This window comes from Monodon monoceros, unplaced genomic scaffold (assembly GCF_005190385.1).
Source record: "Monodon monoceros isolate NGI ecotype Baffin Bay Population unplaced genomic scaffold, NGI_Narwhal_1 Super_Scaffold_18, whole genome shotgun sequence".
Classification (NCBI taxonomy): domain Eukaryota; kingdom Metazoa; phylum Chordata; class Mammalia; order Artiodactyla; family Monodontidae; genus Monodon; species Monodon monoceros.
In genome coordinates, this window is record NW_021703774.1 from 67,704,488 (window position 1) to 67,847,946 (window position 143,459).

General features: G+C 49.4%; 1 protein-coding gene across 1 annotated transcript; it reads right to left on the reverse strand.

Annotated features, from left to right (window-relative positions):
* Positions 1-12,324: 12,324 nt before the first annotated feature.
* Positions 12,325-110,659, reverse strand: KIRREL1 (kirre like nephrin family adhesion molecule 1). Its single transcript, XM_029227906.1, has 15 exons — positions 110,387-110,659; positions 30,157-30,306; positions 28,174-28,323; positions 23,089-23,246; positions 20,999-21,149; positions 19,850-19,955; positions 19,553-19,701; positions 19,235-19,362; positions 18,367-18,493; positions 18,176-18,276; positions 16,329-16,527; positions 14,954-15,061; positions 14,649-14,788; positions 13,977-14,054; positions 12,325-13,724 (listed from the first exon to the last, which is right to left on the reverse strand). The coding sequence occupies exons 1-15, from the start codon at positions 110,436-110,438 to the stop codon at positions 13,248-13,250; spliced, it is 2,274 nt and encodes a 757-aa protein (XP_029083739.1). The 5' UTR covers positions 110,439-110,659; the 3' UTR covers positions 12,325-13,247.
* Between the last annotated feature and the right edge of the window lie 32,800 nt (positions 110,660-143,459).

A 143,459-nucleotide genomic window follows, 5' to 3' on the forward strand; every position in this document is an offset into this window, starting at 1 on the left:
AGCTTCAGAGGCCCATTCTTCTGAACGTCGTACATAATCACATTTATGAAAGTGCTTGGCACATTTACTTAATAAGTGCTAGCTTCTTCCCTATCCTAAGCACCCCCCAAACTTCAGGTAGTTTCATTGAAGAAAGCGGTCCAGGGAGCAAGAGAGCAAGGTCAGTGGAACTAGAGTGGTAAGTGACAAAGTGAGGATGGAGGTGGGCAGGGGTCAGCTAAGGTAGGGCCTGCTGGAAATGAAAGGAGTATGGATTTTATTCTAAGTGGAATAGGAAGCCATAAGGCCCAGAGCAAAGGAGTGAAGTGATGTGATTTACATTTTAAAAGGATTACTCGGGTTCTGTTATTTTAGTTAAAGTCTAATTTTACAGTATTGATGGTGAAACTAAGAAGAGATTCTTTTTTTTCCCCAAGTAGGATAACAATTCCTTAGGGAATCACTATCAGTGCCCTGCTGTGGAGAACAGACTCTAGGGGCACAGAGAATGGAAGCAGAGAGACCACTTAGCCACTGCAAGAGTCTCGGCAGTGCCGAAGGACCGTTGGACTAGAGGATAGCGGTGGAGGCCATGTGTTGTGGTGGGTGTGGGGAAACATGCTCATTTAATATCCAGTTGTGCCAGCTCTTCCCTCGGCTGATGAAGTAGCATTATTATCTCCATTTTATGGATAAGAAAACTGAGACTCAGAAAGTTTCAGTAACTGGTCCAAGGTCACATGGTTAATAAATGGAGCGTGGACTAGAACCCATATCTCCCGATTCTCAAACTGTACAGTTGACAGATCTAGATGCTGGAAGCCAGGTCTGGGACATTGTGATGCCAACCATTAAAAAATTCCAAGTAGGCTCATCATACAGAGCACTCCAAGTCTTGGGACACCAAAGAACCTAGGCTGAGGTGCCAGATATGGCGATGGCCGAGCTGCTGGACCTGGGAACCCCTCTTATTCCATCTCCTAGGGATTTTTGTCTGAGAATCTGGCACTATGTCCCACGGCAGTGGAGGGGATGGTTCTCAGGGCCATTGGAAGATCAAGGGGCCCCCAACTCCCTCTTGAGGAAGAGCCAGAAGACAGTGTCTGTACTTATTGATGGTTAGGAGGTGAAGGAACGCAGAGAACCCTACTGGGTTGAGGTGGAGAACGCTCCCCCAGACTAGTGGGGTGCAATGGGGAAGGTTGTTTCCTACCAGTTGTTCAGAACTCACTCAGAAGGCAAGATGTGGAAGAGACAGGAAACCATAAGAGAAATGGTCTGAAGAATCAGAAGTATTTAACTCAGAAAAGAGGCATCTCAGAAGAGACATGACATCATGATAACTACGTTTCAATATCAAAAGGGTCGTTTGGGCAAAGGGGGTGGCGACTACAGACAGCATTGCCCTGAGGCAGAATTATAGCCATTGGGAGAAAATTGCAAGGAGGCAGATTCATGCTCAGTAGAAGGAAGAAATGTTTTCCGATTAATCCTGCCAAAATAATAGAAAAGCCTGTTTTGTTTTTTTTTAAGTAGTAATAATAAATTAACAATACTGCATGTTTACATCTATTAGGTTGAACCATATAACTTTGCTAATGTTCGACCATTTCTGATCTACAAAAACAGCAATTTCATATGGCTTGACTTACTACATTTTCCCATCTCAGAATAATTTCCAAAGTCCTTTTAATGGCCTACAAGCCCTCACAGGATCTGTTCGACCCCACCTTTCTTTCTAATAGGATTTCCTACCACCTCTCTCTACTCCCCCTGGACAGGCCCCTTGCTGAGCCTTGAACCCTCTAAACTCATCTCTTGCCTCAGGGCTTTGCAGCTGCTGTTCCCTTTGCCTAGAATATTCTTTTTCCAAGTTTACCTTTCCTTTTATCTTAGAGGCTTTCTCTGACCACCCAACATAAATTCCGTCCCCCACTGTCCCCTGTATTCCGCTCTGAGTCTCTTCAGAGTACTTACCGTTATCTGACATACACCTATTTGTTTATTGTCTATCTCCCATCATTATAATATAAATGCTACAAGAGCAGGGACCTTGCATTGTTCCCTGCTGTACCCCCAGGGTTTGGAACAGTGCCAGACATATGGTGAATGTTCAATAAATATTTTTTGCATGAATGAAGGAACGATTTTTATCAAGGAGGAAACTGAGTCCCGACGAGGTCAAATGATTTTCCCAAAGGCATAGAGCTGGTGCCTGGAAAAGCTGGAGGGAAGCCCAAACATTCAGATTCCAAAGCCCAGACTCCATAAAAAGCCACCCTGCTTTTCAGTCCCCTGATGGCCTTGACGCAGAACCCACTTGTCTCTGAGGCCGAATAGTGGCTCCTCCTTTGGGTCCATAGTTGCAGCAGAGATGCCTTCAATTTCTGAGATTCTCTTCACCACAGGTAAGCATCTATTTTAGTATGGGCTCTGAGAAGAGCAAGATTTTGGTCACCCCTCAGGCTATAGCATCACTGAGGATCCAGACTAGGAGGGTTGACACGATACTGTTTGCAAAGAAAGCCTAAGCTGTGTCTCTTTTGGGGAGTTGGAACATTTATCTGAGCCTCAAAATATGAAATATTCCCCAGTTTGCAAACGAATGCAGGATGTGTTTGCATAGCGACTGCCAAGAGAGCAGTATTATGTGGAGAGGAACAGAAAGACAAAGCCCCCCGGTTCAGTTCTGGAAACTGACAGGCTCTGCTCTCCCCGGGAGGTTGTCTCTGTGTAGCTAATTACAATGAGTAAAGGAAGTGGGAGAGTGAGTGCTGATGAAGTGATCTTTCTCCTCCCCCAGGTTCCTGCTTTGCAAAGAGCTGGTCTTTTGGTTTTAGAACCCTGGGGACCATAAAGATGTTCTCTATTGTCCCAGCTGGATGGGCACATTCTCCCAATAGCAGGTCACTGTTAAAGCTGCCAGTATCTTGTGTGCACGTGTAGGGGTGGGGGGTACGGTTGTAGGAGCAATGTGTGTGGCGTGGGATGCTGCAGAGTGGTGATGGCATGGGGTGGGGGTGGGATGCTAGCGTGCTAATAGATCCAAGTAATCAACTCACATTTGAATAGCATTTAGCAATTTACAAAGGGCTTTTGTGTACCCTCATCTCATTGTGTGTTCACAACATTTTACAGATAAAGAAAAGGCAGCTCGGAAAGATGTGCCTACCTGCCCTGAATCCGAGTTCCAGGAGGCACTGCTGGGATTTTTTTTAACAATTTATTTATTTATGGCTGCCTTGGGTCTTGGTAGCTGCGCGCGTGGGCCCTCTCTAGTTGCGGCGAGCGGGGGCCACTCCTTGTTGCAGTCCGCAGGCCTCTCATTGCGGTGGCTTCTCTTGTTGGGGAGCTCGGGCTCTAGGAGCACGGGCTCAGTAGTTGTGGCGCATGGGCCCAGTTGCTCCGCAGCATGTGGGATCCTCCCGGACCAGGGCTCAAACCCGTAGTCCCCTGCATTGGCAGGTGGATTCCTAACCACTGCGCCACCAGGGGAGCCCCAAGCACTGCTGGGATTTTAACCTAAATCTTTTCATTCCAGATTCCATGCTCTTTTCATAACCCCTGGGCAATTGTTGACATCTTTAGCGATGTCTCTAAGGAGAGGGGCAAAGGGGAGGGAGGCAGATGCCCACTGTTCTTTCTCCAGGCTAACACAAGCTAACATTTACTGAGTACTCACATGCTGGGAACTTGACTAAGCACGTTATATGGGATAGGAAGTCTTAGTCTATTTCACAGGGAGACAGGTGGGACACAGAGAGATAAAGGAACTTACTGTAGGGGAACAGAATTTGCCACCCTAAAATATGTTTTTAGCATATTGTTATTTTCTGTGAAACAGTAGACTTGGGAAGGGCTCTGAAAACCAAGTAGGCGTTGCCCTATTGTAAGAAATACATCTGTAAGGGAAATCTCCGTTTGTCAGGATGTCTCCCTCCCTGTAGCGGGAAGAGGAGGATGACCAAATCTCTAGAAGTTCTTACCAAAGAAGAAGGCAAAGACTTCAGCATCATAACCACCCTTGTTTGCTGGGTGATTATAACCTCCCATAACTGACTCTCCCCACCCTCAGCCTCGGTTTTTGTCTTTAGCTGAGGATGGTATTTAAGGGAAGGGCTTTGGTCATTTTGGTGAGTTACTCAGTTTTCCTGGGTCTCTCTCCTGTGTACATGTTACTAAATTTTTGTTTGATTTTCTCCTGTTAAACTGCTTTGACGTCAATTTGATTCTTAGACCAGCCAGAAGAACCTAGAAGGGTAGAAGAAAATGTCTTCATCCCCAACATTATCCAAGGTCAAGCAGGAGCAAGAGGTGAAGCTGTGTGTTAATCAGGATAGGACACACTATGTTGCAGTAACAGACAGCTCCAAAATTTCAATATCTTAACAAAACAAAGGTTCAGTTCTCCCTCAAGCCACGTGTTTATCATGGGTCGTCAGAGGAGCTCACATCACATCATCACTCAGCGGCCCAGGCCGAGAACGACTCCACTTTTATGAAGCTGCACCATCTGGAATAAATGAACTCCTGTAGCTATGGCAGGTGAAGAAAGAGCTGGAGGGTCTCACGCTAGCAATTAAATGCTTTGGTCTGGAAGTGACATGTCATTTTTGTTTATAGAACACTGGCCAGAACTAGGCAGGCTGGCCTTGTCCAATAGCCAGGGGACTCAGAGAGAGGACTCAATATTAGTGAGTACTGGTAGTGTCTATTAGCTTGGCAGACTGACTTGAGAGCCCATGTTTTAATCACCATGCCATCCCACTTCATCAAGGATGGACTCCTCCAGGGTAAATTCCCTCTATGCGTTATGTGTGTGGGTTTGGTTCCCTTCCCTCCATCCCTGCATTCCTTTAGCACATATTGAGCAACTGTATGCCAGGGACTCTGTTAGATGATGAGCCTTCCAGTGCCCTTATTTTAAGAGGACAGTACTAATGTGTTATACACAAAACCCTGTGATCAAAGCAAACAGTTACAAATGAGATCAGTGAGAGGCAGCTCACCTGCCCTGAGACTTGCTAGGAGGGAGAGGAGGTGAGTACATAATGAACCAGGCAAGGCTTCCTGGAAGAGTTGGCCTTTGAGCTGGGCCCTAAAGATATGCAAAATTTGGAAATAGGAAGGTAAAGGGACATGGGCATTCCAGGCAAAGAAAAGAGCTTAGACAAAAATCACAGAGGCAGCAAAGTGCAGGAGTATGCCAAATAAGGCATGGTTCTGTCAGACTGTCTTGAAATGTTGGGTAAGTGAAAGGGAATGAACGGTCTGATCCTTTGGAAAGGTGATCTTGGGGTAGGTCTCGGAGGACTTTGAAGTTCACCCCTTTGGTGTGAAGGTACAGACAAGAGCACATTTGGGCCAAGGGCAAGAGCTCCTGCTGCGAGGCAGGAGACCTCCCAAGGAGGGAGTAGCTTGTTAAACTCTGCAAAGAGTGGTGATAAAGGGCCTGTTGGTGTCATTACTGTTAGGGGAACCACTGACTGAAACCGCCCGCCCTGGCCAGGCACCGTAGTAACCACTTGCATGAATTATCTTAAACAGGAGGTCCTGGTAAGGAATTCGGAACTAACAAGCTACCACCAGCCAGAAGAATTCAGGAAAGGTCAAAAGGAGAGAGGAGACACCAGTCCTACCAACCTCCCAGAATCCTCCTCGCTGGAATCCATCTTGGCCGAGTGATGTGCACGCCACCAGGAAGGACCCTGAGTCACAACGATCGATTGGCCAGAGACAACCCAGAAACTAAGCCCATCACCATAAAACCCGAGACTATAAGCCACGTGGCAGAGCAGTTCTCCTGGGTCCCCTTACCCTCCTGCTCTCCACCCAAGTGCCCCTTCCCAATAAAGCCTCTTGCTTTGTCAGCACGTGTGTCTCCTCCGATAATTCATTTCCGAGTGTTAGACAAGAGCCCACTCTAGGGACCTGGAAGGGATCCCCCTTCCCGCAACATTACTAACTTGTCTTCAGGATGGGGGTGATTTAAGGGAAGGGCTTGAGACCCTGTCACAGGAAGAGGCCTAATACATGAGACAGGCTCCTGCGGCCTATCTAGTGCCTAGATATGAAAGTAGGTTCCCCCTAAAACCAAGTCCCCATCAAGCTTATGACTAACCTCTCCATCTAAAACTTTATTCCGTTTCTTGTCCCACCCCTGTTCCCCTCAGGATTGGGGAATATCAAAGAAAAGCGGGAATTGAAACTGAGCAAGACCCTGCAGGACGCTCCTGGGTACAGAAGCATTTCTGTGTCCCTCATTTCTTATGTGTGGAAAAAAGCTTTAGTCTCGTAGGCCTTCCCTGAGTTCCAAAGAGCAGACTCAAGCAGTTACTAATTAGGGAAGTGAGAGGATGCAGAAACAAAGGAAAAGCAGTTAAGAAACAATAGTTCAGTGATAGACAGAGTCCTAGTTCCTCCTCGAGGGGCACACCTAACAATTTGACACACATCTTTGAGTTGTTCTGTGGGAACGAAGATGCCCACCCAGGTGGAGGACGGTGACTACATGCTGACCACAAGTCCATAGACCCCAGACTGGTTGGAACCAGAAGGCTGGTAATTAAGATTCCCAGAACACAACTCTGTTATCTCACCACCAACAAAAAGAAAAAAAGTCATGTTCCCTGCAACCGTCATCTGCCTTTAAAAACCTTACACCTTGGCCAGTCAGTAAGATGAATCCGAGAAACGTCTCCCATCTTCTTGGTCAGTGTCCTCTTGATCAATAAACCTTTCTCTGCCCCAAACTCCAATGTTTCAGTTTGTTTGGGCTCACCGTATGTAGGGCACATGAACTTGGGTTTGACAACAAGTATCGTGTCGTGCCCTGTACAGCTCACAGACTTGTCCCAAAGTACCTGCTGACCTTGGGCTGGGCTCTGGGGATGCAGAGAGGAATACAATTCATCCCAAGCAGATACAAAGCACAGGAAACACCCCGCCTAACACTACTTGGCCTAACAGAATTCACTTGGCCTCCATGTTTACACTAACTTGCTTCTTCTCCTTTCTCTCTCTCTCTCTCTCTCTCTCCTCTCTCTCTCTCTCTCTCTCTCTCTCTAACTCTGTTTGCTTCTGGAGTCCAACTATCATGCCATATTTTACCTATGCCAGTTCAACTTACCTGGCTGTAGCCTCGAGATTCACCTTGCACAGAGGCCTCTTATTCCCATCCAGGTTGGACGCCCCTTGAGCTACCTACAGGCTCTGGTCCAGGACACACTCCGCAAACTGCAGCCCCCACTGTGTCCTGCCCCACCCTCTGTAGTAGCTCTGGGTTGTGCCCTACAACATTCTTGGAAATGGGTTACATTATCTCTAAAGTATTTTTTTTCAGCTCTCTTACATCCCTAGCTCTGGCTGTGTTCTGTGTCCCTTGTGTACAAAAAGGCTACTGTGGACCATCTTTAGTTTGCTGGATTGTTAACTGGATGAGGGAAACAATAAACCCTTGTATTTCTTTAGTGATTTATAGCTTTCCAAAACATTATCTGAAAACAATTTTATTCCCCAGTTATCCTCAAACACTCCTGTGAAAAGAGTAAAGTAAAATCTTTGCAAATTCTACTAAACTCGGAGAATTTAGAATTTCTCAGCAGGATGGCCTCTGTGTGTGTGTACCGCTGCACCATCTGTTTTTTCATTCTGTTTCACTTCAAGTTCAAAGGGTGGGTGACCTGGTAACTTTGCTTTTTACCCAAACCACTGCATTTTAAATAAGTGAAATCAGTCCTGTTCATCCCCACACTCCCAAATCCTTCGGGATTTGCATCCCCGATTCATTCTCCCCCCCATTTCCTATCCCCATAATCAGATTTGGCACAGAGCATTTGGATGTTGTGTTCCCAAAGCACAGAGCCTCTGGCTGTTTATCCCTGAACTGCCATAATTGGCCTCAGGCTTCTGCAACAGACACAAACTGGTGAATAAAATGTGTTTGCCCCACAGCCTGGAGGTGACACAAATATATCGTCCGTCTCTGCCATCTCAATCCAAAAATCTATCTTTTCCTCCAACTTATATCATTTCACCCCGAATCAGGCAAGCTTTTAAGTAAGTAGAGCTGCTCGTGCATTAAACAACACAAAACATGGTACTTTTAAAAACATTTATATTTATATATATAAAAAAATTAAATATATATAATATATAGTGTGCTTGAGACTAAAAATATAGTACATAATATTTAAAAAAAAAAGGAAAATGAAAAAAGGCAGAATAGGAAAAAGTGTGAGGGACACACAGATACACATTGCTAAAAATCTACGATGGTTTGTCCTAACAAAAATAATATTTTTTTTTTCCTCTTCTCTTAATTATCATCATGGATCCATTTATTATCAGGGTTTGGGTGGAGAAAATTTTACTGGAGCCAGAAGCGGTGGTTGTAATCCCAAGAACAGTGGGGTAGAAAAGGGGACCACAGGGAGCCCTGGGCCTCATTCTGGTGTAACTGGAGGCAGCAGCTGAATCTTCTGGGTCACTATGGCTAGCAAGATTGCGTTGAGAGTTTGATTGTATTGGCAACTTGGCTGCTCTCTCCCCAGAATTAGGGGTACACTCCCAGGGGGGAGCATCTGATGATCCCCAGAAGTGAACAGAAGAACCCCTGGCTCACCAACACTTGCAAACGCCAGTGGTTGGGGACAGCAAAAAGCCAGGATCAGGGGACAGACAGGAGATTGGTAGGAATGAGTGATAGCTCTATGCAAACAGAGTTATTATTATCATTATTGTTATTATTTTTAAGGGCAGGCTTGTACCAGAACCACCCAGTATGGCCTGTGACTTCTGCGCAGCAATTATTCCTCCAGGGACAGGGCCTGGAGCTCCCTCACAGTGATGCAAGAAAATGGGATTCTGCCCCGCCCCCCCCCATCTCCCAAACTGAGGAAATCTCCCGAGCCACACATCTTTCCATCCTCTTCCAGCAGCACAGAAGTGGAAGGTCAGGACCCAGTTGGTAAGTGAGGCCAGTGACTTACAGAAAGAGGCTGGCCTCCAGGAAAGGAGAGGTATCATGGGGGGATAAGGGGGAGGCAGGGAGAAGGGGATGGGTTTTTTAAATGCTAATTTTATAGCCTCTTCACAAAAATAAATGCCTTTCCAATTACATCCCTTGGTCTGTGCACTTCAATGTTCTATTATCACCTCCTTACTGGTCCCACCGGGATCAGAAGCTTCACTAACGCCTTCCAGGTGATTCCCTGGACATGCAGAAGGGCCCGTAGGGGCACAGAGTGGTGACCTGACTCAGGACACACAGCACTAAGTTGGCAGAGAAGCCAGGTTTCCGAGGCTGGGGTGCTTGGGCGTGCAGCAGTGGGGAGAGAACCACCCTCACGGCAGAGTGAGGCAGTGACTGAGCCAGTTCAGTGCAACTGGGCTCTTGGATTTAACGTGGTTTTCTCCAAACCCGAATGGCCCAACACTGCTATGTACATGGGTCAAGTACACTGAGAGACCATCTGATTCCATTTGAAGGAGCCCAGGACTTGTGGCTCCTGACAGAACACCACCCGTTTAACGGGAGGGCACCAGGGCGAAAGAGACTCCAGGGCTCCATCCTGCAAATCAGAAAAGGCTGCCCTCAAAATTATAAGGAAAGCAGCACTTGCTGAGACAAGGAGAAGGTGCGGTGCCTGGAGACGGGGTGGGGATGGAGTGGGAATCAAACTAACCTCTTTCATCCCGTGCGGGACATCTGTGAGAGTATAGCGCTGCTCCCATCCCTGGCTGCTTTCCTTTCTGACTTATGGTGGGTTTTGCTTCATGCATACTTTCAGGCTAGACTTGGAGGGATCTGGGATTTAGGATGCAAGCCGGGCCCTCCACAAGGAGACTGTGGGTCATCCAGAATCACAAGAACCTCTTCAAGATCCAGAACTTAAGTCAAAAACTGCTGGACTCCCTCTTCACTCTACCAGCTGCCCTTCCGAACTGCTCCTGCAGAGAGGCCAGCTGTTCTCACGCCTTGCCCTCTGCCTCAAGACACCTTAGCCTGCAGGCTTCCCCTTGCTCAGTAAGTGAGGCTGGCTGTCCCCAGGCCACGGGAGTGTTCCCGAGGACCGGGTTGGAGGGTGGCTGCTTTCATTTCTCCATGCGGAGAAGGCTGCCTGAAACCTAGGTGCACAGTGAAGGATACTCACCATGCCCTGACGTAGCCAGAGACACCTTTGCAAAACTGTCAGGATTCTGAGTGGGGAGCAGCGCAATGGCCAAAGGATAACCCCACATCAATTTCACTGAGGTTGAGGATATGTTTTTTTTTGCTGTTTGGGATCAAGGGGTTTCTAGTGGAAATTCATTCACAGCACTTCTGACAAGGTGATGAAGCCCGCAGTGAAAGCTTCTTTCAAGATAGGAGAAACTTTCAATTCTCCCATCCCTCCACTGCTCAGTCACCGTTCCCAAATCCTTGCTAGGGATGGCAGGCCCTTCCACCTCACCAAATGAATGCAGCAAGAGCAGGATAATTCGAGGTTTGTGCAACTCTCCCCCCCTCATCTTACAGACCAGAAAATAGGGGGCAATGAACCTAAAGAGGTTACGCCAAGGTCACTCAGTAAATAGCAGCTTCAGAACTGGGTCCCACGTCTCCTGACCCCTTGCTCTTCCCACCAAAACTGAAATGGCAAAGGCAGTCAGGATCACCAAAGTGACCACATCAAGTACTGAGGCACCATGCTGGGGGACTCCAGCCTCAGACGGCAACCCTCCATGCTCAAGGGCACCTGCCACTCCCCAGAAAAGCAATTCTACTGGCTTAACAGGTCGGTCCCAACTCAGATTCTGGTCAGACCAGAGTGCAAGTTGCAGAGGGCAGAGATGGCCTTGGTCGCTGACATCTCCCTGTGCCTTGCATGGTGCTTGCTTGATACCCAGGTACTGTGATGTGTTAAGGAACAGAGAACAGGGAAGTGGCTCTGTATCTGGCTTCCAAAACCCATGGTTCCTGCAGTGTCAGCTGAGTTACCGAGTGACCTCAGGGCCTCCTCCTCTCCATCAACAGAATGGACCCCGCACTAAAACCAAGAAGGAGTAAACAAGCGAATGTGGCCAAACCCCTAACAAAAGTAAATGTCTTTTGGAATATTCCTGTTTAAAAAGCCACCATCTTTAGATTTTAACTGTTTAGATTACCCATGGCTTCTGTGAAAATCATCAAAACATGCATGAATTTGCACAGGAACCTGCATCCTTAACAGACCTTGTCACTGAGCTCACAGAAAAGGAATCCGCAGGAAGGAGCCAGCTTCCAGGGGTGAGGGTGGAATAGCGCTGGGAGCCTGTGTGATGCCTCTGGAAGGGCCGGTCCTGGGGACTTGCCCCCGGTAAAGTGGAGGAGGATGCAGAGGCAGTTTGAGAGGCTGGAACTGGAACTACCTTCTTCCTGGGTATGAGCGGGTCCTTACCAGCCAAGGGATGGTGAGGAATGTCACCCCACAGAGCCATCGGCAAAGGTGGCGATGGCCCGTGACTGATGGGCATGTAACTCATTAAAGCGAACATGACTAATGAACAGCGACCATGAGAAAGGGCAAAGCGCATTCTGGGGATTGCAACAGAGGACCCGCTCGCTCAGGGCCCAGCAAGGGGAAGAGCAGACCCTGCTTCTTGGGAAGGGGAGGCCGGGGCAGGGGAGTGAGTTCTCTTTGGAGCGCCGGTTCTCTTTGGTCAGGAGGTGGCGGCTGAGAATGTGGAATGCACGTGCAGGCGTGCGTGCATGTGTGTAGATGGAGGTGAGGGTGGGCGTGGGGGGCCACCTGGGCTGTGGCTGCCTGCAGTGCCCTTCCGCGTGACCTTACCAGGTCCGCCCTTCCTCTTACCAGGCCCCCTCACCCGTCTGTCCCCTAAACTCTGCAACACTTGGCAGTGAGTTTGCGCTCACAATACCGGCTCCCTGCGCAGCCACCCACCCAGGGCCGGTCAACCAAAGCTGGACACTCAAGGCACTGAAACTGGAAGAAGGAATCTGATTGGTCCAAGAAAAAAACAGACGCTTAACAAACCAAAACCCGCCTAAAGAGAACATCTCCCATGGCCCCGGGAAGGTGGCCTCTCTAACCAGCTGGTTGGCCCTAGGGTAGGACAGCAGAGCATGACAGCCAGGGCCCCTCCCTGTCCTATCAGGGCCCATCGGATGACAGGTCTCACCGCCTGAATGTTTAAAAATGGATTCAAAGTGCTTTGAGATTGAAAGAGTAATGGAAGGTGTTGGGAATCTGGTGAAGAACAGATGCCCCCTTTCCTTTCCACTGGGACTTGTATTTGGGCGGGGGACTCCCTACAGCTTTTTTGCTTTTTTTCTCCAAATGAGGTGTTTATTGTTTTTTGTTCTCTTTGAAAAATAGCCTATAGCACTCCCACCCTCACCCCACCACTCCCCAGGCATGCTAGAGAGTTAAAGCCAGGAAGTGGGGCAGACTGGGGAGGGGAGGGGGCTTGGGGGGGCTCACTCTAGCGTGGGTTCTGGAAACTGCTATATAGCACCCTGCTGTCTGGCTAGTGACTCAGGACATGGTTCCTGACCTTTCCTTCTCCATCACGACCCCCTGGCTTATCTGGCCGGCCCAGCACAGAAGAGAAGCAAAAGGGGGCAGCACTACGGGACATACCTGGATCCCTCTGCAGGCAGACAGACAGGTGTCCCCATGGGCAGCCAGGATGACTGGCACTTTACTGCCAGCTGAAGGAGGGCTGGACCTGAACTCGGTGCCAGGACTAAAATAAATCCAAGGTCCTTTCTGCAGTCCCAAGGTGGGAGAGATGCATCCAAGGTATGAACGCAGACGACAGATGGACTGGCCAGGCTATCCCACTTCCACCTATCTGTACCACAGCCACCCACCCCTACACTTCATGCCCCCTGGGCCAAAGCCTGTTCATCTCCACATGACCTCCTGTCTACTCACGGGAGATCAGAGGGGTGGGATAGAAAGGGAATGCTAAAAAGTGCCCCCTCTGCTCTTCGCGACCTTCCCCTTCCCTGTCCCCAGGCTGGGGCCAGGCGAGAGTGCAGGTCAGCAGAGACACATCCTCCCGAAGAAGAGGGAAGGGCAGGCCCAGGAGGCTGGGGCATGCGCAGAGCACCATCCTTGGGACGGGGTGTTTCCGGGAGACCTGCTCCCCGCCTGCCACGGTGGGAGGAGGAAGGCTGGTCCAGGACGGGAGCAACAACGAGCAATGCCCCTGAATATCAGGGAACAGCTGTGAGAGCCTTCTCCTCTGCCCCGCAGAGATGCCCCGGCCAGGCTCTAGCCCTACACGTGCGTCTGCATGCGCTGCTGGAATCTCTGGCCGTAGTCCGAGTGCTGGGAGGTGTAGGAGAATCGCGTGGCAGTGGCGTACTTGCCAATGGGGTCATATGCCTCATACGGGGTCCGCTCCAGGCCGGACGGAGGGCCCTGGGGGTAGCCCAGTCGGTAGGTGGGGTACCCTGCTGCCCCGGGGAAGGGATGGGAATTGAACTTCTCATAGTTCTCGTAGGACAGCTGGCTGGTGGTGTCGGTGCCAGCTGGGGCAGCAGGACCTGGGGGTGTGGGCTCAGGGCCGTAGTCAGAGGCTGGGGCCCGGCTGTAGGTGTTGAGCTGGGCATAGCCGCTGGAGTGGGAGAGGCGGGAAGAGGGGCGGCCGTCGAAGCGGGCAGGGCCGGGGGCACGGTAGTCAGCATAGAGCACTGCCCTGGAAGACGGGCGGTCTTCGTGGGCACGCACATTGTAGTAGCCATTGGTGGGATCCTGGGGGGGCAACGAGAGAAGAGGATGGAGAAGGGGAGTCTCTCTTGGGGGAAGGGTGTCGTCTCATCATGGCCCTCTGGGACTCCTTCTCTGGCTCTGCCCTGGGTTCTCAGCCAATAGCTCCCCACCTCCTGTTTCCTCAATAACCTCCTGACCGCTCTTCCCCAAACCTGCCCTCACCTCCACCCTGCAGGCCCTCAGAGCCCCCATTCCCAGCAGTCCCCGTGCGCTGGCCCCTCCCCGCTTTCCCACCTTCATCTCATACTCCTCCCGGGTGTCGATGGTGTCACAGCGCAGGTCCTGCTTCAGGTCCACGTCATCCTTGAAGGACTGCAGAGCAGCAAGAGTGGGGCATCAGGAGACGGACACCCTGCTCTTGTCCTCCCTTGCCTACCCTATCCCCACACCCAGAGGTCACCTATTAAGGAGAAGGGTCTGGGGTCATGGGCAGCCTTGAACTCTGTGTCCTCTCCCAGCAGAGGCTCTGGGATGTGTTGGGAAGAGGCCAGAGACCTGGGTTCCAGCACCAATTTTGTCGCTAACATGCAATGCTTGGGTATGTCCCTGCCCCTTTCTGGGGCTCTTTCCTCATCTGAGCAATGAGGCAGTTGGGCCAGAAAACTTCTAGGGGTTTCCAATTCTGACACTCTGTAGGCAGAGGCTGGGGTGAAGGAAGCCTGTGCAGGCCCCACCTGCCTGTCCTGTAATGGAGGGAAATTAGCCTGGGGAGCGTGGGCACGTGAATGTGGTTATGAATGTGTATGTGCACATATATGTATGTGTGTGAGCGTGTGAGCATATGGGGGAGGTAGCAGGGCCAAGGTAGGATGACTGAGGGAGGAGAGAGTGACAGTATTGGTGAGCTGGGCAGGAGCCGGTCCCAAGAGTGTGGGGAGAGCTGGGCCAGGGAGGAAGGACCCTTACCGAGTAGATGGCCTTCATGACACGGGTTGCCGTGGAGACGCTGGCAGCATCGTCCTCCCGGTCCGAATGCATCGTGAGTGGCTCCCGGTTCACCGTCTCCACCTTGATGTCCAGCTTTCTCAGGGTCACGTCTTTGCGACCTGGGACAGGAGGAGCAGCCTGGACGCTTTCTGCCAGCCTCTGCAGAGGCTGCTTCCGGACCCACCTGGCCTGGGGAGCGCCGCTGTCAACCCCCTCACCTCTCCCAGGCCCTGCCTGTTGGGGACCCCCAGGAGGGCCGCGGCCTGAGCAGGGCCCATACTCACTGCCTTTGCGGCGCCGGTAGAGGAAGAACACCAAGGCGATGAAGAAGAAGGTGAGCAGGGTGCCTGCGCCGATGGTGGCCCCGGCGATGATGCCCACAGGTAACACCTCTTCAGATGAGGGAAGGAAAAGGGGGAGGGTGAGGATGGGGGCACACGGAGGAGCTGAGCTCCGTGCGCCCCTGGATCGTGCACAGGTTTTATGTTTCAGCGGAGCTGTGTTCAATTAAAGTCAAGGTGGGATTTGAGAGGAAGTCTGCACTGTTTGGGTTTAGACCCGTGCTTCAGCTTCATCAGAATTGGGATCAGCTTGACCCTGGCCTTGGTGGTCCGTCTGTCCCTCTCTTGCAGCCCACCTGTCTGTGAGGCTGGTCTCTCCTTCCTGGGTTGGGCTCTTGTCTGAGATCAGCTGTCCCCACATTCTCCCATCTGCCATGTGTTCTGACCCCTTTCACTGCCTTCCCCACACACACCATTGTGACTGCTCCACCTGTACCTACCCTCCCAGGGCTCAAACGGTTCTGGTTGGTTCCCCCTGTTCCCCAGAGATGAGAAGGACCCAGGAATCCTGCCTCCAGCTTCTTCTCCCTTCCTGGCTGTCCTGGATGGATCAGATCCATGTAAGTCTCTTCTCCTCCAGAAAGCCTTCCCTGCAGAGTCCCGCCTCACTCTATTACTCTGTTCTTCTCCACCAACCCCTTGCTCTTGCTGGCGTCTTCAGCTAAGAAAGACTCGAGGGCACCCTCAGTTATTTTCCCCCATCTCCCATGTCAAATGGTTTGTCCTCATTAAAAAAAAAAGAGGAGCGGGGGTGGGGGGGCGCTCTTTCCTCATCAGAGTTGGGAGCTTCCAAAAACGTCAAAGGCGTGATGCCTCTTTCATCACACTAGAAGTGCCTTAAGGGAGGGAATATGTGTCTCCTACCAGACTAAGGATTCGTGAAGGGGTAAGGGAACCGAAGCTTCCTGGGCACCTATTCTATGCCAGGTACTTCATGAATATCTTCTCATTTAATCCTCACACCAACCCAGTGAGGTAGGGAGTGTGACTCCCTTTCACAGATCATTTCATTTTTCTCCATCTGAAGTCATTTGCTACCACTCTGTAAGTTCTCCACTGCACTGAAAGTTCCCGGAGGGCAAGGACTGTGTTCGTTCACATCTGTCCCTGCAGTTCCTAGAGGGGATGGCTGGCATATAGCAGATGCTCCAAAAACGTTTAAAAATGCGAGTGGGTTTTCCAGCTGAGCACCAAGGCCAGGCTCTGGTGGGCAGACCCAGGAGGGAGCTGTCTCTCTGAGACGTGTCCCCAGAGAGAAGAGGGAGCAGAGTCCCCAGGCTGCCCTGCGCCCTGGCTACACAGCCAGTACTGCTGTCACCTCGCTCTTCCAGCTGGATGATGGCTGTGCCTGGGCCGAAGCTGTTCCAGGCTGTGCAGTTGTAGTGGGTCTGAAAGTCGGCCTCCATGACGTTGTTGATGGTGAGCGTGGACAGGACCCCGCTGCCTGAGTTGGTCCTCTCCACCGTGTAGCGTTCCAGGGTCCCCACCTCCAGGAAGTTCTCCTTCCATGCCCATGCCTGGGGTGGGGAGGGCAGCACGGGATGAGGAAGAGGGAGGCAGGTGGCAGAAACACCTGACCCACCCTCCAGGTATCCTTACATCCTCACCCTATGTGCTCTTAAGCCCAGCCCCACGCTTGCCCTGAAACAAGCCCAAGTCGCACCTGCTGCCTCAAACCCTAGCATCAAACCTCCAGTCTAGGAGAAGCAGCGGCTCCCAAGCATGCCTGCGACATGTGCTGGGACCATTCAAATATGCTCAGAGACACTCTTTAACATGCAGATTCCCGGGGCTTATCTCCTTCATTTGACTCTCCAGGGGAGAGGCCCAGGAATCTCTGTTTTGTTGTTGCTGTCTTTGTTGGGGCAAGGGAGAGCAATTTTATTCCGAAAGCCAGCAGGCCAAGAAGATGGTCGACTACTGTCCCAGAGACCCACCTTCTCCAAGTTAGAATTCAGGCTTCTTTCATCGGGAATCTCTATTTTTGTAACAACCCCAGCGGATCAAATGAAGCAACATGTGGGACCCCTGATGTGGTAAAACAAATCCTGGGTGGAGAGCCAAGAACCCTGGGCTCTAGGCCTGACTCTCCCCTCAAGCCCTGTGTAGCCTCCCCTTCCCTCTCTGGGTCTCAGTTTCCTATAAAAGGAGAGGACCAGGCTAGAGGCAGACAATGCTCCAGCTCTCCTCCAGCTCCGACAGTCTGAGCTTCTAACTAAACATAACTTAACCTTCAACCTCACCTTTAACCACTCCACAGCTGGCCCTACATAGCCCAGTGGCTCTGGAGACTCATCCACAGACCCTTATAATGAGTGGGAATTGGCACCGGAGAGCTGTCTCTCCCAGGCTCTTCCATCCTCTACCCCCTAGCCGGGGCATCCCCCCCTTTGTGTCCCCCTCCCTCAGAGTGGAACCCGAGGGAGGGAAAGCCACTGAGAACTGGCTCGTTTCCAGGCATCAGTCCTCCTAGCTCTGCAAGGAAAGCCCCCCGGGAGCCAAGCTGCCCGCTGCCCAGGTGGCCATGGTAATGAAGTGTCTCTGGGCAGCCGTGGAGTTAGCCAAATGGTCATTAAGTGTGATGAGGGGTTTGACGGTTAATGGTCACGGGAGGAATTAATGGTTCATGGTGTGGGGGAGAGGGAGGGGGGTGGAGAGCAGCATGGGGGCTGGTAGGAGGAGAAAGGCAGGAGAAGGGAGAGGAGGGGATGACAGGGTGGGACAGAACTGAGGGGGCAGGGCGGAGGGGCAGAAGGCAGAGGAGAGGGCAAGGAAGAGATCGGGAGGCTGAGGAAAGGGGAGGAGACGAGGGAGAGGAAAGAGCAGGCTTTCTGAAAGCCCAGGGGAACCAGCAGCATATCCAGGGAGGCTCCACCAGGCCTTTCACACGTGTTGTCACATCGCTTCTCACGGCAACCCTGTTTGGTAGGGATCACTGCCCCTATTTTACGGATGAGGAAACTGAGGTTCCAAATAACAAGTAACTGGCTCAGGGTCACACAACAATGAAGAGAGGAGATGGCATTTGAACAGGAAGAGGGACGGAGGGACAGAGTCAGAGGATGAGAAGCACAGGGCGCAGGAAAGGCCTGGGGAAAGTGGGAGGAGGCTGAGACAAGCAGCGAAGCAAGCAGCTGCCGGCCCGAGGCCAGGCCCAGCACTCACAATGCGGTCTGGGGGTGGCGTGCTCCCGATGAAACACTCCACCTTGCCACCATCACCCCTGACGGCGTACTGCACGGCCTCGCTGGAGATAATGGGGGGCCCTGCAAGTAAGAAGACGTGGTCAGGGCCAGCTGGGACCTCCAGTGCCTGCCTCCCCCTCACAGGCCCCCCGCCCCCCTCAGGCTACTCACCATTCACATAAAGTGGCACCTCCCGCTCGGCCACTCCGATCCGAGGCACGATGGCCCGGCAGGTGTAGGTGCCGGCATCGGCCTGGGTCACCGACTTCAGCAGCAGCTGGTTGCTGTTACTCAGGACCTGGGCAGAGAGAGCAGCCTCGGGTGGGGAGCCAGGAGGCCTGGGCCCCTAGATCCGTGCGGGCCCCCGCATTGGAGGCATTGGAAAGAAAGCAGGAAGGGCCACAAGTGAATTCCCAGAAGGGAAACAGGGTCCCGAGTCTATCTGGTCCATCCCCTGGCTCTAAACAGGTTGGCGTTTAGACACATCATCTCTCTATAAGAGCGGGCAGAAGTGGGTGGAGGCTCAGGAGGGCAGGCGAGGCTGCCGTCGATCTGTACAGAGGATGCAGCCGCTTCTGGTCATCTGTCCTAATGCTTCTCTAGTGCCAAATGAGGTAGGAAGTTTCACTCTGAAATCCCTCTTTTTGCAACTGTGGCCCAAATTGTCCAAGGCAGGTCGCTGTAGAGCGGCACAATTCAGCCTCCTTTCCTCTAGTGAGTCATCCCAGCTTCTCCACCCTCCCATGCAGCATTCTTTTACCAGGTCTCTTGCCACCGCAGCAGTTCCACTCAGGGCCCCTGCCCCCCTCCCACCCCACAGGTCATCACGTCCCTCCCACTGCCACTGCGGCGGCCAGCTGTCTGCCGAGGAGGGTGGGGTTGACTGCAAGCACCGTCCTTCTCTTCCAAATCCTGAGAACTTGGAAATAGCCCAGGTTCAACTTGAAAAATAATGCTGCACCTCCTTTGCCCCCTCTCTCCCCAGCCTGTGGCCAGGCTCCTTCCTTCCAGCATCCCGGAGAGGCAGCAAGCTTCTTACCATGTTTGAGTCCTTTTTGGTCCAGGTGAGGGTGAGGGGGGGATTCCCAACCCAGACACAGGTGAGGGTCACATCAGAGCCAATGTCTGTGGTCGTGGGTTTGGGGTCCACTACAATCCGGGGAGCAACTGAGGTAGAAAGGAACAGCCCGTTAGGGTCTGAGTCTCCCTGGGGGTCAGCTCCAATCTCTGTCCTCTTCCTTCTCCTGTCCGGCCTCCTCTCCACGCCCCCTCAGCCTCATGGAGTCCCCCCAACCCCACCCCAGGCCCTTTAAAGCCCTGGCCCTCTGTCCCCACCCCCGCCCCTGCAGCTACTCACAGTGGACATTGACTAAAGTGCTGACGTTGGTGCTTCCCACTTTGTTGTAAACCTCACAGGACACAGGCTCCGTGAAGAAGGAATAATCAACATTCGTCTCATAGCGACTCTCGTGGGCGTCTTCGATCAGAAAGCCCCCCTTGGCCCACCTGGGGGAACAGGCAACACAGAGCGGGGTCAGGCCTTGGAGCCCCCTCACTCACGTCCAGTGGCCTGTCCTCCTCAGCCCCCCACTCCTGGCCTCAAGGGCCGCCCAGTATCCTTCCCCAGAGTGTGCCCAGCCCCTGCCCCTCCCACCTGTAGCCCAGGATCTCAGGGTTGGCTGTGGCCTGGCACGTAAAGACGACGCGCTCGCCCTCCTGCACCGTCTGTGGCTCAATGGACAGGGTCACCGTAGGAGGGTCTGCAAAGCAGAGGACTGGAAGTCAGGGTCTTTTCTGTCCCTCAAATTTCTTTTGCTCTCTCTAGCACACACACTCAGACCTCACCCGCGTGGTGACCCGGGAATTTGACTTTGCAGTGTACCAGCTCCAATAAACAAGGCTTCTTCACCTTTATCCCAGGAGCCTCTAGGGGCCGGCTAGGGTGACGACCAAGGATGATACCAGAGGGACAAATTAGTCAGAAGGTGTATTGACGGATGTGACCACTAGGCGTCAGTGTGGGCTCGTTAGGCTCACCGACCGGGATGGGGGTGGGACATCTCTCCAATCTCTGCCACTCTCCCACCCTTCCCTGGGGAGTGGGAGTTTATTGAGCACTTACCTAGTAGCATACTCCATGCTAGATGCCCTTACACTATACCTCACTTAATGCTCACAACCCTGAGAAGCAGGTACAGGTCCACAACCCCTTTTCTGAACCCCCTGGAACTAGATGTGTTTCAGAATTTGGGATATTTCAAGGGTTAGAAAGGTAACGGTGGGCACAGACCGTTTACTGTGTAAGACCCCCAGCACAGTCTGGGCAATATCCCACAGACACACGCATTAATACATCTGCAGTGAAATGTACAGCTATTCCAATTAAGTGGGTTAAATAAAAGACTACGAAGAGCCTCGGTTAAGGTTTTGCCACCCAAGCGCTTTTGGTTTAGAATTTCCGATAAGGGATTGTAGGCCTGCATTTTATTTTCTGCACGTATACCGAATTAGAAACTGAGGCTCAGAGAGATTATGTCATTGCCCAAAGTCACACGGTTTAAACCCGGGAACTGCCTGGCTCACAGCTGACGCCTCTTCTACCAGCCCTAAGGGTTCAAACCAGGGAATCCAAGACGACGAAGAAATGGAGCATCTGTCCCAGGGCACCTGGGGGATTCTTCTGTGCTTCTCAAAGGGTGCTGCCCCCCACCCCGCCCTTCCCGGGCTCCTTCCCAGGACGCCACTCAAGGTGCACATTCCCCCCACCCCAGGATCCCTGCCTCCACCCCAGGACCCTGCTCACGGTGCACGTCGAGCTCGATGGACGTCTCCTTGCCGCTCGGGATGGCCTCGTTCACGCTGCGGCAGGTGAAGACACGCCCAATATCCAGGTCTGTGGGGTTGATGAGCAGCTGGCTGATGGTGGTCTCCCTCTTCCCATCCTTCAGCAGTTCCTGGGGCGGCGGAAACAAGGGTGGGAGACACGGTTAAGCTAAAAGCCCCCTCCTCTGCTCTCAGGGTGACCCGCTCAGAGCTGGCTTGCTGGAGGGGTATTTAACCTGAAGCTCAACCCTCCCCCAGCCCCTACCTCCTCCCCAGGCTTGGTTTAGTTTTTAATTAATAGACTTTATGATTTTTTAAAGAGAAGTTTTACGTTTACAGAAAAGTTGAAGAGAAAATACAGAGAGTTCCTGTATACCCTCCTCTCTGGCCCCCCAGTTTCCCCTATTATTAATTAACATGATGCACTAGTGTGATACATGTGTTACAACTGATGAACCAACATTGGTACCAATACAAACGAAAGCCCATAGTTTACATTAGAGTTCACTCTGTGTGTTGTACAGTTTTCCCCACGGTTTTGAGTCCCATTCCTGGAATCCCCTGAGTCCAGCCCAAGTCCTTCCTCTTCTGGAAAGTCTTCCTTTGCTATCCCAGCCCTCAGGACTCTCTCCCCAGCCTGAACTTGTGCCCCTTGCAGGCAGTCTGTCCTCCACACCGCTCTGGTCACATCCGGCCTTGCCTCTTAGGCACCGTGCATGTGTGTTTCAGTGCTGGGTCTCTCCTGCTAGACCGTAAACTCCTTGAGGGCAGGGAAGGGACTCACAGGCTCAAAATCTCATACCAGCTCAGTGATATCCAACCTGAGGTCCCTGGACATGATCATAGGAACACTTGGGCTGTTTTCCATATTGTACACTGCCTAAGGGAAACCATACAGTTAAGCAAAGTAGGGGCCCACGGTTTGACAGCAATATATAGGCATCCTTGCTGGGCCCGATGTGGTACCGGAACAGCACCAGCCCAGTGCAGTAACAGCAGCCCCCTCCTGCTGCTTCAAAGCTCCATCGTGTCTTTAACGAGTATAAAAAAGGGGGGTGGATGACAAATGGCCGTTAACCAATCAGTTTGTTTGGTTGCCAAAATATTCAAAACATGAAGCCCTAGAGGAAAAAAATAACGGAGTTCTTGGTAGTGAAAAAGTTAAGCACCACTGAAGCCAAATTGCCACTTGTCAAAGGGTGAATCGAAGGCCAGAGACAAGTGACTTGTCCAAGGTCATACAGAGCGTCAAGGGCAGAGCTAATCCGGGTACTCACTCCCTGGGGCCACACATTCCGAGGCACACAGGTGAGCATTCTCTCTCCCCTCAATGAGAATTGTCTCCTGAAGCATCTAGCAAAGGGCTGGGTACATATGTGCTTGTCCCCAGCTGACAGGAGGAGCTCCAAACCTGAGATCTGGATTCTAATTCCAGCTCCACCGTCAACTTTGCCATGTGATCCCGGGCAAGTAACTTGATGTCTTTCTCTGCCACAGGTTCCTCATCTATAACATGTACACGTAATCCCTGCCTCCCCAAGCTCTTAGTTGCGCCGACTGGGAACACATACCAACTAGAGGCTGGGGGAAGAAAGTCGAGGGGCTCAGTAGCGAGAGGTCACATTCTGATGCAGACACAAACCCCAGCTCTGCAGCATGTCAGCTTTGTGACCCTGGCAAGTCACTCAACCTCTCTGACCATCAGTTCACTCTTTGTGAGTTGGAAATATCACCTAATTTATGAAACTCCTGTGAGGTTTAAGAGAGGCTGTCCATAAAGATCTTAGCATGCACAGTGCCTGGTACACAGTAGGGGCTTAATCAATGTAGCTATTTTCAGCATTATTCTTAGTCTCTGCTAACTGTTGACTGGCCCTGTGAACCTGGGAATTCACTTCTCTTCTCCGGACCTCAACTTTCCCAACTATTTAATGGGAGGATTGGACCAGATGGTCTCTGAGGCCCCCGCTCACATCTGTCTCCCCGAGTCTGTGGTCAGATCCATGTGGGAAAGGAAAGGTGAACTGGGATGTGGCCCAGGAGGATCTGGGGGTACAGGCAGGGTCTCACCGTGCTGGCTACGGCGCCCTCCTGCTGCGTCCCATCCCGGAACCAGATGATGGTGGCAGCAGGCTTGGCGTTGAAGGCTCGGCACGTGAGGTTGTGGGGGGCGCCTGCCTGCAGCAGAATCACAGGACCACCATCGATCCTGGTGTCCTCCGGGGGGACTGTGGAGAAGAGCAGAGCAGAGTCAGTCCAGGGTGCAGCCAACGCTGCCCGTATGACCAAAACCCCTGCCCCTGGAGGCATCTCTCCCTCTGCATGTCCACCCCTTGGCAGGGCAGGACCATCCTTACCCCCTAACTTATAATCACTGTATCTGTTGCTCCTGTGGCCTGGGGGGCCTGGCACAGAAAGGTGGCTACCTCCACGGAGTTTCTTATGTCCATTCCCTCCTGTGTGCGCCTCTGCCCCGGGGCAGCCAGATGAGGGGGTCTATCACGGCAACCTCCGAAATGGACTCCCCGCCTCCAGTCCCTGGTGGCCTTAAGCCATCCGTCATGCTGGCAGGTTATTTTCTCTAGAGAGCAGGTAAGACTGTGCCACTTCCCTGCTCAAACACATTCCATGTCTACCAGCTGTCATGGGCATGAGTTGCAAGCATCTCTGCCTGCCGTCCAGGGTTCCTCAGGCCAAGTCCTGCACTTTCGCATCTCCTCGGCTCGTTTTTGGTGTTCTTTCCCTCAGGGCTTCTCTTGAACTGCTGTCCATCCTGTTCACATCCCAGCTGCTGCACGGGGCCCTCCATGCCACATCCCCCACAATCACCGCCTTGGTGGTTCCCAGCCAGTCACTTGGAGCGCCAAGCACTATCTACCTTGTGTCTGTGTTACTTAACATGATTATCCACGCCCCCTCCCCAACCCAAACTGTCATCCCTGAAAAAGCAGGAGCTCCATCTCACTAATGTTTATACAGTCTCCAGCGCCTAGAACATGACCAAAGCAGGCTCTGGCTAAATGCTTAAGGAACTGAATCCATCAGATGTCTGATACTAGGAAATAGGGGGGTCTCTGCCTGTCCTATTCCCATAGGCTTCTAAATGCTCAGGTGAACCAGGCTGCAAGTTCCCTGGGAGCAGGGGCTGCTTCTTATTTTCTCTTAAAGCCCCAAGATCTAGTGCGGAGGCTGGTTGATAGCACATCCTGGGGGATATTAGCTGAATCAGTGGCTAAGTGATTGATGAAATAAAGGCAGAAGGGTTTGGATTATAATTTTGATTCTTGGTCCACCTCATGTTCATTGGCCAGCAACGTGAAAGGGTTTTGTTTGCTTTTTGCTGGGAAAAACCAGAAAGACTCAGAGGGGCCTTTCCGAGGGAACCCTTGAGAGGAGACCCTGGGGGGCCCATGAGTCCAGTTGTGGGCAGGGCGGTCCTGTAGTTTATGAAATGACAGTCTCCATGCTGGGGTTTCTAAGAGAAAGGAACCACTTGTAGCCCATCCCAGTACTCTGCTCAACTCATGCATGTAAAGTGGGAGGGTGTGAAAAGCATGGGTTGTAGAATCAGGCTGCCGCAGTTTCAAATCCTGGCATGTGTCATGTGATCTTGGGTGAAGCCCTCAAGTCACAGTTTCTTCAACAGAGACATACGGTGCTCATTCCCGGGGCCCTCATGAAGGCCAGATGAGGGCTGTACATGCCCTATCGTGTGTAGGGCACGCGCGCGTGACGTGTGCAGTGTGTTCACTTTACTGCTCGGACAAGAGGCAGCAGTGCCTCCAACTCCTGACTGGTGAATGACTGCTGAATCCCGGGCTTTTCCTCTTTGCTCACCAGGTGTACCTGGCTCCAATGCCAGATGGGCGCAGATTTGCAAACAGGGTGGAAAGGAGAGAAATGGATAAAGAGCCGCCATTCGGGGTCTCCTGGTCTGCGTGGGCCCCTCCAAGGTCACACCTTGGTGCCACACCCCAGGAGGACAGTTCTGGATGGGCAGAGGAGGGGAAGGCTTCTCCTTCCATCGGCTCTCCCTTCCCTTGTAAGGTTGACCCTCGCCCTTTGTTCAGGGAAGGCCGCCCACCTGTCACCTCTGCCACTAGCCCACCTTTCTCTTCGTATCTGGGGCAAAAAGGAAATTAAGGCTGTTGAGGGGTCTGCTTATCCATCACTACCATGCTCAGTTAGGCGCGTGTCCCTGTGTATGTTTATGAACACATCTTTAGGGCTTGTGACTTAAATCTGTGTATCAATATGTACATGTGTCTGAGGCCTCAGCTTCCTTGTTTGCAAAATTCAAAAAGCACATTGACATCCGTCCCCCAGAGTCGTTACTGTGAAGGTGAAAGGAGACCAAGGATATGAAGCCGACTGTAAACTGTAACGTGATCGACGGCATCTCCACCATTCACTGAACGCCCACCCCATGTCAGCTCAAGCACCTCACGTATACGATTTCATTTCACCCTCACCACAAAGTGTTTTTCATTAATCCTTTCATGGTAAATACCATTAACCCCCATTTACAGACAAGGCACTGAGGCTCAGGGACAGGAGAGTGAGCTGAATATCAGGGCTGGGTGTGGGCCAGGCCCGCCGAAGCCATGACCATCACCACCGCACTCGAGCAGTTCTTGCTGTGAGTAATGAGGGAGCCATGGGTCTGTAGATAAATATTATGCCTGCGTCCGCATCTGCGAGGGAGTAGGAGGCAGCTTCTCCGAGCCCTGAGGCGGGAAGAATGAAAGGCCATTCTGTGACCTGGGCTGGTCTGGGGTGGGCCACTGAAGGGCATGGCTACAGGGGAGGCGAGGTGACGAGGCTGGCCGTGTACAGGGAGGCTGATTCCCGGCAGTGAACACAGCCCACTCTCGGCCCTGCCCCGTCTCTGAGCCCCAGGCTGCCATGAAGGAAGGCTGTGTGTAAGCAGGTAAGCAGGGAGGATGCACAGACGTCTTGCCTTCTCAGTGCTTCCACGTGGCTGCAGGAGGCAGGGAGTGTGAGAATTCTAGAGAGACAAGGAGGGGGAGGGAGGGGAAAGGAGTAGCCGGGTTCATCTTTCATCTATTTTACTCTTGGGGCTTCCTCCTGTTCCCCTCATCCACCTAAATCACTCAGACAGGCTATGAAGGCCCACACCCTCAACACTGACCGTGCCCTGCGGACAAGTCAGTCAGCTCCTCCCTCGCTGACTTGCAAGCTTTTGTAAACAAGGTACTCCTCCATCTAGTGTTCCCATCGATATTCTCCTCTGCCAGGAAGCCTTCCCTGATTGAACCAAGACACTGGATGCCATTATGAAGTTCCTGGGATATCTATCGGCTTGGTTGGCCTCTACTCATCTCTCTCTATTTCTCTGTCTCTGTGCTGGGGTAGGAGAGGGAAGGGAGAGTATCAGGGGGCCCTCATTAGAATGGGAGTTCTCCAGTCTAGAAGTAGCACGTTCCAGGATCCAAGCCAAAAGCAGTTAGGGAGGGAAAAAGACAGAAGGTCTCCTAAGAATCTCACGTTCCCTTGGAATGCCTGGTCCGGCGTCGGGGCTCATACACTCTCCAACGAGGCATGGAAGCGGATGTCTTGGCATCCCATGCCTATAGCCCTGGTGGTTAGCTAACTCTTGCTTCCTAACCTCCATCCTGCTTCTTGTTAATTCTTCCCATTTGTCCTCACCAGAGAGGAAAAGCGAGTCATCCACCAGCCCCGAGTCCTAGTCCTTCAGGGTCTTTGCATCCAGAGAAACTGGCTGTCGGGTCCCTCCAGTCCTCACTTCTTCTGACACCTCACATCTGCCCAGACCTTCGGAGTTTACAACTCCCTGCTCAGGGAGCAGCAAAGCGGCAGTTGCTAAGAAAAGGCTGGCAGCCCATGTTACCGATGAGAAACTTGTTGTCCAGAGGTTATGACCTCTTCCGGGTCATGGTGCCAAAAGGGACCAGGTCTCCTGACTCCCATTCCAGGCCTCTTCCCACCACACTCAGATGACTTGTCATGTTCTCACCTTTCTCCCCCAAGTAAGAACATTCCTTGTATCCACACTCACTCATCTCAGCTCCCCCCTCCTTTCCTTCCATCCCTCCTGGGGGTGTCCCCCACTTCAATGATTTCAGGGTTGGGGAGAGAAAATAGAGGGAGCAGGACAGATCAAGTGGAGGCAGGAAAAAAGAAAGGGACAGAGTGGATGACAAAGAGGAAGAAAGAGGGTCACAGGCAGACAGAGCCAGGCCGGAGACGAGCAGAGCAGAGGCAGAGGCCCAGCCCGAGCACCAGAGCTTAAGGGAGACAGAAAGACTGATGGAGCTGGAGGTACCGCCAGGGAGGGGAAGGCACGGAACAGAGGAGGCGAAGGCGTGTCAGAGCTGGCCTCATTCCGTACTGCGTGCAGGAGAGAATCCCCTCATTATGCAAATGGCCCTGGGTGTTGCCATAGAGGGACATCTGTTCTGTATCCCGTGGGCAGCAGCCAGGGGGTGGGGGGGTGGGGGGCTCGGCTTCCGAGACAAGTCCTCCTCCAGCAGCTCCTGCAGACTCAGCCAGGACCCCTGCCCGCCCCGTCCCCCCACCCCGCTCTCAGCCCTCAAAGCCCCGTCCTGCTTCCCTGTTCCCTGAGGAGGGCTCTAGGTGAAGCAGAGAAGAAGGGGTGTGTGCTGAGCGGGGAAAGGAGGGAGCGAAGGGAAGAGGGGCTGAGTTCGAGGAAAAGGAGCCGAGGGGGTAGTTTCTGGGGCTCCGAGGCAGCTGAGAGGGAGAGGAAGGGAGAAGCTTCCAACAAGCCCATCTGCCAGGAGAGGCCCGGTCCCCATGGTCAACATGCCCCCACTCTGGTGGGGAGAGCTTTGTATCCAGAAGGCTGAGCCCCATCCCTGCGTGGCCTGGGCACAGGCAGGGGCAGGGAGGATGCCAGAGCTCACACAGTCCACGTGTCCAGCAGTGGGTGCCCACATGCCCATTTTTTCCTCTTCTATCTGAACTTGGCTTTGGAAGAAGTTTAAAGGATTTGGGGAGGGAAAGCTAGGGAGACAGTGGGGGCAGACATGAGGCCAGGAATAGAGAGGGAGAAGCTGGGAAATAAAAGAGGAAATTGGAGAAGGGGGGACAACCAGGATGCCAAGAGACAGAGACAGGAGGCTGGGGGCCCTGCAGGATGTCGGGGGTTATTACTGAGCACGGTGAGTTTCGCTCGCCGGGAGCGCAGGGCGGCCTCCGTGGCCTGGCACTCGTAAGAGGCGTCGTCAGAGAGCTCGGCATCTGTGATCTCCAGGTTGTACTGCCCGGCGTCTGCAGAGCCCACGACCCGGTACCGTGGCCAGGCTGCAGGAACAGAATGGGCGAGCCCAGGTGAGCCCAGCCCCAACCTGAGGATCGACCTGGACCACCCTGCCCCACAAGGGTGCGTCCTCTCCCCACGTCAGGGTCCGCATCCCATTCCAGGGCCAGCACTCCTCCCTCCACTCCTCCCTCCACCCTCTCCTGGGACCCCCCCCCCCACCAGGGGCCCTTGACGAGGAAGAGGTCCCCGTGCAGACACTGTGACGTCACAACCTCCTACAGTGAGGATGGGAGCCACAAAGCAGGAGGAGTGATGGGGGAGAGCAGAAGGGGGAGATGAGCAGAAGCAGATGAAATCTCCGAAGCTGTTTGCAGACAAATGTCTCCCATAATAATAGGAAAGAAAGAGGAAAAAAAAAAAAAAGGGAGACAGCAGGGAGAAAAGGAGAGAAAGAGGGGAGGGTGTGTGGGCGTTAAGAAATATAGGCCATCACAGCTCAGACATGAGCTCACCAGGGCCAGAGGGAAGCCCAAGGCAGGCTAAGGTCTCACCATCACTTGCCTAGGGAGGGTTGCACGAGGCAGGGTCCTGCCAGCTCCCTGAAGGAGCCCCGAAACCAAGAGTCCCGTCCCCTGCAGAAGCCACGCCTCTGGCCTCTGCAATCCAGTCTCCCTCGCCCTCTGTCCTCCAGGCTCTTGCCCACCCCCTCACACTCTGTCCTCCTCTCCCGTGGTCCCCACCATCAGCTCCCTCCCACCATCTCCCTCTGTCCAGAGGCTATCGATTCTTTTCACTCACTCCATATCTATTGATCTCTCTCTCTCTCCCTGTTTCTTTCTCTTTCTATCATCAGTAGATCCGCCAGCCCCATCTCCTTCCTTCATACAGATTGCTCTATACAGACAAATTTCCCCTGCCTGTCCTCATACACGGAGCCCACAGCAAATAGCCTCAAGTCCTGGACAACAATAAGAATAAAAATACGCCATCCCTCCCTACTTTCACCATTACACTGCTTTACAGTGCGCAATGTGTTTTCACAAAGCATATTGTCTCATTTGGTTCAAAACTCGCAAACGCATGTATAAGGCAGGCAGACCCACAACTATTATGCCTGTTTTACCCAGTAGTAAACTAAGGCCCAGAGAGGTGAAGCGGCTTTCCTAAGGTCACCCAGCTGGGAGGTGGCAGAGGCAGGTCCTGACTCCCCATCCACTCCGCCAGGCGGCCTTTCCAAAAGTATCTTTACTTGTTTTGGAATATAGGAGGGTTTCCCCACCCCAGCACATTATGTTTGTTTCCGCAGTGGCTCCATAGTGCTTAATAAAGGCTTGATGAATGAATAAATACAGTGCTCAGGCTGATAGTAAAATGAATTTGTAACCACTGAGAGGACACTGCCTGGGCATGGGGCAGGAGAGAGGCTGGAGCAAAGCCAGCCTAGCATGGAACATAGAACATAGAAGTTACTGTGTCCTCCCCCTGCAAGAGCAGGGGGGCTCTGGAGCCTCCCAGCACCTCCTGCCTCACCTGGCTGCCTGCAGCTCCCCTTGTGGTGTCTGTCTGTCTGAAGCTCTCTTATGTAAAGGTCTCTTGGTTTCTCTTGATCTCTCAGGCTTCCCGTGGCCTTTCACGAGCCAGTCCACAGCCAGGAGGAAAGGCAGAGCTGTGGGTTTTGGAAAGCAGTGGAGACAGAGCTCGGGAGGAGAGGGAGGGAGACTGACTCACACAGAAATGGGAGAGGGGAGGCTAGAGCACAGAGAAGAAACGTGGTGAGGAACGAAGGGATGTTGGGTCCAGGGGTCTCTGTTGGTGGGGGAGGGATGAAAAGATGGGGTAGTCTGGACACTTGGCTGGCTGCATGGCCCACTCACCTTTGAGGCCCTGGCCCATGCCCAGCGCCAGCCCATCCTTGGTCCATTGCACGATCCCCGAGTAGTTGAGCAGCACGCAGGGGAGCACGGCCCGCTGTCCAGCCACCACAGTCTGGTCGGCTGGCTCCTGGCTGAAGCGGGTCTGGGTCCCTGGCAAGGCCAAAGCGGTACTGGGTAAGGAGATGAGTGAGGAGAGAGGGCTCCACTAAGAGGCCGAGCCTCCCAGGCTTCCACTTCCACCCTGCACCGGGCCCGAGAGAGAGAGAGTTGAAGGCTGGGAAGATGGACCCTCCAGCCCCCGTCCCACTTCAGCCTCAACCCCTTCCCTCCAAGATGCCGTGTGCTCGCCCTGGATTGCTTCCTCCCTCCGTGGCCCATGGGAATGGGTTTCAGGAACTGAAGTACTCAGCAAGCAGAGAAAGTGGTGCAGTGTTACGTAAAGGCCTTAGAGACCAGGCTAGTCCAACCCTCTCATTCTACAGACGAGGACACTGAGGCCCAGAGAGGACACTCACTTTCCCAAGGACGCCCAGTGAGTTAAGGACAGAGCAGGGATAAATCCTGAGCCTCGCTCCCCTGCCCCCAGCCCCCCGTCAATGGGTGGCACCTTCATAACACATGCTGTGGTGATGCCACGGTCCCCCACGATCCCTGAGACATGAATATACCACCGTACCCCTACTTGGACTTGTGTACGTGGCCAACGTGAGGTCGCGCGTGTGTGTACAACTATGCCAGGTACAATTCCCCCTTGAACACATCAGGTACATAAAGGCAGGTTCTAAGGGACGGGCACGTCCACGTGTACGCATATGAGCTTCCTGGATGACGGTGAATCCTAAACAAAGTAGCTCTGAACCCACTTCTTGCACACTTTCCCCATTCCGTGTGTTCACCCCTTACGCCCAAGCTCCAAGGGCATGAGTGCATACACACGGATACACCTGCACACGCCCGGCCTCCCGCCCCGTGGGAGCTGACAGGCCATGTGACTTTGTTCCGCTCTCCCTCTGGCTGCGGGAGCTACACATGGCTGCCCACTGGCAGCTCGGCCGGGAGCATTTGATTAGAGAACTGCAGAGTAATTGCCTTTAATTGTGGAGCCTAAATGGAGCAGGGAATTGGATTGCGGGTTTCTTCTCCCCCCACTGCTCCCACCCACCCACTCCAGCCAACGCTGGTCAGCCCGGTGGTGGGGCAGTCCTGGTACCATGCTGTGACCATCAGCTTCCCGCGCTGGGCCCCAGGAAATGGAGGGGCTGCGGGACAGCACAGGGAGAGGTCTGGGGCTTCCCACGCACGTCCCCAACCTGTCACACACTGTAACCCAAATCAGTTTTACCCGGAACTCTGGGGACTCCTCCCCCTTCTTTCCCTCCCCAGCTCCCAAGTCTCTGCAGAGGCCACAGTCCCCAGATCCAACTCTTCCCAAACCCAGCTTTGCAAAATCTCTCTGATCCTCCATCACTCCCGTGTGTAAGCAAACAGAACTGTCCCCCCGCCATTCCAAGACCTCCCTCTAAGACACCAAAATCAGGACCCTCGTCTTCTCATCACCTCCCTTCTTTTTCCTCCTCCAGCTCCATCTCTCCCCTTCTTTCCAAACCTGCCTCATATTCCCTTCACCCAGGAAGTCCTCCCAGGTTGATCTTTACCTCCAGCTTGTCCCATCTTTCAGCCCTGCTGTCACAGTTCTATCCATGGCATTTCCTGTCTCACGCTATCAGTCTATGCCCATGCTTTTGTTTGCCATGGGGTAGAGGGCAGCTGGTGGGTGACGGTGTTTGCCTTATCTGTTTCACTAGAATGGGAACCTCTCCTCAAGGCCAAGGGCCATGCTGTCTTTTCTCTCTGAACCTCCCTGGACATTCGACAACCAGATTGGTAGTTGCACATAAAGAGGACTGAGAGAGGGGGCGCAGATAGGAGTGGATTGATGCCAGCATATGATTTAATACAAAGAGGCAGCCTCTTTTGGTTAAGTGTGCAAATCCAGCTCTTTGGGTTTGCAGGGGGTCAAGAAGTTAGAAACAGCAGCTCCCCAACTCTGCTGACCTGACGGCCCATCCATGTCTTCTAAAGGAAAGGAAAAGGCTCACCCATATTTCCTGGGATTAGGGTGGCAGAAGCTGAGATCCTGGGGGAGGGGTGGGTCAGGTGAGTAAGCCGGCATTACTAATTCAGGCATTGCCCTCATTATTATTCAAATTTATTCATACCATTGCGCATTTCTCTAGTGCAGCTACAGGCTGCAAACTCTCCACACTCACGTTTCTCCTTCCCACAGCCCCCGGAGCCCAAGTCAAGGGCTTGCGAGTAGAGTGGCCTGTGAGCCCTGGCTCAGAGATGGAATTTATATTCACAGCTTTTCTGCGTGGGGCCTGGACACCCTGGTGTCCTGTTGAAGTCTCCCGAGGACAGTGAGAAGCTGGTTCCATCCACTGGGAGCGAGGAGGCAGCTCATCCCGCAGCAGGATGGAGTCAGAGTGGAGTCAGAGTCAGCGATGGGCATCTTGCCGGAGGGAGGAGTGGTGTGACCTTGGGCTGTCACTGCCCCATCCCAGCCTCCTCCGTGTGCTCGCCTGTACCTGTGACAAGTCTAGACTAAGTATTGCAAACTCCCTTTTAAGAGCAGAGGTTTAGGAAACAGACTTAGGTTTGCGTAGTGCCTCTGCCACTTCCTACCAGTATGACTGTGGCCGAGTTACTCTCTAAGCCTCTTTCTCCTTACTGGTAAACTGGGGGATGATGACGCTTACCTGGACTGCTGAAGAGTTAAATGGGATGAGCTGGATGACATGCCTGGTACATTCCCTTGCCTGTGCCCACTGAATGGTAGCTATGACCCTATTTATCCTGGGCAGTTAGATAATCAGAGGGACCGGTGGAAACATGAGCAATGACATGACAAAGAAGATATCTGTCGTCCTGCGGATTTTGAAATAGTTGCCTCTTGGCATAGGCCTGGTTGAAGCAATTTGGAGACGGGGGAATGGAAGCAATAACCCAGAAAAGAGTCCAGAGAGGAGGGGAAACAAGGGGTCTCAGGAATTTAACTTGATGGAAAGGCCGTGTAGATCCTGAGCCTGCAAAAGTGGCAAGCAATGTTGGTTGGCCCCAAAACAGCCCCTGCAGCCAAGACAGTATCCGAGAGAGAGGCCAGATGCCCACGGGTTGTCCTGACCTGGATCAAGATTAAGAGAAAGCCCCAAGCCTGCCATGGCCAAGTCCCACTCTCCCTATTTTGCCCACTCCAGGCTTTTCTCCTTGTCTCCAGGTCCTTACACAGGCCTTTCCTGGACAGAACACTGCTCCCTCCCTTTCCCTTGGGATTCAAATAGTCACCTTCTCTGTGAAGTCCTCCTTGCTTGCCTGCATGCCCTCAGAGCTCTCTGTACTCACTTCCCACCTCTGCTATAGTAGGTCCACGCTGCATTGCCCACCCCTTCCCAGCCCAGGGGAAACTCCTTGCGTCTGGACTGTGTCACTCAGAGCACCAGTCCCATCACCCAGCACAGGGCCTGGCTGCCAGGCCCACAGCAGGTGTTGCGAATATGTCTGTGGATTGATGGAGTGAGAGTGAGCAAATGCTTGAGTGAACAGTCCTGCCTGCGCAACCCCATCGAGGGAAGGAGGCAAAACACCCCGTTCCCCAGGTCAGGCTCACAGACCTCGGTAAAGGCAGACAGGGCAGGAGAGTGGAGGGGCGGGACAGGGCTCTCCCTGCTGGGGGGGGGGGGGGGGGGGAGGAACGGTGCTGGGGGCAGTCCTGGGAGGCTCCCTGAAGGAGGGAGTGTGGAGCAGAGCTGGGACAGGTAGGGGGGAAACAGAACTCTGGAAGTTTCTGGTGCAATGACGGGTATGGGTGAAGAGGGGATACGGGGATTGCTGAGAAAAAGAGCCTAGAAAGTGAGCCATGAGTGCAGGCATCAGACAGGCACAACAGGAAGGGCAGAGGTGGCGTTACCAATGCAAAGGAGGTACTGGGTACATGTCAAGAAGGCACCAAGGACCATCATCAGTGATCTCACAAGAACACACACAGATCAGAGAACACACACATGCCTCAGAGGTCCCGGGGGCCTGGGCCTTCCACCGGCCATGACGTCTGCGACACCTGTGACATGGAGCAGAGTCTGCATTGGAACCTGGGGGGTAGGGGTGGTGGTGAAATGTCAGCCAGATGCTGACACCCCACTTCCAGGAAATAAAACCAGGGCAAACCAAAATGCAGGGGACTGGCTGGATGTGGGATGGGACTCAGGAAGAGCCTGAACACAAACAGAATGGTGACAAAAGACCAGCCTCCAAAGCAGCAGCAGCAGCACTGAATCAGCAGCCTTGCCTCCCTGGCAACTCCAGTCTGGGGCGAGTGCAAATCCACGTGTGTGTTTTTAAGTGAATTCTCGCCTGCTTTCATCCTGCTGCCTCCCTGTCTTCAGACACCATCACAGATGTTGGTGAGCTCTCAAGCAGCCGTTGTGAAGGCAGACAGAGAAGAAGTGTGCTGTACACAGCCACACGGAGACTCACACACTTACAGACTGATGGGGAGGCTGGCAGAGGCGCCAATGACACCGGGAAGCGGAGACAAAGACAGACCAGGCAGAGGGAGAGTGAAAGAGAAAAAGGAGACTGGAGGAGAAGCAGGAAGGGAAGAGGAGATCTCAGAAAGAGGCCAGGAAAGAAAAAGACACAGGCCCAGGGCAGAGAAACAGAGAGAAAAGCACTGGGAAAGGCCCAGTGATACAAAGACGCCCAGGCGCCACAGAGACCCAGGCCAAGGCAGGAAGGTGATGGTGAATGTGGCCACAGGGGGCCAGGACCTCATCTCCAGCTTGGTTCCGTCCTTCAGACGTGTTGCCAGAAGGCTGGGGGGTCTCAGATTCCAGATGGGTGCCATGGGGTGGGGCTTCTGGGCTCCTCCCCTATTTCCCACCAGCTTCCCCCCCAGCCCTCCTTCCTTCTAGGTTAACCCTGGCCCTCACCATCCCACCCCATAACACAAAGCTCCTCTGGCCTCCACCTTGGAATGGTTCCCTCCCCTCTTCTTATTCCGCATTGTTTGGGCTTCTGGTTATAGCACTTATCACAGCCTGCCTTGGATTAAAAGTTACTCATGTGTGTGCGTTTCTGTCTTTCCCGGTCTCCTGGGAGTCCCTGGAGAACAGAGTTGCTTGGATTTACCTTTCTTGTCCCTTCAGTCCCAGCAATGTTCCTTAATAATGCTAACTCCCAATTAGAAGATGCTGACTATGTACTGGGCACCAGTGCAGATGTCTTAGAGACACCGTTCCCATCATTATAATACAGGGCACAGTGGCGGTTATGGTCTCCATGTTACAGTAAAGGGAAATAAGACTCAGACAGGAAGTGGCAGAGATAGCGCTCTAGGCACTGTGCCGTGCTATGGGAATATCCAAGAAGTATTTCCTGAAAACACTGGACTCATGGCCTCCACCCCAGAGGACTTCTGGTGCCCCCAAGCTCTGCGCCCATCTGCTACTTCTGATCTCCACTCTATACTCAGACTTGCATCTTCACTGTGTTTACCTCCTGGGAGGGCGCTGCTCCCTCCTGAGATCTGGGGGCCGGCCTGTACCCTATAGCCACGCAGGACTTGCCCCGCATGCTGCAACCAACCATCGGAGAAGGCTTGATGTAAATATTCCTACATGAAGGGAGAGTGGTTCCAAAGGCTGGCAGGACCATCAGTGGCACCTAAAGAGGTTTTCAGTCAATTGCAAATGTCACCCTTTAAGCCGCCAACGCCCACCAGTAGAAGTGGTAGCAATAATATAGCCTCTGCTTATGAAGCGCCAGACACTGTGCCAAGTACCTCACAAAGACTAGTTCACTCAATGTACACAACAACATGATGAGGGAGGTACCATTAGTATCCCTCATAAGGACCTAAGGTTCAGAGAGATAAGCAACTTCCTCCCAGGCACACAGCTGGTAAGTGTCGGGGCCTGTAAGCAAGGCGAGGGGCTGGAACACCTGGCTCCCCTGGAATGCCATCTCGCCAGCGTGGCTACTGCTGCCTTCCACCTCTCACCACCCCCTGGGCCTCTTAGCTCAGACTCTGGCCATTGTGCAAACTGGGGCCTCTCTGTCTCCCCTTGACGCTGTCCCCTCACTAGGACACCCTCTCCTCGTCTCTCAGCATCACCCCCCTCTCCTTCCCAACGCTGATCTTCCTGGGGTGACACTGCCTTCCAGCTCTGCTTGCTCTCCACCTCCCTGCTCCGTCCTCAGCACAGCACAGGAGAGGCCACCTATCCCCATCTCTGTGTGTGAACACATCTCCTGTTCCTGCTGGGCCTATCCCCGGGGTTGGGGACTAGATTCCCACAAAGGCCTGGTGAGGACAGAGAGGTTGAATCCCATTTTTGACTGAGAACTAGGAATTGACCTCTACATCTATCGTAGAGAGGCTGGGAATGCTTACAGATTCTCAGACACAGCTGTGGAGTTCTTGTGGACACATATGTACCACGGCACATAAGCACACGTTCACTGGTGCGTGCGTACGTGCGCACACACACACACACACACACACACACGCACACACAGTCTTTTGCATCTTTGCATTCAAGTACAAGTTTCTGCACTCATGTCTTGGCACATGTACCTTGATGGTCGTGTTCCCGGAGCCTTGCCTGCTATGCCAGCTGGGAACAAGAGAGGGAGTGGAGGCAAACACAGGAGACGCCAAGGAAGCCGGGCTGCAGGAGACAGGGGTGGTGGAGGCCGAGCCCTGTCTCCCCGGATTTATCAAATGAGAAGTAATGAACCCCCTGGGCCGGAGCAGTCCCCATGCTCTCCACTCCAGATCGTTGCTGGTTCAAAGGGAAGAATTTGATTCGCACCGACAGCTTTCAGATGGAACTAAATCTCTCCACACTCTACTGTTCCTTCTGCCACTCTCCCTCCCTCTCTCTGCCCTCACATCTTCGCTCTCCCACCCTCCCCCAAGAGCTTCTCCCCCACTATCCCAGCCATCCCCTTCCTGCTCTATGAAAAATACAACAGCCAGAGAGGGCCCCTCCTGTCCATTGGATTCTCTCACGGAGAAAAGAGGATTGCAATTCTCTGGGCTGGGCCAGCAAAGGGGAAAGGAGAGGAGGAAGGGAGATTTGCACTTTTGACAGAGGAGGCAGGGGAGAAGGGAGGAAGGGAGATTGGGGCAGGGTGGGGGGCGGGGGAAGAACGAACTGGCTGGGGCGGGCAGAATGAGGACGAGGACAGGAGAGAAAGACAGAGACCCCGGCTGCCCACAGCAGAGACATAGAGGCAGAGAGAGAAGCAGGTTCAGAACCCTTAGACCAGAAGCTGCCAGAAGGGAAGTACCACGCCTGCCCAGCCGACTGGTCATGAGGGGTGTGGGTCTGCTGACTCTGCCTTATACAGAGCCCAGCCCAGAATCCAAAAGTGTCCAAATGTGATGTGACCTAGAGACTATAAGCCCCTCCTCTGAGAGGTCAGGGGTCAGGGGTCAGAAAGCTGCACCTACTTGCTCCCAGCAGATAAGCTCAGGCTTGGCTGTGAGTAGAGGTCTGTGATATGGACATCAGATGAACACCCCAAAGACAAGTTCCTCAACATTCAAGGACTATTATGGCCCCCAATCTGCTGCCCACCAGCATTTACCATACCAAAGTATCTCACAGTGTGAAGTGAAAAAGACACAGTGGGCAGCAGGGGCCTCAGAAGCGGACACCTCGGCTCCACTGGCCCACCTACCTTCACCCCCTTCCCACTTTTGGTCCTTTCTCATCCCAGGAGGCCAAAGCCGTAGGCAGGAGAAGCAGTCTCTCCTCCCTCCCCACAAACTGCTTGGCCAAGCCACCCCGATGTCTATCTCCAAGGCTGGGGTATGGTAGGGACAGCTGAAGGGGAATCTTTCCAGGGACCAGATGGGCTTTTACAAGTGGCCACAATCTGGCCTGGTTTCCTTGCATTGAACAGACCAGAGAGGCTGGCTGCAGAGGCCGGCCGTGGGGCTCTGGTATTCATAGTGACAGGGCACAGGAGTTCATTGGTCTGGGCCAGTGTGTTACTCACCGAAAGAGGCAAGAACAGAACCCTGAAAGAGGCCAGGGGAACTGGCCCAGCACCGCCTGCCAGCAGAGACAAGAGCACTCTGGGCCGGAAGTCAGGAGGCGTGGGCTTATCTGGTCCCGGCTCTGCCCCATCCAGCTGCGTGACTGTGGGGGGCATCACTTCACTTCTCTGGGTCTCAGCTTCCTTAAACTGTAATGAGAGGGGGCTAAGTACTAGGCACGGAAGGACCTTTCTGGCTCTGATGTTCTAACATTCTACTGCATCTCCTGCTTTCCTGGGGCCTCAGCCAGACCTTGCTGACACTCCCAAGAACTCAGCCCCGTACCGCAGACAGTGCGAGAGTTGGTGTACCTGGGGCCATCCTGGCATTTCCTTCCAGCAGGAGTGTAGAGGGAGGGCTGCAGGTTTATGACACTAAGACAGCAGCTGAGAGAACCCACAGGATGCATCCAGCATCAGAAAGAAAGGCCATTCTTTGATTTCCTCTGTAAGGAACTCCCCATCAGAGTTCCTTGCGTCCCCTTCCACCTTCCACTAGGTTCATGGTGGAAAAAAAGAGGATAGAGAGCAGGCAATCCTGAGTCTCCAAAGTGACCTGCCAGCCCAGACCCACTCACAAGGACGCTGAGCTCCTGGACTAAAAAAGACAGGCAGGTGCAGCTGGAAACGCTCCCTCCACCCTGCCCCATTTGGGCCTCCAGCCCCCTCTGCGCTGCCAGCCGGAGGCACCGGGACCAGACCTGATCTGACAACTTTATGCAAATGTGCCCTGGCAGGGGACCCTGAGAGTGTTTTATGGGAAGGACGATGGCATTGTGAGCCCAAGTGGGGTTGGCTGGAGCAGGTATGACAGGCAGGAGGAGAAAGGGGGGTGGCAGGGATGGTGGACAGTTCTGCTGAAAAACTGAATTTCCATCTGGCTTCAGTGGGCAAGGGGAAGGGCAGTGCAGGGAGAGGAGGCAGGTGGCCGGCAAGGACTTAGTTCAGATAAGAGACAGAGGATAAGAGGAAAGACAGCAAAAGATGAAGAGAGAGAGGGAAGGAGAAGAGAGAGCAGAACAGTCACAAAGCCAGAGAAGGCTGAAGGAGACAGAGTAAGGCCCCAGAGGGCTAGGGTTGGGAGGCAGGAAAGGAAGGAGACCAAATGGAGGAGGGGCCCAAATGCCGGCTCTCCAGCAGTCCCCAAGTCCTAAAAGGCAGGACGCTGAAAGAGATGGCCCAACGTGCAAAGACAAAATGAGAATAGAGAAAAGGGTGGGGAGAGGGAGTCAGACAGAAAAAAAGAGAGCGAAGCAGAAGAGGAGAAAGCTGGTGGCAGGAAGAGTGACAAAGAGGCTGTCAAAGAGTGCTTTTGTGTGTGTGTGTGTGGTACGCGGGCCTCTCACTGTTGTGGCCTCTCCCGTTGCGGAGCACAGGCTCCGGACGCGCAGGCTCAGCGGCCATGGCTCACGGGCCCAGCCGCTCCGCGGCATGTGGGATCTTCCCGGACCAGGGCACGAACCCGTGTCCCCTGCATCGGCAGGCAGACTCTCAACCACTGCGCCACCAGGGAAGCCCGCTGTAAAAGATTGCTTTAAGGGAAGGAAGGAAAGAAGGAAGGAAGGAAGGAAGGAAGGAAGGAAGGAAGGAATGAAGGAAGGAAGGAAGGAAGTTAGGAAGGAAGGAAGGGCTGAAGTGACACTGGTATAAAAGGAACAGAGGGGGGATGGGGATGGGGAGGAAGGAACTGCAAGAAAGAAGCTATGGAGAAGGCAGGGACGATGGATACAAATGGGGAGTGAGAGTCAGGAAAAGAAGTACTGGGACCATCTGGGAGCGGAAAGCGAGGATGAAGATAAGGACACAGGAGGAGAAGGAAAGAAATCGGAGAAGGGCAGGGGGCAGCACAGCTTTGGGGGCTGTGCAGGCGGGTGGGCGGGGAGATCTGGGGTGGATCATCTCCCTAGGGCCTCATCGAAAGGTCTTGAGCATTTAGGTCAAAGGAAAGGAGTGAAATCCTTGAGAAATGGAAGGGAGTTTTGAAAGGATTAGCCAAGGCTGGGGAGGAGGAGAGGATGAGGTGGGCTGTATCTGAGGTAATTCCTAAGGCAGCCGAGGGCAAGGCCCTGGTGTCTCCCCACAAATGAAGTGGGGCCCAGATAACTGCTGCCCCTCGTCTCCTTCCCACAGGCGCCCCCGGGCAGCTAGTGCATCCTCGCCCACCAGGAAGGTGACCAATGTGCCACTCCTCAGCTCCCCGCCACCCTGCCTTTCCCCAGGCAAACAAAAAGTTCATCCTGGGGTCTGACCACATTCCCCCCTCCTACAGTGCACCCCTCCCCTCTGGCTCCTCCTCAGGCAGATGGGCGCAGGCACCCTGCAAGTTCTGCTCTGAAAGCTCCCTCAGCTGGCTTTAACATTCTTAGTTACCATGCTATGAATATGGCTTCAGAGTACAATCTGAGAGTAGCGAGAACTGTACCCCTGAGAGCCCCCAGCAGGCTCAAAGCCCAGGAAGAAATGAAGGCTGGTCTCCAGACCCTGTCCATAGAGGTCTCCTGGCACTTTTAGGAACAGTCTCCAGAATAAAGAGCCTTAACTCTGAGAAATCCAGAAAGGTACGGGCTGGGGCAGCAGAAAGGAGGGCATTCTCTCCTTTCCGCTGAAGCCAAAAGAGCCGGCAGGAAATCCGGGTCTTCTGAGGCCTGACAGGAGCTCTTAGGAACACTTCTCCGTTTCAAAGTTTAATCATCTTTGTTATATGTCTGCATCACCTCAGACCCCTGTTCACCTCAAAATTAAAGGGGAAAGAAAGGAAGGAAGGAAGGAAGCGAGGGAGGGAGGGAGGAAGGAAAGAAAGAGAGAGAGAGAGAGAGAAAGGAAGGAAGGAAGGAAGGAAGGAAGGAAGGAAGGAAGGAAAGAAAGAAAGAAAGAAAGAAAGAAAGAAAGAAAGAAAGAAAGAAAGAAAGAAAGAAAGAAAGAAAGAGAAAGAAATAGCAGCAGATCGGATCCAGGTGTCAGATCTTAATATCCTTCCAGAGTCAGGAACCCTTCATCACAGATGACTTTGCAGATTTCTCTAGGACTTCCAGATGGACTGTCTGACTCTATGAGCCAGGTGAGCAACTAATTTGGGAAGGCATGGGGCTCTGATGAGTGCTCTCAACGTTGGCCCTGGCTCTGCACTAGTGCCTCTGAGAAAGTCTGCCTTGGCAGACATGCTCCACGACCCCAGGCCCCATCACCGAGCCCTCCTTACAAACCCCCAGAACAGACATTAATGGCTGTGACCCCTAGGGGAGCAGATTTTTTAATTCATATAAGAACTATCTAATAGCACCTGGCAGTGAGCTCCTGTCACTAAAAGTGTTCAAGATAAGGGTGGATGACCACCAGACAGCAATGTTCCAGAAGGTCCTGGGCAATACTGAAGATCCCTTTCAATTCTGGTGCTTTATGATTCTATTCACACACCTCATGTATTTTCTTCTTACTTTGGACACACACCTAACAAATAATCAATTTATAACAGTTTGATCAAGGTGGACTGAAATGGTTTGCAGAACTAAAGTTTAAAGGAAGGAATTCTGAACAGAGCCATCTACAGGGAAAAGAACAGTTCAAAAAACTGTCTAGGCTTGGCAGTCAAGGATATAAATAAGACTTTGGTCCCATGGCAATTAATCAAGAAACGTCAACGTTTCGTGTAGTTTGAGACCTGTAGTTTCATCTGTGGCTATACTGTATTTTATTCTGGCTTGTAAACTCCTTGAGGCAACAGATGTGATCTTAGCTGTGTGTCTCCCAAAGTGACTAGTACAGAAGTGCTTTGCACACAACAGGTGCTCAATAAATGTTTGTCATTTGATTCTCTGAATTAATGGATAAGGCACCTGCACCCAGAGAAAGTCAAGTCAATTCAACATTCATTCATTCATGTAACAAATATTTTTTGAGTGTCTACTACAAACCAGGCACTGTCCTGGGCTCTGGGATGTAAAGTGAACAAGACAGACCTGGTCCTGCCACCACCCAGCTTACAGTCTGGTGGACATACTCGCATATCCGGGCAGTATGGCATGATGAGAGTCCTGATGGAGTGATGTGGAGGAAAGGGCATTACATCAATGGATAGACTGCATTTTTTTCACATGTCTGACTTCCACCCTGGTCTTCCCTTGGGCCGAGACCCCTATCTTGTTGGACTTTGTTAGCTCTCGGTCCTTTCTACATCATACAAGTTAAACATTGGACACCTTGCTTGGCACACAGTAGGTATCCGATAAATACACATTTACTGATTAGAACTGCCTTGAGCCTTGAAGACAAGAAGGATTTCAACAGCCAGAGAGCTGGGGGACAGGGCATTGGAGACAAAGGGAACTGCATGAACCAAGACATGGAGACATAAAAGACCGGCAAGCAGTTGGAAGTGGCTGGAATTCAGGCACATAAAGAAGTCAGAACCAAGGTCATACCTCTTTAAAAATTAAACACTTTCTCCTTCTGGGCATTCCTCAGTCTGTGCCCTCCAGAAACTTCTAGGCTGCTGACAAAGACTGGACATAGACATAGAAAGAGGTCCAGATTCAGAAAGACAAAAGTAGAAGTTGGGGCTGATCCAAGCTCCACAGAGCCACCACGTGTCCACCTGGTAAGGTTCGGGGATGGGCTTAGAAGAATCAGAAGGACTAAGGCGGCTGTTTGGTGGTGTGAGGGTGTGTGTGTCCTTGTGTGCATTCCTGTGTCTAGTGAACTTGTGCGTGTGACTGCACATCTACATACAAGTGTTGGTACGTAGCCACCAAAAGCGAGAATGGGGCACTTTCTGCCTGTAACTAGGACATTCGAGGCTTTTCCAATTAATCTCCATTAAAAAGATTTCCCGCAAAGGCGCTTCTAGAGGCCCCAAGTTGGGGTCATCTGGATCAATCCTGCATAAAAGTAAAAGCAGCTCCAACCGGTAGCTCAATCGATCCGTCTAACTCGGTTCACTCTACACGTGCAAGGGGCACGGAATGTTAATTTGCTGCACGGGGCTGAGGGAGCCTGGCAGTGGAGGCTCTGTAATTAACAGCTGGAGGGGCAAGGTCTCAGTATGGCAGCATTCAATCGGCAGCAGCCGGCATAGGGCAGGAAGCACCCAGAGGTAGGTCTTCAGGGCTAACGAACGCTGGTTTCACAGTTTGCTCCTCATCTTTCCTGTTCCACCTGACTCAGTTTGCTTGTCAGCTGAAACGCAAATGCCCCAAGAACAGGGGAAGCACAGGGACACCAAAACCATTCATCTAACCGCTGTTGGAAGTTTACAGGATATTGATGGCGGACATGGTGCTGATGACCAACTGGGAGTAGAGTGCAAGGGTTCATGGAGACACCTTCTCTTCAAGGCCATGCAAACTGATGTCTGTTCCTAGGACCCCAAAGCATGTGAAAGCCAGGGCAGCTCTATGGTCTTATTTCCATGAATGAGGCAGGAATTTAGCAGAAAGGGGAGAGCACCCTACATGTATACATGCCAACCACCCAATCATCTCCTAGCAGGTCTACACCTACAGTCATCCAGTGTCTGCTACACACCTACACCCATCCAGTGTCTGCTACGCAGCCTTCAAATCCCTCTCCTCCAGGCAGTCTTCCCAGAGGGGTTGTAAAGAAGGTATTGATTTTCTTCTCCCATCTCTTCCAAACCAGCCACTCTGGCCTGTGCCCGCATCAGCTTCTCCCACGTGCCCTTTTCAACTTTTCTACTACAAAATTTCTACAAAAATTTCACTGACCTGGGGACACCCAACCCTGCTCACTTGTCTCTTTGTCCTGTGTTCTGTGTCAGCCTCAGGACGGCCCAGACGCCAGAGGAGATGCCAGGAGCACATCACTGATGGAGGTACAGACATTCAGGTATAGGAGAAGCCTTGGAGAAAGCAGCCTGCCTCTCTGTATCTGATTCTTCCTTTCCCTTTCTGATCTCCCTGTGTTGCCCCCCAGGGAAATGGGGAGGTGAAAAGGGGAGTCCTCTCCTTCCCCCACTTCTGTTGTCCCTGGTCTCTGCAATAACCTAATGATTTCTCATTTAGCTGCCCAGCCGTGGATGGGGAGAAGCTCCCTCTGATTGCTTGTGACACCAATCTCACAACAAATTTATCACCTCGTTTCCTGGACCAGCCAATATTCCTCCTCGATTATCTCCCTGTGAGGGGGACAGGGCGCCGTGCATTCCAACAAGCGGCTTATGCCTTCCCCAGGTATCAGAGTCAATCAAGCTCACAGCCCTGGGAAGGAAGGATGGAAGTGTGGGGTGGAAGAAGGTTCTCATGGGAGCACAGGAGGGCTCCAAGAGCAAGAAAAAGACAGGGAGGACAGTGGGGAACAGATAGAAGCCTCTGGAAACCCGGCCCTCATCAGGTTTATGTGCAGATTCTCTGAAATGGAAGCTGGTGATGGGAGCGGTGTGACCTTTGCTCAGATAATTCTGGAACTTCCTTCTCAAGCCACTCCTGAGATCCTGGCATTTCATCCAGCCACCCCCTAAATCTTGGCATGGGGCTAACGGAGAGAGGAGAGTGATGGCCCTGGAGTCCAGCTATTTCACCCTGGAATGAAACAAGGGAGGAAGAGCCACTTGCCTACCCCATGCCCCGACTCCAGCATTCCTCAGCCCCTTGCATCCCACGGAAATGACTTTTCCTAACAAAAATCACTTGCTCCTGGCTGGGCTGCCAGAAGGAGCAGGTGTCCTGTGAGGGAACGGCCCCACATGACTGATGAGGGGAGATGAAAAGAAATTTCTCCAGCCCAAGAGGCAGTGAGTTGGAGGGATGGGGCGGGAGGTTCTCTGAAGGGAATCAACAGAGAAGGAAGGGCAGAGTGAAATCAGAGCCACAGGGGACTGCTGACAGGACCCTGGAAAACGGATCAAAGGAGAAGGAGGGAGGGAGTCATGAGGAAATGTTGCTTAAGGGCAGGAGAGGAAATGAGAGGAGGCCAGAGAATCATGAGAACTCCACTGGAGACAGAGGGTCCCACATATGTGAGCACAGAAGTGGGAGAGCCTGGGCCAGGTGGGCAGTGTACAGGGGAAGGAGGGTGGGGTGGGCGCCTATGTCAGGGAGATGGTGGAGGGGCGAGGGACAGAGACTCCCAGGACATGAGCCATGAGAGAGGACAGGAATATCAGGCCTCCCCCACCCCCCAGGTAGGCAGGATGCAGGACCCCCGCCAAGAAAGGCAGAAGGAGGAACAGAAGAGGAAAGGGGTGGGGGGGGCTTCCCTGGTGGCGCAGTGATTGGGAGTCCGCCTGCCGATGCAGGGGACACGGGTTCGTGCCCCGGTCTGGGAAGATCCCACATGCCGCGAGGTGGCTGGACCCGTGAGCCATGGCTGCTGAGCCTGCGCGTCCGGAGCCTGTGCTCCGCAACGGGAGAGGCCACAACAGTGAGAGGCCCGCGTACCGCAAAAAAAAAAAAAAAAAAAAAGAGGAAAGGGGAAGGGGCTGATCACCAGGAGGGGTAGCAGATGGTTGCTGTCATTAAACGGATTCCAGTAAGTCCGGGATGTCTTAGACAGCAGGGACAGGCTTGGGTAAGCAGTGGGAGGGGGGAATTTAGGAGCAGAGCCTTGGAGGAGGGAACTTACACAGGAGCCACACACCAATCTGTATGATCACACAGCATGTAACCCTCAGTTCTCCTTCAACACTCACGCCAAGAAGGAACCCCGAACCCAGCCACAACCCAACACTAATTCCAATCCAGACCTGTCCTAACAGTCATTCTAACCCCAAATCTCAACTAGAGCATGAGCTTTTTGAAGGCAACACATCTCCAATTCCCTCAGGGCTTGGTCAGCAGAAGTGATCCACAGATGTTTATTGAATACGTGAACACAGAAACCAAACCTTAACCCTTGCCCTTAACAGTCACCCCTGTTTCCAGCCTGACCCCTACTGAGCACTGGTCAATCCCAAGTCCCAGCTCTCACTATATCCCTATCCCAATCCTAAAGGCCACCATTTTTAACTACAATTTCACTTCATTAACTCCAATCTCCGTTTTTTCTGCCTCCACACCTCTGGATAGATGGTTCAAATTCATCTGGGCAAACAAAGGTAGAGACAGACAAAAGACATCAACTCAACCTGGAGGCCAAAACAAGGTGGGAACATCGCCCCTGAATTCTCAGGCTAATTCTGGATGCTTTCGGCTCTGGCCCAGCTGCCCAGAGCTTTCTGCCCCACGGTCTGAGAAAGTGGGACGGAGCATGCCTATAAGGTTCGGGGCAAAAGGAACCTAATGCTTGAGACCCCAAGAAGAGTGATTGATTCAGATCTGAAGAGGCAAGAGTGAGCAGAGAGAAATGCGACAGAGAATAAGTGAATGGACTCCAGCTCAGGAGCCAGAGACCCAACATCTATGTTCCCGCTCACAGCTCCGACCTTGGGAATCACTTGTCCAGACACAGGGTGCAGGAACCCTTCATAGGGTGCCTGTGGGAAGCCCTGCAGCAGGGAGGGTGCTGTGAAGGTGCAGAGCTGCTTCGGAGACTCTGCCTATTTGCCACCTGACTCTGGAACAGGGACAGCTCTCTCTGGGCTCTCCTTCCTCCACCAGGCAAGACTCTCCCCATCTCTCAGGACCTGTCGCAGCGGTGCCTGGGAGAGGAGCTGAGTATTCTGCTCTGTTCTTGCTGTAGCCAAATCTGATTATCGGGACAGTGTGATGGGTGAGCTGGGTTTGGACCCACAGCTCAGGGAGTGAGATGATGGAGTTAGCCTGTCCCTCTTTCCCCAGGGGATGAAGCATCGGGTCCCCGATGTCATCTGGAATGTGCACACCTCTGAGATGTCTCTCTAACCAAGATCCTCGGGAGATTCCTCTCCAACCATTTCTTGATATAAAGACTTCCGAGCACTGAAGCGCCTGCACAAGCTCCCCAGGTTCTGCCGAAAGCAGGATCGGAACCCCGGTGTGAGAATCCCCAGCCCTGGGTGAGACCTAGTGCCTCTGGCCAGCTGCTGCATCTGTGGGGGCCACTTTGAGGGAGGGAGTGGAAAAGCCTGCCTCTGCTTGGCTGGGGCCTCCAGGCATTTCTCAGTGACAGCCATGGGCCTTGGAAGCCTGGGGCAGGGCAGGGAGGGAGGAGGGAGAGCGACAGTACAGAATAATAATGAAGGATTTTTAATAACTCATCAGCTACGGTGTCAGCTCAACAGCAGTGGCAGCGCAACCCGTTGGGAAAATTTTGTGAGGAATTGTCTTCCTGGGAAGTGAGAGGAGTCAGAAGGGCTGAGGGCAAGGAGAAGCGTCTTCCTCATCCCCGGCCGCTCAAAGCTTTGAGTTAGCATCCAGCCAGTGGTGCAGGATGAAGTGCAAACAAGGTCACAAAGCCCCAGGCCTGGCCCTCTGGGAGATTCCACTCAGGATCAGACCCACGGGTCACAGACAGGACTGAGAACAGGAGCAATCTATGAAGTCACTGCAGACAGCACAGGCAAGCCACCCTCCAGGAAAACACAGCCCCCCAACTTGCTCTCTGAAGTCAATTAGCTGCAAGGCAATTACACACTTCCCGAAGGGCTCCTTCTCTTGACCTAATAATTCACCAAGGAATTGTCTGAAGTAGGGGTGTCATCAAAGACACTGTTAGAGAAAGCCCTTTCCAATGGCCTCATTTTCCTGATGAGGACACTGTGGTCCAAAGATGTTACAAAGACAGTTGATGGCAGGGCAGGACTCCTAGAAATGAGAAATCCAGGTCTCCAAAAAATAAATATGATTTTATAAAAACAAGTTCCATATACTTTTCAAGGGCCAACTGCTACAGAGAGGGCGGTACCCTGGGACTCCAGTGTGTCAAGGGCAGCTATCTTTTAGGTGAGAGCCATGAGGGAACTTGGGGTAACAATCATAACCATTATATGCCTTCTCTTTTCCTCAGATCACTCTAGGAAAGCTTCCTGGAAGCAGTGGCTATGGATGTGGCCTGGGAAATGGAGAGATTTCCCAAGCCCTTGGAGTGATAAGTGCAAAAGGGTTCAGTGACATGGATAGAGGGGAATATTCTAGGTCTATGAAATGCCTTGGAACGGAATGAAAAGATAAGGCTATTTATCAAACACATATGTGAAAGGCACGGGGGCTGATGTGTGTGGGCTCAGAAACGTTCCAGTTCTTGGGAGGTCAAGGACCCTAAAAGCTTAGTGGCTCTAAGCAGACCACCAAAGACAAAGCAGGGTCTCCCCTCCAAGTCCATAGCAGTGAGTTAGCTACTGGAGGTCTGGCAGCCTGCAGAGAGCATCCCACACACACACCCCATATCCCCAAAATAGAGCAGAGGGGAGGATGGGTGTCAATCCCTCAGTTGCCTTCATTTTAGGCTGCAGTGCTGGGGGGTGGGGGACTTACACCTCTATCCCATCCAATCCCAAGAGCCCCCATAGACGGTAACATCTCTGCATCCCCAGCCCTGGCACAAAACAGTCCCTTAACCAGCGTTTGATGAATGAATAAAGAAATGTTGGGGGCTTTCTAGAAGGCGATAAATGAAGGAGAAATGCAGGTCTGGAAGCAGGGGTTGGGGTGTGACAAGGGGAGGCACCTCCATACCTGGCAGAAGGCCAAGACTGTCTCAGAAAGAGAAACTAAGGCACCAAGGAGTAGGCATGTGTTCCAGAGGAGAAGTACTGAAATGAAACTCGGCAGCCAGCCCGAAGCCCGGGCTGCCAGCACCCCCACTACCCAGCCAGCCATTCTGCAAGATGTAAAGTGCTATCTAAACGTGATGCATTATTAACACTTCAGAAATCATATTTCACAGTCTCCTGGCTGAAGCTGGGAAATGAATTCTTCCTCCTGCTCTCCAGCAGGGGAATGATTGTTGGAGCCAAATGTGACAGCAGTGACATGTGACCGGGGGCCAAAAGAGGGCATTGAGGGTGGAGGCCATGGGCACCCACGCCCAGCAGGTCCCGGGGTGCTCCTCCTGTGCCTGGGGACTTGAATCAAACACTCTGGCTCCGCCCAGGCAAGGCAGCCAAGCTGACCCCTGCCTTTCCCACCTGATCGACCTTCACGAGTCCCTGGCAGAAGGCAGACAGAGCCTGTGACCCAGCCCCTCAGCCTGGGACACTGCTGAGCACCTCCTCAGGTGCAGGAGGAGTTACAGAGGGTGGAGGATGCTGCAGTCTGATGGGAGAGGCAAGTTCTCAGGATGGACACACAGGGGCAGATCTAGAAGGACGACGGGCTCTAAGTCACTACTGCAGGGGCTACACGGAAGAGGATGGGACGGAGCGCGTTGGGGAAGGAGAGCAATGAGGACCTGGGATGAGTGTTCTGGGTCGGGTGAGAGGCCTCCAGGCAGGTCCAGAAATGGAAAAGAGAACCATGTTGACAAACAGGGAGGTGTTTTGCCCAACTGGGCTGGAAGGAAAGGAGCGGGCAGGATGGGGGCAGTGGGAGGAGTATGTCCTCGGCAGAAGGGAGGAAGCAGGCGGTGAGCTGCATCCTGTCCTCACTGGGAATCGCCAGCCATGAAACAGGGAGGGAAGAGGGAGGTGAGGGAGAGTCCTGCCTGCAAAGACCAGTGTCTACTCATCAGTAAGAAATCAGAGGACCTCACGTGGCAGATGTGGAAGAGGAGAAGCTGCCAAAGTCACTGCCATCCCCATCCCAGGACCCAGCCCGGTCTTCCTGGAGGGTGCTGGGCTTGTGTCCGTGTGCTCCGTTAGCAGCGCAGGCGGCTTGTAATTAGGCACGGGGAACAGACGAACCGATTTTCAATTAAAACCTTATCTACAGGGTGCAAAGATATAAAGGCGGGTGGGTTTGATTCTTTTCTAAGCCAGCCTTCAATATTTGCAGTGCCTGGAAGGAGACGAAAGGAAGGCGCCCAGACGGCTCTGGCGACATATAAATTCTGCTCATAATTACATGACTTTCAACACCACGAGATGCCAATAACGTATTTGCAAGGCACACAAATTAATGGCGTGTTGGCATTCCCTAGGTGGTGCTTGGATGGCCAGGGCACCGGGAGGGGCTGCCGCTCTGGCCAAGAGGTTGGAGGAGCCCAGGTTGCTGACGCAAACTCCTCCTCGGTTCTTCCTCAAAGCTGTCTACTCTTCAGGTCCCCCAGACCAGCCACTTTCTCTCTCTTGGAACCCTCAACTCTGTTAGGGTCACAGACGTAAAGGAAAAGAAACACAACTTAAAGTTGTGTTTCTTCCAGAAGGAAGTGGACGAGGGCCTAAGGGTAGCAAGGCACACAGAGCTGCAGAGCTGTGAACAGCTGCTGGGGACGACAGCAAATGTCAGGCTCTTGGACCTCAGGAAAGGCTCCCTCCCCTCCCTGAGTGTGGTCCCTTCCCTAGCTCCCACCTTTTTCAGGTGGGCCAGGAATAGGCTAGGCAGCCCCAAGCTCCCTCCTTCTTTTTCATCTAGAGGGGAAGGCAGATGGCGCCATGGCAAGTTCTTGGGGCTTCAGTTCCATCGAGTGGCAGCTCTGCCTCCCGGAGCCCGTTTCATCAGTGGTCAAACAGGGATAGTGGATGGGCCGGGAAAGGGGGCAGCAAGATAGCCCGAAGAAATGAATCTGACGATGCAACATGAAGTCCTCTAGGAAAGGAAGGTCCCCTTGTGTGCCCCCCATCGCACCCCACCCCCACCCACAGTTTAGGCAGTAAACTTGTCAGGATGAGGAACTTCATCTTCCCCATCTCTCTCTCTCTTGTTTCAATATTCCCCAGCACAGGCTGCTCTGCAGGAGTGGATACTCCATAAAATAAATATTTATTGAATTGAACAGAATGGAGGAAGATAAGACGACGAGGGACTCTCACAGCAATTTGGTGGGGGCAGGTTTTAGTAGAGGGAGTAGCAAAAAGTGCATCAGCTGGAAATCAGAAGAATTGGCTTGAACTCCAGCTCTGCCATTTACAACCAGGGAGACGGTGGTGGGGCCAGCACTCCTTCCAGGCCCCTGATCCCTCATATAAAGAGCACGGGCTGGACAGAAGATCTGTAAGAAGCCTTCCAACCCCCGAGATGGTAGGAGGATGGGGAATGGGTTCCAAGAACCACCGTGAGAAAATGTCATGAGGAGTTCCTGGCACGGGCTTAGGTTGGCCATTGGCACGTCGCTCGGCACTCAGCATGTTGTTTGGGAGCATCAAAAATTACATAATAGCAATAATCATGCTTCCGTAAGCATCCACAGGCGACTCGTTGGCGAGGAATCCTATTGATAACTTCTGGGGAAGAGTTTCTGTCAAGTTGAAGCAGTCTGCCCCTGGTCCCACCCTCACTCACCCTCAGCTCCAACCCATTCCTGCCACTTTGATCCCCTTCTGCCTGTGGTTCCAGCAAAAACTGGGAGAATCCTGAAACCTAAGCAGTTGATCCAGTTCAATTCTATTCTATTCTAATCAGCAACAAGTATTGGGGACCTACTATGTGCCAGAGTTTTACCATAGAGATAAGAGGACTAACAAGGCACCGCCTTGCTCTTGAGGCATTTATAATAAACCGCTTTTAGTTAAATCTAAGGCTCAGGCCAATCAGCAGCTTTGGTGTTTAGGAGAGAAGTGATTAATTCCAATGGCAGGAAAAGAGGAGGGAGTGCAAAGGGTAAAATGAAGTCCCGAACCAGCAGGTATAGAAGGAAAGAGATTCTGGGCACAACGCACACTGAGGACAATGGCGGGGAAGAGTATGGTGTGTCTGGGGAATATTCTGGCGTGGCTGGAGCTCTGGGTACTTGTGGAAGGGCAGGGCTGTGAGGATTAAAAGTGATAATCCCCTTAAATGCACTCGCAAGCTACATGTGCATGGCAGTTATAAGGGGCCATATTTTTACTGTTTATGGAACATAAGAAAGAATAGGTAGATTGGCATCAGATTGTGGCAGGTCTTGAATGTCATTTGTTCACTGATCCACTCACCATTTAATGCTCATTTATCCTATTAGGTGTCAGGCATGGTGCAGGGGGCTGGAGACAGCAAGTAGAACCCCACGTGCCTCCAGCTCTCAAGGAATTTGCAGGGGAGTCAGACTTCATATGAACGCAGCATGGGGTTATAGGTGCAACGATGAAAGAATGGAAGGGATATAACGGATGCACAGAGAAAGAGTCAATTTGGCCTGGGCAAGGGGGGTGGGGAGTGGCGATCAGGAAGGCTTTATAGAGGTGATATGACTTAGACTAAGATTTGAAAAATGGGCCCTAGTGAGGGTCGAGGAATTCTTCCAGGCAGAATGCAAATGTGAGCAAGGGCTCAGAGGCAAGGATTTTTGGTGGACTGTGGTATCTGCAAGTGGTTCGTTTTTTTGGGGGGGGGGGGCCGTGACCGGGGATCGAACCCGTGCCCCCCCTGCAATGGAAGCACAGAGTCCTAACCACTGGACCGCCAGGGAGTTCCCTCTGCAACTGGTTCTGACGAGGGAGGGAGGGAGAGAGAGAGAAACAGAAATGGGGCAAGGGAGGTAGGCTGGGGCCAGATCATATAGAGTTTTACACGCGGGATCGAGAGTTTGGATTTTAACACAGTGGCTGAGAGGAGTAAATGAAGAATTACAAAAAATTCTCTGCCAGTTGTTGGGGAGGGTGGACCCAGCAGGGAACTGCATCACTGCTCCCGGAGAGAAATTATAAGGATGTAAAACTAAGACAGTGGATAAACTGAAATGGAATAGATATGAAATACATGAAAGAGGTAGAAACAACAGGATTTAATGGTTGGGAGAATGCGGAAGCTGAGGGGAAGGGAAACCATGTTCGGTTTGGGGAACCAGAGAGTGGGTGAAGGCAATTATGGGAATCCTGGAGAAGGAGGGTGGGGAGGTGTGGATGGCCGGGCAGCCAGGCAAGGTCATTCTAAGAAGAATGGACTTTATCCTGTTTATGATGGGGAGCCACTGAAGGGTGGCGTTTAGAAAAAAATGACTCTTGCACCCATCCCAGGGAAAGAGTAAGCAAGAGAGGAGAATGAGTTAGGAGGAGGGAGGGGGAAGACAGTGGGCCTCCACTGAGCGTGTCCCTCCAAAGAAGAGATAACCGGAAGTCAAGTGTAGTGACAGTTACCCTAGTGCTGGCATTACTGTGGCTATGATTTGGTTATTGGTAGTGTCAACAGTTGTGAGGATTAAGTGAGGTATACACAGAGTAAATACTTTAAAAATATTAGCCATTGTTATTATTTCATTAACACCAACTGTGTCATCTATAGGTATTTGTTGTGTGGCCATGAACCAATAATAAAAGAAGCTTGTCACCTGTGACTGTAGATGACCGGAGCTGGGAGTCAGGGTTCTCATGTCTCCCCTTGCTTCAGGAAAGGCCATGGGAAGGAGCGGGAAGAGCATGAACACAGGCACAGAGGCGGAAGGACCGTGAAGGCACTGAGTGTGAGTGTGAGCGAACTTTACAGCTGCCGTGTGCTCTTTGCTCTCTGCTCACCAGGGCCCTCCCCATGTCCACCCTCAGAATACATGAGGACACTCTTTAGCCAACAATGAAGGCTGAGAGGAGGGGGCCTTTGTTCTGAGCAACGGTGGGCAGATGTTCATCCTCCCCAACAAGTGTTATGCTGAAGCAGGAGACACAGAGGGTAGACATGAAGAAGGACTTCCTGCTCTCAAGTTTTCGAGAATCAAGAAAACATAAGATTTTGAAAAAGTGTAGATAGTGCGACCAGGAAAGGATCAAATGGGCGGCAGTTATCTGACTGCATTCTTTAGGATCACGGAATTTTAGAGCTGGAAGAAACCCACATGAGATGATCTAATCCAATCCTCTTATTTCACAGATGAAAAACCTGAGACCCAAAGAGGCGAACTGAATTCTCCAAAGTCAACAGCAAAGCCAGGAGCATAACTCTGGTCTCTCTGGACTCCTAATAGTCAGGTGCCATCTCCATCCCCCTCCCCATCCCAGCTCACTGTCGCCATAAAGATTTCTTGAGAACTGAACCCTCTGTACTGCAGTGCTGAGTAGCCTCTCAAGTTTAAGTGATTCCTTGCTTTAATAAGCAATATTCTCCTATATTACTGTGAGCCTCCAAGTGCTCTATCTGATATCCCTGACCTCTCGCAGAACCCTGGGAAGGAGGGAATTGGGATTGATCCTGTTCTCACCAGGAGGCTGCCGGTGCCATGCGTGTGTGCGGGGCAGTGCTGCTGCCTGAGGTGTAAAAAAACATCAGAGGTGCAGGGGTCCTTGAAAACTCAGGAATTCCTGGCCAAATGTTCTACATACTCTCTCCAACCAGGCACACACACACAATCTTCTCCCCGCCCACCAACACCCACCTCCAGACGCTGATTTTTGGCTTTAAACCTGAAACACTGCCAAGCCCTTGGTCTTCATCCAAGGATTTCTAGGAATTGTTCACCAGCACTTGAGGCCAGCTCAGTCCACAAAAGCTGTGGACTCCGACTCTGGTCGACAAGCGGGCGGTGGCTGCTGTGGTCTCGGCGTCTTCAGCCTCGGCTCCTTAAGCCTTCTGCTCCCCGACCCTGCGGTCTTCCCACCCTCATCTAAACCAGGCACGCATCCCAGATGTTTTCTTCTCTCTTTCCTCGAACCAGGTACCACTCAACACCCCTCCTACACAGGTCTCAGTGCTCTCCCTCCCTCTCCCACGCCGACTCCCCTGGTTGAAGTCTTCTCCTTTGATCCCCTGGACTATTGCAATAACCTCCGAATTGGTTCCCCTCCCCCAGCTTGCTCCCCTTAAATCCACTCTACACACAGTTGCTAGAATGAGCTTTCCAAAAGGCAAATCTGATACCATTGCCCTGTGTAAAACCCTTCAGTGGCTCCCCAGTGACTTCAGACGAAGTTCTAAAATTAGGTTAGGTCCTGTCCGACCTGGCTGCTATTTACCTCTGTAGCCTCATATGCTCTCTCCAATGTGCTCTTTACTTTCTAGAAATCCCAGATGTCAGAGGTTTCCGAGCTGCATCCCACCTCAGCCCTCCACCTTTGCGCGCTCCCCTCCCCCGCCATTTGCCTCACTCTTCTCCAGCCTTCAAGACACAGTTCAGGCTTGGTGCCCCAGGAGCCTCCCCTAAACCCACAGCCTGGGCCAAGACCCCACCCCGAGCTCCCATGGTGCTTGTGCACCCTACGACTCTGAAGCACTGAACTATATAAGGTCCTTGAGAATAGATGCTACGTTTTTAATTCATCCTTATTCTTATCAAGGATGCCTGGCTTGCTCAACTAACAGCTGTTGAACTGAACTGAACTCAGAAAGGTAACTTTCTCCTCCATTTCCACCTCCCACACCACCTTGTCCTACAAATATTTTATTGGGACTTCCCTGGTGGCACAGTGGTTAAGAATCCGCCTGCCAATGCAGGGGACACAGGTTCGAGCCCTGGTTCCAGCCCTGGTCCCACATGCCGGGGAGCAACTAAGTCCGTGCACCACAACTACTGAGCCTGTGCGCCTAGAGCCTGTGCTCCGCAATAAGAGAAGCCACCGCAATGAGAGGCCCGCGCACCGCAACGAAGAGTAGCCCCCGCTCGCGGCAGCTGGAGAAAGCCTGCGCGCAGCAACAAAGACCCAACGCAGCCAAAAATAAATTAATTATAAAAAATAAAAAATATATATATTTTATTCATTCTACCTCCTCGCTTGCTAATCCAAGTGTTTCTTCTTCTCAAGTGCAAACACAAAGGTCCCCTCTTCCAGGAAGCCTTTCCTAAGGAGTCCTACCTGTCTGCTTCTCTTGATATCACTGAGCTCAGTTTGGGCCGCATCACTTAGCATCGCTACCTTACCTTTCACTTCTCTTTTAAAAGTAAGCTCTACTCCTACCAAACTGGACTGCTCCTTCTTTCTCAAAGCTTTCATAAGCGCTTTACACTCTCTCGGTCAATGTCATACTATTTCCTATCCTTGCAATTCCCCTCCAGCTGAGGGTGGCAAGGACTTTGCCTGCCGCCTGTGGCAGCACCCAGCACCCAGATTCCCTACCACAGGTGCTTGGCTGCGATTGTTAAGGGCCTGCGTTGAACTGCCGACTTGTATGCTTAATGTTATTTTCGTATGTGGGCAAAGGTGTGTGTTCCCTTCTCCATCGTAGGTGTTTTGCTTCACCCACCCCCCACCCCCATGTCCCAATTTGGACATCTCTGAGATCCTTCCCGCTCTGTGGTGCTGGAGCTGTGAGTTCACGGAAGGCAGGAACTAGATCTATTTCTTCCCCCGTAGCTTCAGCACCACGAAGCCTCAAAAAAATCATGCTGAATGAAAGCCTTCCCGAGTCTTTGTTTCTCTCCTCCTTTTTCCTCTTAAGCGAGGCAGTAGAGCACAGCAGCTTAACATGTCGACCGAGTAACCAGCTCTGCTACTCAACCTGGGGCAGTGGGCTTTACTTCTCTGTGCCTCAGGTTCCCCATTTGTAAAAAGGAGATGATATTAGTATTTCCTCACAGGTAGTAAGCCCGAGGTAAGTTGTTGTTATTACTATTGCCCTATCTTCCCTTCCATCCTTCTTATTTACAGTTTTTGGATATCTCAGCCTCTTTGTTTGGACTCAATAGGTCTCATCAACATCAGAGGAACCCGAGGACTGCTGGTCTAGGAAGTCGAAAGAATCCCATTTTAAGCCACTCTTGGTTTCCAGAGATCTCCTGGAAGTAAGAGAATGATAAAGTAAGATCAAGAAAAGGGGAAGGGTCAGGGCCAGAGGGGAGAAGCAGGAGAGAAAGTCCTGGGCCGAGGACAGGAAGCTGTCTGGTATAATCAGAGCACATTATTTTTGTGGGAAGCAGACTGGGGAAAGCTCCAAGGAATCAGGGGAGGGGGCTCGTGTTACGAAACATTTCACAAGAGACCCAAACCCTGGCCCCAAAGTACTTCTGTGCATGGGTCAAAGCAGGTTGTAATCAGCGTGGCTGAGCATTTGACAGCCCTGGGAAGGGTGTGCACATTGGACTCATGAACTTGGTTCTGGCCCCAGCTCCATCTTTGTGATAATTATGTGACCTGAGGCAAGGCTCACTGCTCTGAGCCTCACTTCGCCCAACGATAAAACAGGGATGGATGACAGAACGATGTTGGCAGAGCTGTTGTGAGGGTTAAATGTGCTCTGTAAATGATAAAGCACCACCCACCTATCAGCCATCATTTTTATTAAGGCTGTATCTATATGGCCTAGTCATCCAGAAAATGTACCTGATGACTGAGGCTCAAGTACCTTTTTAAGCCTCATTTATTTAGGCCAATAGGTTCTCAGTTATCAGAAGGTGGAAGATCCTCTGCGAACATTTATGACTCTCCTGCCCGGCCTGACCTTTCCCTGAACCCCCATTCCCCACCCTGTGCCCATCCCCAGTCAGACACAGGGGCCCTTGTCAGCACTTTCCATGTGTATTACAACTGTCTGCCTGTGTCATTCTCATCCACTAGCCAGAAGACACTGAGTCTCCCCATGACTCTCTCCCTGGTGCCCAGGCCAGTGCCTGTCACAAAGCAGGCGTTCCACATTGATTTCTTGAATGAGTAAATAAATGGGGCACAGAATCCTTATTTAGGCTACGCTACAATCCTCTTCTTTGCAGCTTCTAACCCTCCCAGCTCTTCTCTCTGGAGTCACATTAAATGAATCTAATTCTCTTCCATATGACAGTCCTTTAAGCACGTGAGGAGTTACGACATGCCCCCAGAGTCTCCTCTTCTTATGACCAAACATAGTTTCTTAAACTGCTATTTCCTCTCCATGGGCGACCGCATACAAACTTTTCTGGTCAAGGTCACCAGCAACCTCCAAGTTGCAAAGTCCACCATTAATCTTCCTTAGTCCTTATGTTGCTTGATGGATCAGAAGCAATTGTTACAGTTGACCAATGCCTCCCTGGGCTTGTAGGACCCTGTGCTCTCCTGGTTCCCCTCCAGCTCCCCTGCCTCATCCACAGTCTCCTCAGCTGGTTCCTCCTCATCTTCCAGTGGGAGTGATCCAAGGTCCCAGGGGCTTGTCCTTGGCTCTCTTCTCTCTCCCCACTCACTCCCTCAGTGAATTCATCCAGTTATATAGTTTAAAATGTTTGCTCGTGTCAAACGTTTTACCTCTACACTAATGTTCCAGCAGCTCTGCCCAGCTCTGATCTCTCCCTCACACTCCAGCCACACCTGTCAAACTGCTTATTTAACATCTCCAACTGGATGTCTCATTGGCATCTCAGACTTAACATATCCAAGACCGAGCTCCTGAGATCTTCCACTCCCAAACCTGGTCCTCTCGGTATATGACAACTTCATTCCTCCAGGTCCTCAAGACAAACTTCAAAGTCACCCTCCACTCCGCTCTTTCTCTCTTACCCTGCATCCAGTCCAGCAGTGAATCCTGCTAATTCCAGAGATGGACCATTCCACATGGCCTCCATTGGTACCATTGTTGCCCAAGCCATCATCTTGTGTCTGGATTACTGAAGGAGCCTCCTAAACAGTCTCCCTGCCTCCACCTTTTCCTCACAGTCTATTCTTACCATAGCAGCCAGAGTGACTCTGTTAAAAAAGACATTATGGGCTTCCCTGGTGGTTGAGAGTCTGCCTGCCGATGCAGGGGACACGGGTTCGCGCCCCGGTCCGGGAAGATCCCACATGCCGCGGAGCGGCTAGGCCCGTGAGCCATGGCCGCTGAGCCTGCGCGTCCGGAGCCTGTGCTCCGCAACGGGAGAGGCCACAACAGTGAGAGGCCCACGTACCCCCAAAAAAAAAAAAAAAAAAAAGACATTATATCATGTCACTTCTGCCCAAAGCCTGTCACTGACTTTCCATCTCATTCAAAGTAAAAACTCAAGTCCTTGGGATTCCTTCAAGGTCCTTGTCCTGTAATAATCTCTCAGGTCTTTGTCTTGGGTTCCTGGGACAGGGATTCTAAACCCTTGGAATTTCCCAAATGATAAGAGAGTCTTTGTTATTCATGGTGGGCATTTGGACCCCACCTGGCTTTATGCTGATAAAGTGACTCTGGATGGGGCTGGTCTTGCTGGAAGGACCAACAGATTAGAGGGTTGGGGCTTTGGGGCACTGATATCAGCCAGACAAGTCCTGCTCACTTCCAGGGAGAGGGTAGGGCTGGAGACTGAGTTCAATCATACGCCCAGTGATTCAATAGTAAAAAAAAAAAAAAAAAAAAAACTCTGGGCACTGGGGAGCTTCCTGGTTGGGGAATACCTGGATGATGGCTTTGTTCCACAGGTAGAGGACACAGAAGTTCTGCACCTGGGACCCTCTCAGACCCTGCCCTATGTGCGTGTTCATTTGGTTGGTCCTGATTTGTATCCTTTAAAAGTAAAACTGTAACTAAGTATGGCACTTTCCTGAATTCTGTGAGTTCTATCAAATTATTGAAACTGAAGGGGCTGTGGGAACCCTGGAATTTGTAGCCAGTTGGTCAAACGTACGGGTGGCCTGGAATGCCTTCTCCCCTTAATATGTCTGCTCCCTTGCCTCCTTTAGATCCTTTCTCAATTATCACCTTCTGAGTAAGTTTTTCCCTAAACACACTACTTAAAATGCACCACTGCCCCAGCACATTCTGGATTCCCTTTCTGTTACTTTATTATCCCCATAGCACACATCAATATCTAACTTACCATATATTTTACGTACTAACTTATTTATTGTCTCTCTCCCTGACGTGAGCCTTATAAAGTCTATGAGGGTAGGAATTTTTCCCACTGCTTTGCCCATGGCTGTATCCTCACCATTTAGAAAAAAGTGCCTGGTACTTTAAAAGTACTGAATGGATAAATGAATCTGTGTGACTTCTAGAAGCTTTACCACTGCCCCTTAGGGAAGCCCAGTTTGTCCACTTCCCATTAAAGTTGGTGTCCAGAAAGGATGGAAGCTCTCCTGGCATGGACCTCCCAGTGCAGTTCAGAGGACCATCCCCTCCTCCAGGGAGGAAGTTACAGTAAGCTCTGAAGCAGTAGTGTTGGGTGTTACCTCCCTGCCTTTGGAGGCAGATAGAAGTGGGTTCACCTCCTGCTCTGCCACTTTTTTTTTATAGCTGCCTTTTACATCATGCTTCCTATGCATGGCACTTATCACGCCTTGCAGACATTTCTCATTCTCAAAAAGGCAGGGTCCATGGCCACTTTGCTCACTTTTGTAAATCGAGCATGTAGCACAGTCCTTGGCATCAAACTGGCACCCAGTTCACATCTGCTAAATGAATGAATGGATATTCAAAACATCAAGCTTGTCATTTTGCATGGATTATGTCACTGAATCCTCAACAGCTACCTTTGTGATACATATTATTAACCCCATTTTACTGACAGAAATGTGGAGTCTAAGAGAAATTAAGTAATTTGCCTAACGTCACAAAGCTAGGAATTTGTAGTTCTAGGGTGAAAAAATAGGATTAAACACTGGCTCTTTTTGGCATCAAAGAGAAAGAGTCTAACCTCCGTGCTGTACTGCCTAATTGGTAATGTACTGGTGGACAAGTGAAGTTACCACTCTGAGCCTCAGTTTCTTTCATCTGCAAAAGATTAGAGGAACTAAAGTAGGTAAAGTGCTTAGCCATACAAATCCTATGTAAATGGTAGCTATTAGTAACAATTAAGACTGTAAAGTGAGAAGAAGTTGCCTTAGCCCTACCGTCACCCACACCATGGCTCTCCATGCACCTTAGGCTAGTAGTCATGGGCGCCTTCCCTTCCCTGGGAGGAAGTACTTGTACTCACAGGAGGGTGCCCTCACAGGAAGTCCCTGGCCAACAAGCCTGGGCTGCTAGAAGCCCCAGCCTCTAGGCACCTGCAGCGCTGGTCTGGGAGGGGCCAGGGGAGAGGTGTGAGGGTAGAGGCCTCATCTCCGTACCTCCCAGCTCCCAGGCCCCGCCTCCTCAGTGCTCTACGGAAGGCACATTTTCTGCTCTGTTTCCTCCTCTCCCCCTAAGCAGGGACGCAGGGAAGCAGAAGCCTCCTCCACAGCCCCTGGAACCTAACTGTCATGGGGTACCCAGGCCAGGGGAGGGGGATGAGGAGAAGTGGCAGTGGGTGGAGAGAGACAGCGTTTATTTGGGGAACCCCGTCTGACTTCCCAAAGCTGCCCCTTGGGCTCCTCTGAACTATCAGTGTTCCCAGACACAGAGGCCCTGAAAGGGAGCAGCCAGGCAGAAAGACAAAGGCCATATCTGATCCCGGCTGGGGTGGAGGCCACAGGTCGGGGGGAAGGGAGGAGTGCAGAAGGGGCCAAGCAAAAGGCGGAGGAAAACAGGAGCAGGGAGCGGGGACGGGTGGCCGGACACAGGATTCTTTCTTTTTTTAAAAAAAAAAAATTAATTAATTAATTTATTTTTGGCCGCGTTGGGTTTTCATCGTTGCGCACGGGCTTTCTCTAGTTGTGGAGAGTGGGGGGCTACTCTTCGTTGAGGGGCGTGGGCTTCTTATTGCGGTGGCTTCTCTTGCTGCAGAGCACAGGCTCTAGGCGCACGGGCTTCAGTAGTTGTGACTTGCAGGCTCAGTAGTTGTGGCGCACAGGCTTAGTTACTCCACAGCATGTGGGATCTTCCCGGACCAGGGCTCAAACCCGCGCCCCCTGCATTGGCAAGCGGATTCCTAACCACTGCGCCACCAGAGGAGTCCTACAGACAGGATTCTTATTTTCCTTCCACCATAAGAGGGGAGATGAGATGCCAGCTGGTCACCGGGATACCTTGCACTTGTGTTGCCATTTTTATTTTTGAGGACTTTTCCATCCACTCTCTTTTCCCAATGTGGACCTCAAGGCTCACTCTGCATACAGCTTCTCCCCGTCTCCCCACCATCAACCTCCTTACAGTAGGTGTTGGAGGGCCCCACAATAAGTAACAATTCTTTACATGACATACAATAATATTCCACACAGAGACAGGGCAGCTGGCGGTTAAGAGCACAGGCCAGAGCCAGACTGCCCGGCCTGCTGCACAACCTGTCTGCATCTGTGTTCTCACCTACACAACTGGGGAGGATACCTGCTCCCACCTCAGGTTCATGAGGCAGCGGGCACTGAACAGCGCCTGGCACTTAAGTAAGCACTCCACAAACACTAGCTATGGTTAAAGCAATATAGAGCCTTGCAGATTATCAAGTGCTTTCATTTCCAGAGTCTCACCTCATCTCAACAGCTCTGTGAGGGAGGGATGAGCATCCCACATTACACATGTGGAAACTGAGGCTCAGGTAACAGGCAATGGCATAACCAAGGATGCAAATGCTTCTGGGCCCATGTTAAAGAATCCTTTGTGGGCTTCCCTGGTGGCGCAGTGGTTGAGAGTCCGCCTGCCGATGCAGGGGACACGGGTTCGTGCCCCGGTCCAAGAAGATCCCACATGCCGCGGAGCGGCTGGGCCCATGAGCCATGGCCGCTGAGCCTGCGTGTCTGGAGCCTGTGCTCCGCAACGGGAGAGGCCACAACAGTGAGAGGTCCGCGTACCACAAAAAAAAAAAAAAAAAAAAAAAAAAAGAATCCTTTGCAATAGCCTAGCTGCCTCTCAATGAACCAGGAAGTGGTTGGAGGACACAAGGGTCACCCACCCCACCCCCTGCCCTGAACATCCAGGCTGGGCCCCCTCTTACCTGTATGCTCACTGGAAACTTTGCTCAGTTACCAGTTCTCTCGAGTTCACACACACACACACTTGTCCCTTGGGGAAGCGCCATACCATCACACAGCTGACAGCTCTGGGAATGCTGGGCAGTGCAGCAAATCCTCTGAGCTTCTGTGAAGGCCCTTGAACTTTGTTCTCACCTCCTTCCCCAGAAAGAAGCTCTGAAACTGACCAGCTGTCTTAACAGTCCCATCTCCAGCTCTCCAAACTCATTTCCTCTGCCCATCCAACCAACCTGCCGCCCACAATGATGACGGCTAAAATCCCATACTAGCCAAGGGTTTCACAACGTACAAAAGCACTTTCCCCTATTATCCCACGGCACAAATGGGAGGTGGATTTTTTTCACTGTCCTGCACGCGTTAGGTAATGGGGCTGAAGCTGGAATCTGGTTCTTCTGGGAGAGGATTAACTCAAGGAATCTGAAGAGGCAGGAGAGGGAGGTGGGGAGAAATCATCCCCTCCTTGGGGTTAGGGTCTAAAACGATGAGAAGAGACATGTCAGCCAGCAGACGGAAGAGCCCAAACCACAGTACCTGCTCAAGGCGGGTCTCCCCCAGCAGAGATGCTGAGACTTCTAGCCACTCCCACCAGGGGCTCTACCACCATTCCTGTCCCTTATATCAGAGCCTCAGTACCTTCCTGAGGGGACTGTTCCATAGAGGGGCTCAACCTCCTCCTCTTCCTCAATCCTTACCTCAAAGCAGTTGTCGATTTCAACTCCAGATTACTTTTTGGAGTTAAATGCCTCCTCTCCTGAGTTGTTGCTCCCTTGGTTCTAACTCGTATTCTCGTTCTCGTGGGTAAGTTCAATACCAGGGCAACCGGGCGTAGTTGTCTGTGTGCATGACGCCTCTGGGCACTGTGTCACGTGTGCACATCCATGCGGATGAATGAGGGGCCTTGTCCGCAGCCTTTTTGATTAGCTGTCTCTCCACTCAGGCCTCCACAGGACCTGCGCTGCTCTCTAGCAAAACCCTTACCGCAACTTAGTGTGTTCCTCATTTATCTGTCACCCTCAGGAACCTCTTTATGTTTGTATCCCAACGCTCAGTAGAGTGCCTGGCACACAATAACTGCTCAATAAACGTTTGTTGAATGACTGTCTATATTCTCTCCCGGGCCCACACTCACCCTGCTATCTCTCCCCTACTCCGCTCCTACTTCCATGCTGCCCCCCGAAATTATTATGCTAGAGCACAAAGTCGATTCATACTACTTACTGCTTAAATACCTCTATTACACCCCTGCTGTTTGCAATAAACTTCAAAATCTTTAGCTGGACACCCAGGGCCCTCCATCACCAGATGCCTGACCTCCTCCCCATATTTTTTTTTTTGCGGTACACGGGCCTCTCACTGTTGAGGCCTTCTGCCGTTGCGGAGCACAGGCTCCGGACGTGCAGGCTCAGCAGCCATGGCTCACGGGCCCAGCCGCTCCGCGGCATGTGGGATCTTCCCGGACCGGGGCATGAACCCGTGTGCCCTGCATCGGCAGGCGGACTCTCAACCACTGCGCCACCAGGGAAGCCCCCTCCTCCCCATCTTATCTCCTGCCACGACCCCACAGCACACACTCTAGCCCTCCTTCTCTGAAGAGGCCAGGCCTTTTCCTTACTAGTGTTGAGTTAAGGAAATGGCTCTTCCCACTTCCTGGAATGTCCTTTTCCCCTCCATCTCCACCTGGACAACTGCTGTCTGTGCTATAAGATCAAGCTCAACAACCACCTCCACTGGGAAGCACTCCTAACTTCCCCAGGCAAAGTGAGTTACTCCTTTTATATTCTCCCAGGCGTGGAAAAGAGGGATCCATATTTACAGGGCTCTGACAATGTAGTATCCAGCTTAATTCTCCTTTACAACAACCTTAGAAGATAGACACTGTCACTGCACTGAACGTGGGCTCAAGAAGGTCACAAAACCAGTAAAAGCTGGAGTCAAGATTTGAGCCCCAGTCTCTGGTCTTCTCCACCTCACCACCTCTTACTTCTGTTATGGGGCCTCCTTCCTATGCTTTACGGCATACATCGGTCTACATTTCCGTTTCCCCTTTTAGACGTATGGCTAGAGGTTGGTTCTTATATTTACATTCCCAGAAGCCAAGCCCAGGAGTAGTTTCATAGAAGACCCTCAATAAATGTGGTTAATTGAACAAATAAATACATGAATGAATGAACTGAGGATTGCATCACTCCCCCAGGCGTGAGCAGCAATGGAGGAATGGCCCGGAGGAAAATGAACACAAGGGACACCCAGTCTCATGCTCTGAGCACAAGAACCCCTTGAGCATCAACTGTCTCCTCTCTTCGGAACTCTGCTCTACGAGCAACTCATCAGCCCTCAAGGAGATAGCATGGTTCCCGAAAAACAAAACACCAAACACGTCAAAACAAACCAGAAAACATAACAACAACACCCAAAGGTGACAAGCGCAACTCCCTATAAAGAACAAGACAGACACATCCCTGGCCTTTTGGGACCTCCCTCTGAGACCGACACACCAACACAGGTAGCAACATCTAGGCCATTTGGAAAGAAGGCCTAGAAGTAGAAAATCAATACGTGGCCAGACTGTATTTACATCACCGGCCCATTCAGAGACGTGAAGGAGTGGGGAGGCCAGGGGAACACTGCGCTCAGGCACAACCCTGCAAGGTAGGGGACTCAGGAACAATCGGAGTGGTTGGAGGAGAAGCAGCTTGATGACTTGGTGTGGGCATGGGATGGGAGGTTGTAGGCATATGGTGATGTGAGCGCCCACTTGTCCTGGCCCTCACCACCGCAGCCTGCCCGGCTTCCGCAGCCCGCTCGCTCAGCACTGCCTGCTCTCCTGTTCTCCAGCCCAAGTCTCAGGCCAATGCCACTAATTGTTTTCTCCACTGGCCAACTGGTGGGAATGAGGGGCCATAAAGGAAGCAAACAGCACATGCCGTGTGTCCAGCAATTTTACTCTTGGCAATTCGATGCAGAAAAATAAAACAGGGACAGAGTTGCAGGGTCAGGGAAGGGAAGTCTACTTCCAAGTGATTTTTCCCTTGTAATGCAGAGCAGTCAGGGCTCCTCTTCATGGGCAATACTGTTGCAAGCAAGACACAGGCATTGTCAGCAAAGTCCGAACATTCATGATGCGACACCGGGCAGGCTGGGCCTGGGAAGAGGTGGTGACAGAATGGCAGAGCCTCACTGTAGGAAGGGACGATGGAGGTCACCTTGCCCAACCTCGCCTCCCAATCAGAAGTCCGCAGTCTGGTGTGCCCAGCATGTGATCATCCTGGCTCCTTTTGAACCCTCCTGGGCTGTGGGGTTCACTGCTTCCTGAAGCAGCCCTTTTGTTTGCTGGACAGCTCTGGCTATTAAGAGCATTTTTTTTTTTTTTTGAATAGTCTATGAAGCTTTTTCTCTGTGTAATGTCCACTTCCATTCATCTCAGCTCAGCCCACTGGAGCCAGCCAATATTTACTGAGGACCTACTATGCCCCACTATTCTAGATTCTCAAGTTAAGGTGATGAACGAAACAAAGTCCCTTGGAGTGTTTAAATCTACTGGGCCAGTCCACTGTTGCCTCCACATGACACAGGATTTTCCCTTTCTCCCCAGACTCTTTGGAGTCCTATTCATGTTCAGTTTTCAGTTTGTGATGTCTCTGAGGGCTAAGTGAAGTTTCTCCTTGGAATTCTCTGGTGGTCCAGTGGTTAGGACTCCGCGCTTCCACTGCAGGGGGCGCAGGTTCCATCCCTGGTCAGGGAGCAAAGATCCTGCAAGCCGCGCGGCGCAGCCAAAAAAAAAACCAAACAAAAAAGAGAACATTTTCTCCTATTATACACCAAAAAGCACTACTTGAAAGAGGACAGTTTGAAAAGGATTGGAAGATGTCAGCCTTTTTCATGTCACCCTGTTTATTTTCACCATAATAACATTTATTCTTCGTTGACATATTTTTTTTTTTTTTGCGGTACGCGGGCCTTTCACTGCTGTGGCCTCTCCAGTTGCGCAGCACAGGCTCCGGACGCGCAGGCTCAGCGGCCATGGCTCACGGGCCCAGCCGCTCCGCGGCATGTGGGATCTTCCCGGACCGGGGCATGAACCCACGTCCCCTGCATCGGCAGGCGGACTCTCAACCACTGCGCCACCAGGGAAGCCCCACTGATATATTCTTGTTGATTTACTTATTGGACCGCCATGAATCAGCTCGTTCCCGCTACACCAGGGCAGAGTCTCGTTTGCCTCATCACTGCTGATCACCAGGGCCTAGGACAGTGCCTGGCGCACAGCAGAGACTCATGCACAGACCTCTATCCCTCAGGTAGCGTCACCTTCCTGAGTAAGAAACAGCTGGCCTCCCACCCCGCCAGCCAGGCAGAGGGGTGGCCGCCCCAGGAGAGCCTCCCAGGAAGGTCTGCAGGCACAGAGCCAGCCCCCAACTCAAGCAGAGCTGCTGAGCAGCTGACTTGCTGGTCCGGCCTGGTGTCTGCCTAACACAGAGCCTGGGAGACTGTTTCCTGATAAGGAAATGGGAGTGAGTCACAGGGGGTCAATCAGTCAGGCACCCCCGGGCTCAGCCCCATGTGCCACAGGCAGGGATCTGCTCTGGGCCCCGAGGAGAGACGTGGGGAGAAGAGGAGCTGGGCCATTGCTCTGGAGACCATGTTTCTAGGACACTCAGGACAAGAAGCCAACAGCTGCCCGGGAACCCAAAGTGAGGCCACAGGAGCCCAGGTTCAGCATGCAAGAGCGGAGTCCTATAAGCTTAGCCAGAGAGTGCTCCCTGGAGGAGGGGAATTGAAAATAAGGTTTGGAAGGAGAGAAGTGGCTTGACAGCTAGCAATTTAAAATAATGTTCATTTCTGGGAATTCCCTGGCGGTCCAGCAGTTAAGACTCTGCGCTTCCACAGCAGGGAGTGCGAGTTCGATCCCTGGCCGGGGAGCTAAGGTCCCGCATGCTGTGTGGCGTGGCCCCAAAAAATATAACAGTCTTCATTTTAACACTTAAGTATGCTGGGCTCTCTGCTAACCACTTTATAGACACCGATTCATTTAATGCTCACAACCTCCAGAGAAGAAGATATTTACTCCTTTCACAAGTGGAGAATCAGAGTTTAGAAAAATGAGGTAACTTGGCTAAGGGCCAACTGAAATTTGAACCCATGTGTCAAGGACTTCAAAAGTGACTTATTGCTGCATGTCATCAGAGGGCCTCATGTCATCAGTGCACATCATGGCATAAGTGGGTCCCATGGCATCCTCTGGGATTTCTCTATCATAGGAAAGCCAACACTCAAGGGCAAAACTGAGACTGTACCTAACCTAGACCCCATCGAAGTACAAAGCTCACAGAGGTTCACTGCAGACCTGCCAAGGCTCCTCAGACCTGTGGTGGATCAAAGCCACACTGTCTAGCCTGCTAGTCTTCACCACCCTCATCCCCAGCATCCTTGCTCGTGTTTGACTGCCCTTGCGGGTCTGCTCTCCTGGTCTTTCCTGTCCAGCCATCCTGCTTTCCACCTCAAATCGCCTTCTCTCCTCCCCTGTCAGCCTTAGACCAAGGCATATGAAAGCCATCAGGAGGCCTCGGCAACATATAGCCCAAAGCCCTCACTTTACAGTGGAGGACATCCGCCCCAGCGGGCTGACTAAGGTCGCGCCAGGCTCCACGGTCAGTGGGATGTCTGTCCCCTCCACCAGGCTGCCTCCTTCACACGGGCTGTGCTTCATGTGGGAGAACTTACCATCTTCTGCTCCAGGCACCCTCTTACTCTCCTTCTTATAGGTCCCCATTCTCTGTGTCCCTGTTATGGGCTGAATTGTATCCCCCTCCAAATTTCTTCTGTTGAAGCCCTAACCCCCAGGACCTCAGAATATGACTGTTGTTGAAGATAGGGCCTTTAAAGAGGTAATTAAGTTAAAATGAGGCCATGAAGGTGGGTCCTAATCCAATCTGACCAGTGTCCCTATGAGAAGAGGAAATTTGGACACGCAAAAGATATGCCAGGGATGTGCCCACAGAGGAAGGACCATGTGAGGACACAGCGAGGAGGCAGCCTTCAGCAAGCGAAGCAGAGAAAACCCACCCTGCTGACACCTTGATCTTGGACTCTCAGTCTCCACAGCTGTGAGAAAATGAATCTCTGATGTTTAAGCCACCCGGTCTGTGGTATTTTGTTACAGCAACCCTAGCACACTATTATACCCCTTCACCATTTGTAAGTACAGGTAACCCAACTGATGGTCTTGTTACCTGAGCATGAAGCATGTTTCATCGTGCCCAGGTCTGCGAGGGAGCTGTGCATTATTCACCCAACACAACTCCCTAAACCACCTAAACTACCTGCCATGGCCCCCGAACACCTCCAGCTGATATGTAGTGCTCCAGCTCAGCACTACAAGTTCAACGCAGTATCCATCTCAATGAGTCAAACCAGAAAATAAGTCTGGAACAATGACTCATAAATGAATGAATAAATACACATTTTGAAATTCCACACTCTGATTCTGTGCTCCAGGGGGCGCCCTGTGCATTGCAGTCTGTGTTATTGATGCCCCTTGTCTTGCAGTGTCAAGGCCCCCAAGGTTCCTTCTCTATCAAAAAACAACTTGGAAAACGATCTGAAAATGAATATATATATATATATATATATATATATATATATATATATATATATATATATATATCTGAATCACTTTGATGCATACCCGAAACCAATACATTGTAAATCGACTATACTTTAATAAAAACAAACAATCCACAACACTTTGGGATTATCCCAGCATCCCTTGGTTCTCATGGAAGTATCTCCCGACACCTTGGGTCTCCGAAATTTTTGAGGATTGCAGGCTGGCAGTACACACTGTCAAAGCATAAACCTGCCCCCGGAAACACCAGATCCCCTTGGTTCTGTATGGTTCTGTAGGACTCTGTAGATTTCTGGGACTCTGGGGTAGTAAAATGTCTTTTTAAGGGGCAAAGGAATGTTCTTCCCAAGTTATTGGCACCTACTGCTACAGCATATAGATTATGGCACCCAAACGTCCAGTTACGGTTATCAGCCACTTAGTCTCCATCTAGCAGGGACAGGGCCTGTCTCCTTTATCAGAGTGGTTTTCTGAGGCCCTGAGAGATGGTGGACTGGCCAAAAGAGCTAGGAATCTGGGGTCAGACAGGTCTTGGCTTAAATCCCAGCTCCACTGTCACCTAACTGGGCCTTAACACCTCACCCAAGAAAATAAGGTTACTTAATAGGGTTCCGTGAGAATTCAATGTAATGGGTCAACAATAAGTAGAATATTTAGCAGAGTGTCTAGTGCAGAGTAGATAGGTACTCATTGTGCATTAATTCTCTCCTCCTGATTTCCCTCCTTCCTCTGTATCTACCCTCCTAGTGTGAAGGTCAGGGTCTTCTCGTCTCCCTCCTGATACCCTTGCCCCCTGCACTGGTGGATGGGGGATGCCAGAGACGGGGGCAGAACTCTGCAGTCCTTGCTGTTGGCATGTGTGCGTGCAATCACAATGGTACATTCAGCAACACAGACTTCCCTTCTCTGTGACACTCACTGCCCAGGGCTCCAGTCCCAAGGGGGCTGTTCTAAACAGGTTTCCTTCCAAAACAAAAAAAGAAACTGACGGATGGTAAGTAATTGATCCCTTACAAGAGGTAGGGAGGGTGCCTGAATAGCTACCTAGCCAGGAGGCAGGGGGTATGGCTCCTACCAGTTCCTGCTTCAATTTGCAGATTCCAAGATGCGATGCATACCAAAAGAGGTGGAAGAAAAGGATGCAAGAAAAGCAAAACAAGGGCAAAAATAAATACAAACATACACACGGTTCAACTTCAATGTTTGTTAGGTAGAAAATACAGAGAGAATCTAACGTTGGCTTTCCCTAGAAATCTCATACATTTCTTCAATGCAAAACTATACTCATCTATATCTGGTGGGATGAAAAACAAATGGGTGATCTGCAGTAATAACTATGCAGCCCCACATTATCTAAAATATGTCTACTCTAACTATCCAACTTGTGGATTATCCATAAAAGCCTCCAGTCCCTTGACCCCTATGGACTGGATAAGGGACAACAGGACTAACATAAAATTAGCAAGAAATAAAAATGCCTTCCTTTTGACGAACAGCTTTATAATTCACAAACCATTTCCATTTTACTTTTGAATCACAAAAAGTCAGCCCTGGGAAGCTGAAGCTCAGAGAAGTGACCTTACAGCCCACTTACAGCCCCAAGTTCTTACAGCTAGTAAAAGGAGACTATGAACTGGAACCCACATCTCCTGACTCCTAACACATGCACTCAGGTCCCTAGGGGGAAACATAACATCACGTACCTGTGGCTTACACGCATGTGCACGCACTCCGCAAAGTAAAACACCCAGGTAACTAGAAAACAAAGATTTGACAACGACCCCCTTCTATTTTAGGCATTGCTCAGGATCCTATTAGAGCTTGGGGTTCATGGACACGAAGAATGCCAAGCACTTGGCTACGAAATAGAATGGAAATTGGGAGAGGCCAATCTATGGGAATCTGAGGCTCCTAGAAGCAGAGAGAAGGATGAAGAAAAACTTCATATTCTGTCTCTGCAGTGTTAGCTCTACAGCCCTAGTGACCATTTGTTCAGGGCCAAACAAGAGAAAACGGACTCATTCTGTGACAGTAGGCTTTGAGACAACGATCAAACAACTTCCTGATTGGGGTTATGGTGGGGACCAGCAATAAAACGAGCTGCAAAGCAAGGGAGAGGAGGTACCATGGAGTAATGAGACCAAAAAGCTCACCATCTGGCCTGGAGCCGGGAGGAAGTCTGTGAGAAGGAAGGTGGCCACTCAGGGAAAGCCATGAAGTTTCCTATTAAGGGGAGTGATAGGGATAGTGATGGGGTCCTCTCAGAAGGGAGCAGGGACCCCCCACCCCCCAACCTTGGCTGGGATGATCTGTAAAGAGATTGGGGACGACTAGTGAAAGGGTGCTTGGTGCGGGGCGAGGGGCCCTTGCGCTTAGTAGGGCAGACGGATCTGGAGTTAAAGGAAGGGATATCCAGAGCTCACCCCTCCCCAGACATGCTGGGAAGGCTCTGAATGGACTTCCTTTTCCACACTCTACCCTCTGCATCCCATTCCTAAGGAAAATAATTTTACAAATCTGTCTTCAATACCCTTTTGACTCCTACTGACCCCAGAGACAGTGAGTGAGGTCCCAATTCCCTGACAGCTCATCACATCACATCCAACTTTATACATTCATTCCAGCACCTAGGATGCTCCAGGCACTGAGGTGCTAAGATAAAGTCAGTGGTGCCCTCAGGGAGCCCCCCCAACACACAATCTGCCCCCTAGCTACACCAACCTCATCTCCCTGCTCCGGGTCCACACTTCCTGCTCCAGCCACACGGACCCAGCCTCCACCCCATCCTCTTCAGGCCTCTGTTAAGGGGCTTCCTTCCCATGGCAAGAAAAACGTCCCCCCTCCCCGCAACTTCTCCTTCCTGCTCTAGTCTCCACAGAGGACCCCCGTCCCCCAGCTCCCATCACAAGCCAAGTATTTAATACCTAGTTTTACCCCATCATGTTCACATTTGCATGTTTTTAAGACCTTTCAGGCTTCTCTAATCTCTCCTCCAATCAAATGGGAGGCCCTCAAAATGGGACTCTTTTCCCTCTGGTGCTTTCCTCTCTGCCCACAGGGGGCGACCAGTAACCAGGAATTCACTGCCAGGCCACAAAGTGTTTCCAGATGTTGAGTCCTTTAGACTCAATAGATTATCTATTGAGTACCTACTGCATACCGATGGGACTCAAGTATTATATACTATATCTTCTGATGAGAAAACTAACGTCTCTAAAAGATTCACTGACTCATCCACATTGAAACATGATGAGTGAAAGAAAGGATTGGAATTGGGGTCAGGTAGAGTCTCTTTCTATCCCCACCCTGGCCCCAAGCTTAAGGACCAGGCTACATGGGAAGTACCAAGGTCCACTAGGCAGTCCAGGACTCTGTGTGTGTGTGTGTGTGTGTGTGTGTGTGTGTGTGTGTGTGTGTGTGCGCGCGCGCACATGCAGCAGAGGAGAAAGAAAGGAATAAAGAGAAAGGAAAATGAAGACAACGGAGGCAGGAAGACAAAGGTATCTTCCTTCAAAAAGTGGTGCTAGAACCAAAGGGAAACTTCCTACTTATTATTGTATATTAGGGAAGACATCCTACCGTTTGTTTCCCATTACTGCCTTCAATTCCCTTCTCGTTCAGGGGACCTGAAGCACAGAGCTGGCTTGTTGATTGGTTTGAGTTTAATTCATTTGTGTAATATCCCTGTTCAGAACAATGTCTAATTAACACTTTTGTTGGGGGGGAATAAAACCTCCCATAATCATTAATGAACGGGGGTGGGGTGGGGGGGTGGGGGGTGGAGGGGAAGCTTTCCCAGGCAGGAGGCTCGAGTCTACCAGCTGTTTGCTGGCTCCATTCTTCAGGATGTCTTAATGAGACATGTCTTAATAACGGGGTTATCACTCACTGTGGACCAGGACAATCAGATGGAGCTGAGATTTGATGACGGGATGCTCAATGCTACATGAGTAAGCACTCAGACCTAGTACTGAGGACCTTGATTCTAGTGTCAACTCTAGAGAGGGCAGCATGGCTGGACAGCCTCCACCAAGCAGGACAGGTACTCTCCCTGCCAATGGATAAACTTCCAAGTATGAGTTTACTTTCTGTTTGCTGCACTCCCTCTGGGCTTTGCAGGGAGAAATAATACCTTAGATTTGTTTATAATTTCACAGTTTGCAAGATGACTATAATGTTAGTAGCCAACTCTTTGGGAGCAGAGAATATCAATCCCATTTAACAGATGAGGAAAGTGAAGCTCAGAGAAATTAAGGGACTTGTCTAAGGTCACAAAGGTAAGACGTGAATGGTAGGAGTAGAACCTAGATCTTCCGACTCCAGAGCGCTGGGCTTCTTGGGGAGCAGTCTCTGTTTGCAGGTCACTGGGCAATGTGCCATTGCTCTCCAGAGAAGTCCCATAAAGCTAAAACCCTGTTGAGGATATAAAGAAGGTGCTGGGATGGGTAGGGCTTCTACACAAACCATATAAAATTATATGTCAGAATGTGAATAGCATTGGGGTGGGGGGGAGGGATCAACGGCTTTCATAAGATTCTTGAAAGAGTCTATGACCTCAAAATCACAAGGTTCAGCAACTTGGGGCCCATCTCTGACCATGCCTTCTAGTGTGAAATGTGGAGTACAACAAGCTGGGTTACTAATAGGAGGACCTGGGTTTTAATCCCACCATTTTCAAACTGTTTAACTTCTCTGGGCTTCAGTTTTCATTCCTAAAAAACAGGGATGATAAACCCTGCCCTGCCTGCTACACAGAGATTTTGAGGATCAAAATACACAAGGAGAAGAGAAATGGTGGCTAGAAGACAACAATGGGAAAGAGATTTTCAGTTTACCCTTTTGTGTTAAAAAAATTTTGTACCATGTGCATTACCTACAGAAAATATGTTAAAAAATTTAACAAAAATACATTTGATCATCAGGTTATAGAGTGCTTTATACACACAATCTCACTTAATTCTCTCCACAGCCCTGCAAGGCAGAGATAATTTTCCCAGTTGCACACAAGGCAACTGAGGCTCACCCAGATCAGATAAATAGCCCAATGCCATGAATGTGACTAAATATTAGCAGGTCTAGGATTAAAATTCCTATTTTTCTGATTTCAGAGTTGCTCTCCCTCTCTCTCTCTCTCTCCCCCCCGGCCCCATATTACAGGTGCTCAGTCCATCTCATAAAAGCTCAGTGTTAAGAGATAAATTTGATGTATACGGGAGGAGAGTAAAATTTTACTATACTGCTACAAGAGGGCTAAAAGTTTCCCCATCATCATCTAAATACAGGACTCCCATAACCACTTGCCTTACAGTCAACCCAATTGTTCACTGGCAGTCTGAAGAGTTATACATGTGCATGCACGCACTCACACACACACACACACACACACACACACACACACACTTTTGTTATAGCAAGAGGAGAAAGAATTAGGATGGATATTGAAAAGGCACCCCTGTGGTCTGGCACTGTGGAGAACTGCCCAGGAAGCTTGGCATGAGTTGTCCATCCTGTCCCACCCCTAAAACGTACTCATCCTTGCCTTGCACAGACAGTCTTTAAATACTTGGCTGCCGATTCACGTTAGGTTATTGTTTTCATTCTGCTACCTACATGCCCTGTACAGGTTTATCCATATCAGTGCCTTGGCTTAGACTATAGCCCCCAGAGGGCAGGGCTTGGGCCATACGTCTCTCTTTATACTGCATCTACTCTGAGCCAGACACAATTATGCGGTTAATAAAGGTTTGAGCAGATGACCACACAGATAAAGGTCGTTTATTCCAACTTAAAGAGAAATGACATAATTCAAAAAGAGTCGTGTACCAAAATGTTCATTGCAGCTCTATTTACAATAGCCCGGAGATGGAAACAACCTGAGTGTCCATCATCGGATGAATGGATAAAGAAGATGTGGCACATATATACAATGGAATATTACTCAGCCATAAAGAGAAACGAAATTGAGCTATTTGTAATGAAGTGGATAGACCTAGAGTCTGTCATACAGAGTGAAGTAAGTCAGAAAGAGAGAGACAAATACCGTATGCTAACACATATATATGGAATTTAAGAAAAAAAAAAGTCATGAAGAACCTAGGGGTGAAACAGGAATAAAGACACAGACCTACTAGAGAATGGACTTGAGGATATGGGGAGGGGGAAGGGTAAGCTGTGACAAAGCGAGAGAGAGGCATGGACATATATACACTACCAAACCTAAGGTAGATAGCTAGTGGGAAGCAGCCGCATAGCACAGGGAGATCAGCTCGGTGCTTTGTGACCACCTGGAGGGGTGGGATAGGGAGGGAGGGAGGGAGACGCAAGCGGGAAGAGATATGGGAACATATGTATATGTATAACTGATTCACTTTGTTATAAAGCAGAAACTAACACACTATTGTAAAGCAATTATACTCCAATAAAGATGTTAAAATATTAAAAAAAAAAAAAAAGAGAAATGAAGCCTCCAGGTAGGGTAATTTTCTTTAGACAGTGCTGTGCATTGGAACATGCACTAGTACCTGGAGAAAGAGCACAACCTGCCTCCTGGCTCTACCTGGTTCTACCCGGCTCCAGAACAAGGGAATTATCCTCTCTCGGTAATAGTTCGTCCACCTATAAAATGGAGATAATAGCTACTTCATGGGTCTGTAACGAAAATTAAAAGAAGGGATTGTGAAATGCTTAGTAAACTGAAAAGTGCTATATATCTGCTACTTAGGAAGAAAGAGAGAAAAAAGTAACGAAAAAAAAAATGACATCTGAGGGACTTCCCTGGTGGCGCAGTGGTTAAGAATCCGCCTGCCAATGCAGGGAAACGGGTTCGATCCCTAGTCCAGGAAGATCCCACATGCCGCAGAGCAACTAAGCCCGTGTGCCACAACTACTGAAGCCCGTGTGCCTAGAGCCCGTGCTCTGCAACAAAAAGAAGCCACTGCAATGAGAAGCCCGCGCACCACAACAAAGAGTAGCCCCGCTCGCTGCAACTAGAGAAAGCCCGCGCATTGCAATGAAGACCCAACGTAGCCAAAAAGAAATTAAATAAATTAAATAAATTTTTAAAAAAAGGACCTCTGAGCAAATCCCAAGGTTTATCAGGGGAAAATGCCTCCTGTGCTTTCCACCCCCCAGCGACGGAAACTGTCTTGTTCACAGCTCCCCTGTGCCTGGCTTAAGGCCTGGCACACCACTGGCACACGGAGTGAATATTCCAGAGATCTTTGCAATTGCTGGTTGCTACAATGAAAACTTGGATTTTCATCCACCTTTGGAAACAGCTAACGAGAGAAGCAGTAGCCAATTCTCCCTAAATTTCATTTAAGTTGTATTAACCCATCTCTAGCTATTCTGGATGGGATACACACATAGCTACACATTCCTCAAAGTTAGGGAGGGATTGTTCAAGCAATAAAGCAACTAGTGCAGATGACCACGCAGTTCACTCTGATGGCCCGGGGTCGGGGAGGAGACCCTGAGCAGCAGAAAAGGCAGATCAAGTCACAGTCCCCACCGGAGTGCTGAAGCTGGTTTTGCAGGAGGTGAAGGTCAAGGGTAGGCAGCGGAGTGAGAGAGGGCGTTCCAGGTAGTAACAACAGTGGCTTGTTCCAAGCCTGGAGGCAAGAGTGAGCTGGCCTTCTGTTAGGGACTTGGCAGTAGTTGCGGGGGTGGGCTGGTGCAGGAGGGGCCGTGTAGGGGAGAAGGAGAAACGGAATTAGAAAAACCAGCGTGTGGGTGGAGTGGGGAGGCAGGAGTGTTGGTCCTTTCTTAAGTGGTCTCTGGATTATCATTCCCTCCCTGGGGGCGCCCTTGCCCTATCCCTAAGACTGAGCTCCTATTAATTCTCCTTGACGGTCAAGCCTTCCCAGGACACCCTAATAAAGAAGTGAGTTGTCTATCATATTATATTGCTTATATGTGGAATCAAAAAAAAGGGTACAAGTGAAATTATTTACAAAACAATTTTGGGTAAGGTGGGGAGGGATAAATTGGGAGAATGGGATTGACATAGACACACTACTATATATAAAATAGATAACCAGTTAGGACCTACTCTATAGCACAGGGAACTCTACACAATACTCTGTAATGGCCTATATGGGAAAAGAACCTAAAAAAAGAGTGGATATATGTGTATGTATAACTGATTGACTTTGCTGTACACCTGAAACTAACACAACATTGTAAATCAACTATACTCCAATAAAAATTAAAAAAAGACGTGAGTTGTCCTTGCTCTGAGCTTCCTGACTATGCCACTCACAGGGCAATTTAGCATCTACTGCCTTGGTCCGAGAGGACACAAAGGTATTGAGGACCTAGTGGGTGCTTAATGCTTTCAACTGATCTACTCCTCCCCACAGCCCTGCACTCAGTTACATTATCCCCATTTCAGAGAAAGGCCTTAGAGCATGGTAGTTAGCAGCAGGATCTCCAGGCCAGACCAACTGAAATCTCAGCTACTCTGTCATGTCTTAGCTGTGAGACTTTGGACAAGTCACTTAACTTCTCTGTGCCTCAGATTCCTCTTCCGTCCAATAGGGATGACAAAATACGTATCTCACAGGACCACAGAAGACCATTAATGCATAATGCATAAATCCACTAATATCACTCAGAAAGGTGCCTGGCACATGGTTAATACACAAGGAAACTGATGCTTGGAAATTTGTCCAAGACCTTATAAGCTATACAGCTGGGATTATAACCAAGTGTGTTTGACTTCAAAATCCATGCTCTTTCCACTTTTCCCTACAGTCTCCCTCCCTTGGATTTCCCTAAGTATACTGTCCCCCATCTCTCACAAGTCCCCGTTACATTGTAAACCACTCATAGGACACTGGTGGTCTCCCACTCGCCCCTCTGTCCTCCACGGCACCTAGAGGGTGTATGATCCCTGTGAGAAGCAGATAAGTGAGTCCAGGTGTTAGTATATGAAACTCAGCTCCTATGATACCCAGCAGGACAGGAGTAGGGGGGAAGCTGGAGTGGCCTGAGGCTAGAATTTCACCTGCCCCTGGTTTACTTTCGGTGCCTTTGAGATTAGAGGTGAAGCATCAGTGCCAGGCAGTAATACTGGGCAGGGGAAAACGCCCCATGGAGGTGCTGGGGAGAAGAAAGCCTTAGTTGCAGCTCCTTCCTTTCCTTCCCCCTTCTCATGAGGTCTTTGGCTTTCTTAGGATATCCCCAAGAGGACAACGGTGCCACAGGGCCAATGGAGATAGGTGTGCCTCCTCCCACCACCCATCCTGGGCTGGCAGCGTGCCCACCACCAGTCCACGGGAGGCCCGATTAATCAGGGGCAGGGGCCCCATCTGCCATCCTGCCGGCTCAGCACTCCTTCCCTAGCCCCAGCCCTGCCTTCTCCCACCCCTTACTCCCCCTGCCATTCAGCTGGGCGAGGGTATTTCTTCAGTCCTCCTGACTGGGAGGATGGAGGCATAATTAGCACGCTTCTGGGGAGTGGGAGAGGCAGAGTGGCTCATTAAACCGGCCGTGCATGCCTCTTCTGCGGCTCCCTCCCTTTCTGCCTGTTTTCGCCTGCCCTCTCCTATCTCCTTTTCTCCCATCCCCTCATCCTTCTGGCCTCCCCTCCTTATTACCTTGTTCGCTCCTTTTTCTCTTCTGTACCAATCTTGGCTGTATATCTCCCTCCTCATCTCAATGTTTCTCCCCTTCTTTCTCTGGCTATTTTGCCCCCTGGCCTTTCCTTCCTCCCATTTCCCAAGATCATCTTTTCTTGATTCCTGCCCCCCCACCCCACCCAGATTTCCCGGCCCTCCGGTTTCAGGTCTTAGCCGCTTTCTCTGGGCCACTTGCTCTCCCTGCTGCATCTTCAGAATCCTTATTTCCTTGCCTCTCTTGTTCTTTTGCTCCATTTCTCTCTTCTGCTTTCTTTATTTTCTCGCTCCCCTTCCTTGGTCCATTTCTCCTGTTTCTCTCTTTCCCCTTTTCTTACTGTGTTCCCTTCTTTCTGGCTCTTACTCTCTCCCCCTCTCCCACTCGGTACCTCCACCACACTGAAAGAAACGTGTAGTTTGAGGAATTTGTATACGTTCTGCTCCTTTCCTGTGGGAGGAGAGAATGCAGGGAAACTTGGGGGAGGACACTTGTGACTTCTCTCATCCTAAGTGCCTCGCTGCAGTCACAATCCACTAGTTAATTCCCAACATGAGACCCAGTGACAGAGAATAGCTTGTGGAGGAGCAGGGCCAAGGAGAAGAAATTAGACAATGGCTTCTCTACACAGAGGGGGCAGTTACAAAAGGGACACACTTTCTGGAGGAGTTACCATGGGCCACCTTGGTGACAGGGTACCTGCCAGCCACACCTGGGCTGCCCACAGATGCTGGGAGGACCTCTTTTTGGTCTGATTTCCTCAGCTGAGGGTAAGCAGTTCCAACCTTTGAGGAATTACTGACTTGGTTTTGCCACACCGCCTCTCTCCTTCTAAAAATGCAGCTGGTGGTGAGCTGCCTTTAATTCTGGGGTCAGGGTGGATCCTGAAGAGCCATGAGGGGACGCTCACCTTAGGGAAAATATCGGATTCCCTCTGCCAGGTCTGTTTCAAGTTCCTCTCTATAAACCATTATGATTGATCTTCTAAGCACTGGATCCAAAGGCCATTCCACACTCATCCTCCAGATCTGCCAATTCCTATACTACTTGTTCACAATATCTTCAAAACCCTTTGTCTCCGCTCTCTGCCTCTCTCCACCCTTTCCCACCTCTATTTTTCCCAGATGATACTACACAGCAAGGATGCCTTTCCCAGCACAGGAACTTAATTCCCTCCCCCCACCCTGCCCCATTTTTCAAACACTGAAGTTGTACTTCTTCCAGGAAGCCTTCCTGGATTGATTCCACCTTAAAGATGGAAGTGATCTAAGAAATTATTTAATTGCCCCTCAATTTAGAAGTAGGATACTGAGTGCCTGAGCAATTAAGTGATTTGCCTGGTGCATATATAGTATTAATGGCAATGCTGGGAGAAGACACCCAAGTTTCCTAACTCCTCCTCTTGTGCTCTTTCCATTGTCCTGAAGCTGCCATCTCCTCAGAGAAGGGAGAATAGTTGGCCTGGTCTGCTGGTTGGGGATTTCCATAACTGTTCCTTGTTCTCTATCCCAAAATACCTTTCCCTGTAGTCAGTCTCTTTGCTATGTCTGAGATAGGTGTTGTTGGTCTTAAATAAAAGTTTACTCAACTGTGTGCTCCTGGAAGGCAAGCAAGCATATTGTATTCATCTCTGTTTCCTCAACACCGAACAGCACCTGGTACTCAATAATTGCTTGACAAACTGAAACTAACTGAAATGAAAACATACTATGGACCCTCTGAAACTGCAGAGCCCTCACCCTCAATAAGATGATGGAGGTTTTTGTTGACAAGGATGATAACGCATAGCCCTGTCCATCTGGGGCCAGCTGTCTCCTCTCACTCTGTACCACTTACAAAGGACAATGAGGATGTAAAACCGTCACTTAGGGGCACAACTTGCACCTTTTGGCCTTTCCAAAGCCAAAAGGGAAAGGCACAGGCTTCTAGGCCAGGAACTTTGCAATTCATTGGCCCATTTCATGGCTTCAGGCCCAACGTGTAGAGAGGAGATTGTAGGGGCTACACAGGGCTCCAAAAAGAACTCCAGAAAACACCTGTGGACCCTAACATCTTCTAGGGGGGTCACTCCTGGCTCCTCCTCACTCCTCCTGGACCAAATCCTAGGTCTCTCCTCACTTGCACCCACACTGGGTATACGCAGGTAAGAGTCCACGGGAGGAAGAAGCAGGCTGGAAACAGGGCCTGTGGAGCTTTAGCAGAAGGCCTGCAGATGTTCTCATGCTGTTCAAAGGAATACAGATGTGGAGGGGCGAGAGAGGAGCCCAGCAGAGCAGTACTTGCCTGAACACTTGGATCCCCTCCCTCCCTCCCTTCCGATTAAGTTATTGGGCAATCTGTGCTGGAAGCTGTGTGGGGAGTTTACATCTCAGGGCCTGGGATTCTGGCAGCTGGCAAAGGATCTGGGGCAAGTCCTGACTTTTGACTGTTGGGCACAGCCCATCGCCTGCAGAGCTCCTGGGATGTGTTAAGGTCACTCTATATCCAGTGGAGCTCCTCAGGCACTACAGGCAAATTTAATAGGGAAACTGAGGTCAAGGAATATGGGTGGTACTTAGCTGTCGTAGAAAGACCACTGGAATGAGAATCAGGAGTCGAGGTTTACAGCCCTGGTCCCACCAGAATGAGCTGTGTGGAACTGGACTGGTTCCATCCCTTATCTGATCTTTAGGTTCCTAATTCATGGAATAGGTCACCTCCAGAACTGACAGCCCAGAACACAGGAGGTGTTTAGCATAAGTTAAATGACTGAATAGATATAATTCTGAGACTCCCTTCCTCCAGATATTTACAATGTTTTCCATACCACTCACATCCCACTGATCTCATTTGGATGATAATGGCCCCTTCAGCATCCTCCCTGCTTCTTGCTTTCCCCACTTCCAATTGCCCAGAAATCTGAATGCAGCCTCTCAAACTGCATTATGTTGACCCACTTCTCAAGAAGCCACAATAGCTGTCTACTGAGAGTCCAGGTGCACAAGGCCTTAATAGCTGTCCACCAAAGCCCCACCCACAACCGCACCGGCCCACACACCTGGACTGGATTTCTTTCTTCCCTTGCAATCCATGCCGTTTCGCCTCCTTCTGAGCCCTGTTCCAGACTTACCTCTTTAAGGAAGTCTGGCAAAACTAGCACCATCTATAACCACACCCGGTATTATTTCCTGTCCCCTCAGTATTTAACGCCTCGGGTTGCGTTATATTTATCCGTAGTTTCTTTTATATATATCCTGGTAAGTAAAGGCATAATTTACCCCTGAAACCTGACAAGTGAACAGAAGGCACTAAGGAAAACCCCTTTCATAAAACCCACCACAGCCTGCATGCTCGACATCCGCGGCCCTCTCTCTCAGTCTTCCTCCAGGTAAGGGAAGAAGGTTAAAAACATAATAACTTCATATATAAACACAAAAGCTACAGCTAAAAAGAGCCTCTGCTTTTTTTTTTTTTTTTTTTTTTTTTTTTGTGGTACGCGGGCCTCTCACTGCTGTGGCCTCTCCCGTTGCGGAGCACAGGCTCCGGACGCGCAGGCTCAGCGGCCATGGCTCACGGGCCCAGCCGCTCCGCGGCATGTGGGATCTTCCCGGACCGGGTCACGAACCCGTGTCCCCTGCATTGGCAGGCGGACTCTCAACCACTGTGCCAGCAGGGAAGCCCGAGCCTCTGCTTTTACCTATCCCAACTTCCTCGTGTTAGGGGAGACTGAGACCCAGAGAGGTTAAGCAACTTGTTCAAAGTCACACAGCTCATTTAGTAGTCAGGAAGGAAACCAAGATGTGGTAATGCCTCATGCACCATGATCCTTTCACCAGCTGACTGAATTAGCCAAACCAAGGAGTCATTTTGACATCATACAGCCAGCTGAATTGTTTTTTTGGTGGGGAATCCATAGTCAAGTGCAGTGAAAAACCTGCACTTGCCACCCGGTAACAATATCTGACAACAAAAGGGGACACAAAGGTCTGAAGGAGAACCAAAAAGGTTTTATAATCCTATCCCAAGAAAGAATTTAACAGCCCTAGAATGAAATCCAGGATATGGCATTTTTGACTGTGAATTTTTGAGGTTTTGGTGGAGCTACTTCCTTGATGCCAGCCCACAGTGGCCATTTTTAGGCTGCTGCTAAGGGCGGGACCACCAGCGCTAAGTGCTCTGGACAAATTCCAGGATGCACAACCACTGAGAAGAAAGAATTACAGAGGCCGAGGGCCACTGCCCCTTCCTCCTCCAACCCAGTGAAACCAACTGCCCTCTACAGTGGTCCCATCATCAACGATGATGCAAACATTCACATCTCAGTTCTTGGTACCGCTGAGGAAGACTGGTGGTGTAGCTAATGCAAAAGTCATTTCTTCTTGGCTTTGGAAAGCATGATAATGCATTTTTAGTGGCACCTAGTTATGTTCTACTGAAGATAATATTTAAAAAGTGTTTGTATTCTCTGAGCACATATTAAGTGATAGGGAGGAACAAAAGTGGTTAGCTGGAAGAGGAACCAGACTTTGAATTAAAAGTTCATTATGGGGACCTGCCAATGACCAGAATATTCAGTCAACGAGCATGTGTGTGTGTGTGGACTTACTGTGTGGCAGGCACTCTGCTATGTGCTGGGGAGAAGAGGAAAGAGAGGGAAATTACAAATAGGAACAAGACACACTCTTATCCTCCAGGAGTGTTACAGTCTGGTGAGAGAGGCAGAGGTAAACAACTCACTATGATTAAGACAGAATATAAGTGCCATATCGAAATTCAAGCAATTTGCTTTGGAAGCTCAAAGGAAAGAATAGTTTCTTGGAGGGAGTAGAGGAGACTACCTTGAGAGGCACTAAAAGTGCAACTTGGAGGCAAATCCTGGTTTCAGAGGGCATGGGATGGGAAAAGAGGTCACCAGTCTGAATGAGCACGGAGGTTGAGAAGATGTTTGGGCCGTTCAAGGAACAGTGTGAGGAACAGCATCGGCTCTCCCTTCCACACCCAATGCTGCAGGAGGAGACCTGATTGGCCTCCCCCTTTGAGCAAAAGGAAATTCTGTAAACCCCCAAGACGCCTTTTAATGTACTCGCTGCTCCACCATCATTTATTTCAACAAGATAGTTCTTGCTTAGGTCCTACTGAAGCAAGTTCCCTTCCACCAGTTATTCCTCAGAGCTTTAAAAACAAACAAAAAAAAAATCACCCTGGGAAAAATTCCTGTCCCGGTCCACAGCAGTCTATTTTCAACCTCAAACTTACTTAATCCAGGGCCAGTTTCTCTGGGATTCCCAGACCTGGAACTTTTCTTACATGAGACTGTTATGTTTGGGGCCTCTCTCTTAGCCATCAGCCCCGCTAAACCCTTCTAATTTGCTGCTGCTTTAAAACTGTGAAGGAAAAAAGATGGAGAGGAGGCAACCCTCTCCGCCTCTCGGCCTCTTTCCCTTGCTCTGCGGTTACGCTCAGCAGTGATCCTACAAGCCTGGAATTTGAGGAATTTCCTGCCCTGTGCTCCCTGGAAGAGCTGAGAGAGACCTAGCAATTAGGCCTGGAGTTTCCACTCCTGCCTCCCTCCACCCAGATGAAGTGCCCCGAGTGAACAGCTTGCTCTAAGGGTGCCACGTGGAGCTCAGCCTGGGACGTCTGTGGCCTTAACATTCAACACGAATGTCACCCCCGCTGCCACCCACTCCCTCACTCCTCCCCCACCACCCAAAAAGCCTCTGCCAAAATGCTCCACAGCCTCTCCTTTGCCCACCTTAGATTGTAGCCGTGATAATACAGGACATTCACAGAGTTAATTCCTTCCTGAATCCATCTCGTTCGTCTGCAACTGTCCCAGGATAATGCCGTACTTTTTTTTCTTTCCTTTTTTTTTTTTTTGCTTTCCCCCATCAGAGGAGCCACACTTTGCCTCAGCTCTTTATTCCCGCCCCCTCCAGTCTGCCCCTCCCTCTCTTGCTGTCTTCTGCCTCTTCTCCCTTTGCTTGTATTTCATTATGCACTGATCTATTTGACTTGTGCCCTTGTTCAGTGTCCTTCTACAGGCTGAAGGTCTTAGATCTGCTCCCAGGCAGTGTGTCTGTCTCTGGGACTTCCGGAAGGCAGGTGTGGAGGCTCTGGGCCTCTACTACTTTGTTCAAGTCAGAGACCTGGGGACGGGAATGGGGAAGATGGTACCAAGTCATTTGAATGAACCTTATGTAACTTCTTTGCTGCAGCAGCCAGAGCTGCAGAAGCAAATTTCTCTTCCTAATTATGTTTTGTTCAGGCTAATATTAAAAATTGGTTCATAGTCCCTCGTCACACATCAATTGATGGCTGGATACCAGGTGCTACGGCAAAAGCAGCCTGGGATTTAAACACTTGCCACAAACAGTTCTCACTCAAGCTGGCCCATATACCGCCCCTAGCATGGCCTCCAGGGAAGGTCGGCATTTAGATGCGCTCAATGAATGATTGGTTCCTGTCTTCTCTTTGTACTTCCCTCTGGTCCAGGTGTCCAGCTTTGTGTTTCCTTCCTCATTCTAGTCTTATCATTCTTGACACTCCTTCAGTAATGCCCCATGTTACCCTACTTGCACTGCTCCTCCATTCAAAGGACATGTCTGAATCTTTTCTGCCCAAAGTCCTAGAGAAGTTATGACCAGGTGGAACTTTGTTTCCCCGCCTTCCTTCTCTGTCCACATAACACACACCCTCTCAGATTCCGTTCCTAGGTGGGCAGCTATCTCTCTCCATCCCGCTTCCATGACAACACTGCCATGTGGCTGCCCACCCGCCCACAGGTCTCTCCTAAGGTTTCGCAGTGTATCAGTCCCCCTGGGCCTCTCACCATGCCTCCACTCTGCTTACTCTCTTCTTGTTCCCACTCTCAGAAACTCTTAAGGCTGGGCAGCCCGCTGGGGCCTGAGGTTTCGAGGCCTAGGCTTTCTTTTCAATCATCCCGACTCTGACTCTTGACAATTCTGACCCAGGGTGAAATTAAAACAGTAGTTTCCTGCTTCCCTTTCCTTCCCACGCCCCAATTCTTCTCTGCATATCCTACGAGCCTCAAAAGGAGAAGACTCTCTGGTTAAAAAGGAAATCAAAGCTATTCCAATACTTCAATGGGAATGCTCACTATCTCTAGATTCCCTTCACATCTCAAGATATTTGCCTTTTGAGGTTGAGTTGCTAGTTGCCAATTCCCCCCTCCTCCCCCTTCACATGCCCTTCAAACAAAGCTTTTCTGTCAGGTTTTTGACCCTGATGAAGATTTTTTAACTGGAATCCTTTTTTTTTTTTTTTTCCTTTTCCCCCTTCCTCTCTAATTCTGAAGGATCTTTTGTCTTCTGAGCAAAAGAACTGAGAGATTGGGAGGGCTGCTGGGGTTTTTTTTTCTTTCCCTTGTAAGTAATTGGGAAAGAGTTTTAAAAAAAAAACCCTGAAGGAGAGAAGATAGAAGAAAACCCAATATAAAACTATTTTCTTTCTTAAAAAATTATTTTAATAGAAAAAAAGAGAAAGGTCTTGAAAATATGAAAAGAAAAGAAGGACTTTGAAGAGGAGAGGACCTTGGAGAGGTAACAGAGAAAATGAGGAAGCGCTGGAGAGAAGGACCTTGAGGAAACGAGAGAGAAGAGCTTGAGGAAGATGGACCTTGAGAAATGCATGAGCAGAAGGGGAAAGAAGGGATATGATGGAGATGCCCGTTCCCCAGGCTGTGTATCCACTGGACAGTCTCTCCAACTTAGAGGTAACAGAAAGAACTAGAAGCCCTCCCTGAGGTGGTAAAGAGAGCTCTCTTCTCCTTGCACACCCACGGCACTTAACAGTGCCTAGTATGGAGTAAATGCTCAATAAATGCAGGGTGGAACAAAACAAGGCGGTTATGGGTGATTGCGTTTTTTGTTTCTGTTTTTTCTTCTTCCTCCAGGACCCAATGAAAGGTTGGTTGGAAAATAGACAAGGCAGAAACAAAGAACTCAGGCCAACCTCACCTGATGGAGATCAGGTTGTGCCAGGCTCACAAACAGAGGTCACACTTTGTCAACCTCTTCCTGTCTCACCCTACCAACTTCCCTGGGCTTAGTTCTCACCCTCGTCTGTCTGGGCATCACTCATCCAACAAAACGCTATCAGCTCTCAATTACTCGCACGTAGGTTTCTCACTTTGGAGATTATCCGTGGAAAAATCTTAATCCCAGGCAGGTTGATTCCCTTTGCCACCCAGAACGTCTCGGTTGTCAGTCTTGGTGTGAGCAGGGAATTAGAAACTCATTTAAATAGCAGTCCAAGTCAACTCTAATAAGCAAGGCAAATCTGATTATTATCATCATTATTGCCACCATGATGCATTCCAAAGTTAAAAAAAAAAAAAGATTAAAAAAAAAATCAGTGGCTTGGTGTTATCCCTGTCAAGGCTCCCCCTCTACTGGGTCAGTTGGGAGTTAACTGTATTTACAGACGGCCTTTAATCTGGGGGACTCAGCTCTCCACAGCCTCTGGTCCATCTTTACAGTACCCCTAAAAGGAAGATTACAGACAATTTATATTATTTGTTACTTAAAATAACAGCCGACATTTTAGTAGCTGCTGGCCTACTATGTGCCAGGCACTATGCTATATGTTTTATATATTTCAACTCCTTTAATTTATTCATTACAAAAAAGACTTGAGGCAGCATACACAGAGTCAATGATATAAACAATAAATTAAGAGATAACCCGAGACATTGTGTGGGGATGGTGGTGATTAGGCCAGCAGGGAAAGAGAACAAGCACAGGAGAAATAAACTGAGGGTGGGGTAAAGTCCTAATACTAAATATATACCACACGATCCTGGGTGTCTCATCCGAGATGAATGGCAAGGTTAGCCTTGAGCTCCCAAGCAGCACGTGGAAAGAGGAAAAATTCATAATTAGTGATGCGATTTACAGTACCCGTAAAATAAAACCTAACCGGTGCCTTAGGAAAAGTACCACTACAGAACTTTCTTCTGTGGATCCTCATACAAAGTCACTGTGATGTGTTGAGCCCTGTCCTGGGCAACACCCCTAACCATAAATACAATAAGGAGATTCACAGTGCTGCCCCTTAGAACATTCCTCAGTGCGGGCTGAGCGCACAGTGCCAAAGGCTCAGCTCAGTAAAAGCAATTCTTCGAGGGGCCAAAACCGTTCAGTCTCAGTTTGCCACTCTCTGACGGTCTGGCTTAGTCTAAGGATAAAATTTAGGGTATCTGGAGGAATGGACTGGAGGTGGGTGATAAGAGTGGAGAGGGAGGGGTTGGGAAGCTGCAGATGTAAAACAGGACTCTTGCGACTTAGCTATTCTGGCCTTCGGTTCAGAACTGCATCCTGAGATGAGAGGAAGAAAGAACATCACAGCCTTCTTTGATATCCAGGATTTCTTGGGAGGCATCTGAAGGCAGGGGAAGGCGGAACTCAAAAGATTATTTCCCCGAGGACACCGGGCAAGGGGCCAGCCAGCTGTTGTGATGTCTGGGGTGGGAGTGAGGTGACTCATTTAAAATATGAAAAAGTACTTTGGCATTTTCTTTCTTTTTTATTTCTGCAGAGTATACCTAACCCCCAAACTACCAGCTTAGCTTCTGGCCATCGTGAAGCTTGGGAAGATTAAGCCTGCTGGAAAAAAATCCTAAGGAGAATTCAAAGAGGGATCAGAGGTAGAATTAAACACGGTGAAGCAGCCCCAGCAAAGCTCCCAGACTAGACTGTGCCTCCCCAGTGAAGGAAGAGCCCAGGTGCCCCAGCACTTCAGAGACCCAGAGGGCGACAGTCAACACAGAGGTCAGCCTGCCTGTGACATCTGCAGCTCTTACCCTCGAGATGGTCCAAAGGAAGAAAGTCCACAACTTAATTGTCCATCTAGTAATTTAGCATCCGCGAGTTCTTCTGTCTATCTGACCAAAGCCTTTTTTGTTGTTTTTCCCTACCAAGACTGTATTTTTCCTAATAGTGCAGGAGAGAAAGCTTGTCCAGCCTTGGTCTGCGGAGCTGGCACTGGAGTGAGGGGGCCAGTCCCCAGTTAAAGGGAAGAAGATTGGAGGGAGGGTTGGGGCTCCCTGGCTGCTTCTTTGAAATCCTCTTGGTGAGTGAGGACAAGGATAAAGGCAGGGGAGAAGGAGAGGTAGAGCAGGCTGGCATCTCAGGCCAAGTCCCCTGACAATGGGCAGGAGTCTGGAACCTGCAGCCTGTTACTTAATTATCTCTGAATGGTTTTTGTTCCTGGCTTTAAACATTTACCCCTATTGGGTTTTCACGGCTTCACAAGCTCTCTATCTCCTTTTCTTTGCCGTTGCCATGGCAACGACTCCAGGCATACAACTGCTCTCCGATTTTAAATAAAAGTTGAGGTTTCTCTCTCTCTCTCCCCTCCCAGCTCCTCCCTCCTTTTCTCTCCTAGGATGGATGAGGTTTCTCTCATCCTCTCCCTTCCTTTCACCTTCCTCTCTGCCCTGCTCTCCCCCCAGCCCAGCTCTGTTTCCTTATCATCACCTCATTCTCTCATTTCCTCCTTCCACCTGCCTCCGCTCTAAGCCCTCTCCCCTACCGTTAGGCTTCCTAGCTGGCCCTAATCCCCTGGTTGCCATGACAGCAAGAGTAGGCCCTTTAGGAGGGATGGGGGCAGAGGTTGAAGGATAAGGGCATGTCTGGGGAAGGTGGGGGGATCTGCCTGCAGTCCCAGGAGCAGTGTTACTCAAGATTCTCTGGGGACCACCACCTTCCTCTCTGGGCCTCCATTCCTCTAGCAATTAATGGAAAGTAGATTCCTTATCTCACCATTTTCCCTCCACCCCCAACCAAGGAAGGACTTTTCGATCTGTGCAGTCAGGAATGGGGAGGAGAGGCAGGGAGGTTCGTGGAGGTGAAGCAGTGGTTTTCCAAACTGCTGAAGGTGGAACTTCTAGTGTCTGCTCTGGGGCAGTGAGTCACATACACTCTTGAGTCTTGGTTTTCATTGGTATCTATCTTTTCAGGGGTTGCATTAAATCTGTGATTTTTCTGTACTCTGAGGTGCCCTAGGCCGTCAGAGCCATCTCAGCAGCTATAGCTGGGGGGAAGGGGGGTGAGGGGAGGGGAGGGAGGTGTAGCAGGTGCCTGAGACCCAAAACAGTTAGTCCCGGTGTCTGGCACCACAGGGGACGGCTTTTATCTGCTTAAGGCAGAGAATGGGTAGATCTCCCAGCAACCCTCATCCCAAACTTCGTTTCTAAAGGAACTCAGGGCCTCCATTCACTCCCCACTAGTGGATTGTCCAGGTGGCTGTCTTTGCCACCTGTCTGCTCCTTCCCTGGTCCCCCTGTCAGTAAGTTATGGTTTAGGTGGAAGCCTAATCATTTCTAAAATGGGCTAGAGATTGAAATACTCTACTCACTCCTCCATGACATAAATGTCTCTGTCTTAATTTTATGATATGGGTCAAGGTTAAATACTTGGGTAAAGGGAGAAATAAACAACAATCTGACATTTTAGAGAAAGCTACGGATTGGGAGTCAGAAGACTCGATTTCTAGGTCTAGCTCTTCCTCTCGTTGGTTCTGTGGTTCTCAATCAGTGTGATTTTATCCCAGGGGACACTTGGAAATGTCCGGAGACATTTTTTATTGTCACACCAGTGGGTGGGGTGTGCTACTGGTTTCTAGTGAGTAGAGGCCAGGGATGCTGCTAAACATCCTACAGTCCACAGCAGCCCCCCGCGCCCCAGCCCCGCACGCAACAAAGGTTAGCTGTATCCATCTTGAGCAATTCATTTTCCCATTCAGAGCCTCAATTTCCTTGTTCATAGATTAGCACCTTATACTCAATCATTCATGTAACACACACTTCGTGAGTGCCTAGGCCAGGCACCGTTCTAGGCATGAACGGTGGGGTAGATGCAAGACCAAGAGAGAAGATCCCCTTGTCCCCAAAGACTTTTCATTAACATATTCACAACTTGAAACGAAATTGTACAAGGTCACACAGAAAGTCAGGAAGGAAGCTGGAACCTGAATCCAGGTCTTCTGACCACAAATCCACGGCTCTTCTCATTACTTCATACCATAAAACGTTAGGGTTCAGTTTAGCAATAAGAGCTAACACGTACCGCATACTTAAAGCATCTCAGATACATTTGCCAAGCATTCTACACAGATTATTTAATGCAATCTTTATCACCACCCTACGAAGCAGATGCCACTGTTCTTCTATACCAAGGTGAAGGGACTTGCACAACAGGGTCATGAATCCAAGCAGTCTGAACTCCAGATCCTGCTCTTTTACCCAGAAGGCAAAGAGTACTTCCGGGACCTCAGGCATCACCTAGTGAGCTCCTTGTTTTATGGCTGAATAAACCGAGGCCCCGAAAGAGCACGTGACTTGCCCAAGAAGAAACAGCCCAAGAAGAGTCAAGGCGAAAACCCAGGTCACCGGACTCCCAGTCTAATATCAGATCTAATATAGTCTCGAGCTCTCAATGTTTGTAATCTTACTGGGGGAAGGAAGTGGGAAGCGCATTATAAGAAACAAAGTCTGAACATCCCAGCATCGAAGTTTGAGGGCAAGAGGGTTTGGGAAACTGGGAGAAACAGCTAGTGGTCAGTAGAATGGAAAAAGCTGCCTCCAGATGGAGAAGGAGAAAGAGAGTCGGGGAGTGGGAGGCTGAGGGAGGAAGCTCAGAAAGGAGAAAGAGGGGTTTCCCTGGTGGCGCAGTGGTTGAGAGTCCGCCTGCCAATGCAGGGGACACGGGTTTGAGCCCTGGTCTGGGAAGATCCCACATGCCGCAGAGCAGCTGGGCCCCTGAGCCACAACTCCTGAGCCTGCGCTCCGCAACAAGAGAGGCGCGATAGTGAGAGGCCCGCGCACCGCGATGAAGAGTGGCTCCTGCTTGCCCGAACTAGAGAAAGCCCTCGCACAGAAACGAAGACCCAACACAGCCAAAAATAAATAAATAAATCCTTAAAGAAAAGAAAGAAAGAAAGAAAGAAGAAATGCTGAGCACACAGGGAGGGGCCAGACTAGAAAAGGAGGAGGCTTCCGAGCATGGCAGGTGACAGGGTCTTCCCTGCCCTCCTCCTGCTTCTTTCCAGGCTAACCTCAGGCTCTCCTTCACTCTGTGTCTCACCACCCATCGCCTGGCCAGGCTGATGAGATTTCCTGATTCACTCCCTCACCTAAAACCCACTCTTGCTCCCCCGGCCAGGGAAAGAGCCTGGAATCCCCCCACCCACCAGTGTCCAGGGGCTTCGCCTGCTGCTTTTCCGGACAACGAGCCCCGACCCTGAGGGAGGGGGCAAGAAGACAGGACAGCCCTTGAGAGAATCCTAAAGCAGCCAACACAGAACACTGCACAGAGGAGGTACCCGGGACCTGCCAGGCTCCCTCCCAGCTTCCCAGTTCCTTCAGGAGTTTCTTCCAGGCTCAGCTCATCTCTTCAAATCCATGTTACAAAGGGGGAAAACAGGCCCAGAAGTTTCTCTGGGGGCCCTGACCCTCACCGAGGAGGCCCAGGCATGACTTATGAAAGAGGCTGAGGTTTGTTGTTTGTTATTTTTGTTTTGTTTTTAACAAAGCATAATCCAGGGCCTTGGGGAACTTGCAGTCTGGTAGAAAACTGAAAGGTCAGTGCTTTAAAACTGAGTATAAACTGAGCCTGTGAAATGAGATAAAGGGAGGGTTAGTCAGGAAAGGCCCTTGGAGGAGGTAACCCTTCTGAGCATCAGAGGCAGGAGGTGGAGGGCGCAGACCGAAATTCCTGGGCTCTGGCTCCTAGGAGAGGGCCCTGGTTTTCATTTTTTCCCTTCCCCCACGGCTCAGCTCTGGTCGGCCTCTGAGATGATTAAAACCAAAAGAATTTTAAATGCCTGGAATTCACTTTTCACCACTGATGCCATTTGCTTATTTTCCCTCTCTCTCTCTCCTCGCTTCTTATAATTTCTCCTCTTGGGAGAGCTATCTGTTTGCCTCACTCCTTTCTTCTGGCCCGGTTTGCTCTCGATGATTCCCAGTACCCACCAATTCACTTTGTTTTCATCGCGGGAAGGAGGAGAGAGGGGGTTGGGTGTCTCAGGCAAAGGGGAGGGAGGATGGGAGGGTGGAGGGGCCTTGGTCTTGCTGGCTAAAGTTCCCAGAAAAAGAAAGGAGAAGAAATAGCTTTCAGGGAAAGAAATCTACCAAATGTTTATGTTCCCACAAGACTCTGCGAAACCTTTTCACAGACCAAAGCTAAAGTTCAGGGTGAAGCCAGAGCACGTTGCTTAAGGAACAAACTCTTATCAACATGGAGACACAAGAACCCACATCCTTGATCCAGGGTCTCCCACCTTCCCAGAGCGGACAGCAGACTCTGTGTGTGTGTGTGTGTGTGTGTGTGTGTGTGTGTGTTTGTGGGGAGAAGGGCACTCCAGTTGTCCTCACCTAGAGTCCAGACCAGATCTGAAAAATGTAGAAAACGTTTGCTTCCACCCTGGTTCCTGAGCAAATAATGCTTCTCCTGGAGCACCCCAGCTCTGGCCCTCTGAAATCAGTACCTCCGGCCTTGGCTGAAAAACCAAATCAGAGAGATCCAGGGCCTCATTCAGGAAGAACGAGTCCTTTTTTTGAACTCCCACCGGATGGCAAAGAGTCGGAAAATGGCACAGCCAGAAAGAATCTTGGAAATTAACCTTCTCGTTTTATGATAAGAAAACAGGCCCAGGTCAGTGCATGAGGCCACTCCCTGACAGGAACAAACGGGGCTAAAATCCACAGTGCTCCTTCCATATTACCTCCTGAATATAGACTTTCCTATTGTAGTGCCTGGGAAACCAGAAGTTGCACGTTTCAAGCCACGCGAGACTGGACACATTTAACCCTTTGGCACAGGGGCTCTGCTGCAGGCGGCAGAAGCAGTGTGCAGTCTGAGGCCTGGAGGTCAGCAAAGGGACGACCAACCCTGCCTGGAGCTGGAAGCCAATGAGCTCTGAGCTGGAAGCAGCCCCAGCCAGAACAGACAACTTATTTGTGGAGAGAAAAATTGCACTGGGACAGTGACCTGGCTTGTCAAGGCTCAATAGCACATCCCAGAAAGAACACAGGGTAGAAATTTTGTGCCCTCCCTTACTGAGGAAGTCGAACAAAAGGACCCTCTTTCCGTCACCAGCTTTTAAAACAATTAACTTGTTTTATGTGGTTTCTAAGGGCATGGGCTAGGTGCCTTCATGCGTAGTGGTAATGACAATAGTAGTAGTAACAGCTACCATTTGTTAAGCACCTGTCATACGCCAGGTTTACGCATACCATCTGCGGTCTTTTCAAGATTCCCATTTACCAATGAAGAAACAGACTCAGGTTATAGGACGATTCCAAGGTCTCACAGCTAGTTAACAGCAGAAGTTAGTAGGATCCAATTTATTTCTTTCTCGAGATCAAGCACATTGTTCTAGGGTCATGAAAGAAAATTCAATATAGAGAGGGGAAAAAATGGATGTTCCCTTATTCTCCACCACTTCCTGTGGACCAGAAGCCCAGGCCACAGAGACATGATGAAGAACAGTGGTGGGGACGTGAGTACATTCTAGAGCTTTGGGTCCGAGTCCAGCTCTGTGTCTAACTCTCTGGGTAAACTCTCCTGTTTCTCGAGCCTCTCAAATCCATCATCTGGACATCTTCCTCTCTGTTTATTTTGGAGTTGGAAGCCCAAGGAAAGCCCCGAGGTCTGTGGTGATGCCAGGGCTGACGGCCCAGTGGGAACGGTGCTTGCTCTCTGCCTCACCTCTTCTTCCTGAGCCACAGTTTTCCTCATCTCTGAAATGGGTATGATGAGCATATCGTCAGACCCCTGGCACAGCACCTACAAGGCGCAGGTGTGAGGAAGTGCTAGGCTTTCCCCTCTTCATCCAATCACATTACTGAGTGGCCATTCCCTAGTCATGGCCATGGGATTCAGCCCCAGGGTGTGTGCCCTGCTCTCCTCAAAAAAGAAAAGTTCCCAGACCAAGACCTGGGTCCTAACTGGATGGTGGTCCTGTCCTTCCTTTCCCTGTCACCATTCTCACCCCAGCTTGCCTCACTTCCCAGCACATGGTTGAATGAACTTCACTTGGGACCATCTCTTGCTCCTCATTCAGCTTTCTGGCCACCAACCATTGCACATCTCCTGATGTACCCCACCCCACCCCCTGGGAGGCCAAGGGAGCCAGTGAGTGCAGCTCAGGCTGCGCCAGCACCGGTGGACCAGGTGGGGCCTTCCCCAGGGAGCAGGGCCATACTCCCTGCCCACTGGCAGAGCCTCCTTGGGGCTGCTGGGTTGACCAGGGGTTCTGGTCCCCGTGCCCACGCTCAGCACTCCTTGTTCCCGCACTGCCCCCCCACCCCCGCCCCGTGCTGCTGCCCAAAGTCCTTTTCTGCTCCTCCCTTGTTCTCATGTACTCGCTACCTGCTGCCCGCACCCCCCTCCAGCATCTCTCTTCCCACTCTCCCCTCCTCTCCCGCTTCCTCCTCCCCTCCCCCCCGCTCTGCTGCTGGCTTGGAGCAGGAGGTTATGAAAATGAGCTTGGTGCCCAGGAGACTGTAATTGTCTGCTAAGTGTGAAAGCCAGAGTGATTAATTAAGAGATAATAAAAAGAAAAGGAGGGCGAGAGGGGGGCCTCACGCTTTGCTTTGATGATAGAACCTGAGGTGAGCCAAGCAATTAGGGGAATCTTTATCGAGAGTTAGCTATAATCCACAAATTATCAAGCACCAAACGCTCCAAGAGCAGGGCACATTTCACTCCTGCCGAGTGACAGACCGACAGACAGGGGAGGACAGCAGGAGGAAGAGGCCTGGGGATCATCGGCTGGGGGGGCAGGGAGAAGCCCGGCGCAACGGAGCGTGTGTCTGTGCTGGTGGACAGATTGTCCCGTGCCAGGCCACCGGGCAGCACTTCCAGGACCCCGGGCCATGGCTACCCTTGAAAAAGGGTAGCAACCTCCCCCCGACAAAGACACTCTGCCCCACAGGCAGGCTCCACGCTGCAGCCAACTTGGAACACCCCCGCTGTCTCCTCTAGGGGGACCAGAGGGCCAAGCTCCTGTCTCCCCACCACACACATCAGCTCCTCCTGTTCGAGGCCTTACATTCCGCCCTGTCCTCCAGGAAGCAGGAGCTGCTTTACCACCACTCCTCTCCCGGCCTGTGCGTGTGGGAGTGTGTCACACGGCCAGCGTGAACGTTGCAGGGGCCACGACTTGACAAGGCGACACCACAGCTCTCAGCTCCCGGAGCCTGCAGCCCACACTGCTCTAGCTGGGTAGCCCTACCCCCGGCCCCCACTATTCTCCCACCCAGCCCTCCAGTAAGAGCCGTCTCTTCTACCTTCTTTTACACCAGGTCCTGCCCTACCAGTCCTTCCCACTGGGTTCCATTTTCCCCTCTTGCCCCTTCCTGGAAACCTTCCACAGCTGACCCCGCAGCTCCAGTGCCTCCTTTTCCATCTTCTCCTGTTCTGATGTACAACAGGGCTCAAAATCCTCCCCTTATTTATTTTTTTATTTTTATTATTATTATTTTTTGCGGTACGCGGGCCTCTCACTGTTGTGGCCTCTCCCGTTGCGGAGCACAGGCTCCGGACGCGCAGGCTCAGCGGCCATGGCTCACGGGCTCAGCCGCTCCGCGGCATGTGGGATCTTCCCGGACCGGGGCACAAACCCACGCCCCCTGCATCGGCAGGCAGACTCTCAACCACTGTGCCACCAGGGAAGCCCCTCCCCTTATTTAGATGATCCTTCTGTGTGTGTAGACCCTGAGGAAGGTGGGGAACCTATCTCCTCTACTATAATTAGCTATCCGATAGCAGAAATCAAGTCTCCACCCTCAAGTTCAAGCTTAGAGCTAAAAGTCTGCACTGATCTAATACAGTCCAGGATCCTCATCCATACTCCAACAGATTAGTAGATCTCCAAAGGCAGACACCCTATCCTCTCCTTTCTCTGCCCACACTGATGACACTCGGGATCCACCCTGTCCACCCAGGCATGGTTGAGGACATCCCTGTGTGATTCCAAAAGGAAAATATTCCTGCTCTGAAGCTAGAACAGGGCCTGACTGTGGCATAGGCCTACCTCTGCCATCTCCCCTGCAGGCCCTGCTTTCCTACAGGTACCAGGTATAGCAGCAGATGCCAGGGCCTCTCTCAGCCTGGCCCCCATGGAGGGAGGAGGAGAGGCCCTCAGGCCATCAGCCAGAGACAGCGGCCCAGAGCCCTCCAGCCTCCAGCTGCTCCGAGCCGCTGAGAAGGGGAAACTGAACAAGTAAGGGCATGGTGACTCAGCCAGGTTCCTGGGAACACTATCCTTCTAGCCCTGACTGGGGACACTGGGAAGATAGCCTTGGCAGTTGGTTGGAAAGCAGATCTGACCCCTAAACTGCTCTGCCTCAACTGGGGCCTCAGAGACAGTCTCACTTATGACCTCTCTGGGCTTGCTTCTCTATCACAGGGAGCTTTGCCTTGCAGTGAGAGAAAAATGAACCTACTGGGGAAAATGTTATTTTTCCAGACAAAAAGAATACCGGACACTTATTCAGTTATGGTCTCAAGGCAGTTTTTTTTTTTTTTTTTCATGCAGGAGCAAGAAGGGTTCAGGTTAGACACAAAGAAGAACTTCCTGCTTGCCAGGGATTATTAGATATGAAAGTGAGTAGGCAGAGAGAGCGAATGAAATTCCTTTCTCTTCAGAAGAAGAGCAAACACTGACGTGTCCAGGTTGATTCAAGTTAGTCTTACCTGACTAAAGAGAGAGATCTTGAGAGTCCAAAGATGTTAGGATTCTTCCAGAATCATCTCTCCATCTTCATTCCTGACCCCAGGCTCTATGTTCTAGGAAGCCCAATCTGATTGATCCCACCTCCTTCTTTATTTACGCTGAACCCCTCAGGATGGATGCGTGCAGTTTGCATATGTCCCCATTTGCACTTGGAGATGGCTGAATGTGCAGTCAGTTTTCTGGGGGAGGGGGGGATAAGGGGAAGTAATGAGAGTTCCTGTTTCCCCTAGTGGACAGGATTCCCTAGATTTAAGAACCAAGCTTCCCCCATTGAATCAGAACTCTGAAGGCAGAAGAAGCTCTCTCTTCCCAGGCCTGTGGATCTTCCTCTACAGCCTGAGGCTCTGTCTGCACACAGACAGAGAAGGTAGGGAGAGAACGAGTTAGCTCATCATGTTGCCTGAACAACCAGTAGGTCTATGTGAGTGTGAGAAAATGACCTGCCCAGGGATGGTCCTCCATTGCTCCCCCCAAATCATGCCCTCGGTTAGGCCTATGACCCACCTTCCTTCCCAAACCTCAATTTGCTCCTGACCAAATTTTCAAGCCAAAGCCAACAAGGTCTAGGCCCTGGCTAGCAGCTCTGCCAAAATATTTTCCCCCAAAACTCCACCAAATGACAGCTGGATTGTGAGGACTCTTTTCATTAAAAAAAAAAAATTGAGTGGAAGTGACTGACTGGGTCGTGCATGGAGGCGTTTCCACCAACATACTAGCTAGTTGCTTTTCAACTTTGTAGCTGGAAGCTGTTGGCCTGAGTGAAGACTTGGTGGGGTGGAGTAGGGGCGACTGGGAGCTTGGGAGGTGGCAAGAAGGAGGCTGGTCAGGTCAGGCTTGGGCCCGAAGATGGACACGCTGGCACCCACCGCCCCCTCTTCTGTCCCACAACCCGCTTCCCTAAAACAAACATATCGACACTCCTGAATCAACGATCCATCCGGGCTCTGTTACACAACCAAGCTGGCTGAAAAGCGAATTCAGGTAAACAAATTCTACTTTCTCTTGCTTTCCATTAGAACGTTGAAGAACTATTTCCCTAGAAGAACACATCCTCTAACACTTCAGAGTGCGGTCCAAGAAGCAGCAGCATTGGCGTCCCCTGGGAGCTTGGTGCCAAGGCATAAACTCCACCTGAGGACTTCCCTGGTGGTACAGTGATTAATAATCCGCCTGCCAATGCAGGGGACATGGGTTCGAGCCCTGGTCGGGGAAGATCCCACATACCACGGAGCAACTAAGCCCGTGCACCACAACTACTGAGCCTGCGCCCTAGAGCCCGTGAGCCACAACTACTGAGCCCGCATGCCACAACTACTGAAGCCCGCGCACGCCTAGAGCCCGTGCTCCGCAACAAGAGAAGCCACCGCGATGAGAAGCCCGCGCACTGCAACAAAGAGCAGCCCCCGCTCCCCGAATCTAGAGAAAGCCAGTGCGCAGCAACAGAGACCCAACGCAGCCAAAAACAAGATACATAAACTAATACATTTAAAAAAATAAATAAATAAAATTGCAAAAAAATTTTAAAAAACTCCACCTGACCCCAGATCTTCCACATCAGAATCTGCACTTTTTAACTAGATCCCCAGGTGCTTCATAAGCTTGTTAAAGTTTGAGAATCATTGTTCTAACACACTGAGTTGAAATCTTGTGGCGCGACAAACCTTCTGGTCATGCTTACTGTGCATTGCCAGATGCTTTCCCGGGGCTTCAAGTAAGAGGTAAGTGGCTGTGGTTGCTATCGCTCCATCTAACGCTGAGGAGACTAAGGCTCACGAAGATGAAGAGATCACTGAATCTTCAGAGACAGGACTCAGACCTAACTCTAAAGCAGGGAGCTTTCCATTAGGCTTTGCTGCCATCTCAAAAGTCCCACCGCACTGCATTCCAGAAACCATAAATTCAGGGATTACCACCATCACTGGCACAGTTCACAGAGACTCACCTGTCTTTGCACCATTATTTGTTCTTCACTCATCCTACCGTCTGCTCTCCTCAGATCTGCCTTGGACTATGAGTTATAAAAAGCCGGCACTGTGCAATATGATTTACTGAATACCAGCTGTGTTCCAGATCCCATTTCTTAACATAGATTCCTTCATTCAGTCCTCATAGCAACCCTCTGAGGTAGGTATTACTGTCTCCATTTTATAGATGAGAAAACTGAGGCTCTAGTGAAGTGACTTGGTCTTGATCACACGGGCGGCAGCCCCTCTGGGCAAGTCTGGCTTTCCCATAGGCCCTCTGGTAAGGAGGTCCCAGGGCACTTGAGGGGTTATCCAACTCCAAAGGTGTGTTAAAAGAGACTAGTCTTATGACATGACCCTGGTATGAAACCAAAGGCAACGTGCACAAACCAAACCCCTTACATACAGGCTTTACAGGCTCCCCTCTCAATTTTCTGCACAAATGGAGAGCAGCAGCAGTGCAAATAATACAGAAGTCGTTTTAACTTAGCTTTGCAATGCATTCGATTTTTTTTTTTTTTTTTTTTGCCAAGTCAGATTTTCCTTTCTAATTATATTTGGCTCAAACAGACATTAAAATGATTTTGTATTCTCACTTCACCCACGGCCTAGTAAGGGAAGAATTCCCAGATGTGTGCAGGGTGATAGGCACATTAGTCTAGGATCAAACATCATCCAGGCAGTAGCTGACTTGGGGGTGGAGGCTGGAGAGTTGATAGCACTGGTAGCAGGAGTATGTGTGTGGGAGAGGTGGGCAAAGAGGGAGCGGGCTGCAGGGGCCTCTGGGAGTCCCCCCATCCCATCTCACAGTGAGGTCAAGCTAGTAGATTTCCAGGAAGGTAGGGACTGAGGCATAGAGCAAGCAGCATGTCAATTGCTCAGGGTTTGGGATTAAAATCCAGGAGTCCACTGGATGACTAGGGAATCAAGATGAAGAAAACCCCAACTCCTCTCTGGGGCTTCACCCTGTCAGCCCACCTTCTCCCTCTCCCTTGTGTGTGTCTCTCTCTCTGCCCCCATCTGCCCATCTCAGCTTCCTTCCTTTTAATAACCTCCCAGTTAAGAGAGTCGAATGGTAAGAGCAGTTAAAAGCACCTCATGGCTTGACAATGCTGGGTAATGGAGCGAGCAGGGCCCCAGGCTGTTCCTGGGAGAATTCAGGAAGGAGGGAAAAAGAAAAGAAAAGAAAAGAAAAAAAACTCAGCTAAGCAGATTACAAGGACAAAGTTAATTTAGAAATCAGCTCAATTGGGTGGGAGCTGGGGTGGGGAAAGGGAACTGGACACATGAGGTTGGAGATTTGGGGAAAGGGCGCTTTATATAAACTGCCTTTGTTCCTGGAAATCATAATCCTTGGGAGGGACCTTGCTCACTCCTTCGGATTCCTCAGCTCCTTCCATCCGGAGCAGGGGGCACAATCAGGGATTGTCCAGAGCCGGGATATCTTGAGTGGCGCTGCATTCCAGAGGCTCCAGCGCAGCCCCAGAGCCTCACATCTGTGGCTGTGCCCTCCCCCTGCCAGGCTGCCTCCTCCACTCCCCCCTCTCCGACAGCTAGACTTCAGCATTTTTCACATACCTCTCTCCCAACGTTTATCTTATAGTATTGTCAGTATGTGCTTATGCATCCTTCTCCCACACCCGCCCCAGCGTGCCTCCTCAAGGACAGGGACCAAATCTCACTTACCTTTGTACCTCCAGTGCCTCGTTGAGTGCCTGGCCCAGCCCAGCCATTAAAAGCACACTGGCTTAGCTGGACACAGGCACTCACCACCCTAGCAGGAATCTTCTTCAAAGGTTTCCCCCATTGAATTTGAAAAACCAGACCTGGCTTCCTTGCAGAGGTTTTAAGAATCTCTAGGCTCAACCCCCAAGTGCACACACATCTCTGGCCACTGACCAGAGGAAACGGCCCAGGACTGACCCTGCAGGGACTAAATCCAGATTGGCCCTCTGATGGAACCAGGTGGTTCCCCTAGACTCTGGGCAGTGCAGACCCAGCCTAAGCTCCCAGGGAACATGTGACAAAGAGCCTAGGTATCCACCAAGCTGCAGGGCTCTCCACTGAACTCTGTCTCCCGGCATCTTTATCATATACCTGAGGATTCACGGAGAAAAAGAGATCTTCTCAACATTCCAAAGCCTCCCCAACTCAGGTCACAGATCTGAAACTTCCCAAGGCAGAACTGATTTTCTCTAAGGTTTTCTGCTCACTTCTCTCTGGTCAAACTCTGATCATCTACCCATTTCACCTTTTTTTTTTTTTTCCAATTGAACGGGCTGCAGATCTCTATAGCAGCGGAAGGGGAGTTTAAGAGGAGAGGAGGGTTTGGTGAGGAATGAGGTAGGGATCACACGGGTTTTTAACACTTCCTGTGCTTCAGAAACAGAAATCCCTGGCTCCCCACTTCTTACAGGACAGTCTCTGGCCTGGCTTTTCAAGGCCTTCTTGGGTCAGGCCACAGTCTACTGTTCTGGATCACCTCCATTATTTTGCCCTGACCCGAATCCTGAGCTACCACCAGCCTCAATGGACCCTGCACATTCCGGTAGCCACACCTTGACTCGGGAAGTTCAGTCGGTCTGGTAATGCTCTCCCTCTTCCTGCCACAGCCACATCCTGTCCATCCTTAGACCCACTTCCTCCATGGAGCCTTTCCTGGCCTCTTCAGCCCACAGCAAACTCCCCAGCTCTGATTGCGCACACTGCTATCCTGACACCAACTACACCGGGCCTAGCATTACCTGGAATCTTTGCATGTGTATGCGCATCTTAGCTTCCTGGAGGGAAGGGACCATACAATTTTGTGGGGTTTTTTTTTTTTATTCCTCATAATGCCTACCAGTATGTTTTATATATAGAAATATCCATTTGCTGATTTGAAAAAAAAAAAATTAATTCTCCCCATTTTATGGAAGAGTAAACTGAGACCTACCGAAGCTAAGTAATGTTTGCACCTAACTCGCAAAGTGAGACCCTTAAAGGCAAGGACAGTATTTTATTCTTTTTGCAGCACTGTTGCCTGGCACATAGTATAAGTACACAACACATTTCTGTGGGATGAAGGGACTGAGTCCTTACTCTCTTCCCACACATCTTCCAGTGAGGATGGACTCCTCATATTGCTTCAGAAGGAAATAAGAGGCAGAGAAGAAAAGCATCAAAGGGCCAGTCTGGAAGAGGAATGTATGATTCCTAATCTGGCCTGGAGTGGGGCAGCCTCCAGGGACTACCCTCCAGGCACAGAGCACTCAGGTCCCTGCTGTCCCTTCCCTACCTCAAAACCCAGTCCCCGTGGCCTTCTGGGAGTTTCTCCCATCACCTTCCCAGAGCCAGACCTCCAGAGGAATGAAGCAGCAGCAGCATCTCCTGGGAAACTAATGGAATTTGCTAGGGAGTACTAGAGAGTTCCACCCTGGATTTAAGACCCTTAATCCTGAGGAGGCTGGCTGGCTACAAGGCACATTTATTTCAATATGATCCCAATTTTGTTAAATGGACTCAAGGAGGGCAGAGACGAATGAGGCTTCAGCTCCCAGAGGCTACGGAGGTTAATAAAAGTTGCTGGAGAAATTAAATGTGGAGGGGGAGAAACTGGGAGTTTGGAGAGAGCTGATGGGGGGTGTGGGAGAGTGGGATGGAAAAAGAAAGAAAAATGTGATCTTTGGCAATGTCTGGGAGCTAGAACAGCTTTCATCCTGGGAGCTCAAAGAACTCTATCAGGTTGCATTGTCTGTGAATCAGTAGTGGGAAAGTGTAAGAGCTGGGGTTGCAGGATGGAGAGAGACCAGAGTCACAGAATGAGGAACCCAAGCGTTCTAACTTTCTTAACCTTGTAGTGTGTATATCTTCAGAGCACGTGAGACAAGACAAAAATTAGTGCCTTCAAAGACTCTTCAAAGGATGGCTGCCATAGCTGGAAGGGGAATGGTACACAGAAACATGGCAGTGTTGTTCTGGTGAATGGAAGGACCAGGGGAAAGCCAGAGATACCTGTCCATAGGTACATGATGGGGATGAGAAATGGCTGCGTGTATGAGTGCACAGGAGGCCACGTGGGAACCCATGCGCGTGCATGTGGGCACACACACTGTGCAGGGAGACTTGCGTGCGGCAGCGATGTGGAAGAGGTGGATATGACCATCTTCAGGGGCTTCCTTCTGGGAATCATGCCGCCCCCCCCCCCCACTCCAACTTCCCTGCTTGGGATCTAGTCCTGGCTCTGTCACTTCTAAGATGTATCACGTTGGCCGACCTGCTTAACATCTTTGAGTCTCTCTTTGTCCACCACAAAATGGGGATAATGACTCCTGCATTTAACAGATTAGTGTTAGTATTAAATGAGTTACTAATGCACATAAAACACAAAGCACGTACTCCACAAAAGTGAACAGCCTTCTCTCTCACTTGGAATGAACTCATTCTGTTTCCTGACTCCTGAGACAGCCTCTCCTTGATGCTGCATTTCAGCATCGAGGACCAAGGACGTGGCAGCCTCTTTCTCCCCCACTGCTGACCACTGCCTCCTCCAACCCCTACACCAGCCCTCTCCAGGTCAAAGCATCCTCCAGGACATGGCCAAGTAAAGTGGTCTGGAGGCCTTGAAAAGAAACCAGGCAGGAGGTGGTAGGTCGGGAAGGGGCACAGCTTTCTCAGCCCTGGGCACATGAGAGGAATTTCCCTACCCTTAGCTGGAAACAGTCCCCCAAAATTGGGGTGACGGAGGAATTTGCCCCCATCCCTTCCCTCCAGCCCAACCTCCCCCTTAGCAAGTCATTTCAACTCTCTAGGACTCTGTTTTCTCATCTGTTAAATGGAGAAGTAATAACTACACTGTCTGTATCACAAGACAATCACAGTATCTCTATTAAATGAGATTGTACATGTGAAAAAGTTGCTAAAATTGGAAAGTGCTATACAAGTACAAAGTTAAAAAGACTCTACAGGTGGGAAGAAAGGGGGCTTTACTAACCTCCTTCTCCTGACAGACAAGGAGTTCCCATCCCCACTGAATAAAACAGATGACCCTCAGAGCAAAGCAACAAGATGGATATGCGCTAGGTGTGATGGGCTGAGCCCTGGGGGAGAAGGCTGAGCAAGGTACCAGGAGAAGCCTGTCCATCACCGTGGGGAAGAGGAGAAGGAAGAAGGCCCCTTCTCCCCTCCACAGCTGCCTCAACTGAAAGGAGGCACTTGCACAGGTGGCTCAGACGTGGAGGCAGCCTGGCTTTGTAGTAAGACAAAGAGTTGAAATCGGGGATCTAATACCCCAGGGATGGCCTTAAGCAAGTTAATTAAACTCAGCTTTTGTCTCCTCATCTATAAAATAGGGGTAATGTTATCTTCACAAGGTCGTTGTTAAAAGGAATAAAGAATGATGAATGTGAAGAGCACACAGTAGGGATTCAAGAAGAAGTAATTCTGACACTTTGGTAGGGAGCCCACCTCCTACAGTCACTCTGCCCCACTCTAGGGCAGGCAGGGCTTCCCAAAGCAGATGGAAACACCAGATCCCGGCCTCTGTGTCTGCCAGGGACTGCGCTGAATTGGAAGCTGACTGTCCTGGTTTTCTCCCCAGGCCCCCCACTCAGCACTCCACCTCTTGCTTCGCCACGATTCTCCAGGAGTCAGCCTTGCATGGTACAGGGGTAGCGCCCAAGTTTGTAGCTCATGGACCTGTAACGCCGTGTCTAATCTTAGAAACAAACACAGGTTGCAAACCTTTAGATTTGCCAAGTAAAGGGCTTTTAAAAAAAGTCATTTATGGGCACTGTCATATCATCAAAGAAAAACCATTCAACACCCAAAAATGTAGAAGGACAGAATCTCAGAATAAAGGATGATTTTTAAAATTTGAGTAAGTTTCCATTTATGAGCACTCATTCCCTTTTCCTCTTAGTTCTCCTTTGGCTCTGGATCAGGAAAGACCCTGTCCTAGCCCAGCATCTGTCCCTGCTGGCATGTGGGATCCCAGGCAAAGGGGAGGGGTGCAGGATTTGAGGTGGGTTGGTTCCCCCAGCTACCATCGAGATACCTAACCTGTCTAAACCTCGATTTCTCATCCATGAAATGGGGATAATTACAGAGCCAATCTCAGGGGGCTGTTGTACAGATTAAATTAGATAATGCATATCAAGTAGTTAGCACAAGGGCTCAATAAATGATCTGTATTATTTCCAGACTCTGAAATGCTGCCACCTCGGGGCTAGTGTTCCTCATCTCTCCCAAGAGCTCTAGCTCCTTCTCACTAGAATGCCGACCTCTTCCACTTGGTCCTCTCCTTCTCCAGAGCTTTCCTGAGGTCTCCAACCAGGGGAAGGCTGGTCAGCTTCCCCTTCTGGATCCTCTACAACCCAGTTCTCTCCATGAGAGATACAAAGCAGAGGTACTGAAGCCCAGGACAAAACATCTGGGCAGCTGGAGCAAGAAAACAAAAAGAGAATCATAAGGAGAGCTGGAAAGGAAGCAAGCAACTCGGCTTCCTATGTCCAGCCACAAAGTCATAACAGAAGCACTTACTGAGCACATCTCTCTGTGCCAGACACTGTTCCATGCACCTTACACGGATTAACATATTTAACTGCCATCGACACCCTATGAAATGTTATTCCTCACCTTACTTTCCAGATGAGCAAACTGAGGCACAGAGAAGGCACATACCTTGTTCAAGCCAACACAACTACCCAGTGGCCAAGGGGGAGGGGGTTTAGCCAGGGAGCTGGACAGGGGTCTGTGATTTAAGCACCCTTTAATGCTGTCTTCTTCCAACATCGTAGCACTCTCATCAAATCAATCAATTGATCAGATATTTAAGGGCACTTACCAAGCGAGTGTGTAGCACTGTGTCAGAAACTGAAAGGATAAAAGAGAAATTAAGATTTGGTCTCCGAGGATATAAAGAGGGTCTACAAGAGCTTCCATCAGAGCACTTGGTTCTCAAGTCAAGGGGGTAAGAGCCGGGGACAAGGCTGGGCTTCCTCAGCCTCACCCCATCAGAGAACCAAAGGCAGAGCAAGACAACCAACCATGCAGCCAGCAGAAGGTGGGAGGACCTAGATGCCTCCGCCTCCTGATCCAGGGTCTTCTGGGGTCCAGAGCTTAGCCAGAGGTAATTCCAGGCACTAAATACTGGGTTCACACCCTCCCTTTGGGCCTGAGCCGAAGTCCCATCAGGAAAGTCAAGAAGGGCTTCCTTGGTGGCGCAGTGGTTAAGAACCTGCCTGCCAACCCAGGGGACACGGGTTCGAGCCCTGGTACAAGATCCCACATGCCGCGGAGCAACTAAGCCCGCGCGCAACAACTACTGAGCCTGTGCTCTGGAGCCCGCAAGCCACAACTGCTGAAGCCCACACACCTAGAGCCCGTGTTCCGCAACAAGAGAAGCCACTGCAATGAGAAGCCCGCGTACCGCAATGAAGAGTAGCCCCCGCTCGCCGCAACTGGAGAGAGCCCGCGCACAACAACGAAGACCCAACGCAGCCAAAGATAAATAAATAAAATAAATAAATTTATATATATAAAAAAAAAGGTCAAGGAGAGGGACCTGGTATCCTGATTTCTGCCATGTCGCTCCCTGCCTCTTCCCCAACCTCAAGATCCTGCTTTGGGCTAGAAGGGTGGGACATCTGTGGGGGGTGGGGGTGGCACAGGGAGGAGAGAGTCCATTCCCAGCTACTCTTTTTTTCCAGACTCTTGTTCTCTGGCAGGATGTAGCTGTACTCAGCGGCTGAATACTGGGAATTTAGGAGGCCGTCTTCCCTTCACTCCTCACCGCCCTGCCAAGCAGTGGCAGGGATGCCCAGGGGACTCTGGGGACTGGGGGGACAGATTTTCTCCCTACCTTCACCTCCACCCTCCCTTGGGCAGCTCCCACCCTGGGCCAGCCTGTCATCCCACATTGCTCTGATTAGCTATAATCTTTCTTTTTCAATTTCTCCTCCCTGAGACTGGGGAGTGAGAAAATCTCCCAGAAAATGAATAAATATTTCAATTTTCGGTGCAATCAGTCTGAGGAGCCAGCGCATGATGGAAACAGGGGGAAGGATAATGGTTTTCATTTAGATAAGATACAGAAAATTATTTAGTGAAAAATGAAGATTGATGAAGCCCATTGAAATTCTTTAAAACGTGATTTTTATTTCTCTGCCTAGGCTGAACGTCCCCTTCCCCTCTCCTCTCCACTCCCCTCAATTCAACTGCCTTCTCCTCCCACCTTCTCTCCACCCTCCCTCAAGCCCCTGGCAATCCCCACCTTGGTTTCCCCTACCACTGGCCCAGTCCCTGCCTACAACTCTTTCTTTCTAAGGATGGAGGCTGAGGAGAGAGGTCCTGCCGCCTTCCCCCACCCTGAAGAGCCCCAGATCCCCACTCCTTCCCGCCCTGCCTCCTCCCCAGTCCTTGCTCAGCTTCCCAGGAACACTCAGGAGTGACTTCCTCTCCCCTCCGTTCTATCCTCTCCCTTTTATTTCCCTTTGGTAACCCCTCCCCCATCCCAAATACTTTTGCACACTTTCATCAGGTCTTGCTTTCACCCATGCTGGAGGATGGGCGATGGGAGCTCAGCTAACCCCTAACCCCTCCCCCCCCCTTCTAAAGGGAGAAAGGCACACAACACACTTCTCTCGGACCGTTTCTGTCCCAATTCAATCCACATGCCTCTCCTGTTTGCTAACTGCAGCTTTTGTTCCTTGAAGCTCGTTTGTATCCATGTTGCTGACACATGAGGGCTGTGGGGAAAGGGGCAGACAGAAGCTTGCGCCAAACGCAGATCAGTACAGACCCAGCTGACCCCTCCCCCACCGCCGTGGGCCCTCCCCCATCTCCCCGTTCTCTAGCAGCCCGGCTGAACAAAGTCAGAACTTAAGTCACCTTCCCAACTTTCTGCCAAGTGGCTGGCTGGGCCTGCCAACCCCAGGGCCAGGCCTCCTTTCCCCCAGCACCACTTCTCACATCACGGATGTGCGCCCTTCCCAAATCCCAAGTGTGTGTGTGTGTGTGTGTGTGTGTGTGTGTGTGTGTGTGAGGGGGGGCATGGATGCCCTACGGGGAATGATGGATCGACAGACCCGCCCCCAGCAACTCAGCCAGGCTTTGGCTTCGGAGCCAGGGAAGCGCCTGGCCAGGATTGGAGGGGAGGGGTCCAGCATAACACCCCACCCCTAAACACACACCCACCGGGCCTGGAAGGGAACTGAGAGCAGGGCGATGCCTGAGGGTGCTCGGTCCAAGCTAACTTCCCCCTTCCCAGATCCCACCCCCCACCAAAAAAAGGAGACCACCTCCTCCATTTTGTTGTCTGTACATCTCCGTAAGTGTCTGCCTATATGAATATCTGTTCAAGTTTCTTTGTTTGCTGGAGGGTTGGTATCCCTGGAAGGGTTTCAGTGTGTGTGTGTGTGTGTGTGTGTGTGTGTGTGTGTGCGTGTGCACGCGTGTTGTGTCCTTGTAAATGCCCGCCTCATACATGTACTGTGTCTGTGAGTTTTGTTATGTTTGGGTGCATGAACGTGCACGCATGTGCCGATATGGGGGAGGAATCTGTCTTCCTCAGATGTGTCAGTGTCTTTGTGTATATGTGTCTGTCTCCGTGTGGGGGATGCTCGCGGGTATGTCTGTCTCAGTAGGTGAATAGTCTGTCTCAGTGTCTATGGCTGGTTTTTGGTGTTTGTATGTCAACATCTGTGTGTCAGCTCCATTTTGGGGGGGTGGGGGGAGCTTGCTCAGCAGGATTAAATCTTCCTTAGAGTCCGACCCAGGAGACAAGAATCCACTCCCACAGACCCCAGTCGGGGCTGAAGTCCAGGCCCTTGGTTTCTTCAGTTCCCCCGCCGCCCCCCAGCCCAGCCTCAGGATACACTAACATCCTCATCTCTCAGCCTCTCCCTCATCTCCCAGCCTCTCCCCTGCCAGTCCCAAATAAGCCCCGACATCAACACTTTCCTGACCCCCCGTGGATGTGAGCCCCGCCCGCAAGTGGCCCCTTCCATATCTAGCGGGCCCGGAGCTGCCTTTGGAACTCCACTCCCGACCCGGAGCCTCCGCGGGCAGGGGTTCGAATCCCCACCAGAGGCCCCGAGGCACCGCTCCCTGCCTTTGAAGGGGGCAGCCCCAGGCAGTCTGGAGCCGCCGCTCAGACTCAGCCCTCCCAGGGGCTGGCCTGGAAGGAGGACGAGGATTCCCTTAGCTGCATCTTCCGGAGCCTGGGCCCCCAGCTCTCCGCGCACCTCCCACCCCCGAATCTGAAATCCCACTCTCTTCCCAGCCTTCCCCCGGCCAGGACCCGGGCGTCCTGACTCCCGGCCTCGGAGGGTGGAGGTAGGTAGGGCTGCCAGAGGCTCCGGAAAAGACTTTGAGCGTTCGGATCCCTTTTTCACTCCGACCCCCGGCCCTCGCGGCCCCGATTCACCGGTCTCCCGCGCAGCCGGAGGAAACAACTTGGGCAAATCAACGGCAAACTCCTCCTCGCCAGCCCCCGTTACTCCGCGCCCCCTCCCCCAGGGCTCCGCGCCGGGACCCAGCCCCCGCCTCGTGGCGTCCGGACCCCGGGGGACCGGCCGCGGGCCGCCGAGCCCCCCAGTGTTCCCCAGGCTGCCGGGGGTCGGGGCGGGTGGGGGGGGCCCTTACCTTGGGAGAAAGTATCGGAGAGAGTGAGGATCCAAACGAGGAGGCTCAGCATGCTGTCCGCCCGCCGTCCGCCCGCCCGCGGCTGGGGCCCGGAGTTGGCGAGCGAGCGAGACGAGCGGGCTGGGGAGGAGGGGAGCCCGGGAGCCCGCCCCCCGCCCGCCCGCGCCCGCCCCTGCACACTCACACGCACACGCACACTCACTCACGCGCGCAAACTCACTTCCCTTCCCTCCGCTCCTCTTTATTTCTCTTTCCTCCCGGTCCCGTCGCTCGCTCGCTCTCTCTCTCTCTCACTCTCCCTTTCCCTCTTCTCCACCCCTCCTTCCTCCCCCCTCCCCCCTCCCCCCGCCTTTTACTATTTCTCGCCTCAAGCTTTATCTCTCTGGGTCTCTTTCGATCTCTGCTCTCCCTTTCTCCCCCCTTCTCTTCCTTCCCTCTCTCTCCCTCCTCAGTCCCTCCTCCTGACGTCTACTCTCCCTCCGACGGCGCCTCCCTCCACAGCCCTCCTCCTGCCCCCCCACTGCGCGCGCACACGCACGCACACGCACACACACACACACACACACACACGCACTCACACCCCTCGCTGGAACTGAGATGGACGGAGCGCCAAGAGAGAAAGCGGTGGAGGGCAAAGGGGGTGACTAACGTGAGAGAAGCGGGCGCTGGAGCTGGGACGGCTGGACCCCTGCCCCCGCACCTCCCTCTCATTTATATATACAGCCCTGGTCCCGGGCTACGGAACTAGACAGTAGATTGGGGAGGCGGGGCATGGGCTGAGGACAAGCCTCTAGCCCAGGGGATGACTGGTGGGGAAGGGTGTGTGAGTGTTTGGGTGTGTTTGGGTGTGTGGGAGAGGAGGGGGTGGGCAGGTGGCTGTTCATGGAATCAAAAAGGATAAAATCTTTTTTTTTTGTAAACTCCACACCCAGAATCTAACCCCTACATCCCCCAAATTGGGAATTCTCAATTGACTGATGAATGCTGGAGGTGAGGACGGATACACTTCTCTTCCCACCTACAAAACCCAAAGCTGAAGAATTCCAGCTGCTTCCTGGACCGGACTGAGGCCCCTGCCAGGGGGGCCCTCACCCAGCACACAATGACACCAGGCTGTGTTGGAGTCCTCAGCTGGTGGGGGAGAGGCGCAGTTGACTCCTTCCTTTGTTCATCTTGGGCATCTATCTACCCATCCAGAAAGTAGTCAACTAGAGGACTTCCAAAGGCCCAGGAGAGGGCAGCCACAGGAGGATCTCCAAGCACAGAGTTTCAGATCCTTTGAGGTTGAGGGATCTGGGTACTGGGAGGGGAAGGAATTCCTGGAGATTGACGAGGTTCTTCTCTTTCTTAAAGAGCCCAGCTTGACAACCAGCCTCTCTCCCAGCCCCTAACCGGATGCTTCTGCTCACAGGATTGGGGGAGCCTCGACCTCTGGGTTCTAGGGAATGAGTTGAGGAGAAATATCAGAAACTGCACAGAAATTGCACAACTTTACAGCCCTGTATTGGTCCAGAGAGGTCTCCACTTCTTTCCTCCCGGATCCTAAGTCTCCTGGGTCCCTAACTACCCGCCAAGATTTCTGGATTTCGGGCCCTGAGCAAAGGCACGTGGCTCTTTGGTGCCCTCTGCTGGTGAGAGGCAGTTACAACGCCTCTTCCTTCCACAGATCCTGACACCAGGCTGAAGGGTCCAGACACATCCACCTACAGAAGACACAGAAACACAGGCAGAAACACACACAAACTCACATTCAGAAGCACACCATGCATAGACCCAGAGAGTCCTCCATATGTTCAAAAACACGTGTGCACGGGAAAACACACAGTTTAAAAATAAGGAGCATACCTAACCCAGAGAAATAGGAATATAATCACAAGTACATACAAACAGCCACACACCAACGTGCAGACACACAAGGGCTTTTCATTTACTCATCCACTAATCTTGCATTCCACAGATATTTATTCAGTGACCGCTTATGTTCCAGTCAAAATTCTAAGCCTTAGAGATACAACAATGGAAAAAAAATTTTTTTTAACAAAGCCCCTCCTTCAGAGTGTCCCATTCTGCAGAGCAGGAAGAGGCAGTAGAAAAATCCTAGAATACACCAGGTTGTGGTAAATGCTACGAGAGACAAATAAAGCAGGATACAATGAATAGGGAGTGGAAGGGAAGGAGAAATTGCTACTCTTACTGGGAAAGCTGCTCTGCTAAAGTAACGTTTAAGCAGAAACCTGAAGGAACTGAGAGATTCAGATATTCGGGCATCTGAGAGGAGAATATATCAGGTAGGTGGAAACAGCAAGTACAAGGGTCCTGAGGTAGGGATGTTCTTGCACTATCGGTGAGACAGCCTTTTCCCCTTTTCATTCTGCATGGACAGGAGGCCCATGGTGATATGATGTAGGAAAATGTTTAGAAGAAAAAGCCCAGAGAGAGGGAAGAGAATATTCTTAGCTTAGTGAGTGCTTCTTGCCCACCTTCCAGCTTCTGCTATTCAGGTTTGATGGTGATTCTCAGTGTGAGTAGGGACTGGCTTATCAAAGGTTTTCCTTCCCCTTGGCCTCTTATCTCACCTAGAAACCCTAGCAACAGAGAAGCCAAATTTCTCCAGATCCTTAACATCCAAAGCAGTCATCTCACTTCCCTCTCGTGGTCCCTTAACTTCCCTTTCCCCCTCCCTGCCTTTAATCTCCAGTTCCTACCAGCTCTGTTCATAGCAAACACAATTCTCCAGAATCCCCTCCACAAAAGCCAATATCCCAGATGCCAGAGCTTAAGACCCTAACTCCAGCTAGGGGTCCCCAACACCCGCTGTGTATTAGGATCTCCTGAGGGGCTTTTAAAAATCACCAGTGCAGGGCTTCCCTGGTGGCGCAGTGGTTGAGAGTCCGCCTGCCGATGCAGGGGACACGGGTTCGTGACCCAGTCCAGGAAGATCCCACATGCCGCGGAGCGGCTAGGCCCGTGAGCCATGGCCCCTGAGCCTGCACGTCTGGAGCCTGTGCTCCGCAACGGGAGACACCGCAACAGTGAGAGGCCCGTGTACCGCAAAAAAAAAAAACAAAAAAACACCAGTGCCTTGGCCTCACGTCCAAAGATTAATTGTTCTTGGGTGAAGCCCCAAGCACCAGGATTTTAAAACACCTCCCCAGGTAATTCTGATGGGCAGCCAGGGTTGAGAATCACCGAGCTAAGCAAACGCCTGCTTTCCAGGCATCACCCTCAGCAAAGGCGCACACCATGAGGTGCCTGCCGTGCCCTCTTCCCTCTACCAGCAGTTCCGTTTATTGCCAATCCTGCTTTGCCCTCCCCTCCTTCTGGGGAGAACCCCAATTAAGCTCTCTTAACTTTCCTCCATTCTCGTCTCTCTCAAATGAATGTTCACAGTTCTAATTGGATTAACTGAGTCTACTCGAGTTTAATCACATAGCTCTCATCAAACTGGGGGCATCCTGGGGCTGAGTCCCCAGTATCCGATGGATGCTCCCAGAAACAAAATCTGTCAGACTAGACATATCTCCCCAGGACAGGATATCTGCCTCCCCATCTAACTTGGGGCTCCTTTGGGGCAAGAGCTATGCATGTCCTCTCGGTCTTGGAGCTCCCCGAGGGCAAGGAAGAAGCTGGGCACCCTCTCCCCATCAGAGAAGCAGCAGACTAGTGGAAAGCAAGGTACATGAGCATGGAAACCAGCCCGAGGGGATCCTAATCCAGGTTCTGCCCCTTACTTTCTGTGTGACCTTGGGCAGCCTATTTACCTCCCCTCTCTAATCCTTGATTTCTTCATCTGAAAACGGAGATAATAATAGTACTTACTTTATGGGGTGGTTGTGAGGATTAAATGGGTCAATATCCATACAGCTCTTAGAACAGTGCTGAGCACCCAATAAGCTAGCCGGGTCTGGCTGCTGGATTAGTCTCCATCCCCATGCACAGGGCCCTGACCAGGGAGAAGTGTGCGGGGCGTGGAGGTAGAGGGAGTAATCCCTAAGGATGCTACGTCACCCTGAAGGAAGGAGAGAAGAAGCCAAAGGTTGTATATGGAGTTAAGAGAAATATTAATAATTTTTTGAGCACAAAAGCAAAGAGATCAGAAGGTCAGGGGATCAGCAGTGAGGCAATTTATGACCACCAGCAGGAGAAGCCACCCTGAGAGACGGAAATGAATTCTTTGTCTCAATGAGGGCTAAGAACAGCAGAACAATTCGATAAATTGTCCTTTTCCCCCTAGAGGGGGTGGAGGATTGTGTTCCTGCTGCTTACCAGAGACACAAAAGGGAAAGGCCAAATCCTGATTTTCAGCCTGGAAAATAATCCTGACCATAAAGGAAACCCTGAGTCCCCGAGAGCGAGGGGCTGCCAGAGGTCACCCTGTCCCTCCCCCCCGCTGCAGAGGCTGCAGCCCAGAGCAGTGAGAGAGGCGCCCTTTCTTCTCAAGTCCTCCCAGCAAAGGGGCTTGTCCTCATTCCTCCTCCACTTTTGTGTCTCACAGCCCAGGTGGCTGCGTAAGTCCTTCCACATATCAGGCCTTGGGCTTTCCCGCTGCTACACCAGTCTGTTTTCCCTTGTTCTCCTCTTCCTTAAGATGCCCAGCTTTTGAGATGTATGAGGATCAGAGTAGAGACAGAGTCTCTTAATGGCGATGGGGAGAGATTCAAATCTGTACTGCGAGGGGTGGGAGTGGGGGCAGAAAGAAGAGCAGCAGGTCCCTTGGGGGATGGTGGACCAAGGAATCAGGCTCCTTGGATGGGGCTTGGGTGTCAGAGGATATCTGAGGGAGCAGTGCTGCTATTGAAGCAAAGGACTAAAGGCCAGACCCCAGAAGGGGCTGCCTACTGAGGATGAGTGCCCAAAATATCTGGGGAGAGGTTTGGATAGGCTGAAGCTGCTCCGAGGCAGGGGAGTAGAAAGAATGACCTTGGCAAAGGCAGACTCCCAGGGTGTGTTTACCACGCACCAGCCTTGCCTTCGAGCAGCTGTGGTCCATTCTTTCCCACCCATTTCATCCCCCTCTTTCTCAGTGCTTCACATCCCGACATGGGGAGACAATTTGTGCTAAATGGACCAGTTACCTCTTATTAGGTTTAATGAGGATTTCATTGCCTCAGCTCACAGGGATTGGAAGATTCCTGCTTCAAATGAGCAGCCCAGTTGAGGAGATCAGCTCAGAGAAAGAGAGGAGAGAGTCAGCACTCAGGGGCCCTGGACAGGGGCAGGGAGGTGGGGAGTGGGTATGGAGGAGGAGAGAGTGGGGAATAGACTTAATCAGGAAAAATTGGAAAGTAATGTCAACTAATGACTCAAACATCAAGCTCCAGAACTAGATGGAGCCTCAGACAACATGAGGTCCATTCCCCCTTGAGATGGTGAAATGATCTGTCACAAAATAAGTCATAGTCAGAGTAAGACTGGCACCAGAACCCAGGGAGGCCTCTTGTGTCTTAGGCCAGGATCCTTGCTAACTCCTACTTTCCCACCCCTGCACCCCAGGCCCATTCCAAGTGCTTTTATCAGCAAAGGCACCCCTTATGTCCAAACAGCTCTGATCATTATGTAGCTCTGGTCTCCTGTAGGTATCTGAGAATCAGAGACTATAGTGAGCAGATGGTGGGGATGCGATGGAGAAAGAGAGAGTCTCTCATCTTCCTTTGGCCCTTGGTTTTGGTTCCCTTGGATCCTACTCCCAAGTCCACAGTCTCCTGATCTTTAGCATTCCCTAGCGCTTCTTCGAAGACCTAAAACCACCCATCGTTAGATCTATTTAGTATCAGGTCTGGCTGTGAGAATTGTGGTTTATGTTTGCATTCAAGCTGGCAGCTAAGATTATGGGCTGAAGTTGTATTAAGGTTATTGAACATCATAGTAGGTTTAAGGGTGAAGCTGAATAAGGTTCACATGAATGGAAATACAGAGCTAGGCTTACTTAACCCTTATTATAAGGGGGGCCATTACCTTAAAGCACAACCCTTAGCAATGTCACTCCAGAAGGGAAGGATTGGGAGTTTGGGATTAGCAGAAACAAACTATTATATATAGAATGGATAAGCAACTTTCCCACCCCTGTACCCCAGGCCCATTCCTACTGTATAGCACAGGAAACTATATTCAATAACCTGTAATAAACCATAATGGAAAAGAATATGAAAAAGAGTATATCTATCTATCTATCTATATATATGTATAACTTTATCACTTTGCTGTACACCAGAAACTAAGAAACTAACACAACATTGTAAATCAACTATATTTCAATTAAAAACAAAAACAAACTTACAGGATATAGCCAAAGCTGTGCTTAAAGGGAAAATTAATAGTGTTAAATGATTTAAACTTAAAAACTAATAAAATTTTTAAAACACTCAAAAAAAAAAAAAGTCACTCCTGTCCTAACAACCCCAACAGAGGCTTGCTAAGGGTTTGGGTTAAGATTAATTAATTAGCTTGTTCACCCATTCATCCATTTCATCATCTCACAAACATGTATTGAAAGCTTACTCTATGCCCAGGCACTAGGCTAAGCACTTAGGACACAAAGATGAATAAAACACACCCCTTGTTCTCCTGGAGCCGCAGTCTAGTGGGAAAGATTGACAGATAGCTACAACTGAGTTGGGAAGTACAGAGATAGAAACATACCCATTTCTTTAAGAGTGCAGAACACTAGTTACTGAACTTAGCTTGGAGACATCAAGGAAAGTTTCCTAGAATTGGGTACTGAGAATTAGGATCTTCAAAGTCTGAAATATGGCCTTAAATAAGAGAGCTCCCCTCTCTGGGCCTCAGTTTCCTCTAGCTCTAACAGCCCCATGGGATTGTCATCATATGTTTGTTTCTGCTAAGGAGGCAGAGGCCGTTCCCTAGAGATGCCTGCTGAGGGGTTCCATCAGGACATATATAGGGGTGTTCTATAAATGCTCCCTGTTTAAGAACTGCTTCTATTCCTCTGGAGAGCCAGGGTCAGGGACCAATTTCCTTACTCCCTGCACATGACATGGTGGGTCTTCCTACATGAGACAGCCATGCTCCAGGCCACAGTATTCCTCCCTGCACCCACTGGCTTCCCGGCTTCTGGGCCAGGGAACAGGCCTAGCAGTGGCTGACAAGCAGGCTCTGGCTGCTGGTTTCGGTGGCATTTCCTAACTGGACAGATGGAGAATGTTGATTTAATGTCCCTCCCGTGCCTCTATTCCAGCCTCTGAGACACAGCCAGCAGTAAGGCACTGGCACCTACTCCTCTTCTGGCAGGCATGGCAGTTCCCCTCCTCCACCAGCCTTCATGCCTGAGCCTCCAGCTTCCTCCAGCCCCATCCCCAAGTCCTCCCCATGTAAAGCCCGAGTCTAGGCTCTGGGACTAGGTCTAGGGGAAAGTAAATCTCGAGGAAAAATTTGCCCCCGATGAAAAAGAACAAAACAGCAGAAACCTGGCTCCTCCTCTGGGGGTCCTTCAAGAGGCTCTACCTGAGAGCAGGATGGTGTTTGCCAAGGGACGGGGAGGGGGAAAGGGGAGGTATCAGTCAAACGGTACAAAGTTTCAGTTATACAAGAGGAGTCAATCCAAGAGAGCTACTGTGTAGATTAGTGCCTGTAGTCAACAATGCTCTACTGTACTCAAATATTTGCTATGAGAGTAAATCTTATGTTGAAATAAAATAATAATATATAAAAAGAGGCAGAAGGAAATTTTGAAGGTGATGGATATGTTTATGGCACAGATACTGGCAATGGTTTCATGGCCTCCAAACTCACCAGGTTCTATACGTTAAATAGGTGCAGTGTTTTGTCCATCAATCCTCCCTCAGTAAATGCGATGTAAAAAAATAAAAGACTGGCACCAGCCTCCATCCTGTTGTTTAAACCAAAGACCTGCTGTACTTGACTGCTCTTTCTTCCTCCGCGTTCAGCGCTAACCAGCCTCCAGTTCCTGTTGGTGGTTATTAATTATGTCCATTTCCTTCCGTCTCCACTGCCAACACCTTGGTCCGTATGCTATGGCCTCTCCTGCCTGGACCACCAGCAACAGCCTCTCGGTGTCTGTTCAGCTCTGTTCTCTGCAATTCTGTGTGTCTGCAGCCCCAGTGGTCTTTCTCAAGCTCAAATGTAACCACCTAATTCCCCTACTTAAAACTCACTGGTGACTCCGTTGCCCTATGGATCACACTCAGAATCTTCCCATTAGCTACAAGAGCCTGCCTGGGATGGCTCTGTCTTGCCTTCCAGCCCTCTGCTTCCCACACTCCCTCTTGCCCCTTATACTCCAGCTCTGACAGGCTTCTCCGAGTTTTTAGGACTGGCCACATATCTGTCTTCACTGGGCCCTCCACATGCCCTGTTCCCTTGCCTGCAATGTTCTTTTCCACCCTGGCCCCTAACCGCCCCCCTCATCCCCTACTCATCCCTTAGACCTCACACTGAATGTCACTTCTCCATGGAAGCCTCTCTAATTCCTCCAAACAGGTTAGATCACCTCGTTATTGCCCTCAAGCACCCTCTATTTTCACCGGCAGCATTAATCACACTTGTAATTAGGTATTCAGTGTCTGTTTTCCCTGCTGGGTTGTAAGCCCTGTATAGGTAGAGACTGCCACTACTGCTCACTGCTGTCACCATACTGCCTGACACACAGTAGGCTCTTAGGACTGAGAAAAAGAGAGAGATGTTCCCTATTCTGAATTCTACAAAGAATTTCTTGGAGTAGAGAAGGGGGGGCTAGGTTCCTTGTAACAAAGTACAGATCCAGAGGGCTAGCAGTTAGACTCAGGAGGAACTTCTCCACTAAGTAGTGGGGAAGTTCCAGGAAATCATCCTTCAAGCACCAGAATAAGAGTAGAAATGGCATGTAAGGGCAAAAAAAAAAAAAAAAAAAAAATCCCAAGGAACAGTGAACAAAGCTATAAATACAGCCAAGCATCGGGTGACATCACCTGAGCACCGTGCAGCGATGTATGGCCAGGTCACATGGCCCTAAAGTGTATTTATAATGGTGTAACTCGCTAGTACTTCTCCCTGCCTGCTTGCCTTCCCTCCTTCTCCTGTTTGATGGTGGCCACAGTCCTGCTCTTCTCACGAAACAGGATGGCTGGGCCTGGCCCCTGCTTTGGGAGTACCAGGATGCTCTGAGGAGTGGGGCTGTCTCTCCAAAACTGTGCATTCAAAAACCTGCCCCCGTTCCCCGTTTCCTAGTGAGTTGTGGACATTTAAGACATGCAAAGCCCCTGTCGCCTTCACTTACCTTTGGGCTCCATGGACAGCTTTATCAGCTTCCAGCTTTATTCACATACGCTACGTGGTTCCTAGAATCCGGTGAGTTTCCCCAAATAGTCCCTAGGGGTTCACCCCTTCATCCTTTGCTCATGCTTTCCCCTCCACGTGGTGTATTTTTCTACCATAAATCTCCAGTCAAAACTGCTCCTTCAAGGCCCAACTCAGATGCAGCATTTTCACTGAGCTTTCTGGTGGGATGATGTACCTTTTGGTTCTCTCCTCACAACGCCACTGACTCTGCACTGTCTGCAACTTGAAGCCACTTGTTTACTATGATAAACTTGCACACAGACATGTCTTGTTTCCACCTCGAACGGTGAGTCCCTTCCCCATACATCTTAGTTCTTCCCTCAGGGTCTTCTCAGGACCTGCCACATGGCAGAAGCTCAGAGAATGTTTGTGCAATCAAATATCTCTTCCTTCTGTGACCCTAGTCCCCCTTGAGCATCTACAACATGTCCAGCATGGTGTTAGAAGCCGTACTGGCATGATTTTCAATCCTCACAATGACTAGAAGGGTGTCAACATCTCCACTTCTGTGTAGGGGGATTGAGGCAGAGAGAGGTTACGTAGCTTGCCCAAAGGTACAGAGCAAGTATCAATAAATGTGACCATAGGACTCTCAACAAGTATGTCAAAGTCTACCATGTTTCTTCTATTCCTGGAGACCTTGCGCTAAGTGCTGTATAGCCTGGTTTCTATCTAATATCCCAGGATTTGCATTCTCTTCTCAAAGACACTGCACACAGCCAGCTGACAGCCTGCCTCTTCACAACTGGTTCCCGGGTGGCTTGCTCAGGTGCTGGGGTTATCAAAGTGGAGTTTTCTGAGGAGGCTTGTGAGAGAATCACTGCTTTGAAAGAAGAAGCCCCAGGCCCTTTCTGTGTTCTGGGGACCTACCCCTCTCCTACCTCATTTACATGGGGGAAAGAAAGCTCAGAGCCAGTGAGAGAGACTGAGATAAACAGTCACCTGGCAGTCACCCACTGCTCAGGACACTGGCTTTCCTCTCCATCTCTCCTCCTCTGCTTCTGGATCTTCTTGGGTGATTTTACCGCCACCTCTACTTAGAGTCTTCAATGGAAAGAGAAGCAACGATGAACTGAGATTCTCTTTCTCACCAGCAAACCATCAGATGCTTACCTCTGGGAAAGTGGGAACTAGAAATTACCCAAGGTGGGTGGGGAGTAGGGTGTTGGTGGTGTAATTCAGTTAGGCTGGGACCTGAGTCATGGTCTCGGGCAAGCAGAGTTTGGGAAGCAGAGATTGGGAAGTAGGGGCAGAGTGACCATGCAGGAAGCAAGCCAGAGCAAATCAGAAAAATTATCTGTCTTCCCAACTCACCCTCAGCTAGGCCACCAGCATGTGGCTTAAGGCACTGAATAAAATCCAAAATATTTAACAAGCCAAGGGATTTCGTTAAAAAATTGCTATTAATATTATAAATGATTCTTATCTCTTCTATTATTGCTCAGAGTTGAAAAGTGACTAAAAATGATGCTGAGTTCCTATAGGTGTTCCCCACAACTCCACCTTCTCACATAGGCCGCTTGCAACCCCCAATTAGGCTGCAGAATCCAGCACGTTCATTCCCCGTGCAAAGTGTGAATTGAAAGAAGTTTGCCTTTGGTGATACAGTCTCTTTCTTAAAGTGTTATTCCACAATCTTGAGAGCTCTCTTACTGCTCTAAACTTTCACTGTTGAATGAGTTTATACTAAAATGTGAAAGACTCCATATCCTCCCCCCGATATATAATATATATATATATATATATATATATTTGGCTGTGCCACATGGCTTGTGGGATCTTAGTTCCCTGACCAGGGACTGAACCTGGGCCTCTGGCAGTGAAAGTCCTAACCACTGGAGCACCAGGGAATTCCCAGATACATTTTAAAAGAGAGTAGCACTGGGGCAATATTTTAACCAAAGAAATATATGTCTGACAGTGTAGTTATAGACATTTTTATACTTGATAAGGAGGCATTTTGGGGGTACTATAGAGAAACCTTCTAGAGCCCATAAAATTATACCTGGCCCAAGAGTCTACAAGCAGAGGCAAACTTATCATGAAGTTAATGAAGCTCACTTGCTCCTTCTAAGGTCCTGGGTGGTACCCTGCCAGTGCGTTCATGTGGTTCTGCATAAAAATTGCAGGAGTGGGTTTCCCTGGTGGCACAGTGGTTGAGAGTCCAACTGCCGATGTAGGGGACACGGGTTTGTGCCTTGGTCCGGGAAGATCCCACATGCCGCGGAGCGGCTGGGCCCGTGAGCCATGGCCGCAGAGCCTGCACGTCCGGAGCCTGTGCTCCGCAACGGGAGAGGCCGCAACAGTGAGAGGCCCGTGTACCGCAAAAAAAAAAAAAAAAAAAAAAATTGCAAGAGTAAGATATTGTAATCACAACTGATTGTGTCTGTAGTCTCTTTTCATTATAACTTCCCCTCCACCTCCACCTCGCCTCTTGTCAGGTGGTAGAGAAGCCACGGGCATTCTGGGAGTCTAGCTAAGGGGAAATTTAGTTGGGAGTACATTTAGGTTGGATTAAAGGGTTATGTGATATAGCTCACAATCACTTGCATGTATGGTTATGCTAACTCTCTGGTGTTGGGATGGCTTCCAGGAATGCTCCTACGGTCACCAAACTGACTCATGCAGCATCGGGACATGTAGATGCAGAGCCAGAGGGTCGTGGTGCCAAGAACGTGTCATCTAGCACCCGGACCTGGAGGCACGGAAAGTGGAAGCTAGTCCATGGAAGATTCTTCTAATCTCCTGATGTGTAATATGGCAAGTGTTGGGTTTGGTTCTCACTGATGCTTTGTCAAAATGGAAGTTCTTTCCTGTCAGGAATATGCCTAATGATGTAGTGTGTAAATTATAAATATACCATACAAAAATGTTTCCTGTGTATTTTTATATGAAATGATTAGGTAGAAATTATTCTGACATTAGGACGGGAATTGTAACACAAAACTCAGATTATCCCCAAAGAGACACTGCATTAAGAGGAAGAGATAGTGGGAATTCCCTGGCGGTCCAGTGGTTAGGACTCCGTGCTTCCACTTCAGAGGGCATGGGTTCCATCCCTGGTTGGAAACTATGATCTCGGATGCCATGCAGCACGGCCAAAAAAAAAAAAAAAATGGAAGAGATAGTTTTCTGACAGGCTCTGGGATTCTTTAATAATCCAATTAATGAAGAGGGTAACTACAGTGGGAAAAGTTTTAAATTTCTTAGTGATTTGATAAAGATAACATAAAACTCATAATAGACCACTACAATGAGGACAAACTGGTTAATAATAACTGGTGTCCTTTATAACAAGTATTTAAGATTAGTTACAACATAAGAAAACTCAAACTGTCCTGATATCTTACAGCTCAATTATTTTTTTAAAAAGTGTGTAGGTTTGGGCTTCCCCGTTGGCGCAGTGGTTAAGGATCCACCTACCAATGCAGGGGACACGGGTTCGAGCCCTGGTCTGGGAAGACCCCACAGGCTGCGGAGCAACTAATCCCATGCACCACAACTACTGAGACTGCGCTCTAGAGCTCACGAGCCACAACTACTGATCCCGTGTGCCGCAACTACTGAAGCCCTCGCACCTAGAGCCCGTGCTCCGCAACAAGAGAAGCCACGGCAATGAGAAGCCCGCACACCGCAAGGAAGAGTAACCCCCGCTCGCCGCAGCTAGAGAAGAGCCCGCGCGCAGCAACGAAGACCCAACACAGACAAAAATAAATAAATAAGTAAATAATTTAAAAAAGGGTAGAGGTTTTTCTTTTTCCAAAAATGACAAAAATCCTAAAATTATAGATGGTATTACCAATAGCAATTTTAAAGTTGAAAGACACTTTTAAAGACTATCAGTAATAAAAAGATAAATTTTGATCAACCATTCCAGAGGAAAGCTGAATTATGCTTCTGCTCTCTCTATTAAAAACATTATAGAATCATTATGAGGAATCAGTCAAAGGGTACACAGCCAGAAATGCAGAGAAAAATATTATATGGGTGCGTCAGGCAGTTAATTCATAAAAACGATTATTTCACTTTTCTGGATTTTTAATGATTTTTGATTTGTCAACTTTTTAAAACCTGTAGCTTGTTATGAATCCTTTTTTCATTTTTAAAATAAATGGTCACTTCTTACCTACTTTTGCGTTTATAATTTTGCATATTCCTTTCCTTTATTAAGCACCCTCCCCACCACCTCCCCAACAAAAAACCAAAATGGTATAAGCTTCAGGGCCCGTAAAGTAGGGTTGATCTCTGTCCACAGCATTGGTATTTTATTAAGGTAATGCTGAATAATAATAATTATAATGGCTGCACTTTTTATTATGAGCCCACGTTATTATAAACGCTTAACTGTGAATTATCTCAGTTACCCCCTCAATAACTACTTGTTTGCCCCATTGGCAACTACTTGTTTCCTCCATTTGACAGATGAAGGAACTAAAGTCTCAGAGATGTTAGGTCACCTGCTCCAGGTTGCTCAGCTGGGAGGCTACAAAGCCTGGATAAACACAGAAGCTTGTTTCCTCTCTGTTTCTGGCGACCTAGGCCCTGTTTCCCTCACCTCCCTTGACTCCAAAGAGAAGAGCTAAGTTCCCAGACTCCACCGCTCGTCTTACACTCAGAGAGGCTGAGTGACTTGCTGGAAGACACACAGCCGGCAAACGGCAGAAGGAGAGTTTGGACTCGGCTACAGGGTTTTCCTTTTCTCCCTCACACCACCCTAGGACGCCTGCTTTGGCCTTGGTCCCGGGCTGGCGGGGTGAGGCCCCAGGCGGCAGACGCTCTGGCAGGTGGGACCCGCAGGCCGCCTGGGGCAGGGGCGGGTGAGGGAAGGGGCCGAGGGCGCAGGCTGCAGCCTCCGGGAGGAGATGCCTTCAGAACTTCAGCGTCTCCAGGGGCAGCAGCCAGGACGCAGCCTCCCCCCACTTCATTAACTGGAAAATAAACTGGAGCCACAAAAGCCTGGGGGAAGGAGAGGGCGCGGGCCCAGCTGCCGCAGGGCCGAGGGGCGGAGGTGGCAGGAGGAGACCCCGCCAGCTGAGGCCGCAGTCATTCCCTGGCTGCCCATCCCCCACCTGCAGCCCCCTCCCCAGCATGGGAGCCGGCCCCCTTTGCTCCCGATTGCACCGGGGAGCCCTGGGAGCCAGAGACTTTCCTGGAGCCGGGGGAATGTGCCCCTCAGAATCACCCCTCCAAGCTCCGAGGGCACAATGGGCCGTCAGATGGTGGGGAGGGGCGGGCACGGCTCTACATAGGCCCCTCCTAAGAGGCAAACCTGCTGCTGCCGAAAGCAGAACAGAGGGACATTGAGAGTGTAGCCCTGGGGAAGGGCTGGCTCTGGGGAAAATGGGATTTTAAGAGAGAGAAATGAGAGACTTGCTGCCTTCTGCTCACTGCCCTCCACCCCCCAGACACACACACGTTTCTCCTTCCTCTCTTCGATGCTCTCCCTCTCTTCCTTTTCTCCCAGGATCCCCCAAAGCTGTGACTCCCTCAGTATCACCGCCCCCCCATCTCACCCCTGCTTCTCTCCTGGGCTCACCCCTTTCTTAGCAAAGCTGTTCTCCTTGCCCTCCAGTTCCCTTCTGTATTAGTTTGCTGTGGCTGCCATGACAAAGTACCACAGACTGGGTGGTGTAAATATTTTCTCATAGTTCTGAAGGCTAGAAGTCCCAGATCAATGTGTCAGCAAGAGTGGTTTCTTCTGAGGCCTCTCTCCTTGGCTCGCAAATGGCCGTCTTCTCCCAGTGCTTTCCTGTGGTTTCCCTTAGTGCATGTGTGTGTCCTAATCTCCTCTTCATATAAGGACACCAGTCATTTTGGATTAAGGCCAACCCTAATGACCTTATTTTGACTTAATTACCTCTTTAAAGACAGAATTTCCATATACAGTCATATTCTGAGGTCCTGGCGTTACGACCTCAACAAATGAATTTGAGGAAACACAATCCAGTGCTTAACACCTTCCTTGTCCAGACCAGTCTACCACCAAATCTTGCAGCTAACACGGTCATCTAGGGTTGCCCTAGTCTGGACACTGTGACATCCCCACACACAGCCCCGCAAACACAACCTAACACCTCCCTCACTTTACCCTCACACATTCAGAACCTCTCAGAAGTACCGGGTCACACAGACCCAAGTTACCTGGCAAATGTAACCTAGCACTTCTTGGTTGCAAAATCAACTCTGGCTTCTGTCTTCTTTCTCTGAGATTTGGGGGCTTGCCTAATGCAGGATCATAGCTCTTCAGTTCGTTTGATCATTTAAGAATCTCTTCCCCTCAAAATGTTTCAGTACCTTTATTTATTTATTTTACAGTTTTATTGAGATGTAACTGACATATAGCACTGTATAAGTTTAAGGTGTACAGCATAAGGATTTGACTTATGTACATCATGAAATGATTACCACAAAAAGTTTAGTGAACATCCATCATCTCGTATAGATGCAACATTAAAGAAGTAGAAAAAATTTTCTTCCTTGCTCAGTACCTTTAAATAATTTGAGTAGGTTCAAAGGTTTAAAAAATGATATAAAAAGGAATGTATTAGATTGGTTCAAGATGGCAGAGTAGAAGGACGTGTGCTCCATTCCCTCTTGAGTGACCACCAGAATCACACCTAACTGCTGAACAATCATCAACAGGAATACACTGGAACTTGCCAAAAAAGATACCCCACATCCAAAGACAAAGGAGAAGTCAAAATGAGATGGTAGGAGGGGTGCAATCACAATAAAATCAAATCCCATAACGGCTGGGTGGGTGACTCACAAACTGGAGAACACTTATACTACAGAAGTCCACCCACTGGAGTGAAGGTTCTGAGCCCCACGTCAGGCTTCCCAACCTGGGGGTCTGGCAACGGGAGGAGGAATTCCTAGAGAATCAGACTTTGAAGGCTGGGAGGATTTGATTGCAGGACTTCGACAGGATTGGGGGAAACAGACTCTACTCTTGGAGGACACACACAAAGTAGTGTGTGCATCAGGACCCAGGTGAAGGAACAGTGACCCCATAGGAGACTGAAACAGACCGACCTGCTACTGTTGGAGGGTCTACTGCAGAGGAAGGGGGTGGCTATGGCTCACCTTGGGGACAAGGACTCTGGCAGCAGAAGTTTGGGGAAGTACTCCTTGGCGTGAGCCCTCACAGAGTCTGCCATTAGTCCAAACCAAAGAGCCGGGTAGGCTCCAGTGTTGGGTCACCTCACGCCCAACAACCAACAGGGAGGGAACCCAGCCCCACCCACCAGCAGACAAGCGGATTAAAGTTTTACTGAGCTCTGCCCACCAGAGCAACAGCCAGCTCTACCCGCCACCAGTCCCTCCCATGAGGAAACTTACACAAGCCTCTTAGATAACCTCACCCACCAGAGGGCAGATAGATGAAGCAAGAAGTACTACAATTCTGCAGCCTGTGGAAGGAAAAGCACATTCACAGAAACATAGACAAAATGTAAAGGCAGAGGACTTTGTACCAGATGAAGGAACAAGAGAAACCCCAGGAAAACAACTAAGTGAAGTGGAGATATGCAACATTCCAGAAAAAGAATTCAGAACAATGATAGTGAAGATGATCCAGGACCTCGGAAAAAGAATGGAGGCAAAGAGCAAGAAGATGCAAGAAATGTTTAACAAAGACCTAGAAGGATTAAAGAACAAACAAACAGAGATGAACAATACAATAACTGAAATGAAAAATACACTAGAAGGTATCAATAGCAGAATAACTGAGGCAGAAGAACAGATAAGTGACCTGGAAGACAGAATGGTAGAATTCATTGCTGCGGAACAGAATAAAGGAAAAAGAATGAAAAGAAATGAAGACAGCCTAAGAGACCTCTGGGACAACATTAAATGCAACAACATTCACATTATAGGGGTCCCAGAGGAGAAGAGAGAGAGGAAGGACCAGAGAAAATATTTGAAGAGATTATAGTCAAAAATTTCCCTAACATGGGAAAGGAAATAGCCACCCAAGTCCAGGAAGCTCTGAGAGTACTAGGCAGGACAAACCCAAAAAGAAACATGCCAAGACACATAGTAATCAAATTGACAAAAATTAATGACAAAGAAAAATTATTGAAAGCAGCAAGGGAAAAATGACAAATAACTTACAAGGGAATTCCCAAAAGGTTAACAGCTGATTTCTCAGCAGAAACTTTACAAGCCAGAAGGGAGTGGCATGATACATTTAAAGTGATGAAAGGGAAGAACCTACAACCAAGATTACTCTACGCGGCAAGGATCTCATTCAGATTCCATGGAGAAATCAAAAGCTTTACAGACAAGCAAAAGCTAAGAGAATTCATCACCACCAACCCAGTTCTACAGCAAATGCTAAAGGAACTTCTCTAAGTGGGAAACACAAAAGAAGAAAAGGAGCTACGAAAACAAACCCATAACAAATGGTAATAGGAACATACATATCGTTAATTACCTTAAACATGAGTGGATTAAATGCTCCAACCAAAAGATACAGGCTCGTTGAATGGATACGAAAACAAGACCCATATATATGCTGTCTACAAGAGACCCACTTCAGACCTAGGCACACATACAGACTTAAAGTGAGGGGATGGAAAAAGATATTCCATGCAAATTGAAATCAAAAGAAAGCTGGAGTAGCAATACTCATATCAGATAAAATAGACTTTAAAATAAACAATGTTACAAGAGACAAGGAAGGACACTACATAATGATCAAGGGATCAATCCAAGAAGAAGATATAACAATTATAAATATATATGCACCCAACATAGGAGCACCTCAATACATAAGGCAACTGCTAACAGCTATAAAAGAGTAAATCGACAGTAACACAATAATAGTGGGGAAATTTAACACCACACTTACACCAATGGACAGATCATCCAAACAGAAAATTAATAAGGAAACACAAGCTTTAATTGACACAATACACCGGATAGAGTTAATTGATATTTATAGGACATTCCATCCAAAAACAGCAGACTACACTTTCTTCTCAAATGCACATGGAACATTTTACAGCATAGATCACATCTTGGGTCACAAATCAAGCCTCAGTAAATTTAAGAAAACTGAAATCCTATGAAGCATCTTTTCTGACCACAACACTATGAGATTAGAAATCAATTACAGGGGAAAAAAACGTAAAAAACCCAAACATATGAGGCTAAACAATACGTTATTAAAGAACCAAGAGATCATTGAAGAAATCAAAGTGGAAATTTAAAAATATCTAGAGACAAATAAAAATGAATACACAGCGATCCAAAACCTATGAGATGCAGCAAAAGCAGTTCTAAGAGGGAAGTTTATAGCTATACAAGTTTATCTCAAGAAACAAGAAACATCTCAAATAAACAGTCTAACCTTACACCTAACGTAACTAGAGAAAGAAGAACAAACAAAACCCAAAGTTAGCAGAAGGAAAGAAATCATAAAGATCAGAGCAGAAATAAATGAAATAGAAACAAAGAAAACAATAGCAAAGATCAATAAAACTAAAAGCTTTTTCTTTGAGAAGATAAACAAAATTGATAAACCATTAGCCAGACTCATGAAGAAAAAGAGGGAGAGGGCTCAAATCAGTAAAATTAGAAATGAAAAAGGTGAAGTTACAACAGACACTGCAGAAATACAAAGCATACTAAGAGACTACTACAAGCAACTCTATGCCAATAAAATGGACAACCTGGAAGAAATGGACAAATTCATAGAAAGGGATAACCTTCCAATACTGAACCAGGAAAAAATAGAAAATATGAACAGACCAATCACAAGTAATGAAATTGAAACTGTGATTAAAAATCTTCCAACAAACAAAAGTCCAGGACCAGATGGCTTCACAGGTGAATTCTATCAAAGGTTTAGAGAAGAGCTAACACCCATCCTTCTCAAACTCTTCCAAAAAACTGCAGAGGAAGGGACACTCCCAAACTCATTCTATGAGGCCACCATCACCCTGATACCGAAACAAGACAAAGATACTACAAAAAAAGAAAATTACAGACCAACATCACTGATGAATATAGATGCAAAAATCCTCAACAAAATACTAGCAAACAGAACACAACACATTAAAAGGCTCATACACCATGATCAAGTGGGATTTATCCCAGGGACGCAAGGATTCTTCAATATATGCAAATCAATCAATGTGATACACCATATTAACAAATTGAAGAATAAAAACCATATGATCATCTCAATAGATGCAGAATAAACTTTTGACAAAATTCAACACCCATTTATGATAAAAAGTCTCCAGGAAGTGGGCATAGAGGAAACCTACCTCAACATAATAAAGGCCATATATGACAAACACACAGCAAACATCATTCTCAGTGGTGAAAAACTGAAAGCATTTCCTCTAAGATCAGGAACAAGACAAAGTTGTCCACTCTCACCACTATTATTCAACATAGTTTTGAAAGCTCTAGCCATGGCAATCAGAGAAGAAAAAGAAATAAAAGGAATACAAATTGGAAAAGAAGACGTAAAACTGTCACTGTTTGCAGATGACATGTACTATGCATAGAGAATCCTAAAGATGCCACCATAAAACTACTAGAGCTAATCAATGAATTTGGTAAAGTTGCAGGATACAAAATTAATGCACAGAAATCTCTTGCATTCCTATACACTAATGATGAAAAATATGAAAGAGAATTTAAGGAAGCACTCCCACTTACCATTACAACAAAAAGAATAAAATACCTAGGAATAAACCTACCTAGGGAAACAAAAGACCTGTATGCAGAAAACTATAAGACACTGATAAAAGAAATTAAAGATGGTACCAACAGATGGAGACATATACCATGTTCTTGGATTGGAAGAATCAATATTGTGAAAATGACTATACTACCCAAAGCAATCTACCAATTCAATGAAATCCCTATCAAATTACTAATGGCATTTTTCACAGAACTAGAACAAAAAATCTTAAAATTTGTATGGAGACACAAAAGACCCCAAATAGCCAAAGCAGTCTTGAGGGAAAAAAACCAAATGCTGGAGAGGGTGTGGAGAAAAGGGAACCGTCTTGCACTGTTGGTGGGAATGTAAATTGATACAGCCACTATGGAGAACAGTATGGAGGTTCCTTAAAAAACTAAAAATAGAACTCCCATATGACCCAGCAATCCCACTACTGGGCATATACCCAGAGAAAACCATAATTCAAAAAGACACGTGCACCACAATGTTCATTGCAGCACTATTTACAATAGCCAGGTCATGGAAGCAACCTAAATGCCCTACGACAGATGAATGGATAAAGAAGATGTGGCACATATATACAATGGAATATTACTCAGCTGTAAAAAAGAATGAAATTGGATCATTTGTAGAGACATGGAAGGATGTAGAGACTATCATACAGAGTGAAGTAAGTCAGAAAGAGAAGAACAAATACCATATATTAACACATATATGTGGGACCTAGAAAAATGGTACAGATGAACTGGTTTGCAGGGCAGAAAGTGAGACACAGATGTAGAGAACAAACGCATGGACACCAAGCGGGGAAAGTGGTGGGGGGTGGTGGTGATGGGATGAATTGGGAGATTGGGATTGACCTATATACACTAATATGTATAAAATGGATAACTAATAAGAACCTGCTGTATAAAAAAATTAAATTAAGTTAAAAAAAAAACCCACAAAAACAACCTTAGGGCAAAGGCATTGTTTGGGAGCCTCAGAAATTTGTATTGTTGAGGGACTTTCTGTAATTAGTGTCTGCCCCTTGTCCAGAGTCCCTGCCTTCTTCCAAATTACTGGTCCCCAAATTCACTCAATCACTTCATTATTCCACCAGGTAAAATATTCATTAACATCAGTAGAATTTATTTAAATGTGAGACTTGCTGGACTGGAGAAGGAAGTAGGAGGTACACCAAGTTAATAAGGTCATCCAGATCAACTTTTTTCCAGATAAATTAATATCATGAAGTGAAAAGGCAGTGTAACTCTTTACAACTGGTCTTTGCTCATTGGACCCCTCTGATCTTTAGGCTTCTTCCTCCAGTTTAGCTACTTTGAAGTTATTCACTTATAAACCCCTACACTTTCCTCCATGTGATCTCATCCTTGTTTAACTTTCAACTTCTTTTTTTGCCTTTATTTATATCACTTACTTACTTTATAAGGAATTTTTTTTTCATTTTAACATCTTTATTGGAGTATAATTGCTTTACAATGGTACGCTAGTTTCAGCTTCACAACAAAATGAATCAGTTATATATATACATATGTTCCCATATCTCTTCCTTCTTGCGTCTCCCTCCCTCCCACCCTCCCTATCCCACCCCTCCAGGCGGTCACAAAGCACCGACCTGATCTCCCTGTGCTATGCGGCTGCTTCCCACTAGCTATCTACCTTACGTTTGGTAGTGTATATATGTCCATGCCTCTCTCTCGCTTTGTCACCGTTCACCCTTCCCCCTCCCCATAGCCTCAAGTCCATTCTCTAGTAAGTCTGTGTCTTTATTCCTGTTTCACCCCTGTTTTTCATGACATTTGTTTTTCTTAAATTCCATATATATGTGTTAGCATACAGTATTTGTCTTTCTCTTTCTGACTTACTTCACTCTGTATGACAGACTCTAGGTCTATCCACCTCATTACAAATAGCTCAATTTCGTTTCCTTTTATGGCTGAGTAATATTCCATTGAATATATGTGCCACATCTTCTTTATCCATTCATCCGATGATGGACACTTAGGTTGTTTCCATCTCTGGGCTATTGTAAATAGAGCTGCAATGAACATTTTGGTACATGACTCTTTTTGAATTATGGTTTTCTCAGGGTATATGCCCAGAAGTGGGATTGCTGGGTCATATGGTAGTTCTATTTGTAGTTTTTTAAGGAACCTCCATGCTGTTCTCCACAGTGGTTGTATCAATTTACATTCCCACCAACAGTGTAAGAGGGTTCCCTTTTCTCCACACCCTCTCCAGCATTTATTGTTTCTAGATTTTTTGATGATGGCCATTCTGACTGGTGTGAGATGATATCTCATTGTAGTTTTGATTTGCATTTCTCTAATGATTAGTGATGTTGAGCATTCTTTCATGTATTTGTTGCCACTCTGTATATCTTCTTTGGAGAAATGTCTATTTAGGTCTTCTGCCCATTTTTGGATTGGGTTGTTTGTTTTTTTGTTATTAAGCTGCATGAGCTGCTTATAAATTTTGGAGATTAATCCTTTGTCAGTTGCTTCATTTGCAAATATTTTCTCCCATTCTGAGGGTTGTCTTTTGGTCTTGTTTATGGTTTCCTTTGCTGTGCAAAAGCTTTTAAGTTTCATTAGGTCCCATTTGTTTACTTTTGTTTTTATTTCCATTTCTCTAGGAGGTGGGTCAAAAAGGACCTTGCTGTGATTTATGTCATAGAGTGTCCTGCCTACGTTTTCCTCTAAGAGTTTGATAGTTTCTGGCCTTACATTTAGGTCTTTAATCCATTTTGAGCTTATTTTTGTGTATGGTGTTAGGGAGTGATCTAATCTCATACTTTTACATGTACCTGTCCAGTTTTCCCAGCACCACTTATTGAAGAGGCTGTCCTTTCTCCACTGTACATTCCTGACTCCTTTATCAAAGATAAGGTGACCATATGTGCGTGGGTTTATCTCTGGGCTTTCTATCCTGTTCCATTGATCTATATTTCTGTTTTTGTGCCAGTACCATACTGTCTTGATTACTGTAGCTTTGTAGTATAGTCTGAAGTCAGGAAGCCTGATTCCTCCAGCTCCGTTTTTCATTCTCAAGATTGCTTTGGCTATTCGGGGTCTTTTGTGTTTCCATACAAATTGTGAAATTTTTTGTTCTAGTTCTGTGAAAAATGCCAGTGATAGTTTGATAGGGATTGCATTGAACCTGTAGATTGCTTTGGGTAGTAGAGTCATTTTCACAATGTTGATTCTTCCAGTCGAAGAACATGGTATATCTCTCCATCTATTTGTATCATCTTTAATTTCTTTCATCAGTGTCTTATAATTTTCTGCATACAGGTCTTTTGTCTCCTTAGGTAGGTTTGTTCCTAGATATTTTATTCTTTTTGTTGCAGTGGTAAATGGGAGTGTTTTCTTGATTTCACTTTCAGATTTTTCATCATTAGTATATAAGAATGCCAGAGATTTCTGTGCATTAATTTTGTATCCTGCTACTTTACCAAATTCATTGATTAGCTCTAGTAGTTTTCTGGTAGCATCTTTAGGATTCTCTATGTATAGTATCATGTCATCTGCAAAGAGTGACAGCTTTACTTCTTCTTTTCCGATTTGGATTCCTTTTATTTCCTTTTCTTCTCTGATTGCTGTGGCTAAAACTTCCAAAACTATGTTGAATAAGAGTGGTGAGAGTGGGCAACCTTGTCTTGTTCCTGACCTTAGTGGAAATGCTTTCAGTTTTTCACCATTGAGGACGATGTTGGCTGTGGGTTTGTCATATATGGCCTTTATTATGTTGAGGAAAGTTCCCTCTATGCCTACTTTCTGCAGGGTTTTTATCATAAATGGGTGTTGACTTTTGTCAAAAGTTTATTCTGCATCTATTGAGATGATCATATGGTTTTTCTCCTTCAATTTTTTAATATGGTGTATCACGTTGATTGATTTGCGTATATTGAAGAATCCTTGCATTCCTGGAATAAACCCCACTTGATCATGGTGTATGATCCGTTTAATGTGCTGTTGGATTCTGTTTGCTAGTATTTTGTTGAGGATTTTTGCATCTATGTTCATCAGTGATATTGGCCTGTAGTTTTCTTTCTTTGTGACATCCTTGTCTGGTTTTGGTATCAGGGTGATGGTGGCCTTGTAGAATGAGTTGGGGAGTGTTCCTCCCTCTGCTATATTTTGGAAGAGTTTGAGAAGGATAGGTGTTAGCTCTTCTCTAAATGTTTGATAGAATTCGCCTGTGAAGCCATCTGGTCCTGGGCTTTTGTTTGTTGGAAGATTTTTAATCACAGTTTCAATTTCAGTGCTTGTGATTGGTCTGTTCATATTTTCTATTTCTTCCTGATTCAGTCTTGGCAGGTTGTGCCTTTCTAAGACTTTGTCCATTTCTTCCAGGTTGTCCATTTTATTGGCATAGAGTTGCTTGTAGTAATCTCTCATGATCTTTTGTATTTCTGCAGTGTCAGTTGTTACTTCTCCTTTTTCATTTCTAATTCTATTGATTTGAGTCTTCTCCCTTTTTTTCTTGATGAGTCTGGCTAATGGTTTATCAATTTTGTTTATCCTTTCAAAGAACCAGCTTTTAGTTTTATTGATCTTTGCTATCCTTTCCTTCATTTCTTTTTCATTTATTTCTGATCTGATTTTTATGATTTGTTTCCTTCTGCTAACTTTGGGGTTTTTTTGTTCTTCTTTCTCTAATTGCTTTAGGTGCAAGGTTAGGTTGTTTATTCGAGATGTTTCCTGTTTCTTAAGGTAGGATTGTATTGCTATAAACTTCCCTCTTAGAACTGCTTTTGCTGCATCCCATAGGTTTTGAGTCTTCGTGTCTCCATTGTCATTTGTTTCTAGGTATTTTTTGATTTCCTCTTTGATTTCTTCAGTGATCACTTCGTTATTAAGTAGTGTATTGTTTAGCCTCCATGTGTTTGTATTTGTTGCAGATCTTTTCCTGTAATTGATATCTAGTCTCATAGCGTTGTGGTCGGAAAAGATACTTGATACAATTTCAATTTTCTTAAATGTACCAAGGCTTGATTTGTGACCCAAGATATGATCTATCCTGGAGAATGTTCCATGAGCACTTGAGAAAAATGTGTATCCTGTTGTTTTTGGATGGAATGCCCTATAAATATCAATTAAGTCCATCTTGTTTAATGTATCATTTAAAGCTTGTGTTTCCTTATTTATTTTCATTTTGGATGATCTGTCCATTGGTGAAAGTGGGGTGTTAAAGTCCCCTGCTATGAATGTGTTACTGTCGATTTCCCCTTTTATGGCTGTCAGTATTTGCCTTATGTATTGAGGTGCTCCTATGTTGGGTGCATAAATATTTACAATTGTTACATCTTCTTCTTCTTCTTGGATCGATCCCTTGATCATTATGTAGTGTCTTTCTTTGTCTCTTCTAATAGTCTTTATTTTAAAGTCTATTTTGTCTGATATGAGAATTGCTACTCCAGCTTTCTTTTGGTTATAAGGATTTTTATTATTATAAAATTAATAGAATTTATTGACTACATTTTATGGTCTTGTCATTGAAGTAGGGTCTAGGGATATGCAAATATGAATAAAACCTAATCTCCACTCTAAGGGAATTTGTACACTAATGGATAAGATACCAAAAGTGTTCAGAATGAGCTCCCCCAAATGGGCCACACTTGCACGTTGATTATTTTGAGGTAAAGGCAATTGAGATCCTGCAATCTCAAGATAAACTTCTGCCCCTCCCTTAACTACCTAGAAGGATTTAAATTGGGGGTCCTTCCCAGAATGAGAATTATTACGAGAGAAAAATTTTATCTGAGTGAGCCAGTTGCATGGTGGAGCAAACGAATTATCCAATATTTGATCTTCTTCTTATTGTCCATGTGAATTATCCTCTTGTGCTTGGAAGCCACTAAGCCATCCCTTAGCTCAGGGTGGCATATATACCTCATTTTACCTTCCTGTTTTTGAACTTCTTATGTATGTGGTGTTTCTGTAGGTATGAAATTAAATTTGATTTTTTCCTGTTTAAAAAAAAAAAAAAGGAATGTATTGAGGACTCTCGTTTTTACCATCTTCATTCACCCTGCTCCAACCCCATTCCACCTCTTATAGGGAACTGGATTAATTTGCTTTTGCTTTATCTTCCCAGCGCCTCCAGGAGCCCATACAAATGAATGTGTTTATAGTCCTCTTTTCTTAGACAAAAGGTGGTATGTTCATTATTCTACCCCTTGCTTTTTTCACTTAACAGTATATCCAGGAGATTTTCCCCATAGCTCTACAGATGGCTTGTCTTTTTACTTTAACACTTCATAGTATTTCATTATATGGACGTAACATGATTTATTTAACAAAGCCCCTAAAGAGGGACCCTTGGGTCGTTTCCAATGCCTGTTCTCTTGAGAGGAGAGCCTTGAAAACCTTAACCAATTAAGGTTTCCTAATACCTGAGAAATGTAAGGGCCTGGAGGGAAGGCAGGAGGGTGGGCAGAAAGGATCCACATGTAGCAGGAAATGTGGTCTCTGGCCTTGGGGATGTTTCAAACTAGTGGGGGAGCTGTAGCTGTTCTTCTCTGTGGAGTCTTCTTCATGAAAAAGACCCTACAGAAACTCACACTGGATGCATTTCTTTGATACTTTGCTGACTCAAGATCTCTTAGATTAGTGATGTCCTTGAGAAAGGGGCTAAGATTAGAAGTAAACTTTATAGGTCAAATTTTTTTTCCTCCCTGTATTAGTTATCTATTGCTGTATAACCAAATACCATAAATTTAGCAGTTTTAAACAACACACATTTATTTGCTCACAGTTCTGTAGGTCAGAAGTCTGGGCAGAAAGAAAGGCATGAAGCAGGAATAGGGTAATGGGGTGAGGGGTGGAAAAACTAGCCCAGTGGGTTTAAAGCCCAGGATATAGGGAGAGCACGCTGGAAGTCTGTAGAGCTGTGGTATGGAGACTGTGAAGGGGTTCTCTGCTCTGCTCCTTGTAGTTGTGGGACTGAGGCCCTCAGCTCCTAGAAGCCCACCCTCTCTATAGGTGCTCACACTATGAATGTTTACTTTTTTAAGGCCAGCAGAAGACTGTTTCTGTTTCTTTGAGTCTCTTCCTTCAGTGAGGGCCCAGCTCCTCTATTAAGGGTTTTCATCTGATTAAGCAGGCTCACTCAGGATAATCTCCCTTTTAATTAACTCAGAATCAACTGATTTGGGGCCTTAATTACATCTGCAATATCCCTGCACCAAGTTTGTGTCTGACCTGCCCTCATCACTGCCAATAGACTCCTACCTGGAACCAGCCAAGTTTCTTTTCCAGACACCCTTCTGGCACACAGGGCAGGCACCCAGGTCCCATCTCTTCCCTCCTTGGAATAAATGTCTCAGAATACCATCACCTTGTCAGACCTACATTTTTTTCTTTCTTTTTTTTTTTTTTTGGTTGTGTTTGGTCTTCGTTGCTGCACGAGGGCTTTCTCTAGTTGCAGTGAGCGGGGTCTACTCTTCACTGAGGTGCACGTGCTTCTCACTGCTTCTCTTGTTGCGGTGCGCTCGGGCTCTAGGGCACGCAGGCTTAAGTAGTTGTGGCTCATGGGCTCTAGAGCACAGGCTCAGTAGTTGTGGTGCATGGGCTTAGTTGCTCCACAGCATGTGGGATCTTCCCGGACCAGGGATCAAACCCGTGTCCTCTGCATTGGCAGGTGGATTCTTAACCACTGTGCCACCAGGGGAGTCCCCAGACACACATTATACTATTTCCTATGGGATCAGGTCCAGCATTTACAGCCTCCGTGACCGGCACCACCAAGCCTCCCAGTCCTATTTCCTAGTTATCCCTTACAGCAGAGGCTCTGGACCCACTAGCCTGCTTATTTCTCTTCCACCCCACCACCATCAACTTATTCCAGCTTCCATGCCTTTATTTGTCCTGACTACACTGCCTGGAATGCCTTTTTCATTTCTCTCCACTGATTCTGCTCTCTTCCATTGCTTATATCTTCATTTAGCAATTATTTTTTGAGAGACCTCTGGGTGTTCTGAGGATACAGAGGTGCAAGGTACTTTCCAGGTCCTCAAGAACTTTGCAGACTGGAGGAACAGATGAACAAGCGATAACAAAGCACTGTGTTAAGTGCTGAGCTAGAGGTAGATGTTGGTGAAGGGCACAGTGGGTTAACAGAGGGGAGTACAAAACCCAATGTGGGGGTAAGGGAAGGCTTCCTGGAGGAGGTGGTTCTTGAGCCATGTCTTGAAGATTGACTAGATGTGAGATGGGTGAATAGAGGAGTTGGCTGGGCTTTATCTGGAGAGAAGAGCATGTTCACACCTAGGTCTATGAGCAAGAGGAATCTTGAGAAAGGCAGAATGCAAGGTGTGAGGACGGCCTTGGCAGGACCTGAGATTGGAGAAGATTTCCCAGCACCACAGAAGTCATTAGAGGTGTTTGGATTTTATCTTGAAGGTAAAGGGGAGTTTAAAGGCTAGAATCAGGGGAGTGATCTGTGTTGTAGTAAGGATATTAAACAGCAGACTTGTGGCTAGAAAGCTCACTGGCTGCAGTGGGCAGAGATCAGGCTATAGATAGGAATGGTTAGGATGAGATGGCAACAGCCCAGGCTCCAAGTTCTACCTCTCCCAAGAAGCCTTCCTGGGGAACTCACACTGGCCTCTCCCTTCCCAGAATAATGATTGTGTCTAGTAGCAGCAGCAGTTGTACTAGAAGCAATAGCAATTTAAATAACGACACGTTCATTCTTGTAAATGATGACCCTGTGAAGTAGGCAGGAGAGTTATTATTTCTATTTTACAGATGAGGAAAACAAGGAAACTTACCCATAGCATAGAAGCAGCAGTGATGGACCATGAACTCAGATTGTCAGAATCCCAATGATATGTTATTGCCACTATAGCAAACTGCCTCTTGGCTTGCTTTGCATTTAAAGACTTTTCTTAGTATTCAGTCTGTTTAATAAATATATACATTGTGTCTGCTGACTTGTACACAGTGCCTGGCTCAGGGGCTGCACTCAATCAAATGTGAGTTAATGAAGAATATGGTGGTTCTTGAGGGATCCAATGATATAGTTTCTCCAATTCTAATGAATGAAATGATGGCACATTCATTCTGTCTTCATACCCTCTCCCAGTACCTAGTTGAGTTGCAGGGTGAAAAACAGGCATTAGTAAATTTGTGTGGAATTTAAATGGCTGATGAAGAACATCAACCATTTAAAAGAGAAGTCAGGACTGTCTGTAGCAATTCTGGAAGGGAGGAGGGGTTGGGAGCCAGGCTGGGCCTATGGGGATTGGCTAGTGGGACAGAGAGCCACCCACCAAAGGTCCCCCAGCCTGAGCAGCCTTGGCAGCCAAGTTGAGTCTAAGTAGCACTTTTCTGTTAAGTGCTCTGTGGGGGAGTGTATTGTGTCTCTATTTAAAATTAATTTTTCAGAACTGGAAGCCCTATTCTGAAAGGCAGTGCCCCCTGGGTAGCTTCTGGCAGGATTGGAAAGCCAAAACTTTGTAGAGAAACACAATAAACCAGAAATTTCCTCCCAGGTGAGCAAGAAACTGCCTCTTTCTTTTTGAAGAGAGAATTTTCCAGAACTTTACTCACCAAGTAGCTGGTTTTCAAGTCATTTCTTCTATTTGTAAGTGAACTACATTCCAGTCGACTGTCTGATAGAGGGAATAGAGGCATAGGCAATCCGCACAAACAGGAGAACAAACAAGTAATTTCTCTTTGGCTTGGGGCTATGTTTCTGTATTTACATGTGAATGGAGTGACATCTGATGCTTTGAAAATGTGCAGTGCTTGCTGCCAATGGAGAAACACCACTGTCACTGTACAGTGGATTTTGGAGGACTTGTTCAGTTCCACAAATGCTCGTCTAGATGCTAGGGTTACAAAGGTTCATTCATTCATTCATCCAATATTTATTGAGTGCCTACTATGTGCTAAGTATTGCACTAGGCATTGGAGAAACAGCAGTAATTAAAGCAAACCAACCAACCAAATAAAAACTTCTACCTTTATGGAGGGGAAATAGACAATATTATAAATAAGTTTATAATTATAATCTTATAATTATAAGTTCATGTAAGACAATATTATAAATAAGATAGATAATTAGATATAACTAAGGAGATAAATAAAGCAAAAAGAGGGAATAGAAAATGTTAGGAGAGGGTTGCCAGGGAAAGGTTCATGGAAAAGGTGACATATAATGAAGAACTGTAGGAGGTGAGGGAGATAGACATGCAGAAACCTGGGGAGAGCATTCCAGAGAGGGCACAGCAAATGCAAAGGCCATAAGCGGGGAGCACATCTAATGTGTCTGAGAAACAGCAAAGAGAGGAGAGTGTAACTTGAGCACAGGGGGTGAGGAGAACAATAAAGGGACAGAAAGGGAGAGGTCAGAAAGGCCTTAGAGATCATTGCAAAGACGCTGACTTCTAATATCGGTATGATGTGCTGTGTTGCCAGTGGAAGGTTTAGAGCAGAGGAATGATAATGATACAGCCTGACATGTTTTCACAGGAACGTTTTGGCAGCCATGGGAAACAGGCAGAAGCAGACGGGCTGGGTTGGGGGTGAGGGGGTGGGGAGGCGTGGCTCAACAATCACGTAAGAGTGACTTGGACCAGGGTGAGAGCTGTGAGAGGGGTGAGAAGGGGATGGAGTCTGGTTTTGCTTTGAAGGTGGAATGGACATGATTCATTGACAGATTAGATGTGAGGTGTGAGAGAAACGGCAGAGTCAAGAATGACTCTCAGGGTCTGAGTGCAAGGAGGAGCCACGGTCATTTCCTGAGACAGGGAAGAACACAGAAGGTGCAGGTCTTGATGGGAGAGGCTGGAGGGCACGAGGGAAGGTCAGGAGCTTGGTGTTAAATATGCTAAGATTGAGGTGTGTATCAGACATGCAAGTGGAGCTAGCCAGTAAATAGTTAGGTAATGGAATCTAGAGTTCAGAAGAGGATATTCTGAGCAGGTAATATAAACTGGGGAGTTGTTAGCATATAGATGGTATTTAAAGCCACGAGACAGGATGAGATCACCTAAGATGTGAGTGTAGATAAGAAAAGAGAAAAGGTCCAAGGATGGAACTTGGGGACACTCCAATGTTTAGAGGTCAGGGAGATGAGAGGGAACCAGCAAAGGAGACTTGGAAGGAAAGTGAAAAGAAACACAAGGAAGTGCGTGTGGTGTCCTGGAAGCAAGGGAAGAGGGAATTTCTAGCAGGAACGAGTGGTCAGCTGTGTCAAAGGCTGCTGGTAGGTCAAGATAACAATGAAAATAAGGAAGTCCTGGGTGACCTTGACGTAAACCTTCTTGGTGGAGTGATGAGGGCTGAGGCCTGGCTGAAGGGGGTTCCAGAAAGAATGTGAGGAGAGACGTTAGAAACAGTGAGTACAGACAACTGTTTGAGAAGTTATGTTGTAAAGAGAAAGGAAAGTACGGTGGTATCTGGAGGGGGAAGTAGGATTGAGCTTTTTCCTTCAGTCTGGAGAAATAAAAGTGAATATGGTAGAGTCTGTCCTCAAGTTCCTTCCATTCTAAAAGGAGAGACAGACACATCAGCAGAAGTCATCACATAGAGATACTCACCTGGTTCCAAAGCAATACACTCTAGAAAAATCTAAAAACTCTAACCTAATTTAGGGGAAAAAAGATAATTTGAAAAGAAGTCCTACACCAGGACCTAAAAGGTAAGTGATCTTTATCCAGGGGAAGAAAGAAGGAAATGATATTTTAGATAAAAGGAAGGATATAAGTCAAATCATGGAAGCCTGAAGCAGCTGGTTGGGTGTGGGGATCACAAAGAGATCAGCATTTCTGTTCTAGAAGTCGACTTCCTGGGTGTGACTCCCAGACTCTGCAAGATAATGTGACCTTGGGCAAATTACTAACCCACGCTGTGAATCTGTTTCCTTACCCATAAAGTGGGGATACAGTAGTATCTGCCTCATAGGGTTGTCATGAGGAAGAAACAAACAATACATGTGAAATGCTTATAACAGTGTCTGGTACATAGTAGATGCTCCATAAATACTAGTTCTTCCAATTACTGGGTGCAGACAATGATACAGGGATTGATAGGATGTAAGATTGAAGACATCGCTAGCCAGACATAGAGGGACTTGTATGTCATACTAAGGGTTTTGACTTCATTCTGGGGATGGGAGCCGTTGAAGGGTTTTAGGCTGAGGAACAACACAATTTGATGAGTGTTTTAAGAGGTTCACTGTGGCCGCCTATAGGATGGTTGTAAGGGGAATCGCAAAATCCTGGAAGCAGGATTCCAAAGACCTGATTGTGTGTCCTGGCTCATCACACTCATCAATGTGTGAGCCAGTTCTTTCCTTGAGCCTCGTTTTGTTGGGAAGCAGGGTGTACAAAACGCAAGCAAAGGGCTGCTGTGAGGAGTAAATTAAATCATAGAATGAAAGTGTCTAACCCAGTTTGTGAAACATAGTAGATAGGCAACAAATATTTGTTTTTTAATTAATTAATTAACTAATTAATTTTTTATTGCATTGGGTCTTTGCTGCTGCGTGTGGGCTTTTCCCTAAGTTGCAGCGAGCAGGGGCTACTCTTCGTTGCGGTGCACAGGCTTCTCATTACAGTGGCTTCTCTCATTGTGGAGCACGGGCTCTAGGCCGTGGGCTTCGGTAGCTGTGGCACGCGGGCTCAGTAGTTGTGGCTCATGGGCTCTAGAGCACACAGGCTCAGTAGTTGTGGCGCTCGGGCTTAGTTGCTCCACGACATGTGGGCTCTTCCCGGACTAGGGCTCGAACCCATGTCCCCTGCATGGCAGGCGGATTCTTAACCACTGCGCCACCAGGGAAGTCCTAAACATTTGTTTTTTTTTTTTTTTTTTTTTTTGGTACGCGGGCCTCTCACTGTTGTGGCCTCTCCCGTCGCGGAGCATAGGCTCCGGACGCGCAGGCCCAGCGGCCATGGCTCACAGGCCCAGCCGCTCCGCGGCATGTGGGATCCTCCTGGACCGGGGCACGAACCCGTATCCCCTGCATCGGCAGGTGGACTCTAAACCACTGCGCCACCAGGGAAGCCCTAAACATTTGTTTTGATTTTATTATGAGAAGCATTACATGCGAGGAGCAAAA

Coding starts and splice junctions, on each gene's coding strand:
- KIRREL1 (XM_029227906.1), bottom strand. CDS start 110,438: ATGCTGAGCCTCCTCGTTTGGATCCTCACTCTCTCCGATACTTTCTCC. Junction 21,150..23,088: donor AGGGCGCCGTAGCCAGCACG/GTGAGACCCTGC, acceptor CCGCCGCCCCAG/GAACTGCTGAAGGATGGGAA. Junction 14,789..14,953: donor CTACCGGCGCCGCAAAGGCA/GTGAGTATGGGC, acceptor CTCCTGTCCCAG/GTCGCAAAGACGTGACCCTG.